The sequence below is a fragment of the Canis lupus genome, chromosome 4, assembly GCF_011100685.1.
Source record: "Canis lupus familiaris isolate Mischka breed German Shepherd chromosome 4, alternate assembly UU_Cfam_GSD_1.0, whole genome shotgun sequence".
Classification (NCBI taxonomy): Eukaryota; Metazoa; Chordata; class Mammalia; order Carnivora; family Canidae; genus Canis; species Canis lupus.
In genome coordinates this window covers 38086510-38230688 of record NC_049225.1, presented here as the reverse complement: position 1 = coordinate 38230688, position 144179 = coordinate 38086510, and the positions used below count along the sequence as shown (strand labels likewise).

Below are 144179 nucleotides of genomic sequence, written 5' to 3'. Positions count from 1 at the left end.
GGCTGGAGCAGGGCCAGTCCTGCACAGGTCCTGGAGTCAGGTCACAGCTTCCCAAGGTGTGTTCTGGAAGAGGGGTTTGGTGGTGGACTCCGGGGGCCACAGCCTCCTGGCCCATGGGCTCTGCACCTGTTGGGAACCACATGGATAGAGGCCCAGGGCAGGGTCTGCCAAAACACGGGAACCATAGCTGAGGGGCCCTCTGCCTGGGTCTGGGGGTTGCTCTGGGAGAGCTCTCTGTTCTGTCAAAAACTTCCTAACTCAGGGGTAGCCTAGCCACTCTCCTGCTCAGAACCTTTTAATAGGACCCCATTGCTCTCAGGACAGAGCTGAATTTCTTAGCTGAGCCAACCTGCTACTCCCTGCCTCTCCCCTGCAGCCTCAAGGCCCTCCCCAGGACTCTGGCCACACCAACCCCACAGTCTAGTGTACCCCTGCTTTGGCTTCTCCTTTGCCCAGGGGTCAGAGCCCCATAAACTGGAGCCCCTGAAGCTCATGTAATCTGGGCTGGGTCTCCTGAAAGAAAAGGATCCAAAACGATGACTGCAACATGAAGTCAGAGCCCTGAAAGTGAGGGCTCTTGGAGCTTCGGGCCATTGTCTTCACAGTGGACATACTGCTCCCTCTGTACCCGTCTTACCCCAGCTCCTCTCCATACTCACCCGACCTGTTAACCCAGAAACCTTTCCCTCACTCCTCTCACCACTCCCCATTCCTACCCAAGTTAGAATTGCCAGGATGCCCCGGGCCTGGCTTCACAGTGCCCTCATTTTCCCCACATCGTGGGCATCTATCTGTGGGCCTGACCCTCCCATGAGGGCAAGGGCAGTGCCAGGTCATCAGCTTTTGGGCAGGGGTATGCAGTTGTCTCTGGAGACAGGTTGAAAGCATTAATGAATAAACACTTTTCACACAAACAAGCAAATACACGAACATCTGTTCCCTCATCTGGAAGGCTTAAGCATTCAGCTGTCCAAACGCAGAGGCTATTCCACCAGGAAGGTTTCCCAAACCCACCCATAGCCACCATCAGCCTGAACCTCCCAGCCCAACCCTCCTACAGCCAGGAGGCCAGGCTCAGGGAGTCCACCAGGGGGCGGTGCGGGAACGTGGATGCTCTCCCAGCATGGCCTGCAAGCAACTGCCCTCCCAGAAGCCTTCTCCCTGCAGAAAGCATCTCCGCCCAGCCCCACCATCCTGCAGGTCCCAGAGCTCCAGCTGCCCATCCACACTGCTCCCAGGAGAAAACCAGGGCTGAGGGGTCAGGCATATCCAGGATCGAACCCCAGCTCCACCATTTCCACCTTGCTGTGTGAATTTTGGCAGGTGCCTTCCCATCTCTGAGCTAATCTTCTAACCTGCAGGGTTGTTGTGACGCCCATGGGAGTCTCTGAAAATGGTAAACTGCCAAACTCAGGTCAGTTATTGTCTAATTTATCATAAACAATCGTCTCAGTCCCCTGATTCCCAAATGATGCCACATTAACTTGATTTCAGCTTTGGGGAAAAACACTGAAAATGCCAACCCTATAATAAGGTTATAAAAAGCTCTGATTTTGTCTTTATTAAAGACATCATGAGCAGTTTATTGATTTTTTTAAGGGAAATGAGAGGAAGCAGGAGCAAACCCTTCTGGGTGCCAATTGAATTAGCAGTTGGGAGTTTATTACATGGGAGACACTGCACAGCAGAGCATGGACTCTGTCTCTCCACCACCTGCTGCCACAGACCATGAGCTCTTCCAGGCTGTGAAGGAGATAGGTACCTCTCTGGAGCCCCAGTGCCCAGCACAGGGGCTAGCACACCATTGGTGCTCAATAAATGTGCACTACATTGTTCTAAAGAAGGCTTTAGAAAATCTTTCCTACTATCTACTTGGGGTTCTGTCTGCATCAAGACTCCTTGGCTGCAAGCCCTAAACCCTGATGGGAGGGAACTGAATCTACTGGAAAGATGTCAGGTAGCTCCCGAAATGAAGGGAAAGCCAGAGGATTGAGCTCAGCAAATGCCAGAGCAGCTTGGGATGAGAGGGCTTTGCCTCTTCTCTCTGCCACATTGCCACCACTGTGATGACCTCTGGTGGTCTCTCCCTATGATTGAAAACCCCTGGAGTAAGGCCAGGCCCCGGCCTGGTCTGGAGAACACAGCCACCTTGTTAGACAGCCCCAGGACAACCCCAGCAACAGTGCAGGAGGTACAGGTTCCCCAGTGAAGGGGGTGGGGAGGCTGAGTGGCCAAAGACCAGCAAATGTCAGTGGCCCAATCCAATACAGCAAGTCCAGGCTGGGACTCCAGCCCCCGGAACCCCACCTCGGTACCCAGGGCCCAACCTGACAGCACAGGGCATGGAAAGGTGGTGATGATGGGGGGAGCAGGTGAGAGTCCCCCTTCAGAGTGCAGGGGAGCCAGCCAAGGCGGCAAGGCCAGTGGTGAGCGGGGCACAGTGAGTGAGTGATAGATGGGGGCCTTCAGTACAGACAGAAATCCTGGGTGCTCATTGCAGCTCATCTGGCTTCTCTGGGGCTCAGGTGTATCATCAGGAAAGATTTTTCTGGGCAAGCTTACCCGCCCTTCACGGTCTTTCTGTCCAGCAGAATCCCAGTACTTGGGGTCACTGAGGCTTACAGAAATGCAAAGACTCCACTGTCATCGACCCCCTCCCCCCACACACACAAGGGCACCCGCCATCACCAGGCCCCAGTGAGAAAGACGCCCTTCCACATCTCAGTCATTAAACAGCAAATTTCTAGAGAGGGGAAGGGAAGCTGGCCTTGGATTCGCTCCCTTGCTCATTAGCTGTGTGACCCTTGGCAACTCATTAATCCTGAAGCCTCTGGATCTGTCTTCTGAAAAATCTGAGTAATACCTTCCTCATAGGTTTGGCGCATCATGTGAGATCCCAGATGTGAGAGAACTTTGTAAATCATAAAACTAAGCAAATACAAGAGATTATTTCCAAGTTGTTAACTCTGCCCTTGCCTTTGGTCACCCAGGAGCCAATTCTAGTTTTCAGTGGCAAAAACCCGGGGCCTTTTATTTGGGGGAACAGAGCCCTTTCTGTCTCTCTCTGAATGTCACAGACTGGTTCATTGGGAATCCTATAGCCGGACCTGTGTCCGGCCTTCTCCCGCAGACGCAAGCCACAGATTGCTGAGTGAGCCAGCCTGGGATTGGGGGCTCAGCATGGCCCATTCCTGCCACCAGAGACTCAGCCCAAGTGGATGTTTATACCCAAAGGTGGTAGTTACCAATGCCATGTGTGTCATCAGATCATGTCAGCTGCTACAAAAATCACCTCAGAGGCCAAGGAACACTCAAACCCAGTAGAAGTTTATTTCTTGCTCAAGCAATAGTCCAGAGTCGAAAACCCAGCCAACCCAGAGTGGCCTTGTGTTTCTGAGCTCTGTTGCTTCTCATTGCAGCCCGCAGACTGGACAGTTCTTTCTTGAGCTCGTGTCTTTCTCGTAATATCTTGCTGTGGGCAGCAAAAAGGAACAAATGCATGCTAGCTTTCAGGCTCTTTCCCTCTTCCTCTGAAACAACTGCTTCCGTGGCCCATTTTAGGCAAGATTCATTAGATGTTCTCACCTGCATAACAGGAACACTCAGCTTTGCTGCCTGGGACTGCTATGTCCTCCCCACCCACGGCTCGACCCCAGGCCACCACCTCAATTTCTGTACCAACTGTATTGATTTGAGTCATACAAGCTGTAGAAATGTGCCCCAGATGTAGCACATCTGAATTGGCTTCTTCTTCCCAAGATGGTCCTGAGCCTGTGTTCCCAGTCAGTGGGACATCTTCCCCTTCATCAAGGGTGGGGAGGGGCCTCCACTACTTGTCTCCTTGTCCCCCATCTAGCAAGAGGAGCAAATGTGGAAGGACACACCCGCTTCTTAAAAGCTTCAGCCCCAAGAGGGAGCCCATGGCTTCTGACTGCATTTTATGGGCCAGAACTTAGTACTTGGCCTGCGGCCACATCTAACTGTAAGAGAGGTGACAACCAGGAAGAAGAGACAACGGATTTGAGGGGGCACAGCCAGGAGTCAGGTCCAATTCCATCTTTGGTGGGGGGCAGTCTCCCAGACCCACCCCGCATGCCTAGTGCACACCTATTGTCATAGTTCATTCAACAAATATTTACTTAGCACCTACTGTGTGCAGGCCCTGTAAGGGGAACCAGTGGCAGGAATCAGACACTGCCTACGTCCTCAGTAAGCTCACGGCCTAATGGAAGACCAGAGAAGCAGGCAGTTACACCCCAGTGTGATTCAAGCTGATGGAGAGTGTGCAAGGAAGGGGTGCTAATGAGGTGTTGAAGTACACGGAACACTCCTCCGGGTGGGAGAGACTGAGGCCTGTCAGTGTGCGTTGACCCCGTGGAGGAGGAAGGCTCTGAGTAAGTCCCAGGCGGTGGCCCATCTGTGAGCCTTGGCGCAAGCTGCTGGGCGAGGCAGAGCTGGTTGAGAGGAACAGACCTGACCCCCAATCCTCCTTCAGCAGCGACCCCTGGGAGATGACTCTCTGGGTGAGGGAGGGAGGCCAGTGCAGAGCAGGATGTCCAGAAGGTGAGATATCGAGAACTAAGAGGTGTATTAGTTTCCTCTGGCCACTGTAACAAATTGCCACCAACTTCATGGCTTATAACAACCCACATGTATTAGTGACCATTCTGGGGGTCAGAAGTCCAAAATGGGTCTCAGGAAAGTTCTGGACGAGAATATTTTCTTTCCTTTTCCAGCTTCTCAAGGCCACCTGCATCCCATGGCTCATGGCCCCCAGCCAGAAATGGCACCCCTCCAATCTCACGTCTGCCCTCACATCCCCCCCTCCTGCCTCTCCTGCTTCCCCCTCATGCACAAGGATGCTTGTGATTACATGGAGCCCTCCTGGATAATCCAGGATTGTCTCCTCGGCTCAAGGCTCTTGACTTCATCACATCTGCGAAGTCCCTTTTGCCATGTCAGCTCACATATTCACAGCTCCAGGGGTCAGGATGTGGGCATCTGGCAGTCACCAAGAGGATGCTCAGACAAGAAAAGGAGCCTCTGTGCAGTGGGTCAAAGCATAGTGACAAGGAAGCCAAGAGAGCTCAGAAGTCGGAGGAAAGGTGGCAGCAGGCCACAGCAGGAAGCTCATCGGCGGCAGGATAGGCCTGAGCCACAGACCTGTTTCACCTTACCTACCCATTCTCCCCCTTCTGGTAACTGCACCCCAGTCTTCCTCATGGAAATACTTCTGCACATTCTTAACCCAGGATTGGGCTGTGACTCAGTCAAAGCCAGCCGGAGCTTTCCATGCCTGATTCAGGGGGCTGGGCATGGCCCAAGCCAAGGCAATAAGACTGTTCTTGAAACTTATTACAGAGCTATCAGAGAAGTGCTGTCAGTGACCATCGCTGGGAGAGCCCCTCACAATACATGGAGAGAGCAGATTTGAGTAATGGAAAGAGATGATGACATTGTTTGAAAAGCTGGATCTAGCTATGCCTGAAGCCAACTCTGGACTTTTCAATTACATGAACCCCTCCAAAAGTCCATTTGGGTTGAATTCCATTGCTAGCAATTGCAACCAAATAGACATTGATGAACCCAGCTTTTGGCTCTAGTCTCAAGTTTAGGGACTGCCTGCAATGTCTCTCCCCCTTTTCCCAATCTTCCCCATCTTTTAAAACTGTTTCACAGCACCTCTGCAAGGAAGTCATCCTTGATTCTGCACACTCCCAGCTTACCTGCCCTTACCTAGAATGTTCCCCGTAGGATCCCAGCCTGTCTCTGCAGCCACCTCACCCAGGTGCCCATCGACTTTCCTTGTCCTTTCAACCTTAGGGATGAGCCACCTGTCTGCCCTCTGGTCACTTACATCTACTGGAACATGACCTTCTGCCAATCTAGAAGAACCAGATGCCAAGCTGCAGGAGAGTCAACAGCTGCCATCCTTGAAAGCAGGGAAGGGAAAGCATTATTGGTCTCTCGCCAAGGGTTGCTGCACCCTGTGCTTGTCAGGGCCCCAAAAGCCAGCTCAGAGCTTCTCACCCCAAGGTCTTCTCTCCAAGGCCAAGGTCATCCCTCACAGAGGAACAGTCAGATCATCAGTCATTTCCCCAGATATAGAGAATCAGGAAGGGTCCTTGGGGATCCCAGTGCCCTAATCCTTCCATATCTCTGCTTGAGTGTACTTGAATACCTCCAGAGACAGGAAGCTCACCACTTCTCTGGCAAATGATTCTCTTGCTAAACAATAGGTCCAAGTCTGCCCTCCCAAACTTACTTTTGGGAAAGCTGGCAGAGCACCTCTCCACTTGGCCTTGACCCCCAACTTTCCAGTGCTGGCCCCAGCCCCAACACTCACTGGCTGTGCAGTCAGTCCCCCGCCACTGATACCCCACCCAAATGTCCACAGGCCCCTCCCTTCTACTCCAAGCATCTCTGGCTATATCCTGAGGGGTCTCTGACATGGGGTCCTGCACCACCTCATGCTGCAGCCTTCTCAGCCCTTCCTCGACCAGAACACACACTATAAATGTCACAGCATGGTCGGGGCTGCACCTGCAGAGAATGCGTGTGGCCGCTACTGCTCTTCCCACAGAAGGAAGATGCTGCCGCTAACAGGAAGACGTGATGAACACATGGGGCAGGGCGGGAGCACAGCCATGTCTCTGGATCAGAACATCAGACTTCAAGAGGCCACGTGCTTCTCAGGGAGGCTAGGCAAGGCCTCGGTTCTGTCCCAAGCCACCCGTCTTCCAGAAGCTGTCCCCAGACCTCTTGTGTAGAGCCTGGCTCTCCTCCCCAGCCAAGCACAGCCCGGCAAGCTGTGTGATACGCAGTCTGGCCAAGCGTGGGATTTAACAAGAGCACAGATGCCCCCGCTGGCAGGGCAGGCAGGGCAGACAGGGGGCAGTGTGATCGGGGGTGCCCACCCCGTCATTCCATGAATGTTTATTATTATCGCAGGCACCACTGAGTCCTCGTTGTGCAACTCTGGGCAAATCAGTTCTCATCTCTCAGTCTATTTCTTGTCTGTGAAATGTGCATGATTCTGGCCTCTGCCTTAAAAGATTATTGGAAGAGATGAACGAAATGATTAAGTCCTCAAATAGCATGAGTTACTGTTGCTGCACTGTTTCTAGCCTGACAAGAGCACGGCTAGCGGGTATTCCCATTCCACAGAGGGGAAAGCCGAGGCTTGGGGACGCTCTCGACCCTGCTCCAGGCCTGGCCGGGAGAGCTGCGGGTAAGGCCGGGAGCTCTTCACACTGTGCCATTGTGTCCAAACTGAGGAGCTCCAGCGTCCCTCCCAGCAGCACGCCAGGGCTCAGGGGCTCTGAGGCACATCAGGCCTGGTCCCCTGCCCAGCGCAGGAGTACAGACACACAGATAGTAGCACTTCCACGGAGGAAGAGCTGTGGTGGGGACCTGGGGAGCTGGGGGAACCAAGGAGGGTCCTAACCCAGACTGGGGAGCCCTGGGGAGACACATGAGAGGTGACTTCTTAGCCGGGCCCTGAGGGATGAGGGCTATGTTATGGAAGCAGCCCTCCATTTCCTCAGGGAAGCTGCTGAAACGGTGGTAAGGACACAGGTTTGAAGGCTGGCTCTGCCCCTCACCTGTGTAAGGAGGAAGTTTGCCTCCTTGAGCCTCAGTTTCCTTATCTGAATAGCAGGGGGCTGAGTGACAGCAAGGTCACGTTGGTAAAGATGCCTGGCACCTGGTGGGAATTCATGGTTCACAAAGTCCTCTCTCCTCTCAGTCTCCAAACCCTTACTAAGCGCCTCCTGCCTGCCCAACCCTGAATGCGAGATTACCATTATCCCATTCTGCAGACAGGTGCTTGGGCTCCGGGGGCTGAGGGACTTGCCTCAAGTGGCACAGGTCCACCGCCAACTCTGCATTCACTGAGCGCTTACTAAGGGCTCAACACCTCAGCGAGTCCTCCAAACATCTCTGGGAGGATAGCGTTGTTTGTTTCCATTTCACAGATGAAGGAATGAAGATCCTGCACAAGATCATCAAGGGGAGCCCTTGACAAGGAGCCATGACGAAAGCCACCTCAACCTTCTTTGGCACTACACGAGAGCTCCTCTGCAACCACACCCCATATGGGGCCCTGGACCTATCTAGAAGTTGACATAAGCAACCTGGTTCCAATAAAGGTTTTTTAAGTTGACTATGTGATACCCAGGTCCTGTTTTTCAGAGGAAATACATTTATTAGAGGGGGTTGAGTTAGATGCTAATGGAACAGTGGAAGACATGGGTTGTTTCTTCAGCTGTAAGATAGAAATGATAATAATCCTCACGGATATTCCCTGCCTCGAATAGCAGAAACCACCCTGGTTTCCCTGTGGGACCCACCCCCTGCCGCTCTCAGCCCAGGGGTTTTGGAGGGGACCAAGCCTCAACCCCCAACTCCAGGCATGGAGCCGAGCAGGGCTGGCCAGTCCCCCAGCGGCAGCATTTGGGCCCAAGTCCCAAGACCCTTGATGTGTCTAATGAGAAGGGAAAGCTCTTTCAATGATGCTTTTGAGAGGAGACAACAGAAGCAAAGGCTGCCCCCGAGGAAGGGTGACGCAGGAGAGCAGAGCCAAGATCCGGACTCTGCATCCTGACCCACCGTCTGATTGCGTGGCAGCCTTATTCTGGCCAAAGCAACTCCCTAGAATATTTAATTATAGGAACCAGTAAATGTCTCCTTTTTCTTAACTCCCCTTTTGAATCAGGTTTCTGATCCTTGCAACTGCAGAAACTTGACAAATAAAATAACCCCAAGTGGAGCTAAAATATCACATTTGCCATGAAAAAATATAAGAAAGCATTAACGTCTTAATGGTAGTAATTAAACAAACAGAAAAACAATCAAATTAAATAAGAGAGTTTTCTTTATCTTGAAGGCAGTACTTAAGGAAAGAATTATTTAGGGAAGAGTGGGGGGGGGAAGGTGGAGCCTTCTGAAAAACTAAAGAAGGCAGCTGGGCACTCAGAGGAGAGAACCCACCTCTGAGTTCTCTGAGCACTAACTATATGCTAGGTGCTTCTCCAGCTGTGATCCTTTCCATCCGCAAAAACTCAGCCTAGTGGCTGGCTTTATACCCACTTTTGCAAATGAAGAAATTGTTGTTCAAAGGAAAGAGACACTTGAGCAAGAACACATAAAATTTACATCGAGCTCCATTTGCCCCAAGTCCAAGGCTATTTGCTCATCAAATAATTCGTTCGGCAATCATGTTTTAAGTACATCTGGAATTCCAGGTGCTTAATCCCTTGGGTAGCTCTACCATCACAGTCTCCATATTAGGGAAGGTATCCAGAAGTGGAAATCCATCGTGCAAATCAGAGCCACCACACCAGTGAGGACGAGGCACCAGAGGCTGCCTCCATCCCCACCCACTCTGGGTCAGCAAGCACAAGGTGACAATTCAGGACCATCCTGACTATAGAGTCTATACATGTCCCAGAGGACAAGCCCGTCTCCTGGCCCTAAGACCAGAACACCCTCTGTCTCCAGGACCAGCACAACTCCTATGGCTTGGAACTTCCATACCCTCTGGTCTTGAGAAAAGCAAGTTTGGCCTAGAAACCCGTCAATTCTTCCGTCTACAAACAAGAAATCCTCACGGATAATTATATCACCTCCGCCCACTGGTTCAAATGAAAAGTACCTGCTTTGTTTATCTTTTTATAAATCCCATCCATGAACTCTGCATCGGATGGGAGACTCCAGGAACTCAGAGCCACACAGGGTCAAGCTGGACCTAGTTTAGCCAGGACAGATCATGGAACTGCTAGCATATGAGCACCTGCTGCATGCACCCAGTGTCAGGCTGTAAGCCTACAGGCTACTGCTTTGCTGAAGGTCCCCAGGCCCCCAGCAGGGAAGTAGTGCTGGTCTCCATAGCACAGAAGGGAAAATGGTAGCCCAGAGAGGGGGAAACACAGAGTGACCCAGGGCAGAACAAGACTGAACCCAAGACCCTTCTGATCCCAGAGGTTATCCTGTTCTCATCCCGCCATCCTTGCCAGCACAGTGAGAAACAGTAACTGGGCAGGAGCAGAACTGAATTTCAAAACAGACAGCTCTTTATTGCTGCAAAAAGAAGCTAAAAGCCCCTGTCCCTGGGAGCTGCAGGGTAGGGCTGCAGGGACTCCAAGGAACAAAGTCACTCACATTCTGCCCTGACACCTTCAGAATCTATCACGGCGCTCTGGGAACTTGTCTCCTTAGGTCCATAAATAATTGAGAACCCATGCGTCCTGTGGCATTTCTGCTGAAATCATCACTCACCCACACTCTCTGTGCTTCCTGCAGAGGCCAAAGAAATTCTTGCTGATTTTTTTCAAGTGCAGCCTTTTATTGAAACTGGTTTTTGAATTTAGCTTCCACAGAGCCCCTACCCAGTGCCATGCCCTATCTTGGGCACTGGAGATGCAGAGATGACCTGGACAGGGCCCTGCCCTCAAAGAGCTCAGATCCTGCTGAGAAGGGAGAGACTCTTCAAACCATTGGAATTACCATATAAAGCACTGGCCAGAATGAGGAGGAGTGGGGAGCAGGGAAGGGTGGGAAGATGGTGAGTAAGCAGAGCGGCAGGTCTGTGCCTTGCAGGGGGGAACAGGAGAAGTCAAGGCTGGGTCCAGTGGGAGGCCACCCTGGGGAAAAGAATGTTCTTAGAAGGGGGTGGGGTTAAGTGGGGGCCACCCTAATGGCAGAAGGCTCTGCCAGAGCCATGGGATTCCTCTGTCACCCTCAGGTCTTCAGTCAAGCTAGAAAATTCACAATAACACAAGTGTGATGAGATTTTGTTGTTGTTGAGATGGAGAGGGTGTCAACATGTGCACACCAGTGCCAACCTGAGGTGACACACACAGATGTGGAAGCTGAGTGACACATGGAGGAAAGCCAGGGACACATGGAAATCAGAGAAGGTATGGCACAGAGATTGGCACAGGCTCTGAAACTGGATGTTTAGCCAAGTTCATTAACATTTTCCATAAGCAGGTAACCTCGAGAGACACAGGCAACATAACATTGAGTGATGGGAGGGGCCCACAGAGAAAGGAGTGGCTTATTCTAGGGTGGGGTATGAGGTCTCCAAGAGGGATGACACTGGAGGTAGAGCTAGGATGTGTCCGAGTTTGCCAGGCAGAGAAGAGGGAAGCATTTCAGGCAGAGGAACCAGAGGGTGGGGACGTCTGTTGTCTAGGCTTCCCCGCCTCTGTTCAGCACTTCATTTGGTAACCGCCCTCTGATTTTCCCCAGGGAAATCCCCACTCTGGGTCCCTGTGGTTTAACTGGAGCTAATGCCACTCTCCAAGATGCAGGAATGGGTTTGTGATGCAGGCCTGCCAATCAGTACACTCCAACTCCAACAGTCATTGGTTGAATGATGGACACATGATCCCAATCAGCCAATGAGAGTCAGCCCTGGGGCCTTTGCTGGAATATCTAGAAAAAGACTTCTTTTCTCATGAAGCTACTACTACCGATGACCACAAAGGGAGTGCCTGCCTGAGAATGGAGTAAATACAGAGGAAAACATACTCTAAACAGCACGATTTAAGCACATCTGCATGCCTGAAGCTCCCTCCACCACTAGATATTCGATTACATGAGCCAACAGTTTTCCTTTTCTTCTTTAAATATGTTCAAGATGGCTTAACACACTGGTGACTTCCCAGATTGTGACAGTGGGTGCAAAGGCCTATAGATGGAGGATATCCAGTGAGTCCAGATGCTTTCCATGAGCAGAATGTGGCGGGAAATGCAGGCGCATAGGCAGCTGTGGCCACGTCACAAAGAGCCATGACATGAAGCCAAGCTGGGCTGCAAGAGCCAGGAAAGGACTGTAAGCAAGGGGATGATAGAGGCTGATATATGTTTGTGGGATCACTCTGTTTATTCGCATGTGTTTAAAACCTAGAAAGAATTCACCAAGTAGAATCTGAGCCAGACGTTTTACTTCTCCAGTTTTTTCAGCACAAAGGTGCTATTCAAGCTCCTAAGATCCCCAAGAAGACTCTTCCAGGAAAAGGAGCTGGCTGAGTTTTTGGTGGAGACTGGCATGCCGGCTTGTACACTCAAAATGCCAACTGGTCCTAGTCTCTGTGCTGTCATTCTCTCTGATCCAGTCGAGGGAGAAGGAAGACTGGTTGTGTATTTGCTGCTCCCCAAAATCGACCTCAGGATTCACAAAAGTCTTTTGTCCTTGCCTCTGCCTGGGCTGATGGAATAAGGAACCATTAAAGCTTACAGACAGGAGGACCATGTAGTGAGTTCTTTAACACTAGAGGTGGGCAAACAGCTGGAATGATTAACACACTGTAGTAGAGCTGGTGATAGATTGGCCCCAGTTCCATCACCTCTCCCTGTATCCAAGCCCTTTGTCACCTAACGTTAGAGTCCTTCTCATTAACAGAATAGAGTATGTTTCCCCTTTTCTTGACTTTGGGCTCAGCCGTGTGACTTGCGATGGCCAACAGAAGGTGAGAAGAAGTGAGAGTCAACCTGTTTCATGCATAGGTCTTAAGAACCTAGGTGATTCCACTTAGCTTCTGCCATCACCATGAGGAGAACATGCTCCATTGAGACCACTGTGGAGAATAATTCTCCACGTCTCTACACAGCTTTTACGAGAAGACGCCAGGCCTGGCTACTTAATTTGTAGGCCCCACTGCAAAATGAAAATGCAAGATACTTTATTTAAAAATTATTAATACTTTCAAGATGGTTGTAACAGAGCATTCAACCAAGTGGGGATCCCTTCTTTGTGCAGGACCATGTGCAATTTTGCAGGTCTGGCAGAGGCAGTGACAGCTTTTGTTTTAGGCCAGGGTGAGCAAACTATAGTTCTCAGTCAAATCTGATCCACCACTTGATTTTGTATGGCCCTAGAGCTAAGAATGTTTTTACATTTTTAAATGGTTGAGAAGAGGGCTCCTGAGTGGTGCAGTTGGTTAAGCATCCAACTCTTAGTTTTGGCTCCTATGGTGATCTTGGGGTCATGAGATTGAGCCCCACACCTGGCTCTGTGCTCAGCACAGAGTTTGCTTAAGAGTCTCTTCTCTCCCTCTTCCCCCTGCTTCCTGCATGCTCTCTTTCTCTCTCTCTCTCCCTATCTCAAATAATTCTTTGAACATTTTTCAAAATGATTGAAAAAAATCAAAGAACACTATTTCATGATGTGTGAAATTATATGAAATTAAAATTTCAGTATTCCTAAAGTTTTATGACACAGCCCGGCTTATTCACTTACATCTTGTCTGAGCTGGTGTCACAGCACAACAGTCACATTGAGTCATTGCACCAGACCCTGTGCAGTCCACAAAGCTTGAAACATTCACTTCCTGACTTTTTACAGAAAAAAGTTTGCCAACCGTGTTCCTGACTAGACTGAAGGGCCACCTAGCCAATCCTCACCCAGCTCGGCCAAGGAAACCACAGGTGTCTGGGGTTACTGCTGTATGCCCCCCCCCCCCCCCCCCCCCCCCGCCGAGATTGCACTGTTATGTGCAGTGTGGCAGTCACAAAGCATTCGGGCTTCTATCTAAGTTAAGGTTTCTCTCAAAATGGAATGTGGGGTGCCTTCAGGTGTACGTGGAGGAGGCTTCTATGGCACTGAATTGCATCAAAAGAAAAGCATAGCTGCCTTCCCTCTTCTCTGTGAGTCCTTATTTCAATCGAGAAGGGAGCTTCAGCTTGGTGCTGGCAAGTCTTTAATGCTTTCCGCTCTCCCGGTCATTCTTCATAAGTTTGAATTCGGGAATTCCGTCGGGTAACAGCATCCCTCTAGAAACAATAAGAGGGCTGTTTGCACTGCATTTCTTTTGATGCCTTATCTTCTCTTTCTGTCAAGCAAGACTAGATTCTCATTTATGTCAGTGTTCTTGTCCTTTTTAAATGTGATTGTTGATGCCAAAATCATGAGTTTATTTTAATGAAAAGCATAAAGGTGATATTAGTTAAATAAAAAAGTTCTGAGGAAATCAGCAGGTGGGTATAAGTAAATCTGAGGGGGAAATCACAAACATGCTGGACAAATGGCTGAAGTTCGGGAAGCACTGACACAGCTGACTTCTGGTGACAGAGCCGCATGTTAAGTATGTTAAACTGAGGGAGACCATCCCTAGTTCAGGTTCTCTCTCTGCTGCTCACCGGCAAATGAACAAATTGAGCAAATTATTTCACCTCTCTGAGCCCCAATCCCCTTGCTGCAAAATAGAGATGACACTTGCATACCAGCGTGCTTCCCCTTTGTCCCCTACTAAGAGAGCCCCAATTTTATTCAGGTATCTATGACTCCCTTAGGTAGCCACGAGCTTTGTAGAAACTGATCCCAGTGCCTGAGATGGCCTAATTGCCCTTCTCCCTTACCAGTGAGTTGTCTAGGAGTAGATGATAAACCAGTGCTGGCCACTGAGACATGAGACGTTTTAGGACATTTTGCAGCTTCTAAGAGAGAGTTGCTAGAAATAACGTGCCCTTGTATTTGCCTGGGTATGATTGAGTCTGGAACCGGTGTAGCCAGTTGCCTCTGATGAAGCCAATGTTAATATAAGAGAAAAGATAGATGGACAGATCCCAGGCTTGAGGATGTTGTGAAGCTGCTGAATCAACCACCCTTGAAGCTAACTCTACCTCTGTAAGTGAAATATGTGGCATTATAAATGTCCTTATTGTTTAAGCCAGTTAAAGATGTGGTTTCTGTCACGTGCAATCAAAAGAATCCCAACTAATACAGACATTGGTATTTTATATTAAATAGCTGTATTAATACATCTGCAAAATGTTCTAACTTGGTTTGTGATCATACATACAATCCTTTGCACATAAGCATCTGCAACAGAGACTCCCATTTGCCAGCCAGTGTTCCTTCTCCCATTCTTCCTTGCAAACAAAACTCACACTTTTTTCAGGGTAGCAATGTGCCCAGTTAAAAGACTACATTTCAGGCAGCCCCGGTGGCGCAGCGGTTTAGCGCCGCCTGCAGCCCAGGGTGTGATCCTGGGGACCGGGGATCAAGTCCCACATCAGGCTCCCTGTGTGGAGCCTGCTTCTCCTCTGCCTGTGTCTCTGCCTCTCTCTCTCTCTCTCTCTCTCTCTCTCTCTCTCTCTCTGTGTGTGTGTGTGTGTCTCATGAATAAATAAATAAAATCTTTAAAAAATAAAAGACTACATTTCCCATCCTGCCCTTGCAGGCCAGTTTATATACCTGACACATGACTGAGTTCTGGCCAATGATGTGCAAATGGAAGCAAATTGTAAACATTCCAGGAAGACTACTTAACGGGGCTTGACTCAGCCAAAGTACACTCTTTTCAGCCTTTCCTCTCTTCCTCTTGCCCCCCACCCCCCGCCGCCGCCGGTGGAGTTGTTGAATCTGGATGTGATTCCTGTAACCATTGTAGCCAGTTGCCTCTGATGAAACCAATGCTAATATAAGATATTGGAGCTCCAGGAGTCTTCTTGGGCCATGTGGTAACCTTGAGGATGGAAGCTTTGTGCAGCAGAGCATAAAGATGGAAGGAGCCTGGGTCCTTAATGAACTCCTGGAGCATCCACACCAGGGCTACACTACTTTTATGCAATAAAGTAAACCATGTGTGTTTAAGCCTCTGTTACTTTGGGAGTTCCATTACATATAGCAACATCTAACCCTAACTGATAGTGTATCTAATTAGAATTTCTTTGTTCTTTATCAAGAGGCTGATGTCTGCAAATATATAAAAGTGTGCCTAGAATAACTTTCAGATACACAAAAGACCAAGATCTTATATGATTTTTATTGACATTTGGATTCTTTTTTTTTTTTAATTTTTTTTTTTGACATTTGGATTCTTAAAAGAAACTTAGAGTTGGTGGAAGAATAAAAACAGATTATCTATGTGATATGCTTAACCCAGAATCCAGTTCATGCAAAGCATCCAAATAACAATGACTTCTAGATTATTACGATCAATTAGTCCAATCCTGTGATTTGATATGTTCAGAAATGGAGGTCCAGAGAGGGGAAGCACCTTGGCCAAAGTCATGTAGCCCCTTAGCAGTGCAGGCAAGACTAGAACTCTCATTTCTTCACTTTTGCCTGTGATCTTTCCCATCTCCCAATCCCTTTTGCAAGGCAATGAAGAAGTAGCCAGGAAGCCCTGGCTGACCACACCCTCTCCGGGAGGCCCTCTGGCAGCCATCCTTTGTCTTGGTCCATCTGAGCTGCTGCTGTCACCAAATCCAACAACGGGGGGCTTAGCCACAACACAAATTTATTTCTCACAGTTCTGGAGCCTGGCAGTCCGAGTTCAGGGCACCAGCATGGTCCAAGGAGAGCCCTCTTCTGGACCACAGTGTTCTCGTTGTGTCCTCACATGGCAGAAGATGATGAGGGAGCTCTCTGAGGTCTCTTTTGTAAGCGCAGTAATCCCAATCATGACAGAAGGCCCTCACAACCAAATCAATTATCAAAGGCCCCACCTTCCAATACAATCATCTCAATTCACCACCGATGAGTTTAGGGTGGACACATACCTTCAAACAACAGCATCCTTCTCCTGGGCAGCCAGCTCAGTCAAACAATCTCTGGGTTCTCTTCCAAATCTAGGGTCCTCCAACTTGTTCAGGACCAGAATGAAGGGAAAGGACTAGGAGTCCTGTCCTCTTCCATCCGTGTGTCCCCTTGTCTCTGTTCCTATGATGCCTGGAAGTATAATAATGTGTAATAGAAATGAGGACAAAAGTGGGTTAAGGAAATAGTCTGAGTCTCTGAATTGTACCCAAATCTGGAACATGCATAGAGGGAGTTTATAGCCTTCTTCCTTCCTTCTCAGGGGTCTTTGCAGTCCTTTCAGCTTTCCTGTATCCTATAGGGAAGATGCGAACCATAAGACATCAGGGTGGCTAACACAGCCATAGAAGAGGTTCTAGAGGTGTCTGACCTCACTGGAAGACCAAAAGGGAAGATCAGAAGTCTCCAGAAGCCATTTTGATGCTGCCTCCCTGCCAGAGAAGTATCCGTTATTGGAAGAAGCTTATCAACATTTCTTAGTGCTGTTATTAAGACAGCCAACTTGCCCTAAGCTGATGAATTTTGAAAGAAGCATAAAATAATTTTTTAAAAAAACCTTGAAGCTGAAAGAGTAATGAATGTTTAAAAGCTTGGCTCATTTGAAGCTTCTCTCTGAAGCAGATTAACCCATTCACTGATTACAGCTTCCAAAAAAAAAAAATTAACAGATTCCAAGAACCATGTCAGATATTAAAATATCTCTGACCACTTAATTCTTAGAAGACCCCGTGATGCAGAAATTGGTGTCACGCCCCCTACCTAGCCAAAAACAGGGAAGCTGGTCTATGAGACTGTGGCAGCTCACACTCTGGTCTCCACACTGGGCCCAGCCACACTCTGGTCCTCCACCACGGGTCCACCCTGGAACTCAGCCAGGACAGATGGCCCACTTAGCCTACCCAAGGACAATCTCTCATGCTTGCCTGCCAGCTCTCAAACCTTCCAGCCTGGCCAACAAGGTCAGAAAGCTCTTTGGGGACAGGGGGAGGGGATGCTGCTTGGGCCACCTCCTCCATTCTGGTTCTCCTGGACTCAGAGGAGCAGGCCGCTAAGCAAGAAAATGGAGGGAAAGCTGCTCCTGGTGGCCCTGAGGGCAGAACTGGAGACTCCAGAGGGGAAGCCCACATGGAGAGAGGCAAGTTTAAACTCTACCACCAACCAGCTTCTAGCAGAGCTTTCGACTCAACAGGAATGAGTTTCCTGTCACTAGAGGTATGTAAACTGAAGCCAACTGCCACCTTCCAGGAATGTGATATAAGAAGTCCCTGCCTTGGGTGGTTCTGGCACTCAATGGTACTGAAATAATCCTCATTACAGGAGATCTTATCACAACAGACATCATATTAGCATGTACCAAGGCCTGCTCCTGGTGCTCACCCAACCCCAACTGTTCTGCAGGTGGGGATCCTTAGCTCCATTTTCCAGATGCTCAGAGAAGGTGAGTGACTTCTCCAGGGTCACACAGCTTGATGCATATCCAGCTGCTCCCACACCTGTGCTTTTGCCACTCTGAATCTTGCCTGAAGTCAATCCAGTTTGTGAAAAGCAATATTCCCATAAGGGATGAGGATCTCCTCTGCATTATACCAAAAAACACTACTTACTGAAAGTTTACTATGTGCCAGGCACTCTTTTATGCACTTTTTTTTTGTAGATATTACCTAATTTAATCCACGCAAAGCAACTTTCCCTGTTGCTGTATGAAGAAACTGACCTGCAAAGGTGAAGTCGCTTGCCCAAGGCTGCAGCCAGTCAGCGGCAGAGCAAGCCTTCTTGTTTCTCTGAGGTGCTCACTGTCTGCAGAGAGCAAACCCAGACGCAAGGGTGGGATAAGAGGACAATGAGAAAGGAGGGAAGAGCAGCATTCACAAAGCTGATGGGAAGCTGGGGAGGACCCTTCCAGCAAAGGGGCCTGATGGCAGAAGAGGTTGGCTATCCCAGACCGGGGTGGTCTGTATGGACAGCCGTATGGCCTTGGTCAAGTCACTGCCTCTCTTCCAGCTTGGGATAGACCATAGCTTAAAGCAGAGTTCCCAGTCCAGCAGGAACGAGAGAACAGTTGGGGAAACTGAGGGAAGCAGACAGAGTTGGTTAAAGCTATGATTCCATAAGCCCAGGCCCTGCAGGGCTACTCACCAGTTTCCCAACAGGGAGTGCTAATTTACTCTTCCTGCTCTGGGGGGAATTGAGACTAGAGATCCCACCACTCATAAACCATTAGGTCCCAACTATTTAGAGAATGAGCACGGGTGGCCCTTAGCAGCTGTCATCCCAGCCTTTTGCACTCTCAGATCCCATTCGCACCCTGTGCTTTCTTCCAACCAGGACCTGCAAGGGCCCTGTCCCCAGCCAGCTTCCGGGGAGCTGCTCCTAGAGGTCTCACTCAACAAATATTTACTGGGCACCAGGAATATCCCATCCCAGAGCTAGGCACTTTCAGGCCCATACTCCTGCTACTTGGGGTGGGGCTAATGACCCACCATGGGCCAGGAGAGAGGAGGAAACTCAGCCATGGTCGTACAGCTAAGGAGTAGAGTCCATATTCAAGCCTATGGCCTTGCTGCCACACCAGGCAGCCTTGGCCCACTGTGCCTGAGAGAAACCCACAAACTCAGGCCCTGCTGCCTGAGCCATGTGTGTGCCTGTCTGAAGGTCCTGGATTTCCCACCGTCCTGGCACCTGTCACAGTTTAGCAGGTTACCATGGTATCACTCCCCAGCACCCGGGCAGCAGGGACCACCATCTGTTTACACGGCTGTCAGAGGAATTGATGTCATGCGAAATTGTCAGCTCAGCAGGATGGGAGGAGGAAGAGTGGGCGGCTCTGAAAGCTTCCAAGCCATCAACACTCATCTTGATCAAAGCCTGAGCAAGTTGCTGCTCCCCTGGGAGGAAGAGAGAAGGGGGATTGAGAAGAAAATACATCCTGCGAGGAAGAAGCAGGTGGCGGTAGTAATAGTAATAGTATTATTATTTCCATTTTTATCATCATTTACAAGTCACCAGCTCATTTCAGCTTCTCACAGCCTGTAAGGTCAGCATCACCATTAGCTCCATTTTACAGATGTTCCAAACTACAAAACTGAGGCTCAGAAACATGGAGAGCCTGCTCAAGGTCATAGGGAAACAGAATGGCAAGACCTGTAGGAAATGGCTCCTGGTCTTCAGACTAGGAGGCAGGGAGCTGCTTTTGGCGAGGATGGGAGGCAGGTGTGCCCCAGGCAGCCCTGCCCAGAGGCACAAGCACAGGGCAGTTTGCTCGCTGACCACACCCGCAGAAAGTGGGAGGGAAAGGACGTGAAGAGCATTGGGCTGAGAGCCCGGAGCTGCGGGTTCCAAATTACAGCTCTAACAGACACAAACACTGCTGCAGGAAGGGGCAAGCAGCTGGTGTTTGCCAAGGCCAGGGCACAACTAAGGGACACTTAAATATTCCCGGAACCATAACTGGAGGGTGGAAATCTATTCCTTGCCTGTTCAGCATCCATTTTCTTTTTCAAAAATAGTCTACAGATCCTCCCCTGGGGAGTCCAAACCCCTCTAGCCTCACTCCACTAAGGATTGGAGTCACCCGATGACCAGTCATCCACTTACTGGTCACTTCCAGATGACCTGGATCCAATCCACCCAGTATATCTCAGCTCCTGGCCATAGCAATTGGCTCAGGCATAGGCACATGACCCAAAAGGAGCCAATGAGTCAGGAAAGAGAATCTCAGGGCGCCTGCGTGGCTCAGCTGGTTAAGCGTCTGCCTTCGGCTCAGGTCATGGTCCCAGGGTCCTGTTTCTCCCTCTCACTCTGCCACTCTCTCTCTCTCTTGAGCTTTCTCTCAAATAAATAATTTTTTTTTAAAAAAGGAAAAAGAATCTCTCCAACTGGGCTCATAAAAGGAGACAATATAGGCCAGAATTTGGCCACCGTCTTGCACCATGAGGACAGAGCCTGCCTGAGAAGGGAGCCGGCACAGGGAAAGCAAGGCCAGGAAGGGGAGAACAGCAGAGTTCCCCTGGATCCAGCCAGTCCTGAAGGAGAATCTATTGGTCTCCCATTAACCAATAAATTTCCCTTTTTGCTGAAGTCATTGAATTTTCTGTCAGTGCCACTTGAAGTGCATGCATATAGTCCTGGTCAGTTCACCCCAATTCATTTCTGCAAGAGAACCCTATGGGGTTGGGAAGAATCACTGAAGAAGCCGCCTGGGTTAAAAGTGAGACACCCACCCACACATACACCCAGAGCAAACTGAGTAACAACGGATGGTTGCTGAACTGCCCTCAAAGGAGAGTGGGCAGGTTAACTGCAGGGTTTGGTTCTGCAAGTTGGGACAAGAACAGAATTTCAAGAAGAGGCCAGGCTGAGGCTGCCACGAGGGTCTCTTCTTTCCATTCTTCCCCTTGCAGTACCCAGCCTCACTTCTAAAAAAATGTTCACCAAGTATTTAGAAAACATTGACTCGAAAGGACCCAGAGTATGAGCCTGCATAAGTGACCCACTTATGGGTCACTTTCTCATCTCTGAAGTGGGGATCTCATTTACATTTGCCATGAGGAAAGGGAAGCAGTGAGGGGCAAGACTTGATTGACATGCATCGTGGAAGGGCCAGGATGAGCTGGGGGTCTCAACCCACGTTGTAGGGCCACAGCTTCCCACTCTCAAATAAGCAAAGGTTTCCAGTTGGGAAGATTTTCTCCATTCAAAAATCTGTCCCTCCTTACTTCTTAAAGACACAAACTGAAATATTTATGGAGGAAGTGATACGATGCCTGGGATTTGCTTCAAGATAATATGGAAGGAAAGAGTAGGTGGAGGTATGGATTAAACAGAATTGGCTGGGAGCTGTTGGAACGGGGATGATCGACACATGAGGGCTTATTATGCTATTTTTCTAGCACTATTCTGCACAAGGTTGAAATTCCCATAATAAAACTTAAACAGGAAAACAAGCCCCCGGGCTTGCCATCAGTGTGAGCTGCTCTGACATGCTTCATGGGCTACACCCAGCACCTGTGACAGTCTCAGCCCCAGAGGACTGAAAACAAGTGTTCCGGGGTCATTGACACAGATGATTATTTGAGCTTTGCACTTGTGCTTTTTCTCTTCCTGCATCTCAAACAAGGTGGCAACCTCCTGCTCCCTGACTTGCAGGAAGACTAAGGCAGGGTTAGGAAGGCAAAGATGCTTAAGTCTTCAGTGAAGGAAGGGCTGGGAGAACTAGGAGCAGTCTGGAAATGGCCAGGTCTGCTGGAGCCGGGGCTGAGACTACCTCTGTGGTGACCAGGAGGCACGGCCAATGTCCAGGGATGGGAGGGGACCTCCCAGAGACTTCGGCAAGGCCTAAGAATGGGCAGCCTTTGCCTGAAATACAGAGAGGAGGCTCTGGTCTGTCAGGTCTGGATTTCAATTGAAATCAGTTTAAAGAAAATGAAGAAATATATACTGGTGGCCCCATGACGGGGATGGCAAGGTAACACAGGAGGCTCTGGAGCCCAAAGAGCCACACCCTGGTCCTGGCATTGCTGCTCACAAGCTGTGAGACCCCGGACAAATCATTTCATTTCCTCAGACTTGGCTTCTCCCTTCGTAAGGTGCGGATGACAGAACCTACGTGATGGGCTCGCTGGACAGCGAGACAGGAGGATGTCCCTCACAGCACATGGCACTTCCACTTCCTACCCTCGTCTCTATCCTGCCCACCCGCCACCAGCTTGCATTTAGGAAAACGCGGTTGAAATAGAACTGTGATTGATATGCAGTCAGCAGAGGCTAATTAAGAATTTAGTTTTGCTCCTGATTAAATGACAGTTTCAAGTCAGGTTTCTCATTTTCTTGGTTGGCTACCCAAAGTCCCCTGGAGTCTTCTGCACATAGTGAGGAGGCCAGCGTTAAGTCTACAAACAAGAGTGGGTCATCTCTAGAGCAGACGACCCAGTTCAGGATCATCTGGCCTGCCATGCAGAGAGGATGAGATTCCCACTGGCAATTCTCAATTTTCCTCCAAACTCGCTCCTCTCCTGGTCTACTCCAACCCAAGAAATGGAACCCCACCCCCCCTGGACTATCCTTAATTGTCTCCATTCCTTACATCTCAAATCCCATCCATCACCGAAGCTGCTGGCTCCACCCCGCCCCCATCACCTGCCCACTTCCCTCCACTTCCACATGATTTCCCAGTTCAGAGCACCATCTTCTCTTCCCTAGAGCCTCCTCATTGGTCTCCCTGCTTTCCCTGCCCCCCCATTCCTCCTCTCTCCACATGCATATTTCCAAATATAAACCAGAATATTTAAAATATTAATCAAAATCCTCCAATGGCTCTGAACTGGGTTTAGAATAGAAATCCACTCCTCATTCGGCTTAGCAGCATCATCTGGCCCAGCTGGCCCCCATCACATCCCACCAATCCAGTCCCAGCTCTGCTCACTGGGCTCCAGCCCCTCTGGCCTCATTCTGGGTCCTGAACACACATGCTAAGGTTTTCCTACTTCTAAAGGCTTTGTACCTTCCCACAGCTGCCCCCTTGTCATTCCTCAGGTGTTGATTCAAATGTCACCTCTTCAGAGAAGCTCTCCCTGACTTCTCCATCTGAAGTAGTCCTCTCCCCACCCCCTATAATTCTTTGTTATATAAATGACCCAAAGATACCCCTGTATATCGGCCCCTAGGTCAATTTCTTTGTGGCAGGCTAAGACTTGTAAGCCCAAAAGCCTATCAGAGTCAAACTCAAATCTTACAGTAGTCTAAACAGGCAGACTTTTAGTCACTTAGGGCCTGCCTGCTTTGCACACCCCAGAAAACTACATGCAACATTTGCTGGCCATTGGTGATACACAAAGCCTGTGGTTAAAAGACCCCAAGCTACTACTGCTTTTCAGAGTTCTGACCCAAAGGCTCCCTTCTGTGCTGCTGAGTGACACCACCTAGACATATAAGCATCATCTCTGGCCCCCCCACTTCTGGATGGGGCCCCCTTTCCATAAGCCTCTGGACAGACTCCTGCTACAAGTCCTCCCCCCCACATTATACAACCCTGGCACCACTCAATAAAGTTTATGTGTTACTACCTCTCATGGCTATATTTTTTCCTTTGATGAGCCCCAAATCCTTTGATCCTCCTATACTCTTACCCACTATTTGTTTTATTTTCTTCGTAATACTTATCATTCTTTAAAATTACCTAATTTGCTTGCTTTTTCCCTCTCCTCCTCATTAGAATGTAAAATCCATATAATCAGTCAGTAAATCCATGGAAAGAATATTCGCCCTCACTAGTAATCAAAAAAGTCACAGCATTAAACAAAGAAAGATTATTTTTTCTCAAAGTTAGTAAAAATTTTAAAATTTGACAATGGTACATATTCAAAGGTACAGGGGAAGACACACTCATACCCTCCTAATGGGAATATAAATTAGCATTTTGGAGGGTAATTTAAAACTTAACAGATACATAGTCTATGACAGAGAAATTTCACTGTTCAGTATCTACCCTAGAAATTCATCTCCAGGTCTACACAAGGAGGAATGTTAAATAAATCAAGAAAAGAGGATTTGCAACTCCAGGAAGATGGAGTATAAGCACTTTTCCCCTTTTCCCTCAGTGATATATATATATATATATATAATGAAAAGATTCTGAAAAGTGGAGAGAAGAAGGCAGACTGGTAAGAGACCTCAGAACCCAAGGGATAAGAGAGTGATGAGTTCCCAGGTTTTCTTTTAGCCTCACATATCCCAGATTTTTGAAGCTAAAGAATCCACTAACCAAAAAAAAAAAAAAAAGAAAAGAAAAGGTCCAACAAAAGCTCGCTTTTTCTAGCCAAAGGATCAGGAAACAGGCAACATAGGAAGACAGAAAACTTGTAGATAATAACTAGTTGATTCCATAAACACTATAGTCCTACATCACCCACACCAGCAAAGGCCATGTGGGGAGCCCAGAGCTCCATCCTCACCAGTTTAGAAGAAGGTGTCCAACCCTCCACCCCATCAACCTCACTTGATGTCAAAGAAGGCCACACAGGGAGCAGATATGAGCCCCCTATCTGCCCATGGTTCAGCTGAGGTGTCAGTGGAGACCACACTGGGATCCAAAAATCCTATACCCACCTAGCAATAATGAGGAGCTCCTCCCACCTTGGGTATCAAAGGAAGCTGGATGGGGATTCTGAACTTCTACTCCTATCTGACAATAACAAGGCAATACCCACTTCCCTTGCCAGAGAATCTTCAGAAGAAGTCAGCTAAAATAGAAGGCTTAAATAAGACACAGAGTCTCAAAACATGATACCCAAAATTTCTAGGTTTCAATCAAATTATTTGTCATTACCAAAAACCAGGAAGATCTAAAATTGAAAGAGAAAAGGCATCAACAGATGCCAACACTAACACAGCATAGATGTTAAAATCATATGGCAAGGATTTTAAAGAAGCTATCCTAAAAATGCTTCAACAAGCAATCATGAACATGCTTGAAGAAAATGGAAAAAAAAAATAGAAAGTTGAGCAAATGAAGAGAAAGCCTTAGCAAAGAGATTAAAAGTACAAAAAAAAAAAACACACAATCAAGTTGAAATTTTAGAACTAAAATTCAATAACTGAAATTTTAAAACTCAGTGAATGGGTCAACAGAATTTAAAATACAGTGGGAAGAGTCAGAGAGTTTGAAAACAGAATATAAATTACCCAACCTGAACAACAAAGAGAAAATAGATTGAAAATTAATTAATGGAACCTCAGGGACATATGCACAAAGATTGAATGCACAAAGATTGAATATTTATATCATCAGAGTCCCAGAAGATGAAGAAAAAAGAGAGCAATGCTGAAAAAGCACTAGAAAAAATAATGGCTACAAACTTTGCAAACCTAGCAGGACACATAAACTGACAGTTTCAAAAAGCTGACCAAATCCCAAATAAGACACAGGAATGAAATCAGGGATATGACTTTACTTATAGAGGAAAAGCAGTTTAAGGACAGGATAGTTCTCATCAAAAACCATGAATTCCGGAAAGAAGTAGCATAGCACAATACTGCTGAAAGAAAAAAACCATAGACATCAAAAATATTCTTCAGGAATGAAAGGGAAGTCAAGACATTCTCAGATAAAGAAAAACTAAGGGAAACTGCCTTAAGCAAAACTACCCTAAAAGAATGGCTAAAGGTAGTTCCCTAAACAGATAGGAAAGGATAAATCTTGACATATCAGGAAGGAAGAACAGAGTAAGCAAAAATGTGCATAAATACAATCTATTTTCCTTCTCTCAAGTTTTCTAAGTTAAACAAGAGTGGTGGTAGTAATACCAGACAAAGTAACTTTGGAACAGAGAAAATTACCAGAGACAGAGAAGGATATTCTATAATGGTAAAAGAGTAGTCCACCAAGGAGACAGCAATTTTAAATGCATATGCACCAAATAACACAATTGCAAGGCACATAAAGCAAAACCTAAAAGAACTAAAGGGAGAAAAAAATAAATCTGCAATTATATTTGGAAACTTTACCATACCGTATCAATATGTGATAGAACAACTAGACAGAAAAGCAGCAAGGACATTGAAGAATATCACCAACAACAAACAAGATCGAATCAACATTTATAGAACACTCTACTCAATGACAGCAGAATTCACATGCAAGTGCTCACAACATATCTACAAGTGTAGCCCATATCCTGGGCCATTAAAAAAAAGGAAAACCAACAGATATTAAACCTTTGAAATCATACAGAGTATGCTTTCCAAACATAATGGAATAAACATAAAAATCAATAACAGATAACAGAAAAATCTCTAACCATTTAGAAATTAAGGAAGCACACTTCTAAATAATCCGTCAATCAAAGAGACAGTCTAAGGGTTATCAAAAAAATGCACTGAACTGAGTGAAGTTGGAAACAGAACATAACAAATTTGGGGGCACAACCAAGTGCCAAGAGAATTTATAGCACTAAATGCATATGTTAGGAAAGAAGGAAAGTCTTAAATCAATCATCAAAGCTCCTACCTCAAGAACCTAGAGAAACGAGAGTAAAATAAACCCAAAGCAAGAAAGTAAAAGGAAATAATAAGCATCAGAACAGAAATCAATGAAAGTGAAAACAGTGAAACAATAAACAAAAATCAGTGAAACAAAGAATAGGTTCCTTGAAAAGATCAACAAAATAGACAAAACTTTGGCAAGATTAACAAAGGAAAAATCAAAGAAGACACAAACTACTACTATCAGGAAGGAAACCAGAGATATCCCAGACCCTGCAGATATCAAAAGAATAATAAGAGAATACTATGACAATTCTACACATATACATTTGACAACTTAGATAAAATGGATCAACTCCTTAAAAAACTCAAACTCCTCCCAACTCACCAAATATGAAATAAGTAATTTGAATAGCCCTAAAACTATCCTAAAGACATTTAATTCATAATTTTGAAAATTCCAAAAAATAAATCTCCAGGCCCAGATGGCTTCACTGGAGAAATCTACCAAATGTTTAAAGAATAAACACCAATCCTACACAATGTCTTCCAGAAAGTAGAAAAGGAGGAAAGACTTTGCAATTTATTTTACAAAGTCAGTATTCTCATGATACCAAAACCAGACAGTACAAAACAAAAACAAAAAAGTACAGACCAGTATCTCTTATGAATATAAACACAAAAAACTTTAATAAAATATTAGCATATAGAATCTGCAATATAGGGAAGCCTGGGTGGCTCAGTGTTTGAGCCACCTGCCTTTGGCTCAGGGTGTGATCCCAGAGTCCTGGGATTAAGTCCTGCATCGGGCTCCCAGCAGGAAGCCTGCTTCTCCCTCTGCCTGTGTCTCTGCCTCTCTCTGTGTGTCTCTCCGTGTCTCTCATGAATAAGTAAATAAAATCTTTGAAAAAAAGAATCTGCAATATATGCAAGCAATTAAATGCCATGACCACACTAGTCTAACATTTGAAAAATCAGTCGATGAAACCCATCATATGAATAGACTAAAGAAGAAAAATCAAGTGATTTATCAATCGGTGCCAAAGAAAAAGAAGAAGAAGAAGAAGAAGGAGGAGGAGGAGGAGGAGGAGGAGGAGAAGAAGAAGAAGAAGAAGAAGGAGACATTTGACAAAATTCAACAGCCATTCATGGTCAGAACTCTCAGAAAGATAGAAATGAGGAATATCCTCAACTTGATAAAAGCATCAACACACAATCTACAGATAACAGTATAATTAATGGTAAAAGGCCATTGAATGTTTTTCTGCTAAGATCAGGAAAATAGCAAGGATATCGGATTTCATCACTCTTATTCAACATAGGGCTGGAAGTTCTAGCCAGTGCAATAAAGAAAAACAAATAAATAAAGGAAATAAAAGGCATACAGACCAGAAAGGAATAAATAACACTGTCAGCATTTGTAGATGATATGATTGCATATGTAAAAATTCCAAACAACCTACAAAAACAAAACAAAAACCCTAAATCTAATACATGAATTCAGCAAGATCGTAGGACACAAGATAAACATAAACATGCAAAATTTAATTGTATTTCTGTATACTAGCAATGCACACATGGTTGATAAAATTGAAAATACAATAGTATTTAAAACCACCTAAAAAAGAGAAATACGTAGGTATAAATTTAATAAAACATATATGGGATTTAAATCCTGAAAACTACAAAACACTGATGATAGAAATCAAAACGATCTAAATAAATGGAGACATGCTCTCTTCATGGATTAGAAGACTCAGCATAGTAAAGAGGTCAGTTTGTCCCCAAATTAATATATAAATTTAACACAATTACTACCAAAATCCAAGCAATGCTTTTTGTAAATATAGACAAGATTATTCTAAATTATATATGGAAGGGCAAAAGAACTAGAATAGATGATGGAATTTTATGAAAAGAAGAAGGAAGAGGAGGAGGGAAGGGGAAGAGGAAGAAGGAAAGGAAGAGAAAGGAGGGGGAGGAGGAGGAGGAGAGGAATTAGTCTACCTGATTTCAAGAATTATTTTTTTTTTTTGACTGGGAAAATAGTTTTATTTTCTTCAGGGGTGTAGACAGAAGTCTTGTCTCAGAACTTCTGGAACTGCTTCTTCGTGCCAGCAGCTTTTGTGACTTTGAGCACGTTGAAACTCACAGTCTTGCTCAAGGGCCAGCACTCACCCTCTGTGACAATGTCGCCGATCTGGACATCCCTGATGCAAGGATACAAGTGCACCGACATATTCTTGTGGCGTTTCTCAAAGTGGTTGTACTTTCAGATGTAGTGGAGGTAGTCTCGGCGGATGACAATAGTCTTCTGCATCCTCATTTTGGTGACCACACCAGACAAAATCCGCCCTTGGATGGAGACATTGCCAGCAGAGGGGCATTTCTTGTCAATATAGGTGCCCTCAATGGCCTCCTTGGGCGTCTTGAAGCCCAGACCGCTGTTTTTGTAGAGCCGCGGGAGCTTCTCCTTGCCAGTTTCTCCAAGCAGGACCCTCCTCTTATTTTGAAAGATGGTTGGTTGCTTTTGGTAGGCACGCTCGGTCTGAATGTCTGCCATCTTCCCGGTCACCTGGAAAAAGGCTGATTTCAAGAATTATTATAGAGCTACAGTAATCAAGACTGTATGGGATTGATGGGGGGATAGACATAGATCTGTGGAGCAGAATAGAAGACCCAGAAATAGACCCACACAAATCCACCCAACTGATTTTTGAGAAACAACAAAAACAATTTAATGGATTTCATTCAACCCATGGTGCTAAAGTAATTGAACATCCATAGGCAAAGAAAGAAAGAGAGAGAGGAAGGTGAAAGGGAGGGAGAGAGGAAGATAGATCATGGACTTAAATATAAAATGTAAAACCGTAACAGTTTGGAAAAAAACAAAGAAGAAAATCTCCTGGGCTAGAGCTAGCCAAGCGTTTTTAGACTTAATGCCAAAGTCCAACCCATAAAAGGGAAATTGGATAAACTGGACCTCATTGAAATGTAAAAACTTTTTCTCCATGAAAGACCCTGTTAATAGGATGAAAAGACAAGTACAGACTAGGAGTAAATATTACAAACCACGTATCCAACAAAGGACTGGTATCTCATATACTATATATATATACTAGTGTGTGTGTATATATATTCATATACACTAGTATATGATATATGTACATTCATGTGTGTGTATGTGTGTGTGTGTTCTCAGAACATCTCAAATTCATTATGCTACATGAAAAAAGCCAAACTCGAAAGGTTGCATACTCTATGGTTCCACTTATATGACTTTCTGAAAAAGGCAAAGGCAAAATTATATAGCTAGAAAATGGATCAGTGGTTGCTGGGAATGGGGTTAACTAAAAAAAGGGAATTTGGGGGGATGATGAAACTGTTTTATATATTGATTGTGGTAGTGATGGTTACATGATTGTATGCATTTGTCAAAGTTCATCAACTGTACATCTAAAAAGAGAATTCTTATAATATGTAAATTTAACCTCAGTAAACCTAACCAAAAAACCTCTCAGAACTTACATGAATGTTTATAGCAGCTTTGTTCATAAGACTCAAAACTTGAAAACAACCCAGATACCCTTCCATAGACAATTGGTTAAACAGACTGGGGTCCACGCATTCCTTCCAAACCATCAGCAATAAGAAGGAACCACCTATGGATACCCTGATGAATCTCCAGAAAATTTTGCAGGGTGCAAAAAGTCAGTCCCAAAAGACTTCATGGTGTATGCTCCCATGTGTAACATATCTTTGGAATGAGAAATGTTATAAACAGGAAATAGTTTCTTGATTGCCAAGGGCTAAGGTAGGGTGGGGGTAGCAAGAACGAGAGTATAGCCATCCAAAGACGTGAAGGACCTGCTGCTGATGGAATGTCCTGTATCTTAACTGTATCAATGTCAACATCCTGGTTTTGATACCGTGCCATGATTTTGCAAGATGTTACCATTGGGGGAACTGGGTAAAGGATGCATGATATCTCTCTGTATTGTTTCTTACAAGTGCATGCTAATCTATAATTATCTGAAAATAGTTTAATTTAAAGAATAATATAGTTGTTCACAGCATTGCTCATATTCAGGGGAAAACTTGGAAACAGCCTACATATTCTTGAGTAGGGGAATGACTGATTATGTCAGCTCCATAAAATGGAGTAGTGTGCAGAACCAAAAGAAAAAAAGGGGAAAACCACCTTGGACTTGTAGGGCAATGTTGGAGTACGCTTTATACAATGTGGTACCTAATTAATGTTAAAATGCACACACACTGGGATGCCTGGGTGGCTCAGTGGTTGAGCTCAGGGTGTGATCTTGGGTCTGGGGTTGGAGTCCCATGTCAGGCTCCCCCCAAGGAGCCTGCTTCTCCCTCTGCCAGTGTCTCTGCCTCTCTCTATCTGTGTCTCTCATGAATAAATAAATACAATCATTTAAAGAAATGAAATAAAATGCACACACACAGTGTGGTTCCTGGGTAAGGGCCCACATCCCGCATCCACATGGTAGTGATATGGCCTCCAAGTGGTCGAAAATTGATTCTTTGAGGCTTACGAAGTCTTGCCTGTCTTGTGTGTAAAGTACAGATATACACAGAGTGCATAAACAAATAAAAATTATATCTGTAGAATTAAAATACTTCAGAGGGGGTGGGTTTAGGAAAAAATTATCTGGAAAATACTTTAGGAAGGCAATATTGGTGGGGAAAAAGGGTTAAAAACTGTTAGTCTCTACCAAAATGTCTCAATTTCTGCACTGTTAACATTTTGGCCTAGATAACTCTGCTGTGGGGTAGGGGAGGGGGCTGTCCTGTGCAGGGTAGGATGGTCAGCAGCATCCCTGGCCTCTACCCACTGGATGCCAGTAGCGCCAACTCCTGGTTGGTTGTGACCATCAAAGATATCTCCAGTCATTGCCAAACATCCCCAGAAGGCAAACTCACTCCCAGCCATGAACCGCGAGACAAAGGACTAGAAGTAATTCACCAAACTGTGGCCATGGGATGGGCTGTACAGTGGGAGTGATGGATTCGTAGCGCTTTCATTTTTGACAAGGAGAATATATTCAGGGCTTACTTGTGTCATTAAAAATTAATTTTTCAAAAATTGCTCTAGCTGGGAAATTCAGTCCTGGAATGGGGAGGAGCCCTGGCTGGCCCCGGGGACTAGGATCTAATCCCAGCCCTTTCCCTATCGCCTGTCTGCCCTGAGACCACCAGCAAGTCCCCTCCCCGCTCAGTGGGCCTCTGTTTTTCTCCTTCCTCTTGTACCCATATGCCCACACTGACACTCCGCCATCGCCTCCATTCTCCACACTTCACTCCCAAACCGTGGTGCTCAAGCAGCTCTGTCAGGAACACTGTCTGCTTCTCCTCTGCCTAGGACACCAGTGTCTCATCCTCCAGGAAGCCCTCACCACCTCCCACCAGCATTTAAACGGCCCTCTGCTGTAATCCCACAGAACGGTCCCTCCATGCAGAATGCGTACACCATACTCGCCTGTCTACAGGACAGGGTGCATAGTCCACACTGAGCACCGCTCCTCACCACCCCCCCTTCCCCTGCTCTCAGCTGCACTCCTTAGCCCTCTGCATCTGGTTGGCTCAGCACAGGTCAGGCGCCAGCAAAGGGTGGAGCAGGGAGGAAAGAGAGCTGAGTGTCCAGTCCTGGCTTCTGCCCTGCTGGGTTCCCCTTAGGCAGTGCCTCACTTCCTCTTCCTAAGGCCACAGCTTCTGTGGGCAGCCTCTTTCCTCAACCACAGCTCTGGCAGTGCTCCCGTAACTGCTTGTCCTTTGTCCCCACAGGTAGTAAGAGCTCCCTGCTGCTATGCCACCTCTTGTCAGCACCTTGACCTAGTCCCCACCTTGTAAATGCTGCATTAGCCAAGCCCTCCTCAGCTGTCCTTCCTGAGTGGTTCCAGACAGTGTCCTGATCTGATACACAGATCTGTCCCCGCCACTCAAATATGAGGTCCTTGGGCACTAAAGCTGTGTGTTTTTATTTTGTTTGGTTTTGTTTTTCATCTCAGAACCTCCAGTGGTCAGCACTGATGGGACCTAGAGCACAGGTAGGGCTGAGTAAAAGTTCACAGAGTAAGTGGATGAATGAATAAAGAACAGATAGATGGAAGAACAGATGGTAGATGGACAGATGGATGAACAAGTGGATGGTAGATGATGGATAGATGTACAGACTCTGATTTGCAAAGATTAACAACAGCTGAAATTGCTTGAGTGCTGTCTGCTTGTCCAAGACCTTCAGTTGCATATTCACCCAACTTCCATAACCAATCCAGGAGGCAGGAACGTCATTATGAGGCAAGAGAGGCTCAGAAGGGTTAGGGGACAGGCCAGGATTCAAGCCCAAGGCTACCAACCTCTAGAGCCTTCCATCCTGATAACATAGAGGTGTAGAGGATGACTCCAGGACCCCAAGGTCCACACTGCCAGTAGGGATGCTCTCCTATCCCACACCCCCTCCCACCCCCAGGTCCTTGGTGGTCCTTGCTCTTTTCCCAGTGGGCCTAGCTTCTGCACACTTCCCTCCAAGGCCACCCACCACCCCATCCACCCTGAGTGTCTCTGAGGATGCCTGCTTTACATGTGTGGGGCCAGGGAGGCACCAGCCTCCTCCCTCAAACCCTCGCTCATCTCCTGAGCCCACAGGAGCTTTGCAGGTCTGTGGATTTCTGCTCAACAGAAAAATCTCCTCCTTGGGAGAAGAGTGGGCTCCTGAACAATAGCTTCGGTACCTGCATTCTGTGGATTTCCCCCACATGGAAAAGAGTGTGGGTTTTAGAGACAGGAGGTGTGGTTCACAATCCCAGTTCTGGGATGTTCCCGGGCCGTGTCCCCTCTGAGCCTCAGGAGATGGACTGCTAGTGCTTTGGTGCTGGGGTCTGGAGAGGAGCAACTGTGATGTCCTGCAGCCAAGCTGCAGGTAGTCACCAGTCCTCAGGGTATTCCCTCCACCTGCCTGTCTCACCTTCTCACATTTTCCCCAGCACTGGCTTTGGTCATCTCTGTGAGGACTGTCACATGGCTTTTCTCCTCCTCTGGCAGATTAGGAAATTAGAGCACAGGGTACTTAAGAGGTCTTCCGGAGGTTACGCAGCAGGACAGAAGCAGGGCTGGGCTCAAACCCTGGGAAATCTCTGCATCTTCCCAGCCCCTGCCTCCCGTGTCCCCTGTCCTCTGTCCCTCATCCCCCGTCCCTCACCACACTGCCCCAGACTCTGGCTTTGTTGTGGAAGCTGTAGGCGTTATTTCGTTATTTCGTTCCTTCCCTTCCGTTATTTATGCACAGCAGTTTGGAACAGGGCCCTTGATGATTAAAACGCCTCGGGACAGAAAAGCCGAGCTGAAACATTCATGAAAATACAGAAAGGAAAACAGCAACAGCATCTACAGGGGCATCCAGGCGGGAGCTCGGGAGTGCCGCTGAGGACGTCAACTCATCCCAGTGCCCAGGCGACTCCTGCTTCCTTCTGGGCCCTCCTTCTGGATTCCAGGTACCCCAGGACCAGCCCATTTGCCATCATTATCAATAGTTAGCATCATCGCTAGAGTTTTGGGGTCAAGCATGCCTGGTTTACATCCTGGCTCTGCGAGTTCTGGTTGGGTGACCTTGGACAGGTAACTAGCCTCTCTGGGCTGCAGGATGCTGGGCTCTGGTTCCCAGGGCAGCTGGGGAGTATACGGAATGATGTATATGAAGCTACCATGGAAAATCTGGCACCTTAGAGTCCTACTAAGCAATCGATTTCTGTTCTTCCTTTACATTCTGAAAAGCCCTTCTACACACATTATCCGGTAGGGTGACATCCAGACTCAGAAATGGAGTTTTGGCAGCACAGCTCAGCTCCAACTGTGACTACCTGCTACTGAGGAGAAAGTTATAGAACATCTTAAAGCCTCATTTCCACAACTTTCAGAGGAGGGCTAATCATAGCCCCTACCGTTAGGTGTGTGTGAGTTTAAATGGAATAAAACATTCACCGTATTATCCCTGACACAGGACAAGTGCTCCCTAGCTGTCATTATTAATATTTGCCTGCTTGGTAGTCTGGGTATGTATCATTGCCTCGTTTGAGATGATGGAAGTGAGGCTCAAGGAGGTAAAAGGACTTGACCAAGGTCACACAGCCAGGCAATGGCAGGGCTGGGACCTCAGAGCTGGGCTTCTGACTCCATAAGTTAGGGCTCTTTCCTTTCCAAAGTCCTAAGGTGATTCATTCAACAGGACTCTATGGTCGTGGTAGCTCTGCCCAAACAGAAGGAACTGGAGGACATCTCGTGCAAAAGCTTCAGGCTGCTCTGGTTTCAAACCCTCTTCCTAGCTGTGTGACCTTGGCTGGAATTTAGCCTCTCTGGGCTTCAATTTCTCATATGGAACTTGGCAGTACAATTACTGCCTTACAGCTTGGGGTCATCGTGAGCAGGAAATGAGGATGGGTGTGAAAGTGCCCAGCACTGAGCCAAACACACAGCAAGTGCTCAGAAATGCCACCATTCCTTCCCTGCCCCATCAGTGCATTTGTCACTGCCTCCTGTGGGGATCCTGGCACCGGCTCCGCTCCCAGCCAGAGAGACCTCAGTGACTGACGGCCCCTGACATTCTGGCTGACGGAGCAGCTTCGTCTCCATCAGCCTGCCCCAGCCTCCCAGGCACCTGACACCAGAGCTAATAATGCCACAAGGGGGTGAGACAGGCCCAGCCCACTGGCACCAGCTCCTGCCTTTGTCTCTTGCTCACCCCCATCCTTCTTCCAGCTCTGACTCTTGCTCTCTCCTTCCCCTCATCACTCCTGACACTTTCAAGGAAGCAGCCTCAAGGCCTCTGACCCTGATCCAAAAAGTACTAACATCAAAGAAGTACAAGATGATTTAATTCTACAGACTCTTAATGTATTCTTACTCTGATCCAGGGGCACGGAGGATACAAAGTTGAATAAGATGAGGTCCTGCCCTGGGGGATCTCCAGAGGAAAATGAGGCAACAACACAAATGTACAAAATAATAGGATGTCTCATAATAAATAAGAATTACAACAGCTGCGACTTATTGGTTAGGCATTTTATATGTGCTCCTGTGGAAGGTCTTAGCTCAGATTCAGAGAGGTCCTGAGTATTGTCCAAGGCCACACAGTCAAAATAGGATAGTCAAACCCAAGGCTGTCTGGTCTCAAAACTTGGGCTCCTTCCACTTCATCAAGTTTACCTCTGTTGGGAGAGTCCAAAACTTGAAGAAAAAGAAGGAGGAGGAGGAGGAGGAGGAACCACGCAATGTGAAAAGTGAAATAAAAGAACACACACAAATGCCAGAGTGAATGACTTCGCCTGGGGGAGGGCCAGGAAAAATTGCAGAGAGAATCCTCCTGAGCTAAATATGGAAGGATGGTGATTATGTATATATGCTTCTGTTTCCCTCTCTGTCTCTGCATATCTGATCTGTGTCTGTAGGCATAACCTGGTCTCCCCACTCCCAGGCTCCCTGAACAAAACTGTTGCCCTACTCTGCACCTTGTATGGTGATTATTATTGAATAAAGTACATACTGTTGGGGCTGACTGGTTAATTTTAAAAGGGAACAAGTGAGTGGCTCAGTTGGTTAAGCATCTGCCTTCAGCTCAGGTCATGATCCAGGGTCCTGGGATCAAGTTCCACTTCAAGTTCCCAGCTCAGTGGGACGTCTGCTTCTCCTTCTCCCTCTGCCCTTCACCCTCTTCCCCAACTTGTGCTCATGCTCTCTCTCAAATAAATAAATAAAATCTTTTTTTAAAAAAAGTCAGTTAAAGTAAGAAGTTATTTCAGTAATAAAATATATACGGCCTGTCTTGGCCCATCCAGGCTGCTATAACAAAATACCACAGACTGGGTAGCTTACAAAGAACAAAAGTTTATTTCTTCCAGTTCTGGAAGCTGGAAAGTCCAAGATCAGGGTGGCAGCAATGTCACGTCCTGGTGAGGGCCTACTTCCTGATTCATAGCCAGCACCTTCTTGCTGTGTCCTCCTGTGGTGGAAGGGGCAAAGGAGCTCTCTGGGGTCCCCTTGTTAAGAATATAAATCCCCTTCATGAGGGCACCCCTCATGATTTAACTTCCCCCCAAAGGCAGCATCTTCTAATACCAGCACATTGGCTTTTAGGATGTCAACATACGAATTTGGTGGGGACACAGATAATCAGAACATAGCACTGCCTAAACATCACATTCTAACATAGAGCATATAAGTGTGCGTGTATCTGAACACTATTTAGGTGAAGACTCCACGGGCTTTAAGAATGGATCTGTGGATGGAATTCTGCTTTCTCTTTTTTTCCATAAACCATAGCCATAAGACATCTAACCTTGACACTTCAGGCATCCTCAAAGCAGAACAAGAAAAAGCAGCCTCAGTGCAGAATCCTTCTGGATTTTTATGCTTATTTTCTTAATACTTTACAAATCTTTCATCCACACATAATTGGACAGAATTTTTTTTTTACCACTGACCTTTATGGAGTGTCTTCAAAGCATTCGACTCAGTTCTCAGAGAAATAGAACTTTCTTCTCTCATATGTCACGTGTCTTGAACTCATTATTGTAATCACGTTATTTAGTTAAATACAATGAGAACTGATGAAACATGAGCATGAAAAAGAGAAGGTTGTTCTGATGGAAGCTCAGTTGAATGCTTTGGAAATCCTCCATAAAAATGAGTTCTTGCAAGGTAACAAATATAACTGATGGCTGTACACTGCGACAGAGGTGGCAGGGCATAAAGACTTGTGTCACCTTGACTGGAAAGTAACCTGTCAGCCTTTGTCTTCCGCCTGCTATCCGCATCAGGGAGTAAGGAAAAGAGTCATGTATCGGGACAGGCAGGTAAGTGGAGTCCACATAGAGACAATTTTCTATTTCTGAGCCCCCTCCCACGGTGTCCATACTCTAGCCTGCTCCTCATCCCCCTTCTTGTTCTCCCAGAAGGAAGGCAAGCACCAGCTAACAAGACCCTAGGACACTGAACAGACTATTTTTACTAGTGGGCAGGGTTGCCATGCCAGAAAGGGATAGCTCGTTGTCACAGCCCTGTCTCTCTCTTCTCTCGATTCCAGGACTCTCAGCTCTAGTTTTGTATCTTGTACTGGTGGCAGGAAGTTGTAAGAACATACACCATGAAGGGACAGCAAGAGAGGAGGGCCCAGATCTGTGAAGATCTTGGACATGGGGCAAAGGCATTCTGACTTTATCCTACAGGCAAGGAGGAGTGGTTGAGGTTGAATGGAAAGGTCACTCGGACAGTCTATGACATCGAGAACGGGTGCAGGGAGACACGGAGGAGACTGCTGCAGTCAGGTACCTGGGCCAGACATCATGTGCCCTACACTATTATGGAGAGCCACGGCGGGAATGGGATGGGTAACTAGACCTCACAGTGGAGTTGGACACGAGGAGCAAGGAAGAGGAGGTCCCTGATATGCTTAGGTTTGTGTCTTGGCCCCACGCAGTGAGCCAGGAAAGACAGGCATGCGAGCAGGCGTGGGGCCAGGCAGGTGAAGTCCTCAGTGTGGGCCATTTGAGTTTACGTTGTTTGAGAGGCAGCCAGAAGGAGGATTCCAGGAGACCAGAGACATTCAGACTTATGGAGGGGATGGCATCTTGGAAATGGGGCTGTTCTAGCTGCTGGAATCAGGTGAAAAGCATCTCCTGCCTCGAGGATGTCTGATTGCTCTTACTCAGGTCAATAACTGGCAGCACCACAGGTGGAGTGGAAAAAAACCACGGCTTTGAGATCACCCCGATCTGGGCAGAAATTCCTAACTCTGCTGGTATGAGTTCTGGGTGGCTTTGGATGTGAGATTTAACATCTACGAGCCTCTGTTTCTTTATCTGTGAAGTGGAAATAAATAAAAACACGTTCTTCATACTGCTGGGAATCCAACCAGACAGTGCAGGGAAGCAGCAGGCTAGTGCCTGACACATAGCAGGTGTTCAGTAAATGCTGCTAGCCAGACCTAGCCATGGTATCTTATGTGTAATTTACACAATACCACATATTATTTTATTAGTCCTACAGAAATCAAAGAATTACAATTCTAGAGCAGAAGGTCTGATGACTCCAAGGGATTTGAGAGACAGATATTTCTTGATCTTCTTTCGACAAGACTTTTCCCGGGCTCTCCTGGGTGCACAGGCCTGTGATAAGTGCTGGGCATTTAGGAGCTTCCAGAGTTTGCCATGCCTCTCCCCCACCATCCCCAAGCAGCTGGTCATGATCACCAAAGGGGGGATTCCCCCCAGTTGCGTAGGAACGCTCTGAAGAGCTGAGTTAAACAGACATTCCACGCTGGGCACTGGGCACAGAGAGAAAAGTCGCGCCAAACCTGCGCCCTGGGGGCTTAGAGCCCAGTACCGGGCATCAGTGAGTCTTGAATGAGCTTTTCTCCAGGAACCAGTGTCCACCCCCGCCTCAGGCTCCCTGCCCAGGCACAAGGCTGCCAGCCCATCTGTGTCCTTGAGAACATGCTGGGCTCCTGACCCAGGCAGCAGCTGGTCCTCTACCTGCTGCCCCCCGACCCGGCACCTGTCCAACTCCAGGGCAAGGAGGACAGAGAGAATCTGAGAGCTGGCAAGAAATGTGGAATTCATCCAGGGCATAGAATGTGCAACTCACTGAACCCGGAACCAGAGAAAGTCTTGATTTCCAGTGAGGTTGGCCCTCTGCCAGCTGTGTGGGTTGCAGCAGCCACTTTCACTCTGAACCTCAGTTTACTTATCTGTACAAGGGCAATCATGAATTGGCCTACCTCAAGGGTTTATTGTAAGAACTGTGTAGGAGATAGATGATCAGGACCTTTTTGATTGAAAACGACATTCATTGAACCCCAGCTTAAGGGGAAAAATAAGAGGGTGTTTATTGGTTCGAAGTGTGGCTGAAAAAGCTACAAGTGAATCTAACTTCAGAAACCAGGTGTTCAAACATCATAAGAAATATACCCCTCTGGGACGCCTGGGTGGCTCAGTGGTTGAGTATCTGCCTTCAGCTCGGGTCGTGAACCCACGGTCGTGGGTTCAAGTCCCACATCGGGCTCCCTGCATGGAGCCTGCTTCTCCCTCTGCCTGTGTCTCTGACTCTCTCTCTCTGTGTCTCTCATGAATAAATAGAATTGAAAGAAAGAAAGAAAAAAAGAGGGATCCCTGGGTGGCGCAGTGGTTTGGCGCCTGCCTTTGGCCCAGGGCGTGATCCTGGAGACCCGGGATCGAATCCCACATCGGGCTCCCGGTGCATGGAGCCTGCTTCTCCCTCTGCCTGTGTCTCTGCCTCTCTCTCTCTCTCTCTCTGTGACTATCATAAATAAATAAAAAATTTAAAAAGAAAGAAAGAAAGAAAGAAAGAAGAAAGAAAGAAAGAAAGAAAGAAAGAAAGAAAGAAAGAAAGAAAGAAAGAAATCTGCCCCCCTCCCACTCTCTTCTCCTGTCCCCCAGAATTGCTTTCTTTTCAGGTGAATCTTCCTTTGAAGCAGCCTTAGGCTTACATTCTACCTCAGCAAGAAGAGAGTGCTTCTTTACCAATGGTCTACCTCTAAGACTGCCTCTAAGTGGGCTCTCCTGGGCACCTTTTAGGTTAAATGTCCACCCCACAACCATTCACTGTGGTCAGGGAGATACCCTATTCTGCTGGCCAAGCTGGACCACGTGTCTGTGTTTAGAATCCTGGATTCCAGTTTGGCTCACCCCCACCCAGATAACAAGGACTGAGTGTGAAGAAAGAATTAGCTAAAGGAAAATCCAGATGCTGTTACAGATAAAAAGGGGAATGGATACGGGGCATGTGAGAACAACATCCTAAGCATTATCAACACCACTGTCATCATCATCATCATCATCCTCACAGGTGAGGAATAAATCTCACCTCTGTGTTCCTGTGAGTCACTGCTCCCATGTGCCGTCTTCCATAACCATTCTGTGCCTAGAAGAGGACTCTTGGCACTCAGGTGGGGTCTCTGAGGGCCTGAGGCTCCACTGTTTTGCCTGCCCACTGGAAATTGTCCAGCCCAGCCCCTGACCTCATCCTTTCTCTGCATCCTGAGATCGACCTGCCTCAGGCATTGTCTCTGCTGTCACCCAGCATCAGACCCCAGCCTTTACACTCCTCATCCTTTATAGCCAAGGCCCCTGACCATTACTCTTTGAACCCAGTTCTTCTCTGATTCTGGACAAAATCAGGAAGTCTGAAAGAACTCCAGATCCATTCTATAAAGCCCATCACACAGAGTACCACACTTCTGCCCCTGACATTAGGACCTGTTTTCATGTCTGGAATTTATCCTTGGCCCTATATCCTAAGTTCCTATCTGTATTGGATGAGTATTATCAGCAAACTTTTGGTTGCAAATAACAGAGAACCTCACTCAAATTGACTTTTCAGAACAAAAGAAATGTATTGGCTGATGGGAACAGAAAAAAAAAAAAATCCAGAAATAGTTCAGGCTTCAGACAAAGCTAGATCTAGCAGCTCAGTAACATCTCCAAGGATCTGGTTTCTTCCCCCTGTTAACTTTGTCTTCTCAATGTTGATCTCATCCCAAGGCTGTTTCCCTAGTGTTCCCAAGATAGATTCAAGTAGCTCCCTGGCTATATGTTTCCACCTTCATAGCCAGCAGGGGAGAATAGCTCTTTGTCTCCAGAATTCCTAGTGTAATTCTAACAGATTAATTCTGATTGAACCAGCTTAAGTTTTGGAGTGGCTTATTATGTAGCAAAAGTAACTAGAACACCATGTAAATGGATGCAAAGGCACTTCAAGAGAGAATAGTTTTGATATCAAAGTATTAAGAGACACCCTTGGGGAAAATTTTTTAATCCATGAAAATTTGTTCAAAAGAAGCCTCTTGATAAATGTGCTGCAAAAGTCAAATGAAAAATAACAAATGTTGTAATGAGCTGTCCAAATTTACTGGAAAAAAATATACCCTAAAAAAATTAAATACTTCATTCAAGTCCTGTTTGTCCTTAAAATCAGTACATAGTTTCAATTATGATCTATGTTTTGTTAAATATAGGTTATCATCAATTTTATTTCAAAATTCTTGACAAAGTCCAAATCAAAGCTATAAACTTGCATTTATGACAGAATCATAGTCCCTCCTTGAAGTGATTCATATTGAGTGGGATTTTTTTTCTGATCCCCAATTATTCTTAGGAATCTAAGATTTTCTTCTGTATATCTGGACCATCACATGTCCATGTGGTATCCTTTTGCTTTTTCCTTAGCACCAGAAGAAAGAAATGTTCCCCAACCTTCCTGCCCCTCCTACAGTAAATTCCAAGCCTCTACTTGCACCCACTGAGAAAGGGTCTCAAGGGCTACTCCCTCTTTCCATAGCCCCACCACACCTGAACTACCTCATCCTACCTCCCACTGTGCCTTTCCAGCATCTCCATCTCCTTGCTTTTCATCTTCAGCCTCTTCTCTTTGCTGTTCTCGGCTCTCCTCTTCATTCCAGATGTATACTTGGATTATATCAGCCTCTTCCAGGAAATAACCCAGACCGATTCTATTCAGTCATTGACACCAGCTCATAATGCTGACATTTCTGCCAGACTGGCCTCATTTATCACCAAGAGAAAGAAGCAGCAGTTAACCATCCATTCTCAGAGAAAACTGAGATTGACAAGCCTCACACTGCTTTGGGGCTGCGTCTTGGGGCAGGAAGCTTGTAGAGGGGACTTCACATCAGGAAATTTCAAATCCAACCTTTTTTTCATCCAAACTTTGGGGCTCAGAAGCCACTATATGACAGTTAGAATTCCTTATGTTGAAAGTATCAGAACAGCCAACTCAAATCAGTTTAAGCAATAAAAGGAATATGATACCTCACATAACTGAAAAGGGCAGAGGCAGGCCTCACTTCAGGTAAGGTTTGGCCCAGACACTCAACTGATGCCAGCAAGAATTCAATTCCATTCCATCTCTCCTTTCTGCCTACCTCTCCTCATTCTAAATCTGGCCCCTCTCTTGGTCTCAGGACATTGTCAGTTTCTCCAAAGCTTACAGAAAGCCACTCGCCAACAGCTCATTACAAGTCTCAGAAATGAGTTGCTGTCATTATCTTAATTCAGTCTTATCAGAGAGGCCATGATCCTTCCCCCAGCACTCTCTGCCCCTCAACCCCAGCCTCCAGCATACACGCACACATACCCTGAAAAGCATAAAGGGATAAAAAGCAAAATATAAACTTTGTCCCACATTTCAGACAATCCTGGTATATTAGTATGTTTTTTCAACCTTTTTTTTAAAGATTTTATTTATTTATTCATGAGAGACAGAGAGAGAGAGAGAGAGAGGCAGAGACACAGACAGAGGGAGAAGCAGGATCCTCGCAGGAAGCCTGATGTAGGACTCAATCCCAGGACTCCAGGATCACACCCTGAGCCAAAGGCAGGCACTAAACCACTGAGCCACCAGGGATCCCTGTTTTTTAAACCTTTTAAAAAGAATCTATATGTTTATACCTATATGCGCTAGATATAGAGAAAGATTGGTTGGGACGCCTGGGTGGCTCAGTGGTTGGGTGCTTGCCTTAGGCTCAGGTCATGATCCCGTGATCCGGAATCAAGTCCCACATCCGGCTCCCTGCAAGGAGCCTGCTTCTCCCTCTGCCTATGTCTCTGCTTCTCTCTTTCTCAGTCTGTGTCTCTCATGAATAAATAAATAGATCTTTTAAAAAATAATAAATAAAATAAAAAGAAAGAAAGATTGGTTATATGTATGTATGTTTATACATAAAAAATGTCATATATAATTTATGCTTTTTAAATTTAAGTATAGTTGACATACAATGTGACATTTGTCTTAGATATACACATAGCTTATACTTAACAAAATGTTGACTATACACACTCACTTTGAACTTTTCCTCATGTGAATTAATACTCTTACAATATAATTTGTAATGGTAGCATCTAAGAACAACCAACACTACATTAGCATTTCTTTGTGGGCTTCCTAACTACCACTGTTTTATTTGGAATCCCTAGCCAATGTTTCAGTCTGCTATTGTCAAAAAAAGAAACTTTATAAAATTATTATTATTCAATCAGTTGTGATAATGGCATTATGGTTATATTTAAAAGGAAGAAAAAGGGATCCCTGGGTGGTTCAGTGGTTTAGTGCCTGCCTTTGGCCCAGGGTATGATCCTGGAGTCCCGGGATCGAGTCCCACGTTGGACTCCTTGCATGGAACCTGCTTCTTCCTCTGCCTGTGTCTCTGCCTCTCTCTTTCTGTTTCTCTCTCTCTCTCTCTCTCTCTCTCTCATGAATAAATAAAATCTTTAAAAAAAATAAAAGGAAGAAAAAGTCTTTATTGGTCAAGACATATTAATAAGTCAAATGTGAAGATATTTGGGACTTGCTTTAAAATATTCCAGGAATTGGGGCGCCTGGGTGGCTTAGTCAGTTGGGTGTCTGCTTTCAGCTCAGGTCATGATCCCAGGGTCCTGTGATCGAGTCCTGAGTGGGGTCACTGCTCTGCGGGGAGACTGCTTCTTCTCTCCTGCCTGCCACTCCCCCTGCTTATGCTCCCTCTCACTCTCTCTCAAATAAATAAATAAAATCTTTAAAAAAATAAAATAATTGAGTCTAATTGGCCCTAATAATTTGTTGACTTGGATTATGTCATTGGCTGATCCTCATGTAATCTCTGTGGGCAGACTGGTGAGAGACACTGTCTGGTTTAAGATAGTTGGGTTGGAGTTAATGCCAACTAAGCCACATGGATAAGAAATGCAAGCGACTCTTAGGAAGGCAGACATGGATGTTGGAAGGCTGAAAATTAACTCCAGACCACAAGTCCCACATCCTTCCATGATGGCAGGCATGTTAAGGTACTTAACTGCCCCCAAGATGGCAATAACAATATGTGTCTGGGGCAGCCCGCGTGGCTCAGCAGTTTAGCGCAGTCTTCAGTCCAGGGCATGATCCTGGGGACTCGGGATCGAGTCCCATGTCAGGCTCCTTGCATGGGGCCTGCTTCTCCCTCTGCCTGTGTCTCTGTCTCTCTGTGTCTCATGAATAAATAAAGAAAATCTTTAAAAAAATATATGTGTCTGCACACCTTTTCACAATTTGCCAAGTTCCTTTCCATCCATTACCTCCTTGGAGCCTCACATTTTCTCTGAAAGCTAAATACTAGTAACCCTGATGTCCAGATAAGCAAACTGAGATTCAGGCCAAGAACACATAACTAACTGGTCAGTAGCAGAGATATGACTCAAACTCCTAAATCCTATATTTCTTCATGACAATGCCACTGACTTCTAGAAAAACACATTCAAAGCTGCCCCCAAACGGTAAAACATGGTCTGAGCCCCAGTTCTTGATCCCTGACTCCGTACACAAATTGGCCCACCAGGACAGCCTATTTTATGATGTTCATAGTTCTGGAAATCCTGAATTCTACCATCTTTGAGACCAGGGGATGACACAGCCTGATCTAAGGCTCTGTGACAGCACTATTGTTTCCCATTGGGCAGATTCCCCAGTTGTATCCAAGCCAGCTCCATTGGATTCCAAGTCCTTTCCTCTTGGACTCTCTTCAACCAATGTTTATTAGATATCTACTAAAGCCCAAAGTCCTCACCATAGCAGTCAAGCTCCCCTACCTGTTTCTCTGGCCTCCCCTACCACCACTTTCCCCTCATTCACTCAGCTTCCTTCAACTTTCTCTTAAACATCCCCTTATCGTGAGGTCTATCTCTGACCCTTCAGAAACAGTATTAACATCCCCAGCACTTACCAGTCCCGTCTCTGTTTCAACTGTTTCCATAATAATTATCACAACAAATGTCTTACACATTTATATTGTATTGTGTGTTTCCCTTTCCAAAAGGGGGTAAGCACCTCAAATTCAGGGATCTTATCTGGTTTTGTTCATTGATGAATTCTAAGTATCTGGAACTGTTCTTGGCATGTAGCAGGTGTTCGTTCAATCAATATTTGTGAAATAATGAATGCTATCAACACAACCAACCAGCCATATTCTTTTGCCTTTAGAGTTTTCCAGGCATGGGTGACATCAGCCTAGGTGCCTCCCAATGTCAGAAGACTCAGATGAGGTTTTCCAGGGGAATGTCCTCAGAGCCCTTCTCATTCTTAAGGTGTTCCTCCTCCTCCTCCACGACAGTGGGAGGCTGGGGTTGATATCCAGAACACCAGTAACTTCAAAGAAACCCTCTTTCCTTAATGTCAACTTTTTATGCTCTCAGGGCTGGTCAAGCTTACTTCAAAATTGATAAGTATGTCCTTCACGGGTTTCAGAAAACAGCCTCACTTTACCTAAGGGTACCTGGCACCTATATTTTGTTTCTGGCTTCTGTGGCCTTAGCTGACATTGAGATACAAATAACCCGTTTGAACACCCTGCTGCCTGAGTGTTCACGGTACCACTGCAACACAGATGTCTTTATCTCCATTGTTGCAGATAGGGAAACTGAGTCCCAGAGAGCCCTTCCTGTCTGGCCTCTGAGACTGTAGAAATGCTCACCAAGTACTTGTTTCTCAGTACCCCAGAGAGCTATGGGTATTGTCCTCCGCCCCTGGATATCACCTCTAGATAGAGAGTCAGTGTCTGGTCATCTGCTGTTTGCTCTGTAGGACCCTGCTTCCCACCCAATCGTTAGAACATTTTCTACCCCCAATCAGGCAGCACCCAGAGAAGCTACTGACCCTGATCAGCTGGACCTCTTGTCCACCGCTGCGATAAGCAGCTTGGTAGGGAGATAAATGGATGTGATGATTAGCCTCAAATGAGGTTTAGGGATTATCTGTGGATTTTCTCTATCCTTGCGGGCCCACACAATGGAGAGGGGAGGAGGTATGATTTCTGAACCCAGGGAAAGCGACCAAGCACATTCATGACTTGCATTGTGCCAAATCTTAAGAGTCAAGGGGGTTTTGGTTTGAATCTACATTCTGAGACCTTAGACAGTTGCCTCACTTCTCTGGACTTCTCTTTACGAGGGTTGGAGACATGCTGACAATGTTCTTCCACATCAGAAGAGGATCACTCTCCAAAGCTCTGGTTTGAAGGATTCTACGTGCAACTGCAAGCTCTCCATTAGTTCCCTCTAAGCACCTTATCTCCTAGTGCATCTCCTCAGCAACATCTTGAAGGAGCAAACTGAATTACTATATAAAACAACAACACTGATACTAGCAGCCAACATTCGCCGAGCTTCTTTTTATTTTTTTTTTTTTATTTTTTTTTTTTTTAACTTTTATTTATTTATGATAGTCACAGAGAGAGAGAGAGAGGCAGAGACACAGGCAGAGGGAGAAGCAGGCTCCATGCACCGGGAGCCCGATGTGGGATTCGATCCCGGGTCTCCAGGATCGCGCCCTGGGCCAAAGGCAGGCGCCAAACCGCTGCGCCACCCAGGGATCCCTCGCCGAGCTTCTTATGTGCAATGTGCAAGCACTTCACTGGCATGTGACCATTTAATCCTGTCAATAATCCTAAAATATAGATTCTACTTTGTTCTCACTTTACAGACGAGTAAATTTGGCCTCACGCGGCTTGTCCCACGTCACAAAGTTAGTGACAGGTAAGATCAAGCCTAGAACCCAAGTTCTCTTCCTCAAAGCCACCCTCTGCTAAATGCCTCAATTGCATATGCCATGATTTCTGTAGACTATTCTGACTGAGGCTTGAACTGGCTTCATTAGAATAATCTTTATGCAATCTGAACTCTTTTGATGAGCACATACCATACTTGCCTCTCCGTGTCCCTGTTTCTTCATCTGTAATCTGGGGGTGATCACATTTCCCTTCAAATGGCTGTTCTAAGGATGTAATGAGATTATCATAAAGGTTCAAGAAATACCAGCTTTCCTTCTTTTGCCCCTCAAAAAATTAATATGAGTTGATTTGCTGAAATAATGACAGCTGGGATGTTAAGAATATCAATAAAAACAGGAAAATAAGCCAGGCATGAAATTGGTAATGTTGGAATTGTCTACCTACCCATTCAGCACATCACAGAATGCCACGACTTTTAAGATGCTGTGCATGGCACTGACACGAGAGCTAGATGACACAGAAAACAGAGTGGAGAAGGTGTCATTCTCCCTGACTCGCTTTCTTTTCTCAGCCCCGCAGTTTCAGAGAAAAACACAATCGACATAGCACTTGCTTTCATGGAGATTATATTCTTGTGAGAGAAACAGAGAATGACAAATTAAATAAGATGTTTTGAATACGAGCAAGTCTTATCAAAAATAAAGCAAGGTAATCATCTAGAGTGTAACTTCGGAAGAGAAGGGGCTATTTTAGGGAATGTGGGCAGACCAGCCTTCTGTGAGAACAAATTTGTGTGAAAGCCTGAAAGCACAGAGCTGAGGCCTCTGGCTAAGAATGAGAGGTACATATTTAAGGAATGAAAAAAAATGCTATGACTGGTGTGGAGTAAGCAACAGGTTAAGTGGTGGAATAATACCATCATATAGATAGGTGGGGACCTTTTCCTAAAGGCAAAACCTTTAAGGAAGTTTGAGTTCTACTTTGAGTTCAACAGGAAAGATGCCATTAGAAGTCTGGCAGATTAATAACTTGAGCTGTTTTATACTTTTTTTTAAAGATTTTATTTATTCATGAGAGACACAGAGAGAGAGAGAGAGACAGAGAGAGAGAGAGGCAGAGACACAGGCAGAGGGAGAAGCAGGCTCCATGCAGGGAGCCCGATGTGGGACTCGATCCCGGGTCTCCAGGATCACACTCTGGACTGAAGGTGGCACTAAACCACTGAGCCATTGGGGCTGCCCTGTTTTATACTTTTAAAAGTCACATTGGACCCAAACAAATAAGGACAAAGGGTTTATAACAAAGACAGCATGCAGAACAGTGCAGGGGGGATGGTTTTTCTTTCAATAAATGGTGCTGTGTCAATAGAGTAGCCATATGATCAAAAAATATTTAATCTTGGGACACCTGGGTGGCTCAGCGGTTTAGCGCCTGTCTTCAGCCCAGGGCATGATCCCAGAGTCCCAGGATATATATATAGTTTCAAGGGATTCCTACCCAGGGGATACAAAGAACTCTTACAACTCAATAAGAAAGTAACAGATATCACAATAAAAGAATTGATTAAAAAAACATAAACAGGGGGCAGCCTGGGTGGTGCAGCAGTTTAGTGCCACCTATAGCCTGGGGTGTAATCCTGGAGACCTGGAATCGAGTCCCAGAATCCCACGTCAGGCTCCCTGCATGGAGCCTGCTTCTCTCTCTGCCTGTGTCTCTGCCTCTCTCTCTCTCTCTCTCTCTCTCTCTGAATAAATAAATAAAATCTTTTAAAAAATACAAATTAAAAATTAAAAAAATTTAAAAAATAAAAAAATAAACATGAACAGGCACTTCAAAAAGAAGTTCTCCAAATTGTCATTAAACCTGCTGAGAAGTACTTCATTGGCCATCAAGTAAATTCAAATTAAAATCATTACATACGGGATCCCTGGGTGGCGCAGCGGTTTGGCGCCTGCCTTTGGCCCAGGGCGCGATCCTGGAGACCCGGGATCGAATCCCACGTCGGGCTCCCGGTGCATGGAGCCTGCTTCTCCCTCTGCCTGTGTCTCTGCCTCTCTCTCTCTCTCTGTGACTATCATAAATAAATTTAAAAAAAAAATTTAAAATCATTACATACTCACTCCATACATAGAATGGCTAAAAGTAAAAATAGATTGACAATACCAAGTGTTGGTGAGGATGTAGAGCAAGAGAGCAAGGAGAACTCTCATATCCAGTTTATGGGAGTGTAACTTGGTATTCCCCACTTTGGAGAACTGTTTGAAAGTGTCTAATAAAGCTGAATATATGCACATTTTACCCGTTTATTCCACTCCCAGGAATACATCCAATAAAAAAACTATATATATATATATGTATATATCAAAAGAGCTATATAAAATTTGGAAACAACCCAAAAATCCATCAATAAATTGAGATATAGTCATATGGGGGAATACTACATGGTAATGAGGAGTAAGACACTGACACAGGAAACATGAATGAATCTCATAAACATGATATCAAGCAAAAGAAGCCAAACACAAAAGAATACACACTGTATGATTTCATAAGCCTATAGCATTCATCTGTAGAGTCAGAAGTCAGAACTGCAGTTACCTTTGAGGAGGAGTAAGGGGCCAACAACCGGGGTGCCATGATGGGGACTTATAATGTTCCATTTCACTATCTGGGTGCTGATTGCACAGTTGTGCTCATGGTGTGATAATTAATTAAACTGTCTACATGATTTGCGTTCTTTTCCGTATAAGATACTTATTTTAAAAATCACTTTGGGGAACAAGAATGGAACTAGAGAGACCTTCTAAGAAACTTATAGTAGGATCCCTGAGTGGAGCAGTGGTTTGGCGCCTGCCTTTGGCCCAGGGCGCGATCCTGGAGACCCGGGATGGAATCCCACATTGGGATCCCGGTGCAGGGAGTCTGCTTCTCCCTCTGCCTGTGTCTCTGCCTCTCTCTCTCTCTCTCTCTCTCTCTCTCTATCATAAATAAATAAAGAAAAAAATTTTTAAAAAAAGAAACTTATAGTAGTCCAGGAAGGAGATTATGATGCTGTGGAGGAGAGGGATTGGGTGGAGGAGACAAGCAAATTAAGTTGGAATGCATGTTGGTGGAAGAGCTTAAATGATCTGCTAACGGATTGGATGCTGAGAGAAAGGAAGAATTCTACAGCGACCTCTGGGTTTGTGGTCCAAGTGTTTGGGCAGATGTGGAACCACTGGTCCAGGTGAGGAAGACCAGGAAAGGAACCGGCACCAACTAGATGCCTTCATTTGTGACTTCATCTACTTCCCCCAGCAACTTTCCTTGGTAGTTACTTTTAATCCTCATTTTATAGAAAAAGAAACTGAGGCTGTCAGAGATGAGATGAAATTATTTCTCCAGGCTTACACAGGTCTGGAAGGAAACAGAATGGGAAGATTTTATCCAGGAGGTGATCAGGTATCACGTTGGAGCCTGCAGGCTCAAGTCAAACAGCCAAGATTTAAATCTGCCTCTGTCAGCATGCAACCTTGGGCAAGGCTCTTCTTTTTTCTTTACCTGTAAAGTACAGATAAGAGTCATACCCTCTTCATAGGGTTAATATATGTTAAGGAGCCTGATGCAAGGCAGCGGTCTGTAAGTTAGCCACATCAGGGTCTGTGTGGACTTCCCAGAGGGGTGGAGAAACAGAAGGTGGATTTTTAGTTCTTGAGCCAAGACTGAATTTCATCAGCATGGTGATTGCCCCTAAAAACACTGAAACAAATGATGGCATATAATGTTATTGTCACATAATAGAGATCATCGGGACAAAAATCCAAGAGCCAAAAGACATCAAGTGTGTACAACAGAGGAAATCCTGGCTTGACTGGGTATTGGCCACCTGGGTGCCAATATGCTTTTCTGTATGTTAGAGAGGAAAATTGTTGTGATTATTTCAGCAACCTTTTTGGAGGGCTATATTCCAGCTTCCCCAAGGTGCTCTGAGGTAGAAGGCCACAGGTGTTTACTTTCTTGAGTTAGTAGTCAAAGAATTCTGCACTCTTGGTTTAATTGGTGCTTCTCATCACTTCTCTCTTATTTGAATCATTGTAGTAGCCTCCAAACTAGACTCCTCCAATTTCTTCCTTGTCAATGAATACTTCCTGAGCACTTACATTGTTCCAGGGTCATTGCTAGGTGCTGGGAACAATAACAATGAACCCACAGGTATGATGCCTTCATGGAGCTTCAGATCCACATCACTCCAGAGTGATAATTCTGTTAGAAAGAAAGCACTTTACAGATTGTAAAGGACTGATCCAATGTTGTTACTGTAGGATGATCAAGGTAATAACGGCAGTTGTTAAAGCAGAGTTCCTGCCTTCCCACGTGGCTCTCCGCTGCTTGTAGGATAAAGGCATAAGCCAATTCCAAACTGGATCCCAGTCTCATTTCCCAGTCCCTATCCCTTATATTAATCTTATACTCCATCCACACCAAAACACGAACAGTCCCTTTATTTCCACACCCCAAGGCCCTTGAATATTCCTCTGTCTGAAATACTCTTCACCTACTGTCTGCCTGGAAATTCCCACCTACTCCCTCAAGATGTAACCCCAACCTCCCATAAACCCTCCCCACAGGTAGGTTCATCCCTCCCTCTTCTCCTTTTGAAGCATCCTCTCTATATGGGTGTTTCTCAGTAGGGATTAAGATGTAACAGAATAACTTAAGAATCATCTTCAAATCTTGAGCCAACCCTGCTCACCAGTCATTGGGATTCAGTTCATCGGGGGTGCATAATGGCTAAGAACTCAGGACTCAAGTCAAACAAACTCAGGTTAAGTCCAAGCTTACCTCTTTACCAGCCTCATGACCTTGGTCAGGTTACTTAGCCTCCTTAAGGTTCTGTTAACTCCATATGTGGGAATTCTCCAGCAAGATCCAGGGCTTGCTGGAGAATTCCTGCTTATGCAGGAAAAAAATAATAATAATAAAAAATAAAAAAGAAATAAATAAAAAAAAAGAAAGAAGCAGGAATGATCAGTTGAGACAAAGTATGTAAAACACTTAGTACGGTACATGACACCTAGGAAGTACTGAACAAATTGTAATGGTTATTGAAAGAATTTTTCTTTATTCTGATCTAGGGAGCCTATTCATTTCTTCCCCACTCCACCCATCTCCAGATTTGAGAATTAAACTGTATTATGATCCATTGTTTATGTGCCTGTGTTTCTTACTGATGTGAAGCCCTGGAAGGCAGGAGGTATACCTTAGTTCTAGATGCCCTGCATGTAGCACCGTTCTGGGAATAGCATCACCATTTGCAAGCTGAGTGATCTTGGTCAAGTCCATCTGCCTCCTGGGGCCTCAGAGATTTTCAGTGTTGGGGCAAATGATGCTTACCAAGCAAGGCTGTTATGAATACCAAATGAGATTATGGCTGTGAAAGTATTTTGTGTGTTGTGAGGTGAGTTGTCATTATGGTTATGCCATCCAGGGTGAGAAGGGGCTGTCACTTCAGAGCCACATATCTGTGGCCCTCCATTCATCTTCTTTTTCGTCCCATGGAATATCAGCATGACCCTTTTTCCTCAAACATGCTTATTCTATTTATACCATATAGAAGATCCCACCGTGACCTTCCCGGTAGCTCCAGCCTTTCCAGGGAGAGAGGGGCTATGGATGCCCTGGTGTGAGCTAAGTTCCTCTCAGCCACTGAGAAAACTGCAGCAAGCCAGATAGACATGATCCTTGTCCCAGTAGAGTTGTAATTCCACTTGAGAGAAAGCCAATGATAAATAAGCAAATCTAAATCTGTAAATAAAATTTCAGAGAATAATAATTACTAAGAAAAATGAAGTCAAAAATGTTATAGCATAATTGGGGGAGCGAACATTATCTAGAGGGGCCAAAGGTCTTTTGAGTAGATGACCGTTGAGCCCAAATCCAAAAGACAAGAAAGATTCAGCCATGTGAAGATCAAGGTTAAGAGTTCCATGCAGAGAAACAACAACAAATTTTTTTTAAGTAAAGTGGTACAAAATGGAGGTTATTATAGGTGGAATTATTGGGTCAGGAGAGAGTTGGTGGTGATGAGGCAGGAGGGGTAAACAGGAATGGTACCATGTGAGGTTTTACAGGCTGTGATTAAAAGAGAGATGGAGAGAAAGAGAATGAGAGAGAGAGAGAAATTGAGAGAAATCAAATGAACAATCAAGGGCAAGGAAGTTACTTCGACCTCCGCTTCTCATATGTGCATACGTTCAGCAGACACAATTCAACATCTCTTGTGTGTCAGTCATTGTGTCAGGAGATGGAGGTACAAAGGAAAAATAAAATATGGAACCAGTTTTTATGAGCCTGGTAACTGAGAATATAGATGCATAAGTAATTTTAATACAAAATGATAAGAAGTCTCCTAGAGGGATATAAAGGCTAAGGGAGCTTAAGGAGGGAGTGATTGTACCTTAGGGATCAGGAAGTTCTCACTGAGAATGAGGACACTTTAACTTGCAAATAAAGTGTAAGCAGTAAGGGGAAAGAATGTTCCAGTCAAAGGGAGCAGCAGATGCTAAGGCACTGGGGTGAACCTGTTCAGAATGAGTGGTTATCTGTTCCGGTGGGAGCACACCTGGAAAGGAGGCCCTGGATCTTGCTGGAGAAGGACCTTCAGTGCCACACCAGAGAGTTTGCATTTTATTTATGATGCACTGTATATGCTGAAGCTTTGGAAAGCTCTCTCTAGGACGTGGTAGATGATTGCCTGGAATGAGGTGTTAGAGGCACTCACTAGAGGTGCTGCAACAGAGCAAGTACGCGACCTGCATTTGCCTCTCGGTCGCGGAAATGGGGGAGGGGGGCGGGGAGACGTCCAAGGCAGGCTGCCCTCTGTCCTCTAAGTAGCAGGACCCTACGTTCCCAAACTTCAGGGCAGAACGGAATCTATGGGGAGCCCCCCCCCCCCCCCGTCTCCCTGTAGGTTTCACTGCTGGCGCCCTCTCTCGTCCCCGTCGCTAGCCCCCGCCTCCTATCTCAGGAAGCTTGGGTCTCCCTGGGAGCGGGTCTGCCCTTGGGGGAGGCCTCTCGGCTTTGCGCCCTGCGGCTCGGCGGACACTCGGGGCGGACCGAGGAGGGGCTGGGCGCCCCCCGCGAGCACATGTGCTAGCTCGGGCGGGCGGCAGCGCCTCGGCGGAGGAGTGCGGAGACGGGGAAGAAGACGCGCGCCGGAACCTCGGTCCCGGGCGCCCGGGTCGGCCGCGGAGGAGCTGCAGCCTCCAACAGGTTCGTAGCCCGCGCGCGGCTCTCGGTCGCCGAGCCGCCGCCCCCTCCGCCGGAGCTGGAGCAGGTCGCGGGGAGACCCCAGCCGTAGGCCCGCGCGCCGAGCTCCCCCCGGGTGGCCTCCCCCGGCCCTCCGCCCTTCTCCGGCAGCTCCCAGCCGCCACCGGCTCCTGCGGGGAGAGGCGGGGAGAGGCGGGGGCGCCGCGGGCTCCTGGCTGCAGCACCACCTCGGGGACAGCTCCCGCGCCCGGCGGCGCCCTCCGGCCGGGTCGGCCCTGCCCCGCCGCTCCCCGCGCCCCGCGCCCCGCTCCTGGGTCCGGGCTCAGCGCCACGGCCTCCGAGGACGGCCCCTCGTCCCCGCGCACTCCGCTCCCCCAGCACCGCGGCGGCGGCAGCTCCTGCCGGCCGCCTGCGCCCCGGCGAGCCGCGAACAAAGCCGGGGCCGGGGCCTCTCGCGCCCCTCGGCGGTGGGTGGTTTCACCGATCGGGCACGTCAGCCTCCCCCGGGGCAGCGCCCGCGGCGAGCTGCGGAAGGGAGCTGTGGCTGGGGTCTGCAGTTGGCCGAGGCCTGGCCGCGCAATGGCGGGTCCCAGCTGGAAGTCGGACCGAGGGTGGGAGGGGAGGCAGGCACGGAAGGGTCCTGGACTCCGGGGCGGCGGGCTGGGCCCAGGCTCGAAGGGAGCAAGGCGCTGCCCCCCCGCCCCCCGCCCCCGCCCCCCAGACCCCCGCTTCCACCCTAGCTCAGGACCACGACCCCTTCGGAGAGCCCAACGCAGACGCCCGAGGCTGACAAACTGCGATCTCTGACTCAGGCTGTCCCCGGAACATCCCTAGAAAGTGTGAGGCTGAGTTTCCGTGGGGGGAGGGGGCCGGGAAACCGCGGGGAAGCCTCGGGAACCGGGCAGCGCCTGCTTCCCCTCCTTCCTGCCCAGGGTTCCGCCCCCACCTCCGAAGTGGAGCGATGCCCGAGAGGAAAGAGGGGGAAGGGAGGGACCCCGGCACCGGGTCGTGAATGGCGGCTTGGCCCCGGGAGGCTGCAGTTAGTAAGAAAAGAGGTTGAAAGAGCATGAGAAACGGGGAGCTTCCCAAACTGGGGCGGCAGAAAACCAAGTGTCAGAGGAAACCTTTTCTGTGCGAGCCCAAGCCCGGAGGGCCCTTGCCTCGCGTGACCCTCTGGATCACTGGCAGTCTCTACCAGAGACAAGGAGAATCGAGAGCTGGCATAGAGGGCTGAGGTGAGTTGCCCAAGGTCACTCAGCTACTTAGTAGCAGAAATGGGCCTAAAGCTCAAGCTCCCCCAAATCCTCCGCCTGTTGTGTAACATTCACGGAGAAGCGTTTTTAAAACCCCAGATGCAGACAGAAGAGCCGAGCTTTTTCCATTCTGAGTCCAAAATCTGAGATCTGTCACTTACTAGTAGGTAACCTTACGAGACTGACCTTCTGAAAGGACAGGTTAAGATACCCACCTGTGGTGAGGATTTAATGAAATGCCTATATAACGAGCTTAGGGCAGTGCCTGGTACACAAAAAGTACTCAAAAAAAAAAAAAAAAGAGCTACCGTTTCTGCTATTATTCCCTCTGTAAACATGCGCTGAAGATCTCTTATATGCACTGGCTGTGCACTGGGGAAACAGAGAAGTGTCCTGGGGAGGGCATAGACCAGCAGAGGAAGCAGAAAAGAAATCAGTTGCAATAGGATGAGATAAGTGCTATAATTAAGGTGAGTACACATGGCAATGGGAGCTCAGAGGCAGGAATGATGAGCTGTGGGGAGACAAGGGGAAAGGTATCTCAAACAGATGGAACTGTGTGTAAAGGCCAGGAGATGTGAGATCAGAGCTACCAGGGTGATGCCAATGTGCTGGAGAGTCCTCGGGATGGGGACTGTGAAATGAGAGTAGAGAGGAAAGCTGTAGCCAGTCCCCAAAGGGCCTTCTGTGATGAAATATTTCAACCGTATTTTAAAAAATAGAAAGAATAGTATAATAAACCCCCACGTATCCATCATCAAGCTTCAACAGTTGGCCGATTTTGTTTCATCTATACCCACACCCACTCTGATCACACTCACACACACACACATACACACAGAGCTTATTTTGAAGCAAACCCAAGACATCATATCATTTAGTGCAGAAAGATTTTAACATCAACAACAACACCCTGCCATTCAAATGTTGTTCTACCTTGGAAGTCTCTAACTCAAGCTATGACTTTCCTTCCACAATCTGTTCTAAATGTTCCTCTGCTTAGCGGCAGGTTTTGAGAGAGGTCCACCCTATGGTGATGAGCCATGTGCATTAGAGAAACTAGTTCAGAAAAAATGGAGGGTCATCAGCCTCAACAGATTTTACCAAGCCAGAATTGTTTATCTCCACTATCTACACTGTGGCTAGAGACCAGTAACTATTTTCACGGCTGACCAAAAGAGAAATTGAGCCCCATAAAGAAAAAGACAAAAGTAAGAGCTTCCCTTTCAAACTAATCCTAACCATAATGTTATGAGAACAGAAAGCTTGAAGTCATGGAAGTCTCTGATTTGAAAATCATCAAACCCAACAGCCACATTTTATAGATGAGGAAGAGTCAGAAATAGAGAGGAATTTACACAAAGTTCTACAGTGCTGAGACCAGAGACAAGACCTTTGAACTCATAATCAAGAGAGTTCTTGTCAGTTCACCATTCTGCCTGGAAGATTAGGTCTTAGAGTTTTTCAAGCCATAAGCTTGGGATGCCATTTCCTTCCCAAGCTCAAAGAGCTGGAAGGAAGAGGGGGAAGTAGGATAAGAAATGTCCTTCCTGGTTCTCAGAGGATGGCAATGTATGGTAGTTGGTCTTTGAGACACCTTGACATGTTTCCCCTCCATATCCTTCTGAAGAATGTCTATGACAGTGGTACCTATATTCTGGCCACTATGTGCATCTCCTCCTGTCTCATCGCTTGGTTCGCATCAACAAATTTCTTCAGTCAGACACCCAGACCTAATTTCTGTACAGTTTTGCCCATCCTGCTTGAATGATGAATATTAAGCCTCTCTTTTTCCATTTGCCCTGAATTGGGCTGCAACATCTCTCTCAGCTACAGACTCTGAGGTACAAATAGTGTTTGGCCCAGGTCCTGGCACGACTCAGAGTTCTTGTGCCTTTCTGGAGCATGAAGTCTCTCCTGTTACTGATGAAATGTGATGACTGTGACAGGTATGTGTGCTCCCATCGGGCTCTGGGCACTTCACAAGTCAGCATTTTGCGTTTCAGGGATGTCCCTGCCTGCAAATGGGGAAGGCAGTATCTCACAAGTCCGAGTCTTAGGTGGGCAAATTAAAGCACACATAAGGAGTTCTAAGCATCTCTGGTGAAGAGAAGTCAGCAGAGAATGGTCAATAAAATTGTCTCACTTCTGGAGTATGACTGTAGGCCAAGCTGTAGGAAGGTGATAAAGATAGTAAATTTCAGTTTGTGAAATTATCCCAGCTTTTAGCCTGAGGTGAGACCAATTCAGATATATTACATACATTATATTATTAAATTATATTTTATTTTATTAAGATTATCCATGTTTTCCCTGCTAGCTACAAGTTTGCATTATGTCATATCACTTTTGTGGAACCTACATTAGTACTCATCTTTGCTAACCAAAAGAAATTTTTTTTTTTTTTTTTTTTTTTAACCAAAAGAAATTTGAAGAGGATTTCACTTTTACAAAAGGGTGATTGCTTCTTTGCTTTACACCATTTCGGTTTACAAAAGGTTTCATAAGAACACTCTACTTTCAGATAGAAGGGGAAAGCTGTATTACATTATATTATCCGGGCCTAGTCGAATTGCAATAGGTAAGATTCCAAAGGGACCTTAGCGAGCATTTATTCCTCTTCCAACATTTACTCATTGAGTGGCTGTTCTGGGTCAGGCATGGTTCTAGGTATGAACAAGACACCTCACGTGCCTGTTCCCATGGGATTTACAGACTTGCAGTAGACATAATTGTTAATAACAATTTAAAAATTAATAAAAAACATTTAAGCAAACAGATAGATAGGAAGGGTCTGTCTGAAATGGCTACGTGAAACTCAAGCCCAAATAACAAGAAGTCAGTCATGTGAGGATGTGGGGCCAAACACTCCAGCAAAGGAAATAGCTCTGGAAGAGGCCTTAAATGTGAGCCTGGTCTCTTTGGGGACAGACAAGAAAAGGCCAGTGTGGCTGGAGCAGGAAGCAAGGGGAAGAGTGGCAGCAAATGAGGGTGGAGAGGGGACAGAGACCAGTCCCTCACACAGAGCCTTCTATGCCAGGGTCAAGATTTGGGATTTTATTCTAAATGCAATGGATTGTCACTGGATGATTTTAAGCAGGAGAGTGATATTAACTGATTTTGCTTTAAAAAGATGCCTCTGGTTACTGCATGGAGAATGGATGATGTGAACCTGCTGGGCTAGGCAAAGAGCAAGCAGAGAGGGTGAGACACAGCTTCACCCATTGAGGTGCTCAGCAACCATTGAAGTGCTCAGCACCCAGCAGAGGAACCAGAATAGCAGAGCCCTGGGGGAAGGGCTGGGGAGCCCTGGGGAGGGATGTGCAAGGCATTGTGGGAACACAGAGCTAAGAACTCATTGAACCTGGGAGGCATCAGGGAGGACTTTGTGGAAGTGGACAATGGCTGTTGGAGCACAGCTAGGAAAGGAGAGAGCAGGACTGGTACCAAGGACAGAGGGCATGAGCTGGCGGCCAGGCTGCCGGGGTTCGAATCCCAGCCACACCATTTCATAGCTGTATGGACTTAACACAAGTTGCTTACTCCTCCGTGTCTCAGGGTCCTCATCTTGAAAGTGGGGATGACAAGAATCACAATATTTATTTCAAGGGAGTTCTGTGAGGATCAAGGAAATTAAATTTTGTGAAGCCCTCAGACAGTGCCTGGCAAGCACTTAGACAGTGCTGTTATGTGTGTTGGTAAATAAAAATGGAGTGAATGGAAGTGGGAGAGCAGGAACCTATGCTGGGAAAGGTCAAGTAGATAGAGCCCAATTCTGAGGGACCTTGAAGACCAAGCCAGAGATGCTCATCTTCTCTGTGAGCAACAAGGGGCCATCAGAGGCCTTGAAGCAGGGGAACCAGGGGAGGAGAGTAAGCTTAAACCCAAAGGCCTGGAGAGGGAGAGGGACCTACCCACAGTCACACAGCCAGTTACGGATGGAGCACTGTCATTGGTCCCCTACTGCTTCAATATTGTAGGAAGGTTAGGGCAGTATATCTTTTGTTCCCCCATTGCATCCTTAGGAACAGAAGGGTGCCTAGGAAATTCTCAGGATTTGCTAAACCAATGACTACATCATGCAAGGAAGATCAGAAACCTTGAATCCTCAAGGTCAGTGTATTTCCAACAGTGGAGAAACTGCCCTCAGGAAAACTGACCAAACTCCTAGTGATATTGACTTGGGGACCTCATGCCCTCTAAACCCCCACTCCCCCTGTGACTGAAGATACTGCTGCCCACACTGCCCCAGACACCCACTCAAGCTGCAACAAGCATTGCTGCACAGGTTCAGAAGTTAATCTTGGTGAAGTGCCTGGCAGATGAAAAGCTTTCCCCAGACATCCAGTGTAGTGATTGCCAATGCGGAGAAAATGTATCTCTACATTTGCAAGAGGCAGGCCTTTGTGTTCCACAAGAAAACAGCCATTAGAATTCTCATCTCTGAATCGTCAGGAAGCTGTGACAGCCTGGCAGGCAAAGGAGGGTCTTGCAGTTCAAGCAGCAGATGGCAAGAGACTCAGAGGAACTCAGATCTAGCTATCCCATTCCTGGACTCCTGCTCTAGGCAGGGTGTGGGGCCAGGCACTTCTCCAAACTGGAGAGAGCCCCAGCCCCTTCATTTCCTGGCCAGTGACTTTGGACAAGTCCCATATTTCTCCGAGCTTCAAGTTCATCAGCTAAACAAGAGGGATAATACTGCTGGCCCCAAACTGGGTCATTTTACTTTTGATTCTGACCGTGTTGGGTTCAGGTTGCAATCCCATTTCGCAGAGCTGGAAACTGAAGCCCAGGGTATGGTTCACTGATTCCTCAATACTCACTGAACACCCATGATTGGCCAATAACTATCTGAGAGCTGAAAAGCCAATGAAGAATAAGACAGACAGGATAAGGTCCATGCTTTCCCTGAGCTCACATTCTAGAGTGGAGACAGAAAAGCAATAAAATTATTTCACAAAATCATAAAGGTGCTAGGAAGGAAATAGGAGAGGATGTATCAAGGAGGCAGGGGCTGTTGGTGTAAGACAGGTAGGGATTTAAGGAACAGGCAATGAAGCTGACATCTAGACAGGGAGAAGCTGCTGGCCATGGGACAAGTGTCGAGGCAGACCGTGCTGAGGTAGGAAGCCGAGGAAGAGAGGGAGCGGGTGGTAGAGATAAGAGCAGAGAGGTTAATAGGAGCTGGAGCAGGCAGGGCCTTAAAGACTGGGTGAAGCAGAGGGGTGGCATAATCTAAACTGCAGTGAAGTCACTTCGCTTCCTCTTCTCACTGGTAAGGGGCCTGATGGAGCAAAGCCACATCAGAGGGATCACCCGGACCCCCATCAGGCCCACAGTTCCTGCTTCCATCTCTAGAGCAGGTCAGCCAAAAGGCAAGCAAAGTGATGGATTCCCCTGCTGAGAAGTAAATGCATCGGCTGGCTGGCTGCTGGGTGGGCACCGCAGCGCCTTGCAGGCAGCATCCTAATGCCACGAGGCAGGAGGGGGCGGGAGAAGCATAGGGCTGGCCAGAACTGGGATGAGGCAAGGGAGAGAGGCACCTGTCTCAGGCACAAAATGTAAAGGTATGTTAAAAAGCTCAGTCATCAAAATGAATAACATCTGGTGCAATATTTTTTAAAAACAAAATTAGTGCCCCCAAAATCCATGATGAATGAAACATTACAATTTTCAAAGAAAGGGGTACCTGCCTTTGGTGGCTCAATTGGTGAAGCATCTGCCTTTGGTTCCAAGGTCATGATCTTGGAGTCCCAAGATCGAGTCCAGGCTCCCTACTCAACAGGGAGTCTGCTTCTCCCTCTCGCTCTCCCTCTCCCCCTCTCCCTGCTCTCCTCTGTCTCTGTCTCTGTGTGTGTCTCTCTCTCAAATAAATAAACATAATATTTTTAAAAATAAACATAAATAAAATTTTCAAATAAGGACAGGATTCCAAAAGGGCCAGGTTGAGGGTAAGACACATGGGGTGAGTCATACATGCGCAGAATCTAATCCTGATTCTGAGATGTTCACTCAACTACAGGGACACTTCCTGGGCCAGGGCTCTGTTCTCACTGGAAGCCAGAACCCAAAACTGGTCTGCTCATGACAAACAGTACGAAACAATTCCCAGTAGGTGCCTCAGGGACCACCCTCTGCCTTGGCTGTGGAGACAGAAGCCCAAGCAGGGACCTCACAGCCAGGAGGTAACACCTGGCATGCAATCCCTGGCACCACGTACTCCCAAGCAGACCTAAGTTCGAAATCACCCCTTGTATGCTATGGGATCCTGAGTGAGGTACATTGCCTCTCAAGCCTCAGTGTCCCCACCCCTAACCCCAGAGCTAAAAAGACCTAGCACCCAGGATTCAATAAGATAATATTTGAAGTCCTCCAGCACCTGGCTGCTGGAAGTGTGGTCCCTGGACCAGCAGCATCAGCATCTCCTAGGAACTCATTAGAAAAGCAGAATCTCAGCTGCATCTCAGACCCACCCAACCCCCCTCTCCCACCAGGGATTGGCATGCGTGGAAAAGCCTGAGATGCTGCTCAATTCTTGGACTTTGAAGATGCTCAATAAACAAATGATAGTACTGCCCCTTTGCCCACCCACCAAACCCTGAAGGAGATCCTGACTTCGGGCAAGGGGAAAAACTTGAGCAAAAGAGAGAAGAAATCTGAGGTGAGCACCTCATTAAATATTAAGTGGTCAAGTTTTAAAGCTGAGCTCCTTCTATACAGAACCATATCAGCCTTCCCTTGTTCATCTGGAAAATGGGAATAATAGCAAATACCTTACATGGTTGTGGTGAAGACGAAATCACATAATATGAGTAAAACCTTAGCACAATGCTTGGCACACAGTAGGTGTTCAGTAAATGCTTGCTGGTTGTGGGAGAGGTGGAGGGGGTTCAGTAAATGCTTACTGAGCACAGCCCATGTGATGAAATAGGTCACGTTTGCATAGCTCCTTGCCACTTATATTTTCATTTATACCATTTCAATTGACTCTTCTCATAACCTCTTGGGCACAATACCATGAAATATATTCATTTTACAGAGGGAAAAAAATCTAGGCTCAGAGAGGTAGAGTGCTTTGGCCAAGTAAACCAGGATTTTTTTTTAAATTAATTTATTTTAGAGAGAGAGAAAAAACAGGAGCAGTGGGCAAGGAGCAGAGGGGACAGAGGGAGAGAAATAGAGGGCTGGTGGAGCATAGAGACCCACTCAGGGCTTGATCTCATGACCCTAAAATCATGACCTGAGCTGAAACCAAGAGTTGGATGCTTAACTTACTGAGCCACCCAGGTGCCCTGCAAACCAGGATTTAAACCCCCAGAATCTGACACTAAAATCTGTGCCAGCAACAGAGCATCCAACCAGTAACCATGGGGAAAGGTCAGAAATGGAATAAGATAATATTAGACTCTAGAGATGGTGTTGTTCAATCTCCTTATTGTACAGAAGAAAAACCTGTGGCCCAGGGAGGGGAAGAGGCTCATCCAAGATCACTCAGAGTGGCAGCCCAGGGGTCAAAAGCCAGCTCACCAGGCTGCAAGTCCAGAGTCCTATCCTGAGTCCAAACCCATGTCCTGCATCTGATTAGCCAGCCTCTGCCTCATGAACCCCGGGCTGTGCGGTGGGGGTGCCCCAGGCTGGTTCCCGGAGCAGGTCTAGTGGACCGGAGGCATTCCAGCCCCACCTTCCTTTCCAGGTCAATCTGGAAGAGAGTGCAGAAGCCCTCGTTGCCAAGGTGAGGGCTGTGAGGTTGCTAGGACACAGTTTGGGAGCAGTCAAGTGGCAGAGGAGGGCTTGGCTGGGGCTGGGGCTGGGCCTGGGACAGAGACTAGGACCTGCCACAACCTTCTTGAGGGTTGGGGAGGACCTCCAATTCCACAGGGCGGATCAGCCAATGGGAGAGTTGATTTTCACAGACCCTCCATCTCCATGCACCACCCAAGCCAGGCAGAGTCTGATTCTCCCTCTAGCCCAGACCTCATCAAGCACAAGTCCTGCTACCAATCCTCCCATCCCCCCACTCCTGCCCCTGCCCCAGGAAGGAGCTCCCTAGAGCACAAGGCTGAGCCCTGCAGTGGCTCTCCATCATCCTCTGGGTGAAGCCCACGCCCCAATATAGCTCCTTATAACCTGCCCCAAAAACTTCCACCCTCATCTTTCTCCCCAAGAATCTGGCCAAACGAAATTCCTCCAAGTGAGACCATGCTTCCTCCACACCTTTGCAGATGCTGCTCCCTCTAACCTGGAAAGCTCTTCCTGCTCCTCTGTCCTCTGAGCCTCAGCTCAAGACTCACCTTCTCAGGGAAGCCCTCCCCTGATACCTCCTGGCAGTGTGGCACCTCTGACAAACGTGCATTTAGGGGGATGTCACGCTGTATTTTAACTCTCTGCTTTCCTGTTTGTATCCCCGTTAGACTGTGGGCTTTTTACGTCTCACTCCTAGAGTGAGACCCAGGTTCCAACTGTGCAAGATCAGGACTTCTCTGAGTCTCTGTATCCTCCTCTGTGTGATGGGGATTGTGACCTTGGCCTTGCCAGGCAAATGGGAGCATTCACGCTTGTGGATGTGAAGGGCTTGGCCCATCACAGATTCACTGAAAGTGCTGCTGCTGTCGCCCTGTTGTTTATGTCAATACCACGAGCACCCAACCCAGCATGCTCACCTGACGTGGTCTCAGTGTACCCCTCACCTGCACCGGAGAACGATAACTGCCGTGTGAATGGGCTCGGAGAACAGTGAAGCCCCATTCAAGTGTACGTCATAATAATTCCAATCCTTAGCACTCTGGATCCCCACAAGCCCTTAGACCTGAGTCATCCTGACACACTCTGCCTGCCCCTTTGAACAAATGGCTTTATTCACTGAACAAAAGTTGAAGTACCTACTCTGTGTCAGGCAGTGTGCTAGCTGTTGGGGACTCAGCAGCAGGTAGACGTTAAATACATAATTGTACCACCTTTCTTTCCTGGCCTCCTTACAGGTCAGCCTCCCCACCCGGAGCACAGATGGCTCTGCCAGAGGCCAGGGAGGCCACCTTTTGCTCCAAGGTGCTCCTTGGGCAGTCAGCAGGCTGGCAAACACTCCCTCCCCACTTCCCCACCCAGCCAGTCAGAGAACAGTCACAGCTGCCCGGTTTCTAATCTAGTCACTAGTTTTCAATTCAAATATTATCAGGATCCTGAGAGCCAGAGCATACTTGCCCTTTTCCCTGCGGTGTCGCCAGCATTTCGAACACAGCCTGACAGTCATTCAGCCACTATTTACTCATTCATTCACTCACCCAACAGATATTTATCAAGTCCTGCTAAGTGCCGGGCTCTGGGGAATCGGCGGGGCCCTTCCTCACTCAGCTCCTAGTCTAGTGGTGGGACTGGGACAGGAGGAGATTTTAGGAGGAGGTAAGAGTGCCTTGGAGCTGTGGAGACCGAGAGGTTAGGTGCCGTGTTCCCAGGATGGTCCCAGAAGACCACCAGTCCAAGGAAGGCGCTAGGGTCAGCTGATTGGTTGGAATCCGTGCTTCACCCGTACTGTATCTATGATCCCAGGCACATCCTCAGTTCCCATTTCTGGAAATGATACAGAATGTTCCCTTCCTTGAGTCACAGCAGGACTGTGGTTAAAGGAGGGAGGGAAAACAGTGGAGGACATGGCACCATGTTGTACACAGGTGCCTGCGGTTGCTGGAGCTTTAGCATCCAGCCAGGAGAGGCCCTGATTGCGGGGCGCTGGAGGGGGGATGGCCTAGAGTGGGGACTGTGGGTTCTCGCCTGGCCCCACACTCACCCCCAGGGGAAGCAGAGCAGATGACCTCCCCTCTCTGCACCTGTGTGCTCCTCTGTAAAATGGGAGAGCATCAACCTCAGTAACCCTAACTCTGAGAAGGCAAACCTAGCAACCTTGCAGAGCACTGTTCAGTCGACTCATGCAAGGCTCTGGAGATGTCATGGAACCTGCCCTTGCCTTTTACGGAATGTTTGGTGCCTCCCAGGGGAAAGCAAGGGAAGGTAACTAAAATTTGAAGGGTTACAACATAATAGATATCTTCACAGATATTCCTTGTCAACAAGGACAACAGTGATTACAACAAGCGCTTATGTGGCACTGAATGTATGAGGTCAACACTGTTTGCAGTTCCATTTTATACATAAGGACACCGAGGCTTGGAGAGATGTCATGTATTCTCCCAAAGCTAGAATTCAAACCCAGATATGACTGACAGTAAACCCCATCCATTGACATGGATCAGAAATCACATTTAAACCAGAAAGCAGTGTGGTCAGGGGTACCATACAAGCATTGCCTGAGCCAGTGCCCAAGATGGGTAACTGGTATCAGGGGAGTAGGTGAGGTGGGGCCAGGGGTTGGGTCTGATGCCAGGTAGGGTCCCATCTTGCCCAGTCCTTTGCTGGAACCCAGGGGATCAGTGGTGGCCTTAGGAGAAGCAAGGGCATGTCCTCAGTGGAGTCTGGGGTTCAGTGCCCTTTCAGGAAGCCAGCTCAGAAGTCCTCTCTTCTCACCTTTAGCACCCTCTCTCCTGCTCCAGGAAGCTGTACATTTCTGGCATGCCACCTGCTCTGCTCGTTGACTGAAGGCTCCTATATCTCAGCTCAGCCAAGAAGCAAAGGTAAGGGTACTTCCCAGGGTCATGCCCATGGGTGGTGTTCAGGGCCTCCACTCCTGGGGCCCTATTGAAGGGGGTCATGATGACATTTCCCCTCTGTGATCACCAAGAACACTTCTAAGTAGAAAGGGGTTGGATCAACGGGGCAATGTGGTGGAATGGTGCTAGATTGCATCGTCAGAGCCATTTACAGCAGAGAGGCACTTTCTTGTGCATTAGACCTTTGGGAGTATTGTCCCCAGTTTACAGATAAGGAAGCTGAGGCACAGAGAGGGGACAGCATTTACAGCTGGCAGGCAGCTAAGCCTGAATTCTCACCTACATTTTCTTGACTGTATCCCAATATGTGGCCTGTGCATGTTGTCTGTGCTTGGTACATGCTTTAAGAATGAATGAGTGAATTAGTGAGCTGCTCAAGATCAATGGCAGGGCAGAACAAGGCTGGAACCTGGCTCTCTTGTCACCCCAGTTCCTATATTCTTTCTGCTAACTGTGGCTTCCTGCGCTGATGAGCTCAACACTACCCACCCCCCAGCCTGAACCCTCACCCCAGCATCCCAAACATCTCAAATTGGTGTCCATTACCCCTCCTGCTGCAGACAGAGGATGAAGGTGGAGTGGTTGGCCTCAGCCCCTCTGTCAGATGGCCCCCAAGCTTGGATCACACCCAGAGTCCCTTCATCCACATCGCCTCTTCCCCACCACCCACTACCAGTAATCCAATGTGCATAGTTGTAAACTTGTTTCTTTAAATAAACAGTCTTGAGTTTCATACCAAATAGTCTTTTAAGAGGAGGAACGTCTCCAGGCCACCTCGTATTTAGCATACAGTGAGCCACATATTTGCACAGAGAGAGTGTGTGTGGATATAGAGATCGCTTGATCGCTATAGATATCGTTGCTCATCCAGATGGGAGCTATTTATGATGCTGAGTCACTCGCAATGAATGCCACTGAGGGATTCCAGGCTGGGCTCTGAGCCCCAGCACCACAGACCTCATGGCTCTCTGCCTCATCCTCATTCTTCACAAATGAGAGAGACAGAGGGAGAGTGTCCCCCATCTCAGTGCAGGGACAGAAGGAGACATTTTTGCCACAAGAAATAAAGACTTTCTCATAACCAGGTTCTATTTCAAATCCTTGTCCTCCATCCAGAACACCACACCCTTACAGAGCATCTAGTCCAATTCCTTCCTTGTATAGGAGGGAAAACTGGGACCCGAAAAGGGAAGGACCTTGACCAGTGTCACACAGCAAGTCAGTGACAGAACTGGTCCTAGAGCTCAAGTCTTCTGATTGCTGCATGGGGGCTCTGTCCTTTTCCCTGGCCATCTTCTTCAGTTTTATCTCCAATGTCTTAGCATTTCAACCTCTCCAGAGCTTCCTGTCCTCTGAAAACTTGGAGATATCACTGGGTACTTCTTTCTTTGGGCTTCTCCAGGAGAAGAGCTAAGTCTGGTTTTTGGGGGGCTATCCCCCATACTTACTGCAAGAACTGCACACACTGGGCACTCAATGCATGTGCCTCAGGTGTTATATAAGACCAAACTCAGCACCAATTCTTGGGGAACCCTAGTTCTTCATTTGAAAAAGCATCCATTTATCCCCACCCTCTCTTTCTTGTCTCTAGAAGCCAGTTCTCTATCCATGCAAAAATAGACTCCCTCCCACTCAACACCCACCTCTGCCCAATTCTATAATGAATCAATTTTATTAATAGGCTTTAGGATGGAAATTTGACAAAGGCTTTTTGTGAAAGTCACCCTTTATCTCCCTATATAGTTCACTTCTCAAAGAATTCTAATAAACTGGCTCAGTGAGATTTTGCTTTATATAAAATATTCATTAATCCATTCTTTCCCTCCACATGAAAGGTGTTTGTTTAAACAACCTTTATTATGGATGCTATCCAGTTGTTTCAAGAGACAGTGGGATGAGAAAGAAAGAACATGGGCTTTGGAATTAGCACTGGTTTAAATTCTAACTGGCCATGTACTGGTTTTGTATCTACAATGATTGTTGTGAGAATTAAATGAGATAATGTCTATAAAGTGTCTAGCACATGGTAAGTGCTCAATGCAAGTTTGTGAATAAGTGAATGACTCAGGACCCATATGAACCATATCCTAAAGGATTAGGGACCAACTGACCTGCAATCTGAAGTCTTGAAGTCATGCAATCCCAGGAGGGTAGTTTGAGAAGTCTTGAGGAGCAAACTCTAGATATTACATTGCTGGTTGCGATGTCTCCAGGCTAGAAAAGGAAGCTCTTTCTCCAACCCCTTGTGCAAGGATTTCCCTCAGCTCATGGAAAAATCAGAGTCTGGAATCTAGGTTCAAAACAGAAGACTCCTTGAGAGTAAACATTGTGTCTTATTAACTGTTGGATTCTACTTCTCCCAAAACTAGAACCTAGCTCAGGGTAGTACAAATAGGCAAAGAGATACACAGTAAGTATGCATTGAATTAAAATGAGTGAGTTGAGTTGAGTTGAGTTGGCTTAACTTGACTTGTTTTGGGTTTGCTAATAGACCCAACTCTAGGACCTACCAAGGAAAAAGCTTCCTAGCACTCAAGCTTAGCTTAGCCCAGGTCCCACAGCACAGGAGAAACCCCAAGGGTGATGGTTCTGGGGACATTCAGGGCCTTCCAAAGATGGAGGCATCTTGGAGAGAGCCAGGGCTGTAGCCAGGGCTGAGGAAAAAGGGTAGAAATTTTGGCTTGGTCAGAGGGCAGGCACCATAAGGCTGAATGTCCTTTAGTAATCTTTAAAACTTATTGGAAATCAGACAGGATCTTCCTATATTTTTAGAGTGACAGATTCTTCTCTTCATGGCAGAGAAAGGTCCTTTAAGGGAACCCACTTCAGTGGGAGATCTCTAGGTTGGAGCAGGGGGTAGTCATAGACTGCCATGAGGGTAGAAGGCAGGCTGAGGCCAGGAGCCAGTCAGAGCTCCATATTGCAGATGCTGGCACAATTGTAAATTGGAGTGAGGTTTTGGGGGTCTGAGTATGGTATGATTCTAAGTCCAGACTTAAATCAGGCATTAGTTGCTAAAGGAACAGTGACCCAAGAACCATAGGGGGGAATCAGACAAGACCTCTGGCACCACTGGGGTCCCTTCAGTGGCTCCATCTCAGGCACTGCTTCATACAGGATGCAACCAGGTACCTAAAGGAGGCAGGACCTGAGACAACAATAAGACTCAGATGAACAGGGGCTGCTCGACATCTTATTCCATTTGACTGTGTCTATCCATCTCCCATATGAGCTTGGGAACCCATTAAAGACACTACATCTATTCCTCTTGTATTATCTAAAAATATGGATACAGGTTAGACATCAGTGTTCGATGAATGAAAAATTAGGTCAGAGGAAGCCTTCAACACCAATGGAAGATTTCAAGATAGTAAGATGGAAAATTTTAAGATTTCAAAATGGCAAAGGTCCAAAGTAGCAAGGCCCAGCCAGGAAAGATAACACAGACCCAGAAGTTGTCCCTCAGGAATTTGGCTCATGAGGAAAATTGGACTAAATGAAGTCAAGAGATAGGGTGGTGCTATGTGGGTTTAAAATAACATTCCTCAGAGTCCTGGGCTTCTGAGACAGGTTCTCAAGGGCCATTGTATGATGGATTAGGGCAAGAGAAGTTCCCCCCCCCCCCCAAAAAAAAAGAAGCTCTGCATCCAACAATCCCATTTAAATAATTCTTTAAAACCCCAATTTTATCTGCTTTATATATTGGATTTCCAAACACATTTTCATTTTTAACGGATTCTTTGGATTTAAAAAAAATCCATTTGGAAAGGACTGATGTTGAAAGAACCTTGGCATTTGGAGTTAGACTGTCTGGATTCAAATCTCAGCCCCAAGCCTTTCTGCCTGTGGGACTTCAGGAAGAGAATCCTTTGAGCCTCTACATTCTTACCTATAAACCATCCTTCCAGAAATGTGTGAGAATTAACTAAGGAGCTACAGTATTTCCCAAGGGCAGGTACATGGGTGATTGATGGTGTACACAATGATTTTAAGTGGTAGATGGAAGAACATTTATTATTTTAATAGCTCACAATTGATGTATGTTAGAAAAATATAACTGACGCACCAAACTCTGTGATTTATGGAAAAAATATGGCATATCCTTTTGAAATAAAATTCTGAGCTTTCTAAAAGACAAATCAATTTAAAGAAAACTACAAGGTAAATGAATAGTACCGATATGGCAGAAATTATGAAGGTGGTAGTTGAATGAATGAAATGTAGGGAAAACTGAGATAATCTGAGTAAAATACCTATCAGTGTCTGTCACTTAGGAAGGGCTCTAAAGACTTCATTCTTGTATTCTTCTCTCAATTCAAGGGCTAGACCTAGAACCAAGTTCATCAACTGGGGCAAGGTAAGCACCCAGGCCTGGTCAGCCTGGAATAGTGTGGTGGGTACAAGTGGGGAGCCATGGTCAAGTCCGGACAGACAGCTAGCCACAGGATCTTGGAGCAGGCACAGGCTAGAAAGGAACTGCTTTCCACAGAGTGGGGACTAACCATCAGTGGTCCATGATGCCATTTTAAGAGTTACTCAGGCACAAGTTAAGTAGCCCTGGGAGAGAGTTATCTCCTTGTCGGTTGATTACATCAGGGAGGAAATCTCAGTTGAGGTTAGCATCCACTTAATGCCTCTGTAACACTTACTGGTCTTCCTTTTGGACAAAGAGGCCCAGATTTCCAGCACAGTATCCCTCTGAAATTAAATAACAATGTTGTATTTTCTGTGTCCTTGTTTTTACCATTATCTTCCATTTATAGAACATGATGCAGGTTTCTTGTTTATGAGAATGATCAGCATGTTCCCCTTAGATATATATGTATTAAAGGTTAAAAAGTCAGTGCGTTATTTTTGTTTGGTGTAAAGTGAGTAATAGTACAAGATGATATATGCATGGAAACAAGATAAAGGTGGTCTTGACCGAGAGAAAAGCCAGTCTGTCAGAAGCACTGAGAGGAGTCCCACAGCTCTAGAGCCCCTGCTGGGCTCACAGGCAAGATGTCTCCAGACTTATCTACAGACTTAGGTTAAGCCTTGTCCTGGGGAGGCAGAGAGGGCCCCCATCCTAAGGAGCCAGACTGCTGGACAAGTGACTCTGAGCCTCCAGACTAAGCTGCTAGTTCAGGGATGACAACAGTGGCCCAGCAGCAGTCAGTATAGTCAGGGCTACCCCCAGAGGGTGTGCCTGGAAGAAATACCAGTCCTCTGGTTTCTGGTGAGGCTGGGACTGCAAAGGATGACCTAGTGGTTCCAGAAGAGGAGAGGGAAGATGCTAAGGGTAAGGAAAAGCCTGCCTCTACAGCCTATGTAAGCTTGGCTTGGCATTCAGGGGAATCCAGTGTGAACCCAAACCATTCACACCTGCCTTTGAGAGGGGCTGTGTATGATTGTTGGTAGCAAATAACAGAAACCAAATCATACAGAACCAGGGGTTATTGAGAAGTTATCAGATAGCATCTAGAAGCAAAAGGCTGGGAATCAGACCCAGGAAAGGACAGGAACCAGAACAGACCAGGGCTCTGGCAGCAGGAACTGAGGCCAGTTTTTCTGAGTTCTTCCTGTGGGATATATTAGCCACTATGTCTGTTCCTCCTTGCATCACTCTGCTCATGATCCATAGCCCCAGGAGGGGCACCAGCTGGCCTGGCTTGGGTCCTGTTTCCTCCGCTTAGCCAGCAAAAAGCATGAAGCTTGATCAAACCCCCTCCAAGATTTAAACACTGAGGAAGGGGTGACTCTCAAAAAGAAAATCAAGGGACTATTTCTAAAAAGAGGAGACCTGGACTCTGGGCAGCCAAAAGCAGCAAATGTCTACTATGAGGAGCCAAGGGAGGAGTGAACAATGAGGTCCCCTAGGCCCAACTCTTTGGAGCCATCCCTGGGGTTTCCTTTTGCCCACACTGGCTGGACCAGTGTGGTCCTGATTTGGGGCCAGTAGTCAGCCATAGTCAAGACAGGAGCCCCTCAGACTTCTAGGGAGGGGCTTCTGGATCCTCTAATGAGCTGTGGGAGGGAGAAAGCTAGATAAGCCTGTCCCTTAGCCCCATGGCTGAAAAGGATCTCTGGGTTGAAGAAGTCTAATGAGGATTACTCACTCAGGGGCAGCAAACCCAATTGTCTGCAGGGCTGGCCAAGAGCAAATACATGAAAGGAATTATGGTGATCTGGAAAATGCATGCCTGTCTAAGGGGGCAGCCACTGCCAGCTCCAGATAATTCTTGCTATACAGACTCATGGCCTCAGTTGTTGGTCGATATCCTGACTTTTTAAAGTAAATCCCCAATTCCAGATTTTTTTATGAGACTCCTCCTTTTAAGTATTGCTAACTCTCAGAAAAAGTTTAAATACTGTGTTGACCAAACAATACAAACCACCAGTTTGTGACCACTGAACTAGCTTCTCTTCATCCACTACAACTCAACTAAGAAGTCACTTCCTCCAGGAAGCCTTCTGTGCTTGTCCCTCCCTCTGCTTTGCCACCCTTTCTCTGGATTCCCACAGACCCTGTATTTCCTCCTATCACAGCACTCCGAGTTATAAAAACTCATTTGTTTCCATCTGCTGCTCTTTAACTATGCTTCCTAGAGGGTGAGGGTACCCACCACACCTCCCATCCATGCCCTGCCTAGTGCCTGACACATTTGAGGCACTGTGGCATCAATAAAAGGGGAGATATGGGGACTGCAGTCAAGATGGCTGGGTTAAACAATGGCAATGAAGGAGTCCTGAAACCTCTGTGACTTTAATATAAGAAAGGCATGTGTCTCCCTCATCTCCTGTGGAGCCAAGCAGTTGTCCAGGTAGCTTCCTTCCAGGCGATGACTCAGAGACCCAGGCTGGCTCCCAGGTTGCCAGGGGAGGAGAGCCAGCCGAGGACTCCCACCCACTCCAATACGTCAGCCTATAAGTGGCATTTGTTGGCTCCCTTCACAGTGCCTTGGTCAGAACCAGTCCTGTGAGCTGTCTCACTTCAAGGGCAGAGCCCATGGGACCCACTAAGTCCATGTCTCTGTGGCACAGACCCGGGGCAGCAGCTGCCAGTGCTGAGGCTTCCTGGGGTCCAACAGGTAGACTCCAGCTGCTGGTGGGCAGAGGCAGCCAGGGCCCATGGTTCATGGGAAGCAATGAGACTCTTCATAGTCAGCACATAGAAGCCACCTCTTAATTTGTACATTTAACTCAAGACATCTGGAAAAATGGGACGAGCATGAGGAGAGAGTTTCATTAGCTTGAGCTTTCCACCTCTCCTTATTTTCCAATCAGTAAACATTAGGAAATGGAAATGAAGTTGATGGAAAATAGAGGTCAAATGCCAATGAGCAACCCATTTAGAGTGAAATTGCCACCTGGCCCCCTTAGCATCTCATTTGAGGTCCATGACGACCTGGGAGTGACTGCAGCTGCTCACAGGACCTGTCTCTTCTGTGATCAAATGCCAGTGCACTCAGGGAACCCAATCCCTACTGTCAGCCTTGCCCAGAGCTTCAGCCAATGGTGCGTTCCCCAGGCCCCACCCGGGGGCTCCAGGGCATTTGCCAAGCCTTTCATCAGCCTGGGAGCAATGCAACAAACAGCTAATGTTGCCTTGGAATGTAATCATGGGATTTTAGAGATGCTCTAGAAAGAGGGCGAGCTTGGGAGCCAGGATGATCTGGGTTCAAATTTCAACTCTTTCCTAGTAACTCAAATTCCTAACAAGACCTTTCACTTCTCTGAGCCTCAGATTCATCATCTCTAAAATAGGCACAATGATAACACCTTCCTCCCAGACTAGCTGTGCAAAGTCTATGAGATTACATATGTAAAGAGCCTGGTACACAGAACCTCAGTTGATGTCCTTTCCCTTCCTTTTCCCCATTGGGCTGGAGGGATAAAGTCTAACCTCCCACCCATATCACCCCCAACTGCAGCCAGCCAGTTTCCATTTGCATGCTTCTGGTGACAAGAAGCTCACCACCACACCCTCACCTCTTAAGCATCCCACTCCACTTTCAGATCACTCCCATGGTGTTTGTGGTGAAAGGATCCAATGTCACTAGGGTCTAGGCTTTGAGGGCTTTGGGCAACTAGCCCAATTCTAACCTCTGGCTGACCAGACACTGCCTTGGCCCCCAGGAGTTATCAGGGGAACTGATTGCAGTAAAAATGGAGGACTTGGGGACGCCCGGTGGTTCAGCGCTTTAGCACCTGCCTTTGGCCCAGGGTGTGATCCTGGAGTCCCAGGATCGAGTCCCACATCAGGCTCCCTGCAGGAAGCCTGCTTCCCCCTCTGTCTATGTCTCTGCCTCTCTCTCTGTGTCTCTCATGAATAAACAAATAAAATCTTTAAAAAAAAAAAAAAAAAAAAAAGGACATGAGGGTAAGGGAATGTGTGTCCATTTCCCAAAGAGAAGACAAAGAAATCCATCACATGGGAAATAGGATCGATCACAACTGGAGACGTTTATCCCAGAGAAGAGAAATCTCTCAGAGACTGTCACAAAACAATGATGGAGGTTTAGCTTGATTAAATGAGGGGAGCATGAGAGGGGCAAATAAGATCCCCAAATAAGAATGTCTGTTCCTTCATTCATTCTGCAAACACTCAGTTTGTCTTCCATGCCAGACCCCCCATACTGAGCATTGAGGACAGAGAGACTAATCAGCCACAGGCCCTGATCTTATGGGAGTGGGCAGGGATGTAATACTAATATTAAAACCACATGGGGGAGTGTGGAATGGGACCATGAGAGATCAGAAGAGGAGGGGTACCTGGCCCACCCGGGGATGGGGTGTCCAGGAAAGGATGAGGAGACAGACAAAATGGGGAGAAAGGGATGCCTGCCTGGCTAAGGGACAACATGAGCAAAGGCCCAGAGGTGAGAAATAACCTGGCATGAGGGAAGACCTACCCACTGTCCCAGAAGTGATGACGGAGGCCAGAGCAAGCAGCAGAGGGCCTTGATGATGGCAATGGAGCCAGGACCCTGTCCTAGGCTAGAAGGGCACCGTGGCAGGTGGAGGTTTTGTAGGAAAATGTTGTTGAAACATCACCTACACTCGTAGAAGTACTCTACTCATACTCTACATCTACAGCTCAATGAATTTTCACAAAGTACACCAGCCCCACATCAAGAAACAAACATTACCACCGTTCCTGAAAGCTCCTTTTCCTCCTTTCATCACCACCTCTCAGAAAAGGAACCACTATGCTGACTTCTAACCTCATTGATTAGTTGGCTTATTTTTGGATGTCACGTAAATGAAATCACGCATTCTTTTACAATTTGACTTCTTTCACTCATTGTGTTTGGGATTCTTTCATGTTATTGCATTATGTTGTGGCACTCTCTCATGTTCTTCATTCTCATTGCTAAATTATATGCTGAATATAATCATATTTGGAATTATATATATTATATTATAATATTAATACATAATGTATTAGACCATACCAAAATGTATTCATCCATTCTAGTGTTGATGAGCGTTTGGGTTGTGTCCAGCTTAGGACTCATGAAAATGCCACTATTAAGATCCTTATATGTATCTTTGGATGAGCATATAAACACATGTCTTTTGGGTCCATGCATTGGAGTAGAATCATTGCATTATAGGGGATATGGGTTCATTTTTAGCAGATACTGTCAAATGTTTTTTTCCAAAATGGTAGTCCTGATTTACACTCTCTATGGTACTATGTGAAAGTTCTAGTAGTTCCATGGCCTCACCAATATTTAGTGTCCTAAATAATAATTATAATAATTATAATAACAATATTATAATTATAATAACAATTATAATGATAATTTTCTGTCCTTTCCATTTTAGCCATTTTGGTGAGTATATAGTGGTTTGAATTATAATTTGCATTTTCCTGATGACTAGTGAGGTCGACCACCTTTTCATATGCTTACTAGCCATTTGGACAACCTCTTTCTTAAACTGCTTGTTCATGTCCCTGGAATTGAGGAACAAGGTCTGCATTTCATTTTAGAAAGTCATCTCAGGCAGCTGAGTGGGGTGACCGGGATTATAGAAGCAGATTCTCTGGAACCTCTGGCTAACTCCAATGGCGTCTCACTTAGGCACAGAGCTTAAGCTACTTCCTCTTTAAATTCTTACAGCCTCCTTGAGAGGTCAGAATTGTTATCAACATGTCAAAGATGAGGTGACCAGGCTAAGAGAGGCAAATGACTTGCCCAGGTTCTCATTGTTGGAGCTAAATGTAGAGCCCCAGCATGAGGGCTTCAGCCCTAGGTTCATTTCCTCATCAATCTCAGGCAGGAGCAGGAAGGCTGGGAAGGGATAGAAGAGAAAGGAACAGAAGGAAGGATAAACAGGGGAACCCATGTGGCTCATTTGGTTAAGGTTCTGACTTGATTTTGGCTCAGGTCACAATCTCAACATCATGAGCTTGAGCCCCATGTGGAGCTCCACACTCAGCACAGAGTCTGCTTGAGATTCTCTGTCCCCCCCGCCTGCCCCTCCCCCTGCTTATGCCCTCTCTCTCTCAAAGAAAATAAATCTTAAAAAAAAAAAAAAAGAAGAAGAAGAAAGGTAAAGAAACAGCTGTAAGAACATCTATCTCACTATTTTACACAAAAGGAAATTTTCTCTCCCTTTCCTCTCTTTCTCCCTCTTCCCTCCGCTCTCTCTGCGTCTCACCAAAAGCCCCAGCAGAGGTGAGTAGCCACCAGAAACCTAGTGACTCCCAACTCCATTATCGTTTTAGATGTCCAGTGATATGAAGGGAGGAATTGGGCCAACCTGAGTTGCCTGGTCTGCCACCACTCACTCTCTGGCCCAGAACCAGTCACTTTACTTCCTTGGGCCTTAGACTCTTCCCCTGTTTGTTTGTTTTAAAGATTTTATTTATTTATTCATGAGAGATACAGACAGAGAGGCAAAGACACAGGCAGAGGGAGAAGCAGGCTCCATGCAGGGAGCCCGATGTGGAACTCGATCCCGGGTCCCCAGGATCAAGGCCTGGGCTGATGGCGGCGCTAAACCGCTAAGCCACCCGGGCTGCCCTTCATCTGTTTTAATAGTCCCTTCCTCGGAGCCTTATGGAGAAAGGCCAATGAGCCAGCATGGTGCCTGCTACAAAGCAGCCCCTGGTTCAGATGGCACATGCTCATTCCTTCCCTGGCCACTTCCAGGACTTGTGTGGCTCCACGTCCTGCCTCCAGCCCAGTACTTTGGCTCTCTGCTCCCTCAGTAGCAGGGGCAGCATCCCTTTTGTCTCCTGCAGCTACAGCAGGCCTCTAGTGGTTTCCTCCCTGCCAGAGAGCAGGTGTGGCAGGGGCAGGCAGAGCATCCCTGCCCTAGGACCTCCCCGCAGCTGCCCTCACTCTGGCTGCCAGCCAGACAATTAGCCCCAGAAGGGCCTTTCTCTTCTCAAGGGCTCTCATCTCAGAGCCCAGACGCCTTTATTTTGGGAGCCTTGCCTGGCAAAGTGCTTTGTCAAGGCTACCTGCAAGCAACATCCCCACCCCCACCACACACGCACTGCACACTGCCAGCCATCCAGCTTCTTCTTCCATTCATGAATCCACTCAGCGTTTGGTGAACACCCCAGGCACACTGCTAGGCACTAGCAGACCCACAAGGTCCGTATCCTCTTGGCAATGCCCCTGTAGAGGGAGAGATAGATAAGAAACAAGAAGATGGACAGAATAAATAGGATCACTTTTGGATGGTGCTCCAGACTATGGATGGTGATGGCCAAAGTCATGATGGAGAGGGGCCACTGGTGGACCGCCCAGTCCCAGAACAGAGTGGGGCAACTCACAGGCCTGCTGCCTTCTCTGGTCTGGGCTCCTGGAGGGAAGGCTCACAGCAGAGCCACCACTGGTGGGGAGGTCTCCGGATGTGGCACAGGAAGGTTCTAGGTGCCACTCCCCCCAGCTGCCTTGTCCTTCCTTTCTGTCATTGTGGAGCCCTGCCAGCTCCTTCAGTTCCAGCAGCTCTCACAATTGGCTGGTCTCTCCCACCCCAGTCTGGTAGTGAGAGTGGCTACAGGGACTCTTCTTGACTCCCCAGCTACTCTCCACCCATCCCATGGGGTTTATCCTTCCAACCCTACCGGGTTCTGGGCAAACCAAGTCCTTTCCAGAGGGTTCCCTTATAAAACACCAGGAGTAAGGTCACCTGAACCCCAGTAAAAGCCAGCAGACCCTCCCAGATCTCCATACCCAGGGCATTCTCTCTGGCTTTCCAGCTCAGGCCTCCCCTTACATGCTCTCTTTCACTTCCTCACTGACTCATTCTTCCTTTCTCTGTGTGTCTTTCTGTCTCTGTGTCTCATCTCAATTTTCCTCTGTCACCTTGTCACTCTGATTCACATCCTAAATGTACTTCTTATATGGACATTAATTTACTTCAAATACTTATTTTTTTAAAAAATGCATTGAACCCCTATTGCGTGCCAGGCATGGGGCAAGGAGCTCAGGTCTAATCAAGGATGAGTAAAGTACAGACCTCCCTGAAAGGGAGATGAGTCATGTACTGACATAAGTGAAAGAGGGAGGCTGAAAGTGACTGACGCTATGAAAGAGATGTTGACCAGGGCTGAAGAGCATCCAGGAGCAGGGATTCCCAGGGGCTTCATGGAGGAGGTGACTTTTCAGTAAGATCTTGAAACATAGTCATGTAATGGAATGTGGGCTGTGGGGAAGAAGGTCCTCTCCTGTGGACCAGTTCTTCAGTGTCCTCTCTGCTCAAAACTGAATCCTACTCCCTAGCATCCTTCTTGTTTAATCTCCAAAGTATCCTTAATAAAACATGGGCTTTGGTGCCTGACAGACCTGGGCTGCGTCCCACTGACTCAGCTCTCTGAGCTTTCATTTGCCATCTGTAAACAGATTTCTAGAGCTGTTGTGAAAATCAAATAAGACAAAGGATGTGAAAATGCTTTCCTACTGTTAATGAGATTCTTTACTGTTAATGAGGGCCCTTTTAACTGCAAGTGACAGAAACTTAACACAAAATGACTTAAAATAAAAAGAAAAGTCTGACATTGCTGGCATCTGGCACACCTGGATCCAGGGGTTCAAATGACGACTACAAGACTTTCTATGTCTCTGGATTCTGCCCTCCTCTACACTGGCCTTTCTCTCAGGCAGGATCTCCCCCTCAGGGAGGCAACACAGCAACTACCTTTCTACAAAATGAGCAAGTCCAGTGGAAATAGGATGCCCAACCCCAATGGTTCCAGCACAATTCTGGGATTGAATTTCAGTGGTCGGATCCGTAATCCACCCTGTAGCCAAGCCTGGATCACAAGCCCATCCCTGGAGCTGGTAATTACGTGAATCTCCCACTCAATCCATGAGGACAGTGAGAAGGAAAGGGGGAGGTGCTCTGGAAGAGGTGTTACACTATTACAAGAAGGAACAAGGAACACAGAGGAAAAGAAAGTTCACTCTTTCTTACCACTCAGGTCCAAAAACATCTCCAGCTTCTCCTCCAAAAAAGTCTCTGATCCCCCAGGACTATGTTGGGTAACCCCTTCTGTGCTCCTGCAGCATCTTACACTTCCCTTATCATCATCCTCATCACCTTTATTATCATTTTCTGTTTATTTGTCTGTCTCTTTCACAACAAAGTATTGGGAGGGAAAACACAGTGCCTGTCTTGTGTCTTGCTGTACCCCCAAAGTTGACAAATGCTACACACTTAGGAAATGGTGGATGGATGGATGGATGGATGGATGGATGGATAGATCGATGGACGGATGGATCGATGGACGGATGGGTGGATGGATGAGTGGTTGAATGTATGGATGATGGATGGATGATTAGATAGATGAATGAATGAGTGGGTAGATGGATGAATAGATAATGGATGGATGGATGGATGGATGGACCGTTTGAAAGAAAACTGTGAGATCAGTTTGGTACATTCTAAGCCTAGGCTGTCTGTGAACACAGAAACAGAGCTATCCCTCAAGTCATTGACAGGTGGACCTGGAGTTCAGGAAAGAGGTTTGCGCTAGAAACAGAGGTTTAGGAGCCATTAGCATGGAGACTGTAATGGAGACCATGGGAGTGGATCAAGATCACCAAGAAGTGGGCAAAGTTGTGTACCCACTTGAACCCAGGGCTGTGTAACGTCAAAGTCTGATCTCATTCCTTCATTCCAAGGCAACCTGGCCACTACTTGAGGTGGCCATACACGGTTAATGTCTCTCCTTTCTCCCCACCCTCCCCCTCCTCAAACCACTCAGCCAGAAGGGAGCAGCTGCCTGGGAGGACAGAGAGACAGATTATGTAAACTGTGATTGCCACCCACAGGAGGAGGAGGAGAGTGAATAGGTATTGAAATGCGCTTTCAATAATGCATGTCCTCCCCCGCAGAGGCCTGGGGCTTGGCTGCAGGGAGAAGAGCCTTAAAGGGACCGAGGCTCCCCGTCCCTAGTGTCAGCACCCACTGGCCCCTGGCCACACAGGTCTGTTGTCCACAATTGGAGGGCTCCATGGACATTGACCACAGGGGTCTCCAACCTCTCTTCGTCAAGGACACCTTTTTTTTTTCCCTCCCAGCCCCAGTGGATCTAAGTTTTTAAAGATTCTGTTTCCCAAATGCACTGCATTTAAGTCATGATTAATTCATTTTCCCCATTTTTTATTAATCAAAGACACTTAACTGCCAGTCAGAGCTTTGATCAGCAAGAGGTAAGTCATGAGGTGATATCGCTCCAACCCAAAGCTCAGAAATATGACAACACCATTAACCAGGCCTACCTTGCTACTGGAAAATGCCCTCTCTCCCTAGCCCCCACTCATTACTGTCTTCCCCCAGATTGGGAAGAGTGAGCCTGCCCAGCACTCTCATTTCACAGAGAAGAAAACTGAGACCCAGAAAGGTGAATGGACTTGGCTGGGGTCACAGGGTTTGTGGGATCTGAAGGCTGAGACCTGACCTCTCTGGTTTCAAGTGACTTAGAATTTGACAATGTGATAGGTCATCCAAGGATTCTGAAAGTCCAGAGCAGGGCGGGGGGTGGGGGGGGGGGTGTCATCATAGCCAATACCTTCACTGTACCACTATTATGAGCCAGACGCAGTAGACATGTTTTCCCACTTTGTTCTCACACAACAGCCATGATCGGTGGGACTGTCATTCCCAATGAGCATATGAGAAAACTGAGCATCAGAGAGGCTTCGTGGTTTATATAACCTACTGGGTCAGAAAGTGGAGGATCAGGATTCCAACAGATTCTCATCAACTGTTTCACCTGACTGGCCTGGCTGGAATGAAGGGGAAGGGGTCATTTAGACCAGATTTGAAGTTCTTCTCACCACTTACCAGCTGTGTGAATTTGGCTAATGATCTTACATCTCAGGGCCTCCAGTCCCTCACCTGAGGAATGGGGATAGCCCCTTGTTTCTAGAGTGGTTGCAGAGCATGAGAAGAGATGATGGGGTTCAGGCCCCCAGCCCAGAGCATGGCAATGGCATCCTCTCCCTCCCTTCACCCTCTTCCTTGTTAAAAAGCCTCCAAGCTGGCAGAAGCCAGGGTAAGAGATTTGATTGCTTATGTCTTTGGGGGTCTCCCGAGCTGGGGATTAGGAGAACATTGTCCAGTTCTCCCTCTGTTATTAATTAAAGGGACTGTCCTCTTCTGGTCCAGTAATTCTAAGACATGAGCCAAGGATGGGATGAGACTCTCTCCTTCCAGCAGGAATGTGCTTTTGGTCATCACCATCTGCTTCTGCATCTGGTTTTATTGGCATTTGGACCAGGATACCTTGAAAATTCCCACCATCCTCCTGAAAAGCCCATTGATTTCCTCAAAGCAGCCTATGAAAGTGGAGTAGAAATCTCAGCTCCCAGCAGCTAGTGGGGGTGACCTCCTGGACTTGTTGCAGTTGCTCCCCTGGACGAGGTGGAGGATGAATAACTGACTCTCTGGTCCCTCTCTCCCCTGGAAGTGGTTTTAAATGAGTAAGCACAAAAACACATGGCAAGTGGGGTGGTAGCACTAAGCAACTCCCTGGACATGATGCATGATGTATCAGAGGTCTGTGCTCCCTGCGCCAGGCGCTGGAATGAATGGGGCAGGGCTCCGCCCTCAAGGAGCTCCCAGAGCCGAGGGTAGAAATGGACACAAAGACAGCCTAGGACCACTGGGCAATTTGAAGATGGTGATGGAAGGATGTGCAAGGTGCTGAGAGGACGCAGGGGTGGCTGGGTCTGACTTGAATAGGGAGAGAGGCATGAGGAAGCTTCACAGAAGATGGACTGGACTCTTATGCTGAACCCACTGAGAAAAAGCCATTTCCAATAGTGGGACAGACAGAAAGATGGGGCCCTGTGATAGCATTTTAAGGAAGGTGAATGGATTGGATTTGGTGGCTGATTGGATGTGTGGATGAGAGACAGGAAGGACTCTCCCAGGATGCCACCCTGCTTTTTGGGCCCTACCAGTCCCTCTACTCCATGTAGGTGGGAAGAGAGAAGGCACTGGTGTGCATCCCCACCCAGGTTCCCAGGGAAGCTCAGAGAGGGAGGGCTTCCTGATAGCTCGCTCTCTCTCTCAAAACCCGAAGAGAAACTTTGCCTCTTGCACTCTCCTACCGGTCAATATACTTGCAGTTGCAAGTGAAAGAAACTTGACTCAAGGGGTCTGGAGCAAAAGGGACAATTTATTGATATACATGATGAGCGGCTCAAAGATGATTGGTTTCCACCACAGCTCAAATGATGAGAGCAGAGCTGTTTCTCTCCATGTCTTAGCTTTGCTTTCCAGTGTTAGTTTCATGTTCAGGCAAGTTCTCTTCTCACTGTGGCCCCTAGGCTCCAGACTTAGATCCCCTTAGCTTAGCAACCTGCCACACAAGAACTCTTCCCCACAGTTCTAGCATAAATTCCAGAAAGAGTCTCATTGGCCTCTCTTGGGTCACATGCCCATCCTTGAGCCAATCACTGTAGCCAGAGGAATGGATAGCACTGAAAGATAAAACCCCTGTCACATGCCCTCTATTGGAGCCCCAGGTTGGGGGTTCAGTACTACCTAAAACCACATGGAGAGAGACTGGGGGAGGAGCAGTTCCAAAGGAAATTGATGCCATTATTAAAAGAAAGGGAGGGCAGCCCGGGGGGCTCAGAGGTTTAGCACCGCCTTCAGCCCAGGGCCTGATCCAGGAGACCCGGGATGGAGTCCCACGTGCAGTCCTACGTCCGGGCTCCCTGCATGGAGCCTGCTTCTCCCTCTGCCTGTGTCTCTGCCTATCTCTCTCTCTCTCTCTCTCTCTCTCTTTCTCTCTCTCTCCCTCCCTCATGAATAAACAAATAAAATCTTTTTTAAAAAATTAAAAAGAAAATAAAAGAAAGGGAAATGGATGTTTGGAATGCAAAACCACCAGTTAGCCTATGACCTCCTTTCCACAGTAGCCTGGGGCTGTCCAGAGTGGTTGCCATTCCTTCCGTTAGGCATCCCTGTCATGGTCTTAAACCCAGGACTGCTCAACACACCTCTAAGGTCCAGGAGGAGATGAATGAAGCAGGGACATGCACCTGACCTTTTATACATTCAAATAACCATCAACTGAACCTATCTATCCATTTGTATACTCATTCGCCTCCTGTGTGTCCTGGCCAGCTCTAGCTGCTGTGGGTGACAGAAAGATCCAGACTCTCCCACAAGGGGTTCACAGTCAGTAGAATCTATTTTAGGTATAATTCTATAATAAAATAGTAGAGTCAGACTTACTCTCCAAAAAAAATACATTTCACCGCATATTTTTTTTCTGGCATTCAGATGCTTTTATTTGCTTTTAGATTAACTGCCCCACATGAAAATCACAAATTGAAAAGGCCTTTAAAAATCCTCTTTACCTCTGAATCAATTTTTTCTTCACTAGTAAAATTTCCTAATTGTTATTGCAGTATTGAACATCGTCAATGAGGCGGCCTATGGTGTTTTCATCATTTATTCTTTGGAAATCTGGATCTGAATTCTGAGAAGGTGTGATGATCCTTTCACCAACCAAGAGGGTGAGGGTCTGGAATCTGTTCTGTTTGCATAGGGAGCTGCAAAATTGGGAGTCCTGACAATAGAAGACTCGGGACACGTGATCTCTGTTGATGACTATCTACCTGTGGAAGCAATGCATATTGATCCTGAGGGCTGAGGCTGGAGTGACTGGGAACAGATTTTCAGTTCAAGGTGAAAGAGAAATATTCAGAGCTATTACAAATTAAGAAGCTGCCACATAAGGTGGTGAGCTCCTTGTCCCGCAGGTGTGTAAACAGGCACTCTTGGGTGGGAGGTCGGACCAAATGATTTTTTTTTAGGACTTTATTTATTTATTCATGAGAGACACTGAGAAAGAGGCAGAAACACAGGCAGAGGGAGAAGCAGGCTCCATGCAGGGAGCCCAATATGGGACTGGATCTCAGGACCCTGGGATCACGACCTGAACCAAAGGCAGATGCTCAACCACTGAGCCATGCAGATGCCCCGGACCAAAGGATTTCAGTCTCCTCCATCCAAGAGATACCTGAACTATAGGTTGTAGTTCTGGCTCAGTCACTATCTTGTTGTGTGAACCAGTCACTGTATTGCTTTGGTAAGCCCTGTCCCTCTCTGAGCCTCAGTGACCTAGATAACCCCATAGCTCCCGCCTGTTCTAAATGCTTCTCCTCAGGTTTCATGCCTGCCTCTGCACACTCAGATGGTTTCTGTCCCATGCACATTTCGAAGCTCCCAAGCCTAAGTAAAGCAGCCCAGCAAGCCCTGAGGTGTGAGGCACCTTCTGTTCCTAGAGACACTGTGATTCATACCCATGGGATGCCTCCCCCATCTGACAGGTGGAGACAGTGAGTTCTAGGGAAAGAAACCAGCCACTGAGACAAGATGCACCCACACACACCTGATTGGGTCCTTGCACTGCACCATCTCCTGGCCCCGTGATTGGCCCGCAGTCCACAGATGATCTTGGGGACTGGCCTCACCTCGTGGGGTCAGGCAAAGGGCACACAAAGGCAGATGCAGATACCAACATCAAGAAGGTAGAAAGTTTGCTTCCCACAGGTCTTTTCATGAGTGGCCTTAAGACCTCTCTCATTTGATTTTTACAGCAGCCCTGCAAAGGAGGCATTATCATTCCAGCTTGTCAGGGATCTGAAGCTTGTCAGGCTGGTGATGGCCTGAGGCCAGCCCGCAAACAAACAGCAAAGAGGGCATTGGACCAGGCCCACCTGCCCACACCATGGACCCTCCCCACAATGCTCAGAAACCTACTCTCTAGAAAGAGGCATCTACTCCTTCTAGGAAGGTGCCCTTTTGCCAGGACAGTTGGCCAGAGCCCAACCACACCCTTAAGTCCCTCTGTCAGTGTTTGTCAAAGGACAAAGAGAATTAGGTGGGCCTGGAGCTCCACCTGCCCTCTGAACTCTCCTGGGGCTTTTGGAGAGACCATACTACCTCCAGGTTTCATCTGGCTGGGGTGGGTGCTTTCCGGCCATACACAGGCTGACAAAGCATCTTCCACCACCTATCCTCCCTGAGACATGAGCAACAGAGTTCCAGTTGAAGAAACGAGAGGCTGCATCTCATGCCCAAGGCTACACAGTCAGAAAGTCACAGAGCCAGAGATGAGGCCCAGACTCTTCACTCTTCAAAGTCAGTACGTTGATATGAATCTGTGTGTATGTGAGGATAACTGCCCCAAACTCCTGCCTAGGGCCCAAGACCACAGGCTTCACAGATGTAAGGTTCAGCCCTGCGTCTCATCAGCTGCCAGCTCCCCCATCCCAGACCTGTCCTGAAGCCTGATTTCTGCACCATCAAAACTGCTAAGCTAGTACTTCTGTACACCACTAGCCTGGTGGTCCCCAGGACCTCCCTTCCAACACACACACACACACACACACACACACACACACACACACACACACGGCTGCTTCCTGCACTGCTCTCTGGGGTTCTGAATGCAGAAATACATGATTCCTGGTTATCCAGAAGAGAGGCACTGTAGGCAGAGGAGGCCAAAAAGAAAGACGGTAAGGCACGGCAGGCCTGGGGATGCCTACATGAACCAGGCCTCTCCTTATTTGGAGGGCAGTGAGGGCTTGGGGAGTAGAGGAGAGAGATGTCTGCACCTACCTTCTGTGGCTTAACTTTCACAACTCAAGAGGGAGAGGTGATTAGCCCCATTTTTCAATCAAAAACACTGATGCTCAGAGACATTAAGCAACTTGTCCCAGGTTACAAAGCCAGGGAGTGGCACAGCCCACGTATAAACCACTAAGTAGGTCACGCTGCCTCCAGGAGGTGCATAATGCTTCCACCCAGTAGGGCAGAGCCAGCAGCTGTCCTCTGGGAGGGGAAGGTTCAGCCATGAAGCCACCCCTGCCTGCCACCCACCTCAAGCATTCAGCCACCTTAGGTATCTTCCTCCTAGCCACAGGTAACATGACACAACCAGGGAGTCAGGGCAGCGCTGGTGGTCTCTTGAGGGGAGCATTGCACACAGCTCCATGGGTAGGCAAGGAACAAGTAAAATCCAATCTCTGGAGTCCTCATTCCCCAAGAGCTTTCCTGGGAGCAGTAGGAAGCTATTTTTAAAAGCAGCATCTACAGGCAGTAACCTGGAAGATGAGTCCCCAGCCCAATCCTCACCCCTGCAGACCATGGGTGGGGTTCACTCTGCTCACCTCTCAGCCAAGAAGCCAAGCAGCTACTCTGCCCAGCCCAAGCCTGAGAGAGAGGCCAGAGAGACATGCCACCTGCCAGAGCAGAGATGCAGGTCTGCTTCAAATCCCCCACTGCAGCAGCTTAGATCCCCAAAGGGAATGTGTGTGCTTGTGCTCACATACCTGCTGGTATCAATGAGACTGTGTGAGGATTGAAAAATCAAGTCTTTTGTATCTGCAGGGATATGTGTACACAGGAGGCCAAGTGTCTCCATATCCTGTGCAAGTGTGACATTTAGGCACATGTGTGTCTCTGTGTCTCTAAAAGTCAGTATGTTGTTATGAATCTGTGTGTATGTGTACCTGGGCAGGCTGTGTGTGTTCCTGTGTGTGGGTGTGTGTACACAAGAGAGTTGACGTGTGTCTCTCAGTCTCTAAGAACCCAGGAAATAAATGAATAAAACTTTAGAAGTGAGAGGAGCACCAGCTATCTCTACAGGACATTCTCTCCTCTCTCCAGTCCTCGAGTCACAGAGAAGTCAAAGCTCAGAGAGGTGAAGGGACTTAGCCCAGGTCAGGCAGTGGCAGAGAGAACTGGAGCCCAGTGTACTTCTTGACTCTTAGAGCCCACCTACCCAGTCACCCCACACAAGCTCTGCTTCCAAGGTCAGCAGTTATAGCCTCCCTGCCACCATGCAAGTCAGATCAACTGGGTCCGTCATCTCCATTGGCCTTTGAATTGGCTGGCTGCTGAGAAGGAGCAAGTATCCAGACACAAGTGCATTTGTTCTGGGCTCTGAGTGGAACATTCACTAGTTCAACACACCCTTGCTGTGGGGACATAGCATGACCTGAGCCTTCTAGTTCCAGAATCCCCGAGCCATGGAGATCCCAAGAGAGGCCAGACATAGTCCCTGCGCTCAGGGAACCCACAGTCTGGCAGGGGGTCAGTCAGGCAAACCAAAAATCTATGACATAGGATTAAAAGTGTACAAAGGAGGCATGAACAGAATCTTGAAGGGCACTTGATTCTGCCCAGAGGGTTGAACAAAGCTAGTGAGAAGGTGATATTTGAATTCAGATTTAAGAGATAAGTAAGTATGTCAGATGAATTTCAAGCTGGGGCACAGCTTAATCAGAGGTATCTTAACCACTTCCTGATACTTTGTTCTAGAGAAATCCAACTCCTCCCTGGTCTTCCCATAATATTCTGCTTTGTCTGCCTTTCATATCTGTAGTCTGTGCTCCTGTTCTTTCCACCATCTGGAATTTATTCATTCCTTCAGTAAATGTGTCCTGGAGACCAAAATGGTACCTGGCCCCAAAAGTGGTACAGGAGGTACAGATGGCAATCAGGCATAGACTCCATCTGAGGGCAGGAGAGGGTAGTGGGTGAGAGTCAACCACCCATGGAGCCTTATGTTCTGTGTGCCTTGCCCTGTGCCCAGTGCAGCAAGGGACAAGAAGACTGTGGGAAAGGAGGAGGAAGCTCTTAAGTGCCTTGCTCTGCAGGCAGGAGTCTTCACAATACAGAAAGGTATGTCTTCATGGCCCCATTTTCAGAAAAGAAAGCTGAAACTCAGAGAGATGAGCTAACTTATTCAGAGTCGAGTCAGGTGTGTAGGGGGGGGATAAAGGGGACATGGCTTGATCCCCTCAGTCTTCCACACCTTCCAGGTAAGCCTCTCTGCCCAGAACTCTGCTGCTCGGACCAACAGAAGGAAGCATGTACTAAGAGGATCCAACGAGGTCACACACATGAACCCTTTAGCACTCTGCTTGCTCCAGAGGAAGCCTTCCTTGACATTAGCTAAGAAAAAATGACTAGGCTCCATTGCATGTCAGTTATGACATTTTTGAGGTGTTTGAAATCTCACTTGCGACTGAATCTTCATAATCCACCCTGTGATTAGGAATCGCCACATCCAGTTTACAGACGAAAAGCACTGCCTACTACAGATGTAGAGATGAGTAAAACAGTCCTTGCTCTCAGGGTCAGAGTCAAGAAATATGAACACACAGTAAGCCTCTAGGGAATGGTAGGACTCCTTTCCCAACATAGAATTGGGGAAGGGGACATCTAAGCTGAGACCTGAGAATAAGTCGGAGTTAGGCAGGCAAATGGAAAGAGGAAGGAATGGAAAGCAATAGAACAAAGCCCTGAGCCCAAAGCCCAAATCTCATTCTGTGGGTTTTAGAAGCCTTGGTTTAACACATCCATTAGATCAGTGAGGTCAGGAAAGGTTTGGCAACAAGGATTTGGGGTGGGGTTGGGAGGCTGGAGAGGTGATAGCTGAATCCACATCCAAAGTCAGTTGGTCCCCAGACTGGAGGGGCCTCTCTCCACCTCTGCCTGCCATGGTCTAGCCCTGCTTTGGAAACTCCCCTCCACAGACCTTGCGCTGTGCTACTGCCTGCCTTCTGCTGCTGAAACTCCAGTTTCCCTGTCTCTTGTCTCCTTTCCCAGTAAGCTGTGGACCCATCTCACCTGGAAGCCCGGGCATCTGTAGGGCCCTTGTCTCCAGCCCCCATCGTGGCCCAACACTCCTCCCTGGAGTACAGTTTCAGCACCAGATTTCACCTAGGGGTGAATCCTAAAACACTTTCCAAATAGCATCCTGGCATGTAACTGAGCTGGAGGGGAGTGGTTGGATTTGGAGTCAGGAAGACCTGCCTCTGCATGCCAGCCCTGCAGTTTCCATAGCTCGGCAAGTCACTATTCTCCTATGGGCTTCAGTGTGCATGCAAACAGTGACACCGACCACACAGAATTACTGTGAGGATTCAAATGAGAATAAGCCCATGAGAGCTCCTGTAAACTATTCAGAGGTGTGTACACATAGGTGGTTACTGTTGCTATGGCTGTGGGCATGAATAGCAATAAATGTTCATTCACTCATTGAGGGTCTGTCAAGGGCCCATGTGCCAGGCTCTGTGCTCAGAGCTGAAATCTAACAATGAATGGAGTAGATGTAGGGTCTGCCATCTAGAACTTCACAGTCTGGGACAGAGACAAACACAGACCACAGATGATGAGTTTAATATAAGATGACTCCAGCTTGGGGGCGGTGGGGGGCGGGGGGCAGTGGAGGAAGAGAGCCCAGAGAGTAAGAAGAGCCAGGGAAGTCACCTAGCCCAGACTGGGAAGCCAGAAAAGTTTAGTAGAAGTGGTATCCCAATGGAGTAAACCAGGGCAGGGTCAAGAAAGAGAGCTCAAGATAGAGCGAAAGCATGGACAAGCATGGGAGGTGAGATCGACGGGTCAATCTGAGAGATGAAGCTGAAAATTAAACAGGGCACAGCAACTTTAAGATTAAATAAATATTAACTGTATTATATCAAATTTTTAAAAAGATCACAAACAATTTGTTGATTTTTTTTAAAGTAAAAACCACAAAACTGGACACATAAATTTAGATCAGAGTTATCAGAGGCTGGAGCAGCTCAAAACAAGAATTTAGGTCACAAAATGTTGGGAAATAGTCCAGTCAACACATAAGACAGAAATCGTGAACAAAACAGCTCCTCGTTTTTTGTTTTTTTTTTTTTTTTTTTTTAAGGGAATTTATGGCATCACAAATCTGCCTCATGCTTTTCTGGTGAATCCCACCAAACATTTAAGGAACAAATAATACAAACTGCACAAAATCTTTCAGAAAACAGGAAGGAACCTTCCCGTCATTTCACAAGGCCAGCATTAGCTTGATCCCCAAACCAGACAAAGCATCACAAGACCATTATGCCTCATGAACACAAACACAGACATTTTCACAAAATATTAGCAAATTAAACCTAAATAAATATCTTCATCTTATTCCCAGATGCTCAAGTCTGCAATAATCCCATTGTCAAAATCAAAGGTTCTGTCAGAATCACATTATTTATTATAGGTGAGTTAGTTTTAAAAAAAAAGTCGCCAGTGGTTTTTAGTTTTTAAAAGCTCAAACTGCTCTTAGGTAAAAATGAAAAGGTAAAGTAGTGGCTCACACTGCTGAAAGCGCATGCACAGCTGGGTCCTGGTTCTTCGTAAGGTCATCAGGAAGCTAGTTCTCTCCCTCTCTCTCTCAGCCCTGCCCTCCTCCGGGTCATCCCATTCTCAGGCAGGCTCTCCCTGCCCCCCAGGGTGGCAAGATGTTGCCATTAGCACCAGTTGTTTGTCCAACTGTCCCAAGTAACAGGAAAAGCAGGACTTCTCTCCCGGGAGCACCCACAAAGGTCCTAGGTTTCATTCTGATTGTTTTGGTTTAGGTCACATGACCTCCCTAAACTAGAGAAGTGAGGTGATCTGATGGCAGCAGAACTCCAGTAGTTCCCCAAATAACAGAACAAGGAGCTGTTGCCAGACAAAGGAAAACAAAATGGGAGGTAAAGATAATGAGAGGTATAGATGATCCCCCGAATTGGTAGTTGTTTCCCTTTCTACTCTCTTTTGAGAAAGTTCAGAGCCATCCCAGGAAACATTATGGCTTTGGGTTTCATATTGTCTCTTATTTGATCCTTGCTATGGCTCTTCTAAAAGGGTGTTATTATTCCCATTTTACAGAACAGAAAACTGAGGCTTAGAGAGGTAAAGCCCTCAGGGTCCCAGAGATAAAAAGGGGCAGATTCCAGATCTGAGCCCAGGTCAGCCTGACTCCAAAGCTCATCCTCTGCACATCACCTTCTGCCCCATTGGTCCCTCTGGTCTCCCAGTATTTTGAGCATGTGAAGCCTTTTAAACCCAGCACCATGGTGAGCTTGAGTGGTACTGCCTTGTTGGCTGCACTGCTCTTTCCTGCTCAGGGTAGCCCCTCTGTTTCTTAGAATCCAGAGCCTGCTTTTGAACATTTGTGTTCTGGGTCCTGGTCCCCTAACTGAATGGGGGCAGGAGGAGAGGCATGGATAGAGCCCAGAACGGTGATACATTCCCAGCCAGGCCGGGTTACATATGGATTTCGTCCCAGCATCCTACCGCCTTCAAACTATCCCCCCCCTCCAGTCCACAGCCCAAAAGACAGACTGTGGGGCAGAAAAAGCAAGGAAACAGAAGCAGTCATTCCCATGTGTATCTCCCTCTACAGTTTCCAAAGCCATCGTCTCAGCTAATGTCCACTCCGCAAGGCGGCAGAGCAGGAGCCACAGTCATGCCCATTTTGCAGATAAGAAACGTGAAGAATGAAGGAGATCACACAAGAGTTGGAGCCACTGGCTTGTGTTCAGATCTGCAAGATTCCACCTCCCATGTGTTTTCAACTCTATGAAAGCCTCCCCAGAGTAAACCAAACCCATGCTTGGGTGTCCTAAAGGAGTCAGGGAGAAGGGATTTGTGTTTATTGGGCACTGACCATGGCCAGGGCCAGTGCCTTCTCAGTCGGGTCTCGTGTACCCACTCCATCCCCGCAGGACAGATATCCTGGATCTGACACTTCGAGGGGAGCCATGACCTGCTCAAGGTCACGCAGCTAGGAAGGGGAATTCAGCCCCCAAGCTGTGTTTTCCCCTGCCCTTCACCTGGCTTTTAGGATAAAGACCTCTCCACAGCCACACAGCCATGGCCCTGGACTCCTGCATCAGGCAGGGGCTAATTGGAAGCCAGAGCGCTGAAAACCTCCTGCTGGTGTTGGGTGGCCCCGCCCTCCCTTTCTCCACCTGGAGCCAGGGCCATCTGTTCCCTTTTGTTGGGATGCAGGGGGAGATGAAACTAAATTAAATACTAATCATACTTAACACTGGTCTGGAAAGTGTTTTGCACACTAAATTGCTGATTAATTCTCTCCAGGACCCAGAGAGATCCTGTCTTTGTGTCCCCATTCTACAGACAGACCATAGGGCACCTGGACTGGGAGACTGGAGAGTAGATTCGGGGCTTATGGGGCAAAAGTCTGGTCTCCATCTCTACTCCGCAGGATAGGGGTGGGTGGATAAATCCATCCAACTCACTGCTGCTCCACAGCTAACAATAAAGCCAGAAGCTGGTCCAAATTGTGGCTTGGCTGCCTATTAGCAGCTTAATCGAGCTCAGCCTTACGTCCGTGAGTCTTGGTTTCCTTATCTGTAAAATGGGAATGATGTTCCCTTTTGTTCCAGTCAGTCACTCACCTTGTGCCTTCTGCTGGGCCAGGCCTTGAGAACCCACACTGAATATGACAGCCAAGGTTCCTGCTCCCTCATCGCCCACAGTCTAGTTGGGGAGACAGATCAAACAAGATCACTATAGCCAGTGATCATGAGGTTGTTGGCAAACAATTTGTAACCATATTTTTTAAATCACAATACCCCTCAAAAGTACTTCTGGGTAATAAAGTGACTCTTATCTTTCTTGCAATGTTCATCTAGAAATCAGAGATACGTTTCCAAAGTGGAGGGAGGCGAGGCTGCTCCCCCCCTCCCCCAGCGTGGGTTTCCCAGCAGGATGCCGGAAAGCCTCTGGGGGCCACCTCAGGGATGAGAGGGACCCATGCAGAGGTCTCCAGACACCCCTACCCTAGCCAGCACAGCTTCATTCCAAACTTCTTACGTTCTGTTTCTTTAAAAGAGGTGGAAAAATAGCTGTCTTGGTGGAGGTGACCTGAGGTCAGAAGGCCAAGACTCAAATCTGACTCTCTTGCTTAATGGCAAGTGACCCTGAGCAGGCTGGACACCTGGCCTGTAAAATGGGGCTGCTGTCTGACCAGAGGAAGTGAGACCACACAAGTGACAAACTAAGGGCAGCTCTTGACTAGGTGGAGGCACTCGAGCATTTTTTAATCTGAATCATTTCCCAGGTATTCAACAATAGAGCTGGGTTGCAATGTCCAATTTCACCACCAGGCGGACCCTGCCTAAAAGACCGTAAGATCTGCAAAACAAACTCACGCCTTACTTTATAAAGCCTACAGCTTCAAAAATTCCGTGCATTCCATTCATTTTAAAATAGGAGTGCCTCCCTTTTTAGTTTAAGAGCTTAATGTCTAGCCTTCCACAGAGGGTGAAAAATCAGCACAATTCATCTCAAGGCAAAGTCTAGAAAGCCCACACAAGCCACGCTGTCCCAATGCCAAGGTGTGCAGTTATTCTGAGTCATGCAGCAGGTCCGAGAGGATCTCGCCTCTTCTGCATTACTTGGTGCCAGAGAAAAGGATACACATGGCCAGAAAGGAAAGAGATAGTCTTGCAATGATGTCAAGGAGCTATCCCCTGCTTACACACATGGTTTGACAAGACGTCTTTCTATAGCATGGTCACCTCGAAGAACCTCCTGTGCACTGGGCACACAGGTGTCATCTCCGGTCATTACAATCGTCTGACAGAGGAACCCGGGGCCTGGGAAAGTGGGTAACTCACCAGCCTCCCGCACAGCAGATGGTGGAGCTAGGATTTGAGCTAGAACTCTCTAACTACAAAGTCTGTGCCAGAAATGTTTTAAGGTAGAGACAAGGAAAGCATTGAATTTCATTACATGAATGATTCTAGAAGCAGAGATCTCGAGGGGGACGGTGAGGCTCAGTGGCTGCTGGAGGCCCCTGTCCCCATATGTCCCCTTTGGCAGCTCTCACCTTCCATCCCAGCCCCCGACACAGACACAGACACACACACACACCCTAAATTGCAAAGTTGTACATGGATACAAACATTCAGATGCACAGCCAGAACTCATGCCTGCACAGGTACGCACTTCATGCAAACCCCCAACAGGTGCACACACAGTGACACACAGAAGCCCACCCAGGGAGCAGTTACACCCATAGAGATGGCACCTGCACACGGGAGATGCACGGGGAACACACAAGCTGAGCCTACTGGTGGGGAGGACCCGAACATAGAGCTGCTGTGTCCTGCTTCGAGCCACAGGCTCCTCAGGCCCAGGCTCCTGCTACTGATGAAAATCCAATTTCTGATCCGGAGATTCAAGAGCCTCTAAGCCTCCTCCTCCCTACAGGCTCCAGAGGATCAAGGTCCCACACCGTAGAGACACACAGGCACCTCAGCTGCAGAGGAGTCCTCTGAAGTGGCTCTCAGACACGTGGGGGCCCTTTGGTGCTCAGGCATGGGGGCCAGGGCGGCGGATTCCCTTCCTTGCCTCAGACCAGAATGGAACAGTGACTAGAAACACAGACTGCCCAGCTGTGAGTGAGCGGGAACCAGTCTCTCTTCTCTCTGAGCCTCCATTTTCTCATCAGCAAAATGGGGGTATGATACCTACCTTGCAAGGTTGTAGTGAGACATGAGATAAAGTATGTAGAACATCTAGTAAGAGAGGAATAAACATTAAGTATCTTCCCCTTGACCTTGCCCTTCCACTGCTCATGGAACTGTCAGTGCAGCAGACAGACAGACTGATCCATTTAATCAGCCATAAGCATTCCTCCCAAGATCCCTCCCTTCCAGAAACTCTGAGAATTATGGCAAAGACAGAGATAGGGACAGATAGATTGTCCAGCAGATAAGGCTGTGAAAGAGGGGGACACAGACCCTGCGGGAGCCCAGAGGACAAAGAGGCAGAGCAGGCCATCCGGGCGGGGGGGTTGGAGCTGGCCTTGCGGGATGGGCCCATTGGGCCTCATGTCCATCCAGAACAGAAGGTCCCTTAGCGCGCCTTTCATATTCGCTTCCTCAGTCACTCCCAGTGTTGACACTTACTGAACACCCACTATGTGCCAGACCCTTTACCCGTCCCTATCTGATGAATCTGCTCCCCATAACACAGCCAAGAACTTAGTACTATCTCATCTTACAGAAAAGGAAGCTAAGAGAAGGGCTGTGACCTGTTCAAGGTCACAGAGATGAGCATCAAGTGTGGCTCCAAACTCCATATGCCTCCCCCATGTCCCCCTCTCAGCCGCTGCAACAACCCCCCCCCACCAACCTGATTGTGGTCCTCCCCAAGTTCATTGAAAGCCACGCTGTATCCCCTCCCCGCCCCCCAACTGACCTCTCTTTAGACTCTCAGCGCCTGGGAAGGATGGCCTTGGGGTCAGTGTTCCCCAGCACCCCCTCCTCCTCTGGCCCTGACCGGCCTCAGTGGCCCTGCATGCCCTCTTTCCACTGCAAGATAGCTCTGTAGTGGCCACGGCCCAGGCTTGCGCCTCTGGGTATTGAAGCAGCCCTTCCAGAGCCTGAGCATCTGCTAGCCCTACCCTCCTTAAACTCTCAACATGCGTCTGCCTGGTGACAACCCTTTTGCAGATGGACTGAGAAAGTAAGACCAGAGGCCCCAGAGAGAAGGGCCAGAGGCTCTGGGAAAGCAGTGAGTCTGAAGGCCTAAAGATGCTTCTCACTGCATCCAGAGAATCAAGAGTCATGGCTCCAAATAGCTAATAGCCCACAGGCTGAGCTAGGATTTAGGCAGGTTTTCCAGAGAATGGGCTGCTGAGAGAGATGAGTCACTCAGCCTCACGGGGTCAGCCAGCCTGTGCCTGGGAGGGTCAGTGAGCCGGGCAGACATCATCAGCCACCCCGTGGCCAACGGGCAAACTGAGTCAGTCAGGCAGGGTCAGTGGGTCAGACTACAATGAGCTGGCCCTGGCTCACACCCTCCTCCAGGCCTCTCTCCTCATCGCTGCCTCCCGGGGAGCCTTGGGGGAACACACTCAGCTCAGAGGCATCACTGCGATGGCCTGACCTTCCTCAATGCATCCGCCAGAAAGCCCCAAGGTGTAAACAGTGAAACAGTAGCCCCTAGGAGCACACATTGTGTTTCCCCTGCTCCCCCCACATACACGTGCCTATCGTGTCATGTCACACATATGCACATGCTCAGACTCATGCACACCCACACATGCACACACCCACCACATACACACATGCGCATATTGTATGCACATACTCACAGAGGGTGGTGCACATCCACCCGTGCACACATGCAGATACACACACACACACATACACATGCGCATGCACATGCTTACTGCCTCCTTCCTGCTCACGTTTTGCAATGAAGGCACTCAGGTTTTCCCCTGTGGAGGGGCCTCCTGAACAAGGGAACGCCCCAATCCCCGCCTAATCTGTCACGGAAAGGGCAGAGGAAGCCTTCAGGGGAGAGGGGGTTATTCCTCACCAGCAAGGGGTTAATGAGGGAGGAGGTGGCTGGCTCTCTGGGGCCCAGGGTCGTGCTCTATGGAAGCTAAGCAGTGACCCTTCAAAATTATGCACATTGCTCCTCTCATCCAGGCTCCTCTCATGTGGACTGGGCAAATCAGCGACTAAACCCTGTGTGCAAAGGCTGTGCAAGAAGTCTGTCTGTCCAGAAGTTGGGTCAGCTCCGAGTGACATTTCCATACTTAATCATTGTGTCCAACCTTCAGACCCACACCTTGTGGATTTACATTGCATTTTAGAGTCGTGATCTCATGCTGACAACACTGCCCCTCCCATCACTTGTGCACCACAGATCTGCTCATCAGTCACCTTTGTCTCTGCCATACAGATGGGGTCAGGCCAGGCCTTCCCTGTTTGTTTAGGTCAGGACGCCATGGCTACTGTGGTATCAGTGGTCTCACAAGCATGACAGCCAGGTCCGAAGATGCCTGGTGGCAGAGCCAGCAGGCAGGCTGGCCGGCCAGGGTTTGCCTGGTTCTCCTCTGACTGACAGAAGGGATTTGGCTACATGAGTGCATGTTCTTGGGCTCAAACTTTCTTAGCCTCTGAAATGGGGGGCTTGTCAGTCTCAGAGCAACCTCTTTTCAGCCCATCATGGCGTATTCAGTGTGTGCCTTTTGGCTTCATCTGTACACGTCCCCTTTCCCCTCAATTCTTTTAACCCCAGAACAGTGAGGAAAAGTCATCTGGGCAAGCAAATGTCAATAAACTGCCTCACATGCTGAAAAAAAAAAAAAAAAAATCCAGGAGGGTTTTCTGGAAGCGGAGAGCTGTGGGGAACCCATGGCCCTCTGAGACCTCTTCCATTGCTGAGGCCTTTCCTCACCATACCCTGCATAGTCTACTGTGCCTGTTTTACTCCAAGGCCTTACCTGTGTGCCCAGATTTGAGGGCAGACGACGTGCATGCCCCCTAGAAATGCCCCTTGCCCAGCTCCTGACCTCAGGCACACTCATCTCTCTTGACCTTGGTTTCCTCGTCTGTGGGACAAGGTCAATGAGTCTTGTTAAGAGGAGGGTGTGGGGTTATATGCAAAGTTGTCTAGGGAGCAGTTTGCAGATTTCTCATGAAACCACCAGCCAGGGAAAGAAAAAGAACAACCCAGGCATAGCAAATGCAAAGGTCCTGGTGCAGGAATGAACCTGTCATACCTACAGAAACAGAACAAAACCCCTCAGAGCAGAAAAAACAGGAATGAATTAAAAAGGAGGAAGAAGAAAAGTACCTTTGCAGGCTGAAAAAGGGGCCAGATTATATAGGACATTTAAAGAGTGCCAAATGCAATGTTTGTCAACTACAGGGGCTGGGAAGATAAGCCTCTGTTTGGGGGCTGGATTGTACTTTAGGAGAGAATGTTTCAATCAGGAGCCCCTAAGAGAGAAGGAAGAAACAGAACCCCAGAGACACGTGTTGGTGGGCTTCCAGTCACTGCTCTGCCTAGAGCAACCCCTGACAAGGACCGGCTCCCAGATGGGGATGCCCCAGGCAGACCTGAACCTCCAGGAGGCCTTCCCAGTGCCCATGACAGGGCATGTCTGCAGGTGCCGCGGTCAGCAGCTCACGCTCCTATAGGTTTTCTCACTTTATCTTCATAACTAGCCTATGTGACAGTCCACAGCAGAACCCTTTTCCAGAACACAGAGCTTAAGTTCCAAGATGTTAGGAGGCCAAACAGTTTTTGGTGTCTCTACTGTCTGGTCCACACCATGACCTCTTGTGGGGAGCAGCTGCAGCCTTCTAACCCATCCCCTGCTTTCAGCCTTCTCCCCTAATCTGTCCTCCATACAGCAGCCAGAGGGGTCTTCTTAAAAGGCAATCAAACCTGTTCCTCCACTGCTTACAATCTACAGAGACCCACTATTCTCAGACAAAAATCCACAGTCTGCTCTGGGAACCTCGGCCCTGGGTGACTTGGCCCCCACTAGCCTCTCCCAGCTCATTTCCCCAACGTCCCCCACCCCCGGTCCCCCTCCCCCAGCTCCAGCTGCATAGACCTTCTCTCTACTGCTCCAAAGCACCAAGTTCATTCCTGCCCCAGGGACTTTGCACCTGCCTCTCCCTCTCCTTGGCACATTGCACCATCTCTACCTCCTGGCAAACTCTACCTCCTTGTGAGGGCTGCTCCCTCTAGAGTAACCCCTCCCCACATCTCCTCCCCTGAACACCACACCCTGTGTTATTTTTTTTTTGGCATATTTACTGACATCTGAAATTATTTTGTCTTTTTGTTTGCTTAAGTATTGTCTGTAGCTTGTTCTAGACTGCAAGCCTCCTAAAGGCAGGGATCTCATTAACACTGCTCCGTAGGGCCCGACACACCTCCCGGCACAGAGTAAGAGCCCAGAGGATATTTGTGGAATGAATGGATGGGTAATGTGCCCAAGGCCACATGATTGTCAGCTAGCAGAGGCACGATTTCCACCCAGAGCCAGAGACCTCAGGACTCCAGTACTGCGAGAGAACCCAGGATGGTGGTCCTAGTACCAGGAACTGTGAGTTCATCCTCAGCTGTCTGACTGGTAGGATGGCCTAGCTCCTCACCCACCCACCCCTCTCTTGAAATCAGGGGGCCAGACCTGAGACAATGACTCCTGCCACGTGACCTTCATGGCCCTTTCCTTCCCTCATTCTGAGGCTCAGCTTGCAGTCATTCACTACTGACCATGCACATACCCACCCACATCTGGACTGGCGCCTGGCCAGTTCTCCTTGGGGGTAGGCACAGGGACACCAGAATCCCCACCCGCGACTCCTCAGGACAAGCACAACACAACAATTGGCCATGCCTGTTGGTTCCCAGGAGCTCAAAGGCACGTGTGATCAGTAGGCCTGCAGCGGGGTGAAGATGTGGAGGGCAGGATGAGGAAGCCAGAGACACAGGCCCCAGGCCTCTCCACCTCCCTCTAGCTGTGTGACCTTGGGCAAGCACTCTGCCTCTAAGGCTCTGCTCCCTCATCTACGAAAGGAAAACAGAGTGGATTTAATGATCTCTGAGAACTCTTCAAGCTTCGAAGAGAAAGAAAAAGACTTTTTAGATGCCAGGCATTTATTAAACACCTGCTGTATACCACCATCGTATTTTATTCTCACACAAACATACAGCTACACTCAGGGACTCAGAGGGCCAGAGGCCTGCCCTCACAGCCTGTGGGTGGCACAGCTGGGGCTTGCACCAGGCCTGGCACATTCCCCTCCACCTGCGGCTCTAAGAGCCTGCCCTGCCTCCGGGCCTGCTCAATGCCCTCTACCTCACGCCTGTATGTTGGGCCTTCAGCCTCTCCCTCTGAAAAGTTTGCTTCTGTGTTGAAGCCCTCCAGGGCTGCCAGAGTGATTTGCTGCCTGACAGCTGGAGGTCCTCAGAGTGGCAAGCTAGCTCCACCCCACAGGCCTAGCTGAGTTCAGGGACCCCAAAGCCCAGGGATCTCCAGGTGCAACTAGACCCCACCTGGGTGACCTTGGGCAAGTCAGTCAACCTCTCTGAGCCTCGTCTTCACCATATATAACATAAGAAGCATACTTCTTATCTTTGGGTGACACTGCAATGACTCAATGAAGTGCTGGCACCAAGCAGACGAAAGGAACACTCTAGACTGGACCCTAGGCACATAAGCCAAGAGATGTGGGGCTATGGAGGGCTTGGGGTGCTGGCAAAGGAGCCAGGCTCATCCCAGGCAATGTGAGGTCACTGCAGGAAGTTTCTGAGCAGGGGAGTGATATGATGTGAGGAGTATTTTAGGAAGATTCCTCTGGCAATGCAGTACAGGTTGGCTGGGAGGAGCTGTGTGGAGGAGTGTGGGCAGCATTTATGCCTGGAAAACACTTGCAAATGAGGCCCCCTCTCCCAGCCCTCCAGCATCTGAGGGAATCTGAGAAGCAGGAGCTGTGACTAGAGGTCCAGTCTTACCCCCACCCACCCACACTGCATCCACAACCCCAGGGCCATCAGCATGCCCCAGAGCAACTGCAAGCTTGCTTCCTCACCACCCCACCACCCCCCGAGCTGCAGAGCACCTTTGCCATTAGAGGGTGCTTTCTTGCATGTCCCATTTTGTCACGTCCATCCAGCTCAGAGTGGCAGCAAGAATAGGAAGCTGGAACTTGAACCAGGTCTGCAGGACGCCAAGTCCTATGCCCCTCCACCCAATGTCAGAGATATCCTGGGAGGAAACAAGCCATCCCCAGAACCCTGTCTAAGCCTCAGACAGGCACCCTCTGCCCCACCTCAGTCCAGGGCAGGATCAGAGAAAGTCTCAGCCTTGCTCAGCCCAACCCCTCTACCCCAGGAGGGGCCTGACAGGTGACTGCAAAACTTCCCAGATACAGACAGGGCCCGATACTTGGTACCAGTCACAAAGGAGTCAATCCCAGATTCACCAGGCCCCACGAGACAGTAGAGAGGAGAGAAGGACACAGGCAACGACCATGGAGGAGAGGATGCCACTGGCCCCACCTGGTCCCTGGTCTCTGTGGTTCCCCCTGCAAGGCTCAACATGTCTCACTATCAGAGAGCTTTCTGGCAACTGGTACTAGCAATATAACTCTAGTCCGTACCCGGCTGCTGCCTCGCAGGGTTGATTATCACTTCCTCTTCCTTCAGCAAATCCTCTTCTGTGCTTGCTTTCTGACAGGCCCTGGACATTCAGACATGGCCCTGCCCTCAAAGAGCCGACAGACTGGTAGTAGAGGCCAGAACGGTGCAGGGTAGTAAGTGCTGCAAGCGACGCAGGCAAACATAGCCAGATGCAGGAGATGGAGGGGTAGGGGGTGCTCAGCCAGGCACAGGGGCAGGCAAGGACAAAGGAGGAGTATCTCAGTACAATAATGGGGTGGACAGATTGCTATCAGTGGGGTACCTGTTGGGGTCAGGACATGCATGAATCAAGTGGTGCTGAGCTGAGTCTTGCTGGGGATGTAGGAGTCAGCCTGGTGACAAGAGGAAGTCAAGGTGCTCTAGGCAAAGGGAGGGGCAGGCACACAGGCACAGAGGCAAGAAAGAATGGGCTACTTCCAGAAGATTGCGGGTAGTTCAGTATGCCTAAAGGAGAGGGGGCTGGAGGGCAGCTTGGAGCAGTAACAGAGACCCTTTTCCACTGTGTTGAGGAGGTAGGGTTTGTGAGTGCTTTGTGTGCCCTTGGGTGACCTGGAGCAGGTTACTAAACCTCATGGTGCCTCAGTTTCCTCATCTGTAAAGTGTGATGTTATCCACTAACAAGTGGAAGGACTAGGATCTGAACCTCAGCTATCAGCTCAAGTCTGCATTCTAAAGCACCTCCTTGCCTTCCTACTCAGAGAACAAGTCTCTTGATTGTCCTCTCTGTGCCACTGTGGGTGTTATAAGCAGCAGGACACAGCAATAAACGGGGCAGATGAGGTTCCTCTCCTCGTGGCAATTTTATTCTAGTCAGAGAGACAAGCAATATACACATAAACAAATGTATTTAAACAAATAAAATAAAATAAAATAATTTCAGACAGTGGCAAGGGTTATAAAGGCCATTAAACAGAGTAAGGAGATAGGAGGTGACATCCTCATTTAAATAGAATTAGATAAAAGAGGCATAGTCTCTTTGAGGAGGGGACATTCAAGCCTCAAAGTGAACACCAAGAAGGAGCCAGCCAAGTGGGGATGTAGGGCAAAGGTGTTCTAGATGGAAGTAACAGCAAGTGCAAAGGTCCTGAGGCAGGAAGAAGGTTGGCAGCTTCCTTGTGGCTGGTTGGAGCAAGGAAGGGGAGAAAGGTGGGCAGAGGGAAAAGAGGGCTCAGCTCATGTGGAGACTTGGAGATCCAGGAAATGACTTTGGATTTCATTCTAAGTGTGGTGATTTTATTCTAAGCTAATAGAAGGTTTTGAAGAGAGGTGTGACATGATCTACTTTGCATTTTTTCAGGATTCCTCTGCATACTGCAGGGAGACTGTGTTGGTGTGTGTTTTAACGACAACCAGTATTGCTGTGCAACTCTAATGACATACACATTTCAACAGCTAGTCAGTTTGCTTGTTTGGGTAGTGCTGACCCATCCATGTAACCAGCCACCTCCTATTGGGGGTTAGTGGCTCAAAATGATGCTTAGTCATCTAACAGGCCATTCGCCCTTGAAAGAGAAGAGAAGGATAGGACTTATTCTATAGGAACGCATGATGGTGAGTTTCAAAGCACTGGATCTCTCAGTCCGTATCTTCCTAGGGCTGTTCCCACAAAGACCTAGAATCTTCCTCAGGCCAAGAAACATCTATGCCTCGCCCCATACACACAACCTCATGCATGCAGCCAAACTCCATGCTAGATACTGAAAGTGCCAAGACAAATAAGACTTGACCTTGAGGGCTCCTAGCCTGCTGGGGATGATAATCATAACACAAGCAGAAGCTCTGCCCTAGCATGGGAGTGGGCACACTCTGGATGAGGACAACGCCCCAGCAGGGGAAGCCCCACGCAGAGGTGAGGGAAACTCCTGGAGGAGATGTGCTCTGATCTGAGTCCTGGTTGGGGTCCAATAGGAGAAGCAGGTTTTAGCACTGCATTCAGCTGGGTTCCTATCCTGGTGTTACTACCTGCCACCAGGAACTGCTTGAGCTGCACAAGTTTAAGCAATTCCCTCCAGACTCTAGCTCCTCCCAGGGGCTCCCTGCTGGCAGGGCTCTGGCCATCAGGTGACCTGAGATGTGTAAAGCATCAAATACAGTGTCCTGCGCCTCACAGGTGCTTAGTAAACATTAGTCCTCTCCTGCAACATTAATGGAATTGTCCCTTGGGGGGGAAACAAACATATGACAGAGCATGTTCATGTATTTTAACTTTGGGTGCTGCCTGACCGGGGTGCTCCTTGGGGAATGTAGAGTCCACGCAGCAGGCTACAACCACTGCATCAGGATATGTCAGTGGTAAGATCCCTCATGGAGAGTCCTGTGCCGATGCTGATTAAGATACTCAAGTTTGCAAATGACTTTTTTTAAAGCAGATTAGAGTGGATCCAAAGATTTCCATATAATAACATCACATTCAGAATGACCTAACATTGGCCAGACTGGAGCCCAAGGGGCAAGAGGAAGGCAAGATTTCTCTCATGCTACTATCACTTGGGAAGGCTTGAGAAAGGGTTACATTTAGGCTGGGCCTGCCTGGAGGAAAGGTGGCTTTGGAGGGAAGGAAAGAGTGAGTCTGGCAGGAGGATGAGTGGGCGGCAGACAGAGGCAGGAAAGCCACAGCAGGCACAGGGAGCATCTGGAGGTTCTTTTTGCCTGGAACTTTCTGGATCTTAGCAGACTGGCCAGACCAGCCATTGGAAAGGTAGGCTTGGCCATGCTATAAAGGACCTTGTCTACCCAGGTAAGGAGTTTAGGCTCTAGCCAACATGCCAGCATTCCCCAAAGTGCATTCTTCAGCACACCCCTTCCCTTGAGACTCTGCATTGAAAGGTTCCGTGATCTTATATGTGCTAGAAACACCACACATTGTGTCACCTCCCCAAGAATCATCATCCACAATAGCTCAACCAAAGGCCCCAAAAATTCCTGAAGGGAAAAATCCGTTTGACTTCATTTAGCCCAGCAATCCCCACTCACCTGACCAAGGGGCCCCTATTCACAGAGCCCCTGTTAATAGCTACACAATCCACTTTGAAAAATGCCAGCAGAGAAGAGGGTGAGTTGCTGACTGTTTTGAGCAGGGTCAGCGCTGTGTGGTCAAAGCTGAGCTCACAAAGGATCTATGAGTCAGCCCCATACAAGGCAGGTGAATGGAGATGCGACCCAGGGAGCCAGGTAGAGGAGAGGAGACGCAATGAGGAGGCTGGGCCAGAGTGCAGGGACCTTGGGGGTGATGGGGGTAAGGCCTGAGGAACCCACAGGCAGCGGGGAGGGAGGCAAGAAATGGCTCGGGGCAAGTAGTCTGAACTTGGACCTGCACATCCATGCTGACCAGGGCTTTCAACTTGAGGAACCAGGGAGACAGCAGAGCCCCAACTGTGACAGCTCTGGCGGGAGATGAATAAGTCGGGTTCGGGGCATCTTGTACAAAAGAAGCCTATGAGCAAGTGGCTAAACCACTCCAGAGCCAGGAGCCTGTTTTCTTGTCTCCCTGAAGCTACCCTCAAGTTAGGGAGCTTGAAAGAGGTCCTATATCCTCTCTTGCCTGACTGAGTGCTGAATCAATCTCTGTGGTTTGAGTTGAGGAGCCCCTCAAGGAAACACTCCAACACCATTCACTCCTTCAGTAAACATTTGTCAGGTCCACACTGGGCAAGCCCACACTTGGTCCTGCACCAAGAGATGACTTTGCCCTCTCTGACAAGCAGCTGTGCCAAGTTGCTGGGCAAGCAAATAAGGGCCAACATGAAGCCCCCACCAAGTCCCGATGAGGGAGTTGCCCAGAGGAAGAGACCTGTGTACTGGTTGGGAATGATTGTAAGAGGGAGGAAGAGCATCCTAGGCAGAAGCCACAGCAATTCAAAGATGCAGAGGAGGGCTCGGAGAAGAGGACCATGTGGCTAGGATGAGATCTCATCACCAGAAGTCACTTCATGGACTGCACCTCAGCTTTCTCACCTGTGAAATGGGTATGATAATCCCTCTGCAGCCTCCTCTGCAAGTTCCACAGAGGAAGAGCTATGGACAACCCCATTCCACTTGCCAGACCCTGCCAGGCCCAGTGCCAGCCATGAGGACCACAGAGACAAGCAAGCATGGAGACCAATCTGGGTTCTTTCATGCCAGACATAGGAAATTTATTTTTCGCCCTCTAGTGCTTGGAAGGTGGTTATTGCTGGAATCAAAGCCAGAGCTGTCCTCAGCTCCCAGGGGCCGAGTTCCAGATGTGCACGTCTGGCAGCCGTTCTTTGGTCCTGGCGAGAGTCTGAGGATCCGTGGGCCGCTCAAGAAGAGGCAGATGTATTTTGACAAGCCTGCCACAGCTTCTGCAGCATCCTGAGTCAAAATAAGCCCTTCTCTTGGGCAGCCCCTGGGATGGGCTATTTCTGCACCACGTTCCTTTTTTCCACATGGGGGGCTGAGCAGCAATGATTCCAGCTAAAAACAGAAGCTGCCTCAGCTGGAGCCCACGACATTCCCCTCAACGACAGAGGCATCAGCATGCAGCCTATCGCAAACTCAGAAAGCCTTTCTTGTGGACTCAAACTCAGATAATTTCCCCTGAGGGTGTAGATAGTCCAACCCAAGGAACACTCTGATAACCCTCCCATCCCAGAGGATTACAAATCATAAAAATAAGTCCTTATGTGGGTACAAAAGTTTGCCAATGACAAAAGTATTTCCTAATCCATAGGGGAGCAATGGGCTCCTGCTAATGGGCTGCTGTTGCTCCCATTTTACAGATGAGCAAACTGAGGCTCAGGGAAGTGATCTGACCCTGGAGGGAATGAAGGAGAGAATATTTGAGTCCAAGGCTGTTGGACTCTCTAGGTAAGAAAGAGCCTGCAAAAGAGGAGCTGAGGTGAATGTGTCTGTGAGCAGAATTTCTAAATTTGAGCAGATGAGAATCAAAGGGCAGGAAGGCTCACTGCCTGAGTCCCTACTCCCTGTGCCAGACACCACACAGTCACTTTGACACTTTGATGTAGCATCTCATTCTAATCTTCCAAACAGCCCTGGCAAGAGGACTCGTCATCCCCATTTTCTAGATGAGGAAACTGAGAATCAGAGAGTCGAAGGCCTTGCTTCCTTGGTGCTGGTGGAGCTGAGGCCAGGAAGAAGTTCGGGAGGGGAAGTGAGGCTGGCCCCAGAGACAGCAGGTGGCCAGGCCACATGTCTGCCTGCCGGTGTTTTCCAGAGCACGGAAGCCTCAGCACCTCAGGGGCTGGCTGGAGGTTGTCAGGCAGGTTCCGCTTTCAACAGCAAGTCAGACACAGACGAATCCTTTTACGGCTGCAGGGGCACCCACAAGGAAGTCTCCGGCTGGTGCCAGGGAATCCCTACCACCTCTCTAATATTAGCCCCCTCCCTCTCAATGACCAGAGAGCTAGCCTCGGACTTAGAGCTGGTGCCAGGCCCACAGAGCACAGAGCTGAACATCAGCACATGCTTCCTTTTCATTGAGTTTATGTGCATTGTCACCCTCCGTTCTAGCAAGTGACACTGGTTTTCCAGTGCGAAGTGGCAAGATGAAGTTTCCTTTTTAAGTAAACGCAATGAAGGGTTTTATTTTTGCAAGTGAGTGAAATTAGAGGGCAATGTTAAGTAAATAGCAGAGGTGGTGTGTAGACGTGGCAAAAACCGCGGAGGAGCTACTTCAGCATGCGAGAGGCGGGCGCAAGCCGGCTCCTCCTTTCGAGGCCAGGCCCGGGACCAGCCCCACACTGGCACCACCACAGTTCACGATGAGACCCTTGAGAAACCTGGCGCTGACGCCCCTCCTCCCATGTGCAGCCGAACGGGCTGTGCCCGACTGCCAGCATGGGCACCACAGGTTTGCTGACAAGTGTCTCTCCATTGCCCCCTGAAATATGTTAGGGAAAAGGGAAATTGTCCCTTGGAGGTAAAATCATGAGCACAGAAACTTGCCAAAAGAGGCAAGAGTGAAAATTGAGCAACTGCTTCCCCCAGCCCCTTTTCTCACTGAGATCCAGGTTCAAACCTTGAGAAGATCAGAATGATAAGGTGGAAGTTCTGGAACCACGAGGCCAGAACTCAGAGCCAGCTGCCTTGCATGTGCTTGATGACCCTGAGCAAATGGCTTGCCCTGCCCTACCCAGTCTCCTCCTCTGCAGAATGGGATCAGCGGGGAGCCCTCTCCCTCGGGTTGTGGAGAGGATGACCCAAGTTCATGCAGATGAAGAATGACAGCAGCCTTGGCCCGTAGCCTACACCACATACACAGTACCTGTTACTCTTCCTCGGGCCCTGGCTAGGCAATTGCCACGTGTTATGTCAAGGCTGGCCTCAGTATTGCAGTGGGCTTGGGAGGTGCAATGCCTTGCCACAGGTCACACAGCCAGGAAGTGCTAAGGCCAGGGTAGGAGCCCAGAGTCTCCAGCTTCATGCCTGGTGCCCTTTCTCCAACACCCCTGAGATCTGCCCCCCTCCCCCACTCTCTCATTCTGAGGGTCCCCTTCTCTCCAGACTGCTTGGCCCTCCTTTGACGTGCACGAAGGAGACTCTCTTCCTTTCAGCAGGGCACAGCCAGGCCTCCACCTGCTGGGTCAACCTTTTAGCTCCCCTTCAGCCTCCCGCTGTTCTCGCTGCCTTCCAACCCAGCCTGACAGTCCCACATTCAAGTCACTGGGAAAATAAGTTCTCTTTTGATTGCATGAGGCAGACCCCAACTTTTGAAGCAAAAGAGGCCACAGAACCTCTCTGAGCCTTAGTTTGGATGTAACTACAATGGGGTCATTATAGTATATTTGCATACAATTGAAACAAAGATTCGGTAAGGTAATGGGTGTAAAGCCCTCAGGGCTGTGCCTGGCAGGTGGTAAGTGCTCCTAATTAGTATTATGCCTTGTTTCATTGTTGTTAGTATCATTACTACTATCAAGGGATGATGGTCAGACACCCTGCCCCAGTCTTCAAAGAACTTACTGCCTAGTAGGGAAAACCATCTGTCAGTATTTCCACAAAGATAAGGAAGCATCCAAGATCACAGGTACCCTACAAACAGCAGAGCACAAGCGAATTCTGCAGTGTCAGAATGATACAACACTGCAGTCAAACAGGTGTACAATGATCCAGGGCCGCAGCGGGAATGAAAAAGCTGCACACTTCATTTATTCAGCAAACATTTACCAGGTGCCCACCACGACCCAGGCACTGTGCCAGGCTGCGATGCTGCAACAATGGGCAAACAGACATCATCTTTGCCCCTGTGGGACTCCCCCCACCCCAGCCAAAGAGATAAACCTAGAACAAACCATTATGGAAGTTCAGTTGAGCTAAGAAGAAAAGTACCTTGTGCCATAAAAATGTCTACCAGGAAACAGAGCTTAGTCTGAGGGTGTAGCCAGGGAAGGCTTCTGAGGAAAGGGGAGATTAAAGGGGATGACAGGAAAAGTAGGGAGGGCAGTTGGACATGACCTGGAGAGGAGATATTACAAGAGGGTTTTTTTTGGCGGGGGGGGGGGGGGGGGGGGGGGCGGCGGGGGCTGGTGAGCGAGGGGGAAAACCAGCCTCTTGCCATACAGCAATCTAGAGTCAAAATGTCTGGGGTCTAATCCTAGGTCTGCCTAGCTGGGACACCTTAATCAATAAAAGTCTCTCTGAAGCTAAGTCCCCTCATCTGCCTAATGGACACCCTATCAACTACCTTGTTGGATTAAATGTAATAACATACATGAAGTAGTTAGCATAGTGCCAGTCAACCCTATTTTACATGCAGGTAAATGCTTTTTTCTATCGAAAAAGCAATCAAAATACTTAAAGGGAAAAAAACAGGATTGTATGAGTTAGTGTGACTAAAAAATTCAAGGGTGGATTCTGGATTTCAGGAAGAGCTTGATCCAGGAATCAGACTGCATCCTTAGGGCTCAGTCTCTATCTGTTCTGGCTTGCTCAGTTTCTCTCTGGCTTGGCTTCCCCCTACAGTCTCCTTTCACACTGTGACCTTGCAGCTCCAGGTTCATACTTTCTTAGTTCAGTAACTCCAATAGAAGAAGAATTTTTCTAACATTTCCAGAACAATTTCCATGACTAAGTCTTATTGGACCAGCTCAAGTCACACGTCCATACCTTAATCCTAGGCCTGGGTTATGCACCAGTTCCTAGAGCTTGAACGAAAGAGGATTGGAGGACCCCATCCAAACCACATGACCAGAGAATAAGGGAAGGGTGGATCACCAGAGGAATATTAAGCTGCCATACAGAAGAGAGGCCACAGGGCAAGCTAAGACAATCTATGTCCACCATAGCAAGCACACAGAGACACAGGGTGACCATGGTGCAGTAGTCAGTGGCACACTGAGAGTGCTGAATGATCACTTAGGGTCTCCTCACCCTACACCCAGCCGTGGAGTGAGTCCTGTCTCCCATTCTGACCTCCTGGTCCCAAAAGAGCAGAGAGGCAAGTGTCCCTCCAGGGCCAGACAGGATGCAAATCCTCAATGGCACCTTCTAGCTATGTGACCTTGACAAGATCCCTGTCCTCTCTCTGCCTCTTTCCTCAACTGTGGAAAGGGTATCATATTAGTTCCTCACCTCATAAGGTTGCTGGGCAGCTTAAATAATATATAGAGAGCACACAGCACAAAGTAGCTTGGTGAAGTGTGCTCCTGTTATTATTATTCCACAGGCTCTGGACATTAGGGGTCACGTTGGTTCACCCCTCCCCATAGGTAAAGCCCCTTTCCATTTCTTCCAGAAGATCTACCAAAACCCAGAGAAAGGTCACATTTGACTTCTCCCATCCACTTGGTGAAATGAAATGTAAATATGAAAGTCCGGTTGAGCAGGAAATCTAAGTAAGTGGATCCTGCAACGTGAGGGAGCCTGCAGCCAGCCCTGAGTTGGAGGGAGCCCTTAGGAGGAGGCACCAGAGACCCCTGGACAACCCGGGCCACGTCCTCCCAGTGACCAGCCTCCCCCAGGTTACAGGCCCTGTGCAGGTCTGCTCTGGAAGCTGGCTGCTTCCCATGCCCTTACCAAGGAGTCCAGCAGCGTCCCTTCACTGTCACCTGCCTAAGCCTGCAGGCATCCAAGTGTATGGACCCTGACCTCCACCCAAAACATCTAGAAGCAAAACTGATCAGGGAAGGAAAAGAAGAAAAGGAGAAGGAGAGAAGGGAGAAAAGAGGAAACATTTTCACTAGGCACTCACATGTGTTCCACACTCGGCCCGGCACCTGTGTGCAAGCCCTCATCTAATCTCCATCACAGATATGAGCTACTATCCCCCCTGCACTTCTGGTGAGGAAACTGAGGCTCAGAGAGGTGAAGTCGCCTACCTAAGGTCACTCGGCTAGTGAACAAAGGCGCCTGCCCGCCCAGGCCATCAGATGCATGTTGCCGCCATGCTCCGCACTGAGCCAAGCGGGGAATCTCACAGCCCTGCAGCCTGAGTCCAAAGAGAAAGCAGGTTTCCAAGGAGAAGGAGGAGAGGTGTTGGGAACATGCAGTTATTTACAGGGTGCCGTGTGGGCTGCTGCGGGAGGAGGGAGACACGTCCTGAGGTGAGCAGGGAGTGGGAGAGGCTGGGTCCTCAGTTTCCTCATCTACAGAGCCGAGATGATAACAGCAGCCGCCCATGGAGATGGGAGCCCAGGAAAGGAGATAGCGCATGCGCAGGAACTCTAGCACCTGAAGCACAACAGGTTCTCGGGCTGGAAGGGATGGCTGTGGTCTCCCTCAGGTGGATCAGAGCAGGACTCCTGGGGTGGTGGGTCCCAGTTTCCTTAGAATTGAGGGGGAAAACTGCTTGGATCTTTAACAGAGACTCTTAGTTCTCCCAAAATGGCAATTTGTTAAAGAAATAGTTGGGGGGCCTGGGTGGCTCAGTTGGTTAAGTGTCCAACTCTTGATCTCAGCTCAGGTCATGATCTGAGGGTGGTGAGTTCAGGCCCCATGTTGGGTTTCAGTGTGGAACCTACTTAGAAGAAAAAGAAAGAGAGAGAGAGAGAGATAGAGATAGATAGAGATAGAGATAGAGATGATAGAAGAAAGAAAGAAAAAAGAATGAAAGAAAGAAAGAAGAAAGAAAGAAAGAAAGAAAGAAAGAAAGAAAGAAAGAAAGAAAGAAAGAAAGAAAGAAAGAAAGAAAGAAAAGGGGCACCTGGTGGCTCAGTGGTTGAGCATCTGTCTTTGGCTTGGCCCAGGGCATGATCCTGGAGTCCCAGGATCGAGTCCCACGTTGGCTCCCTGCATGGAGTCTGCTTCTCCCTCTGCCTGTGTCTCTGCCTCTCTCTGTGTCTCTCATGAATAAATAAAATCTGAAGAAGAAGAAGAAGAAGAAGAAGAAGAAGAAGAAGAAGAAGAAGAAGAAGAAGGAGGAGGAGGAGGAGGAGGAGGAGGAGGAGGAGGAGGAGGAGGAGGAGGAGGAGGAGGAGGAAGGAAGAAAGGGAGATAAGAAACTGGGCAAATGAGGTCAGAGGAAGAAGACTTGGAACTGGAGACAGGAGAATCCAGAGACTCACTGCAGGTTGGCCAGATGGATGGCCCGCATTCCAGTTTGATAACATCCAGGCCCCTCCCCTGGTCTGACAAGGACCCACAGGACCTGGACAGCCCACTTCTCTGTCCTGGGGTACTACCACTACCACTGTTCTCCTCCTTCCCCACACTCCCCTATCCTGGGCTCCATTCTGTCCCAGGAATGAGCCAAGTTCTCACCCAGCTTGGGGAAGTATCCTTCAGGACAAACTTTCTGCCCCAGATCTTCACACAGGCCTCTTACATTCCTTCAGATCAAGCTGAAATGTCATCTCCAGGAGGCTTTCCAGGACACCCTGCCACATCACATCACCCAGTTTTATTTCTTTAGAGCTCTCATCACTCTCTGAATTATCTTTCTATTGATTTGCTCATTGCCTGTCCACTCCTACCAGAAACACTGTGTGAGGCAGGGACCTCCTCTGTCTCATTCACTCTGTATTCCAGCACCAGATATGCTCAGCCCAGAGCAGGTGCTCCAGGAACAGTGTTAAATGAGTTAATAGATGCTGATCTTTCCAAGCATGGATGTGATGGTTAATCTGGCTGTGATTTCCTGCAAGCCTCCCATGTGCCAGGGCCTATGTATGCTCTAGCTAAGCCCTGCAATGTGCCTGCAATGGAAGTACAATATCCTTTTTGCAAATGAAGAAATGTAGGCTCAGAGAGGGATGTTGGCTTGCCCAATGTCACACAGTGAAAACCCAGCCAAGTCAATGCAGAAGCCCCTTGCATCCCATGCCATGGGAAAGGTGCTTTGAAGAACACTGTGCCACAGGAGGTGTGAAAACTCCTTGGGAAGAACTTACTGGACTCCCAGACTGCTCCATGCCGATGCCTGTGGTGGAGATGGCCAGGGCACACCCACACCTGTCTTAATTCTCTCCCTGAGCACAAGCAGCTCCATGCTTCCCAGCCCCTTACAGTCAGCTGGCCCAAGGCACTAGATCTGGCCAGTGAATGGGGAGCAGAAGTATGAATATTAGTGAGAATCTTGTCAGGAAACACGGGACATTCCATGACGGCCATTTGAGAGCTTCACTAAGGGTGAGCAGAACACGCAGATTTCACAAGGGATAGCACAGTTCCCAAGAGCCAGCATTAGTGCAGAGCCATTGCCACCTCTAAGCGTGAATGACAAGGAGGGAGTGGCTACCAAGCCTGCAGAGGGACATGTGTAGGAAGGACCACTGCCAGGAGCAGTGGCCTTCAGCCGAGGGACACTCTGATCTTGTTGTCCTCGTGCCTCCAAACACTGCCAAGGCCTCCCTTTGATAGAAGCCAACCAGAGGACAAAGGGAACCTACTGATGGATCCATACCCATATGCCTTCTGGGTTCACATACGATAGGGGGAGTGAATTTGGAGGAGGAACCAGAAGCAAGCCTGCAAGATCACTTCCCACCTGGGGCCTCGGGGAACTCTGTGACACTCTAGCTCTCTCTTCCTACCACAGTGATCCTAGAATCTACATGTTGAGGTGGTGCATCCCAAGATAGCACAGAGCCTCCTTCCTCCAACCACAGCCCAGCAGAGTCTGACCATAACAGTGAGAAACAAAACAAAATAACAGGCTAAGGAGAGGCCATTGCAAAGAGAAAGGAATCTTTTGGGAAATGTTTAAAACTGATGGCTTAGAATCAGGAAGCCTACCTGTAACAGGGGGGCTTTGAAATGATGCAGTCCAAAGACACCCTGAAAGTCACCTTGAGATGGACTGTAGGGCCCAGGATCAGAGGTCTTGCAAATCCATCAAATGGAAAGCAGGTCAGATAAAGGACCAGTGAGATGCTTGATGATCGCAGCTCTGGGAGAGAGCTCCGAGATGAAAAAAAGATATCCGGAACAACTGAGAGCCTCAGCCTCAGCCATGACTGAGGAGGACCTCAGGGCAATTGCTGCTCCCAAACTGTCTTTTGGAAGTAGGGGCGCCAAAGGCACTGCTCCGGCAGGCAAATGTTCCAACTCCAATTGACAAACAAGATGCAGACAAATTGCCAGGAACGGATGGCACCCACCCAAGAACGCTGATGCCACTCAAGGGTGAAATTGCAGAGCTGTTGGCAAAAAAAAATACATGCATTTTTGAGGGGCTGTGGAGACATGAACTGGGATCTGTGCATATGAAATCTGAGCTTTGGCAAAGCTTTGGGTGTGGACTCACAGTGTGAGATCCTTCTCTCCCCTAAATCAGCACAACCATGGGATCATACGATACAAGGGAGGAGGCTGCTTTAAGACAGAGATCCAGGACTGGGATTATCAGCTCCTTCTTGGAAAGTGAGAATATTAAAGGAAGAATCCAAAGTCAGATCCTGCTTGAACAGAAGTTTTCTGCAAGAAGGGACACAGCTCCAAAGTTACAGATTCCAGCAGGCTTCTCCTGGATGGAAGAGACAGAAACCTCATTCAAAAGAACTTAAGTAGAAAGGCAACATTTATTGATCACATAACGGAAAAGTACAGAAGATGAGGCTTAAAGGCACATCAGAAACTGGGCACTCACACACTGTCACCAGAAATGTGTCTCCTATCCTCCCCTTGGCGCTGCTTTTCTCTGTGTTGGCATCACCCTCCAGCAGGCTGTCCCTGGGTGGTGGCAAAACAGCACAGCTGCTCAAGCCCACAGTCCGCCAGCTCTGCAAATCCTATAGAAATAGAAAGCATCTTTCCTATAAAATCTCAGGGCTGGCTCTCATTGGCTTACCATGTGTCACTCGCCATCCTTGAGTCAATCTCCATGGCCACAGCTAATAATGTTTTAATTGGCTGCTAGAGGGTCTAATGCTCACCCATGGGAGCAGGGTGTGGAGTTAACTCCACCCAGACCATAAAGTGAAGAATAGGGGAGGACAGGGACTCCAAAGAGATACAAAATAGGCCAAAAACATATGTCACACAGCAAATGCCACCAAAGACATTCCTCATCACTGGCCACAGTGATGAAGCCAAAGCACAGAAGGAAATCATAGGGTTATATGTATGTATGGACTAAGAATGAAAAAAAAAAAAGTTGTGTGGGGACAAGTACAAGATTTAAACAAGGATGGCAGAATTACTACTAGCCCAAAAGGGGACTAAGTCTGCCCCTGAGATGGGGAGCCAGGACAAGCCATTTCAACCCCAAGCACATGCGGCAATGCTATGCACAGATTTCACCTTGAGGAAGGTTCATTGAACAGTTACAAGTGAGAAGGCTTTGGGTCTGATGTTGATGTTGATGATTCAGGGATAAGTAAAACATGATTCTTGCCCTCAAATAGCTTACAATCCAGTGGGAGGAGACAACCAAGGGTGTGTAAATTAATTAAACCAAGGAATAAAATGAACATCAGAGGTGTTGAGTGTTCTGTAGCAGTGAGCGCTATGTAGGAGAGCAGTGGTGGTAAACAGGCTGCAAAGGAGGCAGAAGGCAGATCAAGGAAAGCCCTCATGGGTCTGGACGTGATGTCGTTAGACAATAGTGAGTCATCGAAAGCTTTTGAGCATGGGAGCAACACAGGCAGGATGAAGCTTCATCGTCTTAATGGAGCCAGATAAAGCCCAGAAGAGAGTCACAGGGATGATCAAAGGGCTGGCAACAGGCCTGTGGAGGAGATAGATGAGTGAGGACTGGAAGATGAAGGCCAGTGGAAGTCTTGATCAAAGTAAGGCAGAGGAGCACACAGCTTCCTGATGCTGGACCAAGGCAGGGATGGAGCCATACCATGAAGTCAAAGAGAAATGTGGCTTTTGTTCAACTCTCATCAGGAAAGGTGAGTGTTGTATGCATTAAAAAAAAAATGTCATTTATATAACTATACCCCAAGAGGGGGTGTAGGCTGAAAATGGGGAATAAATGACTATCAAAGAGGTTCTGATAGAGTCCAGAGTTACCAGTAGAGTCATAAAGAGAGGCTGAGGGGCACAGGGATGTCTGGGGATGTTCTTTATTCATTCATTAAATGGTCACTTCCTGAGGGCCTACTTTGAGCCTGGCCCTCCTCTAGGCTCCAGGCCCAGAGACAGGAAGCAGGCATCCCCACGTTGTATTATTTCATAGCCCTATCACTTTCTGAAATGACCTGGACCCCATGTCGTTTCCTCATTTAGCATCTGCTTCCCCTAATAGACGAGAGATGGAACTTTGAATATATATTTTCACTGTTGCTTCCCCAGCACCTAGAGGAGTCTCTGGCATGTAATAGATGCTCACTACATATCTGCTAAGTGAATGCATCCCCATCTTCTTTTTTTTTTTTAATTTTTATTTATTTAGGATAGTCACACACACAGAGAGAGAGAGAGAGAGAGAGAGAGAGGCAGAGACACAGGCAGAGGGAGAAGCAGGCTCCATGCACCGGGAGCCCAACGTGGGATTCGATCCTGGGTCTTCAGGATCGCGCCCTGGGCCAAAGGCAGGTGCTAAACCGCTGAGCCACCCAGGGATCCCCATCCCTCATCTTCTAAGAGTTCAAAATCTTGGGAGAAAGTCAGACAAGGAAACCAACCTTAAGTGCCAAGTTTAGTTTCATTGGTGCTACAATGTAAAGGTCCACATGGGAGCATACAGGAGACCTCTGTTTCAATCCTATTTCCCAGGAGGGATTTCTTTGTGCTTTAGCTGAGCCACGATGGTCCAAGGAGAGGCTTACCAAATGAACAGAACAGACAAGGCCATTTCTCCAGGAGCAAACAGCATGGGCAAAAATGCTCATAAACACCAGGCGACAGCATGTCCAGGAGCAACATGGAACACAGGTGGCTGGAGACAGAGGTCAGGGTCTGATCATGGAAGGCCTTAAAAGCCAATTTGAAGGATTTAAACTTTCTCTTGAAAGCAATGGGAAGATGAGAAAACATCAAAGTATTTTTGTATCAAAACTAGTCAAGAGGGCAGCCCGGGTGGCTCAGCGGTTTAGTGCCTCCTTCAACCCAGGGCGTGATCCTGGAGACCCGGGATCGAGTCCTATGTCAGGCTCCCTGCATGGGGTCTGCCTCATTCTCTCTCTCTCTCTCTCTCTCTCTCTCTCGTTCTGTCTCGAATGAATGAATGAATGAATGAATAAATAAACAAATAAATAATAGAAAGAAAGATAAAGATAAAAAAAAACTAGTCAAGATCCTTTTGGTTGCATGTAAAGAAAACAAAAACAAAATAGCTTTAACAAGAACAAGGGGGAAGAGGTAGTTATTGGCTCATAAAAACAACAAGACTTAGGAGAGCTGCAGGCACAGCTTGATCCAAGGTGTAAATGATGTCAGCAGGCTAAGAGTCCCCCACTCTACTTTTCTTGACTCTGCTGTCTCTAAGCTGGTCCCCATTCTGAGGCTTCATGTGGTAGCTCCTGAGAACCTCAGTTCACATCACAGTGGACCTCAAAGGAGAGTCCATTTCCCTCAGCTCAGGCAAAGTCCCAGAACTGAGTCACTTTGGCCCTGAGTGATCTGATTTTGGGTCTGGTGCCTATTGCTGAACTGATCTGGGGGATCAGGGAGACCCTTTGTGCTGATTGGCTCAGTCCAGGTCATGTGATGCACCCCGGGGTTCAAACGGAAATACATGTTTGCTCCTCCAAAGCTGATGCCACATGAGGGAGGAGTGGCAAAATAAGCTGTGACCACCATGTGTTTTAAGCATGGGAATGAATGATACAATCAGATCCATGTTTTAGAAAGCTATGATTCTCCTATAGATCTGGAAGCCAACTAGAAAGTCAACCTAGAGGCAGGAGCAGTGGTTACACGGCTGGTGCTAAGAGCTAGGCTGTGCCAAACTGAGCAGAGGTGGGCAAAGGGCTACCACAGAAGGAGATTTCTTATATAAATCCTTTGGGCATAATTTAGGGCTGAGCTACAGCCCCAACACTCTTGATTACCTTCAGATCTAGAATAGTCAGTCGCATTAAGAACCACTGTGTGGCAAGGTGTCCTAGCAGAGTCATCCAAACTGTGGGACCAGTTGTCTCGAAGCTGCAGACCCAGGCTCAGCTTCCAGAAACCCATTTAATCTCCCTCTGGAAACGTGGCCAGCTGCACAGTCACACCAAGCTCAAATGCTGATGCCACTACTTCTTGGCTGTGTTATCCTGAACAAGGTGCTTAACCTCTCTGAGTCTGGATATCCCTATATGAATATGAAGTGGAGGTGATGACATTTAAAGTAATGGAAGTGCCAGTGTGGGGATTAAATCAGATAAAGATTATGAATCACCTACTGCAGTGACAGGCTTGGGGGATGAAAATTTCTTCATTCCCCTTTCTGCTTTTCCCTGTCTTCCTCTGCCTGAGACCTCTCCAACCCTTTGTTTGTTTGCCAAGTAAAAGGTGGTTTGGTTTTATTTTGTTTTCTTCCCAGAAAGAAACAACTGGAGGCTGAGTGGCACAGAGCAGCCATTTTTAGATTTGTGGGTGGAAGATTCCTCATTCTTAGGCCTGATGTCTAAGCCCCCTCTGGACTTCCTCCAGGTGGTTCCCATTTGGGAACACAATATCCTGGTCCCTTGTGTGCGGTGCAGGAGGGGAAGAAGGGGCAGAGATGTAGAAGAAACATCTCTGCTATTTTCCTCTAAGTTTCAAATTATCTTCTTTCTTGTCCCAACTTAAACAAACTCAAGGAAATCATGAGGCCAAGTTCTCTGGCCAAGACTAGAAAAGGGAGGTTTTTGTCTAATGGTTGCACTGCCCCCCAAATGCCAGAGGAGACCCCCACCTTGCACAGGTGTTGGAAGGAAAGAGAATCCAAGCTTGCTGAGGCTCGACAGCTGTCTCCCAAAACAGTGTCTTTATGTGAGCCTCACAATTGCCCTGGGACGGTGGGATTATCCCCTCACTTTCACTGAGGTGGAAACAGAGTCTCCAAGAAATCTCACACCGTCTGGCTTGGTGGCAGGGCCGGGATGGGGGCGGGCAGGGCAGAGGGCTGTTGAGCTTGAACCCATGGCTCTTTGTGGCTGGAGCCTGAGATGATTTGGCCGCCCTGGAGGCAGCCACCCTGTCCTTTCCCTGCTTTGGGCTTCCAGTCCCATCTGGCTTGCAAGCTGTGTGTATTTCATTCTGCTCCCCAGAGCTGCCTCTTCACTAGGACAGCACTTAGCATGTTGTATTATCGTCAACTGTTTGTGGCCATCTCTCCCCCGCCTACTTCTGAGTGCTTCAAATCGGAGGCTCCAGTCTGAAAGGATCTTGAGTGTGCGCATCGGTCCGTGTGCTATCCCTCGATGGAGTATATGCATCTCTCACTGTGGACTAAAGAGGGGGAGAGAAACTCTGAAACTTCCTATACGTCTTTGTCTGCCTCGGAGAGTGCCTGGCATAGCACAGGCCCTCCATACATGGTGGCTGAACGAATGACTGAGTGAACAATACCTGCCATGGAGGGCTGAGGGCTGACGTCCATAACATCCCTACAGCAATGCTTGGGACGCTGCATGTGTTCTAAGAAGTGTGGAGCTATATGCTGAGTTGTGACTAAGAAGGAATACTTACACCGGAGCTAGGAGTTTCCTTAACCAGCTGTGTGGCACTAAAAAAAAAAAAAAAAAAAAAAAAGAGGCCCTTCCCTTTTCAGGAACACTGGGTTAGATGACTAGAAAGTTATGCTTTCACTGCTGATTTTCTTATGCATGCTTCATCTCCTCCCTTCACTCCACTCCCCTACACACACACACACACACACACACACGCCCATCAATCTCCAAAATAGCATTCTGCTCTCCCTCAGAGTTCTCTCTCTCTTTCATTTTTTTGACCAGAAGCTCCATGAGCTTATTAACCTCTGTTGTTTAGTCCATGTGCCTCAAATATGAAACAGCAATGATGTCCCCTCCGATTCATTTTATCAAAGAGCAGGATCTGTTCTGTGGGCCAGGGTGTGCAGGTCCTAAATGGAAAGCATAAGTCATTTCCAGCTCACTAGCTCCATAAATGCAGGGGTTCTGCCAGCTGCCTTTGCACCAAGATGGAAAGAACATTTATCTTCACAAATGTAGGCGACACCGTGGAGGCAGTCCTACAAGGGACAGGGGAAAAAGCCTTCCATTCCAAAAGGAGTGATGAGGCTGAAAAGGAAAAGTTCCTCCTAGAACAGGAACAAAATCGCACTTGAGGGTCACTTCCAACTCCACAATTCTAGGTGTTAAGATTCATAGGATCTAAGACCCTAAAGTTGGGAGAGAATGTGTGTAATTAGTTGGATCTAAGCTTTTGTGCATCCTAAAATATTCTATGATTTCATGATCCAGTATTTTTGTTTACTATAACACTGCAGCCCAGAATCATCTGAGTCTCAGATTTTAGTGGCCCAAGGCAAGGGTTTTTCAACTAGTGGGTATATCAAAACCACCTGGGGGCTTGATGCTGATGCAAATTCCTGGGATCCTATCTCAGAGATTTTGGTTTGGTCCACATGGGAAGTGGCCCCAAAATCTTTTTTTTAACAAGTCTCCCACCCCCAGTGGCTCAGAGTAAGGGTGGGCCACTCTTGGACATACAGTGTTTCAAGAGCCTGTCATTCTAGATGTCATTCTAGATTCTGTGACTCTAAGTGTGATCCTAAAAAGGCCTTTGCTCGTGATTCTAGTATTCTGGAACTCTGTTACTCTGTTTCCGTGTGCCTAAGCAGAGGATTCTAAGGTGTAAAAATTGCCTTTCTGAGCATAAGCTTCACAGGAAGGAGGGGGAAAGGATGTCGCGAGGATGGAGGGACATTCTGGAAGGGGAACCTCTTGAGGACACGGAACACACTGATGTTTCACCTTTTGTGCCTGAGCAAGTCCAGGGCTAGGACACAAATGAGGAGACTTGGAGGGATGCACTGTCTGGCTCTGCACTGACATGAGCATATAGGGCCATCAGGAAGAATTCCTGATAGAAAGGGTGGTCCAACCACATGATGGAGAGCTGGAAGGACTTAGATTGGAGGACGGGAGGCAGAAGTCCCAGGGTTTACACCAAAACATCCTCCTGTACCAGATGGTAGGGGAACTACAGACTGGTGTGGCAGGCAGGAAAATGTAAGGTTTCAGGGAAGCTCAAGACGAGAGGGAGTAACTGTGTGGGGATATCCCAGGGTACAACACGTGGGCTGAAAGAGGACTGCTTTGACGTGCTAATAAGTGCCTGGATCCGGGAGGGTGGGGATGGGATGAAGGATGGGATGAAGGATGGCAGAGGACCTCTGAGGAGCTGGTAGGAGGATGCTGGGCTGGGGAGGGGCTCTGAGTTAGGGGTAGGGCTCTGGGATAGAAAGGGGCTCCTCAGGGGATTTACACACACACGCACTCTATGCAACACCAATGAGTCAGGGTTCAGATGGGGAGCCTGGAACCCTCCTTTCAAGAAACAGAAGTGGATAATAGAGAATCCAAAGGTTTATGCAGCTTCCCAGGTGGGGCAGGAGCTAGCAGGTGAGGTTGCCAAGAGCCTCTCTGGTGGGGGAGAAAGGGAAAGGGAGAAATCCGTCACACTCAGTGACACATTTATGCCTGCACAGTGATAATGACACACTTTTGGCTACACATACACACCCTTTCTGTCCCAACAATGACAGTGACACATAGGCTAGTCCATTGTGACACACTTACACCTCTATCCTTACCAGTGATGATGGCATCATTTCATATTGATGGCAACACCCTATCACCTGTGTCATCTCTCCTGGACAGTGACACTAAAACATACACCATTACACAGAAATGGTGATGTCCCAAGAGCCTTTGCATCTGCCACACTAAATGGTACCATCTGTGGTTGTACACTGCAGAACCTGCACAGCTGTAGGTGGTGACTTTGCCTTACCCTCAACCCATCATACAATGCCATTAACATATTCCACTGTGACAACAACCCACTTGGCTTTACAGCTGTGATACACTCACACCAGAGACACTCCACATCAGGAGGGATACACCACCACACACTGAGAATCACATGGTGACAGGCCTACACCTGTCCTACTAGCACCTGTGTCCCTCCATATAGATGCTGCCTACTGCCACCTGCATGGTCCCTCACTGGTGGGCACACACACTTATGCACCACTGCACACCAATGGGTGTACCTTCACACTGCCACTCCATGTTGAAGGAGACAGACTGGGCCCCTGGCCTCACATCCTGACAATGTCACTCTAGCTATTATCAGTGACAAGAAGAGAGGCACTCATTAGCTGAGTGAGGTGGCCTAGAGCCCTTCCTGTGCACCACCCCCATGGTTCTGTTTCTGCCTCTGGCACACAGGCCACCCCCTCAAACCAAGACCAACTCTGCCCCTCCAGGCTCAAGTTAGAATGGCAGGTGGTGGAGTCAGTGTCTGGAGCATTCAGATGCTTCCCCGCACCCACCAGCTCAACTCCCAGCTGAGGTCAGCCCAGCCAGCAAGCTCTTCCTCATATCCCGCATTGCATCCAGAGTGCCTTCTGGACTGAGGCAACTGCAGGAAAGAAATGGGCTGACCTTTGGACAAACGCCATTCTCACTGATCACTGCATTTATGGTCTGTGACAGTTGTCATTCTTCACACACTGTTCCTCGATCCTCACACAAAGTACTGACATTAGCTCTCTTGATTGGTTTCCTAGTGAACATTCAAAGCATGTACATACTATTTTAAAAATCTGTTCAAATCTGGCCCCCTGCCCCAGACCACAGGGCTTATAAATAGAAGTGGAGATTCAGCACGAGCTAGGGTAAGACACCTTAAGCAGAGCTACATCCATATTTTACCAGGTGACTCTTAGAAACTATCTACAGAGTGGGCTAGGCAGAGCTGCGGCTGGCTGGGGGAGGGGGGCTCACAGCGGGCTGAATTAGAGATGCAAGAGATGAAGGAGATGCGGACAACCCACATGACATGAGGACCCCAATCTGGGTGTGAATTCAAGGCAGGTTTTTTTTTTTTTTTTTTTAAGTGAGAAACTAGAGAACAGGGAAGATGATAAATGTCAATGTAAAGAAAATCTGCAGAGCAAAAGTTACATTTCCATAGGCTGTGGGATGTGTCAGATGAGAAAGCAGCCCAGGGGGGTGAAAGGACCCCAGAGCTAGGTGGCAGGCAGGCCTGGGCTGGAATCTTGGCCATGCCAAAGACTCACTGTATCTCTCAGGGGATCAACTATCCCATCTTGGAAATAGAGGTTTGTGTGAACTAAAGGAGAGAATGTAATTTGTGCAGAGCACCAAACTGAGCATCTGACACATAATGGGGGCCTGATGGTTGTATGATTAGTGGTATTATAATCATTAGGAAATGGCTAAAATATTTAGTGATTTTTCTACATGGACAGTATTTAGGAACCATGTCTAGGCTGGCAAGAGCAGTCAGGGAGCAGTACTCAGCTCTCCACCATCTTTCTTCAACAGAAAGCATCAGTAGCCACAGTGCCCTGATTTATCCCTAATCATTCAACGAGACGAAGCCAATTAGGCTTGACTGAGCTGTCCTTTTATTCACCAGTAAGATTTTCTATAGCTATACATGATTCATGTCAGCTCATACAGTTTTTTATAGACTCACAGAAGCTTGAGTTCAAAGGGGACATTAGCTGTCACCTGCCACCCAACTGTCATTTTCCAGGGAATGGGGAACTCACTACCTAATATGAGGCAGTCCGTGCTATAGCTGGACAGCTCCAAATGATAAAAGATTCTTCCTCGTAGAGCTTCTGTCTGCCTCCCTTTACCTTTCCCCCATTGCCCTAATTCTGTCTTCAGGGCTGGTAAAAACAATAGTACTCTTTCTTCCTCACAGTGGTCATTCATTCATCCAATAAGCATTTCCTTAGCACCAACTTTGTCAGGCACCATGCTAAGTGCTGGAATTACAAACTGAGCAAGTCTTGCCACTGCAGCATTTTCTCCTCCAAGTGAAACACCCTTAAATCCTTCATCTCTCCTTCATTTGGTCTGATTTCCAGACACCCACCATCTAACCCACTCTTTCTCTCCTAAACACACACAAGCTTATTAAATCCATCTTAAAGTATGGTGTCCAGAACTGACCTCAGTATTCTTCTGAAGGCCAAGTTGGATTTTTAGCCCAGCTTGGTGGATGTTCATGTTAAAGAAAATGCCCATTGTGGAAAAACCCCAGTTGTAACTAGAGTGCTGCCAGCCAGGTCCCATTCACTGAGCTTCTGTTCTAGAAGCACAGGGAGAAAGGAAGGAGAAGGAGAGAGAGGAGGAGGACTGTGAGTCTTGAAATGACATGGTGTCTATCTCCCTACCCAGAACTCCCCTCAGGTATTAGTGGCAAGTCTAAATCACTCTAATCAAACAGCCTCCCCTCTACCCTTCCTCTATTAGTGTCTGCCTCAGGAAAGGTAAGAAAAATTTTAAATGAGCATGCTGATGGCCCAACACATTGTTAAACAGAACTCAGCCATAAATGAAGGGCCTTCGCTATACCAAGCCCCATAGCCTATAAGGGGAGAACAGAAGATGACTCTACAGGTGAGGAGGATGGTTCCATCAGTAGCCTCTGACCTGTGGAGGCCCCTTGCTTTAAGCTCTCTGCTGTGAACTTGTGCAAAGGAACAGTCCCCTCCTTTTGGAACAAAATCATACATCCTTCCTCTCTCAATCCTGTCCCTCTGCAGCTCTTGCTACTCCCTCCTTGGAAGGAAGCCATCCCCTTACAGAAGCAGAAGTCATCTCCACTCTGACATAACCTCTGATTGATGCATAAATTCCTGCAAATCTTTCAAAGGCCTGATGCAAGGTCCCTCCTCTCCTAAGCCATTTTCTTACACATTGGTCTGGATTAAAGGAAGCATTTTAGAGCCAAAAGATGGCAGGCAGAATGAAGAGGCTCAATAGGAGAGAGTAATAAAATGAGAAATGAGTGCGAGAGGAGAAGGAAAGTCCTGGGGTGGGGGTGGGGGTGGCGGCGTAGATGTTGCCCTGCCTCTTGAAGGTCCCTTTTCTTCCCTGGGCATAGAAAGAATTAGCCTTCTAGAATAAAGTTTGCTAAAGGATTCCTTATTACTCACAGGATATCAGATCTACAAGGGATTGGCAAGGGAATTTTATACCGTATTTTGCAGCAGTCTTCTTCCTCTGGGTCCACATGAAGGATTCCTTACTTCTTGTTGGGGCCTTACCCACATGATCCATTGGTGTTTCTTCAGCACTCTTGTGCCAGGACATGATGCTGAGGGGCTGTAAAGATGATGTGATGGTGACCTGTAGGAGCTCACAGGCAAAAGACAAGCAAACAGGAACAAGAGCCTCTGAAACAGGGGTGTGTGACTAGGCGTGACAGAAACCCTGAGAAGAGCGTGACCAATTCTTCCTGGAGGAATCAGGAGGGCTTTCCTGAGCAGGTGATTTTTGAGTTTGCTTTAAAGAACCCTCCACCCTCAGTGCATTGAGGCAATAAGCTTGTGGTCTTAAAAGCTCCGGCCAGGACAAGTGGCTGTAGGGGAGGTTGGGGGCGTCTTGGGGGGAGAGGACAGCAAAAGGTGGAGGAAAGGGACTGGAGAGAGAAAAGAGGGGAGAAGGAGGAAGAATGGGAAAGGGAGAGGAAGGGGGAGGAGGAAGAGAGAGGAGAGAGGGAGGAGACAAGGGGGAGAGCAAAAGAAGGGGGAGGAGAGGGATAGGCAGAGGAAGAGGGAGAGAGAGAGAGCGAGGGTGAGAGAGGGAGGGAGAGAAAGAGAGAGGGAGGGAGGGAGGGAGGGAGGGAGGGAGGGAGGGAGAGAGAGAGAGAGAGATTTGAATTTCCCATCTGGAAGGGGAGCGGTAGCACGTCAGGACCAGGCTGAGGGGCGTGATTGGAGGGCGCCTCCGGCAGCCGCCGCGGCCCCAGCTCGCCCGGTGGAGTTGCACGAGGCGGCGGCGGGAGCTGGAAGAGCAGAAGGAACCGCCTCGCTGAGTACGCCCGGCGCCCTGCAGCGGCTCGGACGGTTTCGTGGGCCGCCAGGTCGGTGCTGACCCCGGGCCGGGAGGGCGGAGCCGGGCTGTGGGCGGCAGGGTCTCGGCTCTCGCTGTGAGGCTGCGGGGCAACCTGGGAGGCTGGGGGTGCGGCTTTGGGGGGACAGCTCCCCAAGGCCGGCCGGGCGCCGGAAAGGGCGGCTGCGCGGCAGCAGCTGGGACCCTCCCGGGCGCGCTCGCTGCGGTGCTGAAAGGACAGCTCCCCGCGAGGCGACGCGAGCCGCGGCGGGAAGGGGTGAAGCCGGCGCCGACTGGGAGGGCGCGGTGGGCCCGGGACCCGGAGACCTCCGGGCAGAACAGAAGCCCGGGACAGCCTGGCTCCCGGGAGGCAGGACCGCCCCGAGGGCGCGGGAGACTCAAGTCTGAACCTAGAGAACTTCGAGCTCACGGGGTTGGGGATGGGGTACGTCGATACAAGCTACTTCAGGCTGTTGTTAACCTGGAAGCCTCCGGAGCCCTCTTGCCCCAGGAGGAGGGAGCCGCCCCGGAGGGGCTTAAGGCTCCGGGAGTGAGTCAGAGGGCGCCGGGAGGGGGGCGGACAGGCCGAAGGGGGAGGAGAGGAAAGCCTAAAACGTGGATTGGAGGTGAGAGGCCAAGGGGACTATTTGTCCTCGGAGGAGGAGCAGCCGAGGTTTGGCCAGCGCACGTTCTCTACTTGGGGTCATTAGTTACTGTCCCATCTAAGACCCTCGCGGGCCCCATTCTGCCCCCTCCCCCATCAAAGTTTGATACCTGGCTGGGTCTTGGGGTTGGAGCTTTGTGTGTTGGGGGAGGGGCGCTCTCAGTGGCCAACGAGGAGCTCCATGGCAGAGCTGCTGGCTGTGCTGGCCTCCGCAGGGGACCGGGAGAGGGGCGCCTGGATTCTTATCCTCTTCTGCGGGGGGACCGCGAAGCCCCCGCCAATTCCGCTTTTCTGAGGGAGCGGGTTCCCTTACCCCCTCCCATCCTCCACTGCCCCATTCCCCTCCCCCAGTGCTTCTCCCTTCCAGGGGCGTAGAGCGGGGGTGGGGTGGGGGATGAAGGGACATCCCCTGTCTCAGCCATCGCCATTAGCATTAGGGTCCCCTGTGAAAAGCAAATGAGTGTTGGATTGAGTAGCGGTGAATACTGCCCGGACTTAAGCCATAAGAACAGAAAAACAGCCACAAGGACAAACACTGCAGGTGCCCGAATCTGCTTGTCGGATGGGGGTGGTGGGCCAGTCCCAAAACCGCTTGGGGCTCAGGAGGCCAAGCCAGAGGAGATACCTCCGCTGCCTTCGGGCTGGGACATGCTGGAGGAAGTCCGAGAAGGAAAGCTGAAGATATGTCCTAGGTCTTGGATGCGCTAAAGGCACGGTAACGTGCTGCAGCAGCATCCCTCTTTCTCCCTGTTTTTGTCTCCCCTCCCCCAGCGCCGCACCACCACCACCACACCCCACAACCACCACCACAACCACCACCACCACCGCCACCACCACCACCACCACCCTTCCCGCGCAGGGATACACCACGGTCTCCCAGAGAACCACTGAGGAGCGCCTCCTGGTGGTCTGGCCAAAATCCTCAACTGCATGCAACCTGCCCGACCTCAGCACTCCTACAGGCATATGGCAAAATATCTACACACACGCCTGCACACACGCTCACGCAGACTCACATGATGCCTAAGTTCAGAGTTAAACACACAGGATCATACTCTGAATGCGTACAATCACATACTCGCTGATATACACTAAATTCAACCCAGCAAGTATGTCAGGAGGTTCTACCATGAACCAGGAGATGTTATGGACTCTGGGATAAGGGAAATAAACAAGATATAGGTCCTGCCCTGAAAAGAACTCAGAGTGATCAGGAAGGGAAAGACACACAGCTGGGCAGAGCACATGAGCTGGAGGCAGGCAAGGCTGCCCTAGAAAGTACCATAGGTCTCTGAAGAGGAAGACACCGTCACGTCTCACCCAGGAGATGCAGGATATTTCATAGAGGGAGTGACTTGAGAGGGATCTTTGAAAATTAATATTGCTACTGCTAAGGATGATGACGATGATGATGATGATGATGATGATAGCTAATACATACGGAGCACCTACTATGTGCCAAACACTACGCTGAGCACTTTATTTGCATTATCTCATTTAATGTTCACAACATGCCTTAGGCATAGGCATTACCGTCTCCATTTTACAGATGAGAAAATATTAAGTCACTTGCTCAAGGTCACTTAGTAAGTTGTGAAGCTAGGATTTGAACCGGCAGAGATAACGTTAAGAGGCTCCCGGGCTGTAAAAAGAGCATGAACAAATGCCCGGTGGTTTTCAAATAGAATATGTGTTGGAGTATAGCTGAAGCAGAGCCACATGCAAGGGATGGGAAACTAATGGCAAGGTAGGCAGGTGCTAGATCCTGCAGGACTTGAAGGTCAGCACAAGGACTATGGTAAGTTTAACAAGGCCATGGGGAGCCATTGCAGGGTGTTTTTGAAGAGCAGATCTGCCCTTCTGGACAATTAATTGAACAGCCATGTGGAGGATGGATGAGAACTGAGGGAGGGACAGACTTAGAGGTTATGCACAAATTCAGAACCTTGAGGCCCTGAACCAAGACATTAGCAGCCTTAGGATAAGAGGGTGTGGATGCAGGATGTACCATGAAGCTACAGTCACTGGACTTCTCTCTTAGCACCCCATCTCAATTTTAACTCACCAATTCCTTGTGTGGTCTTTTGTCCAGTGTCTTCCTCCCCCAAACTGAATGCTGTGAGAGCAAACTGACTCCCTTCTTCCCTGCCACAGCCCAGCATTGAGAACAGTGTTTGGCAGAATAGATACTCAAAGAATATCGGTAGTGTGATTGAGTGATTGAGTGAGTGAGTGAGTGAGTGAGTGAGTGAGTGAGTGAATGAAGTCCCTGACTCCAGAATTTTCAGCTGAGGCAACTGGAAAAAACACGCTAGAAGAAAAGATGATTGGGTGAGGAAAGCAAGGGTGAGACTGATCTTTGGACAGATTGAATCTGAGATTATCCATGTGACGATATCCAGCAGAGAATTAAATGTGCAGGTGCAGGGGAGTGTCTGTGAATAAAGAAAGGCATAAATCAATAGGGTTGGTGAGATTCCCAAGGCAGACAGTGGGGGGAGGAGGGACAGCAGAAGGGGGAAGAGGGAGAGAGATTGGGGGAACATTTACATTTTAAAGGAAAGAAGTCAGCAAAGGAGAGAGAGAAGACTTGTCTGAGAAGCAAGCTGAAGATCACAGGAGTGCTCTGTCATAGAATTCAGGAGATTCAAGAAGACGGCTGAAAAACAGAGAGATGGGGAGAGAATAGGGGTCCATCATCAACATCTAATGCTACAGAGGGATGGGAGAGCTGGAGAGCTGTGAAAACACTCCAGGGTCTGGAATCTGGGAGGCCTCTGGTGATTCTGACCAGGGCAATTTCGGTGGCAGTACAGAGGCAGCAGATCTCTGATCTCACAGAGCTGCAGCTGACCCAGAGGTGAAAGAGTGGAGGCTCCAAGTGGAGACCCCTTCATCACAATGGAAGAGGGCAGAGATTAAGGGAAAGGTGGTTCAGAGCGGGAACTGGAGAAGAGAGGGGATAAGAGACCTATAGAGAAGAGACTGAGAATGTGAGGAAGAAGGAGCATGAAAGATTCAAGGAGGAGGTGTAAGGAGAGAAGATTTGCAGCTCAGGCAGACAGATTAACTTCAGGGGGAAGGAGGGAGCCCTTGTCTTCAGAAGCTAGGAAGGAAGGTTGCAGGAGCTGGCATCAATCATTTTGATAATGATAGCAGTCACCATTTACTGAGCCCCCCTCATGTGCCAAACACATTGCATCCATTGTTTCTAAATTTTCAAAGTGGTATTGTAATCCTCACTTATAAGGAAGAGAGGTTAAGTCGATTATTCACCATCCTAGAGCTAAAGAGTAGCAGATTCAGGATCGGAGTCAGGTATGCCTGACCCAAAGCCCACAAGCCTTCCAATGCACCACATGAAGTGGGAGGAAAGTCACCTGCTGAAAGGAATGGGGTAGGAGGACATTGAGCCTTGAGAAATTGGCTAGAGGAGCCTCAACCAGATGAACAAGAAATTACTTGAATGCTGAGAGAGCCTCACTGGAAGTGGGCAGCAGGACTCTAGGGTGAACCCAAGAAGTTGCTAAAAAATCCCAGCAGGCTTCAACGGCGGGGGGGGGGGGGGGGGGGGGGCCTAGAAGGACAAGTATGTAAGTATCCAGAAGACTCAGTCCACAACTGAGTAGATGTACTTTGCATATGTGGGGGGGGGGGGGCAAGGAAGGGTAATCAATGGTAATCAATGTTTACTGAATAAATACTTAGAAGCATAGAGTCCAGAGAAGCAGATGGTGTGGTGATAGAGAAATGGCATGTTGACTTGAATGGTGCCATGGGATATCCAGAGGGAGGTGTTCAAGAGGAAGGCAAGTGTATTTCTTGACTCATTTATTGCCTATTTCCCTATGCACACACACATACATACTCACACCACACACACTCCAGAATGTAATCTGCATGAGGGCAGGGTGTTGTCTGTCCTTTTCACTATTATACCTCCAGTGCCTAACACACTGCCTGGTACATAGTAGGTGCTCAATTAAAACTTGTTGGATAAATGAATATAGTGGTCTGAGAGCCCACGGAAGATGTCTAGGTATCATTAAAGCCCAAGTAAAGATGAGTTCCCCTAGGGAAGCATTACAGAGGAAAAAGAGGCAGGGGCTAAAGTCAGAGTCCTAGGGAACACACTTACTGAAGAAAGGAAAAGAAAAAAAGAGGAGGCAGCAAAACTGAGGGGTGGGGGGGAGAGGGATTAGTAGGAGAGAAGAGTGCAGAAGGAGATGAGGGAGGGGAAAGAACTGAGTCACAGAACCAAGACAGGAACATGATTTGAGGATACAGTGGGGTGGCCAGCAGTTCAAATGCTGTAGAACTACTCCAACAGAACCACTGGAAAGAGGGCCCAGAAAATCATCTGGTCCAGGAGAGAGACTTGCCAGAGCAGCAAGTTAAGGATGAGGCTGGACCTAAAGCCCAGGTGCCTTGTGGACCCATTTGAGACATCTCAAATTGGAGTCCTGCGTCCTCCACCGCCACCTGCCTATTCCTTGAGCTGCATGTAAACACAGAGGAGGAACCCAATAGTTCCTGAAATCATTTGATTATTAAATTGTTCCTTTCCTGTTCTTAGAAATGCAGACTCTTTGCAATGTTTTTGAATTGAGTGAAAACATCTTAATTGACTGAGCTGAGCTGCCTTCAAAACTCAGAATTTTGGGCCAGGGTGGGTTCTCTTGCATTTCCTGGAAATCCTGCTCCTTTTTTGCATGTCCTTAAAAATATGCAGTCAGCCACTGCCAACATTAACTGGTAAGGGCTACACACAAGGCACCTGACCAGTATCTCCTCTTCTTCAAAAGTCAGTACAAGGACAGACTTAATCCTCTTCTCACTGGCAGGAAGCACACTGCATTCTCGGGGGTCACAGCCAGGGAGTATTGAGCCTGGACTGCGGACCAGGTATGTCTGACGCTAAAGCCCCTGGCACTGTTTTTCTACTCCATCATGATTTGCTGTCCTCCAAACAACCTGTCAGGTGGTATGATCATGTAGAAGTCCTCAAATAAACTCTCGGGCCCCATTTGATGGAAAGATCTCAGTCTGCTGATATGTTTTCTCATTTTGTAAGAAATGAGGAAAATCCATCAACAAACAGCCAGTGACCTTGAACTCAACCGGGTTGTGATACCACCCTGCGTCTCTGCCACCATTTCCCTTTTTCCTCCCAGCAAATTATAAGGACCCCAAGGCTGTGTAGGCTGACAGGCCTTGGGGAGGAGGCCTGGCCCGAGGCCACTACATCACAATTTGGATAGCTCACGGATGTTCCCATCAACACCCAAAAGCGGATTTGTGGTGGCTTTGTCTATGAAAAAAAAAAAAAACCCAACAAACAGTGAAACTAAACGGTGAAAATCAAAAGGAAATCTCAGAGAGTTACAACATCAGGGTTCAAATTCTCCAGGATGTGGGGGGGAACAAGGTAGAAAGAGGTCAAAGGTGGAGGGAAGCTCTAAGCTCTCTACCCCTCCCCACTAACATCGGATGGAATAGTTCTACTTTTATGTATCTTGCATATTGAGATTCCCATTAAGATTTTATTTGGAGAAAACCTTCTGAGGCCAAAATAAAATAACAACAAAAACATAATAAAAACTGAAAGTCGATAATTTAGAGAGAAGGGGAGGGCTAACATAAGCTGAGTGCTTACAAGGCCCGTGCTTGGTACTTTAAAGGCCCTATGCCTCAAGAAGATTATTATGTCTCCAACCCCCCATGTGGTATTCAAAATTAAAATAAGTATTAAGCTATAAAACATGAAAACTTACATGTTTGTTTCAATAAAAGTAACTTATTTCTCCATTTGTCTAATTTCAGATGTCTAGATATGTTCATCCAAGCTGACCATTCTTTTTCTTAGCCAGCCTCTGATCTGCCAGGGCCCTAAACATGCTTATTCCACCTAGGGATTGATCCAGTGGTCCAGGCTGAAATTTTCTCCAGTCTCCACAGTAGCCCTGGCAAAAGAGTCACTGCCATTCTATCATACAGATGAGGAAACTGAGGCCTGAATGTCACATGGCAAATAAAGAATGAGGGTGGCATGAGAACCCACCTCTGCCTGACTCCAAAATCCAGCTTCTTTCTAGCACTCCTGGCTTCAACCAAATAAAAGCAATTCGGTCAAGATGAAGGTTTTAAAATCGGAATCTGAAGATAGGTGACCACATACATGTGCCTGGCATGCAGCAAGTACTCAGGAAATAGCCCCTTTCCATCTCCTTTCCAAGGGTGGCAGGGCATTGGGTCTTGGCCTCAGCTGATGGAGCCTAGGGCTTGAACCAGGGTGAGGCTGCCATCTGTCTGTGCAGAGGCCTCTCCCGTTTGATCCCCGACTCCTCTTTTGCAGGTTGACACATCTCCCTGAACCAGGCCTTGCCAGGAGCACTGCATGCAAACTCGGCTGCGCACTAGGGCACGCTAACTGGAGCTGGAGTCATGGACTTTGTCATGAAGCAGGCCCTTGGAGGTGAGGCCCGAGCCCAGCACCCCTCACTCCCGAACCAGGTCCCAAACCAGATGGGAGGGGTCCGCAGAGAACCAAGGCCCTCCTCTATCCCCAGCCCTGTCCCCCCACCCTGACCCCACCTTCTCCCTCCCCAAACCATCCACCGTAGGGGCCACCAAGGATATGGGGAAGATGCTGGGGGGAGAGGAGGAGAAGGACCCAGACGCTCAGAAGAAGGAGGAGGAGCGACAGGAGGCTCTGCGGCAGCAGGAGGAGGAGCGTAAGGCCAAGCATGCGCGCATGGAGGCTGAGCGTGAGAAGGTCCGGCAGCAAATCCGAGACAAGGTTGGCACCTCCCACCGCCCGCAGAGTAGAAGGCACCAAGGTCAAGCCCGTCCCCCTCAGAGCCCGGCCACAGGCTTCCCTGAATCCCTGCTCTCACCTTAGACCTCGCTTTCTCTGAGCGCCACTCTCCTCACAGGGTAAAAGGAGTATCACAGGAAAACCTCACTGGAAGGAGCGTTATGGGGATTAAATAAGATAATGCACATGAGAAGTGCTCCCTAATGTTTGCTGCTACGGTCCACAATCTTGTACCCAAGACGCTGAGACCAAATGTTTACCATCCAGAATTTGGGAATTTTAGGGAAGTACAGTAACAGGTGCCTTGAGCACCTGTTACTGTTACAAGTCATTCTCAATGGGTCTGCTGGGCTACCTATGCCAAACAGTTCAGTGCATGTCTAGTCTCACCACTGGGGGAAAAAAAAATCAAGGCATCCCATTAGCTCAAATCAAGTTTCATCATCCAAACATATAGGAGGACTTTCAGATGTCAAATCTTGGGGGATTTCAAAAGAGTGGAGAAGTTATTACAAGCAGGCATTAATTTTAAAGTAAACCCCATGCACTGACTTTCTTTTATGGAGCACCTGTTAAGACAGGCACAATCCTATAAGGAAGGCATCCTTATCCCCATTTTATAGATGAGAGGACTGAGGCTTGGGGAGTTTCCATGAGAGGCCCCAGCTGAGCCTCCATGATCTTGAGACCCACCCAGCTCTCTCTTTGTCCCATTCATGCTCATGTCTGCCCTCCTCCTCCCCAGTACGGGCTGAAGAAGAAGGAAGAGAAGGAGGCCGAGGAGAAGGCAGCCCTGGAGCAGCCCTGCGAGGGGAGCCTGACCCGACCCAAGAAGGCTATCCCTGCAGGCTGCGGGGACGAAGAGGAGGAAGAAGAGGAGAGCATCCTGGACACGGTGCTCAAATACCTCCCGGGGCCACTGCAGGACATGTTCAAGAAGTAATCGGCCCTCCTGCTCTGTTCCCACTCCACCTGTTACTTTTTTTTGTTTTGTTTTGTTTTGTTCTTTCTTTTCTTTTTATTCAGTTAAGTCTCAGTTCTGAAGGGGAAAACCTCAATTGACCTCTGCCCCCCTTCCCTGGCCAGGGACTCCTCCCTCTCAGTATTCCCTCACATACCCTTCATCCCAAGGTATCCAGCCCCCACCTCACTTCCACATTGCTTGAAAAAGGGAAGGCAGCTTCCCCCCTGTAGGGGGCATTGAACCCAGTGCCAGAGACACTGAGGGCCCCCTCCAGAAGCCTGAGGTCTATGCTAGTGTGGTAATCCCCATACATTCCTTCATGCACCCCACTGCCAGGAGGACCACCGTCCCCAGCCAGCCAAAGTAATGACACATTCCAGCCCTGCCCAGCATGCCGGCCTTTGGCCTCTGACTCACAGTGGGCCTCTAGGTCAGGGCAGGGGCATTGAGTGGCCTGGCCCTGAGGAAGGGAGTCAGGGTAAGCCTGCCCTGTGAGGACCCTGCCTGAGAGGCCCCGCTGTATTCTGGCCAGGCCTAGGTCTGGGCAGGAGGCTGGGGCTCTCCTTCTTCCCTCCCCCTGAGATGATACCCACCCCAGGAACACTCCTCTCCCAACCCCCACCTGAGGAGGCATAGCCCCTGCCAATTCAGTCCCTCCAAATGGATCCTCTTTGGACTTTAACTCATCTGTAGGGAGGCCCCAGGGTAAACAGCCCCTTGTTTCCCCCTATTCCACTTGGGTCCTGGGCCCCCACTGCCAGGCTAGGCCCGTTTGCCCAGCCAAGGGGCTGCCCAGACCCCCAGAAAATACTTGGAGCCATTGGGCAGCGATGGCCCATGCCATGGGACCCCACCACTGGTACAGCCAAGCTGCCCCCATTCCTATCCACCCCTCTTCCCCACCCCATCCTGTCCATGTGCCTCCAGGGCCCCATGGTCCCCAGGAGGACCCTAAGTGGCCAAAGCCCCAAAGCTTTGGGGAGAAGCCAGTTCCAACTTGACAGAAGGCATATGTTCATTCATCTGATTGGCCAAGAACAAACTCTCCTCTGGATGTGTGAAAATGGCCTTTGTTCCACACCACCCCACCCCAAACTGTCAAGACCTCCTGCTCAGGCAGGTGTGTAAGAACTGTTAGGGGAGGGGGTGGAGCAAATGAGACAGGAAAATGTGTGTTCATGCATGCATGAGTGCGTATGGCAAAGACTGCATCAGCATTGTGTGTCCAAAGATTGTACATATAGGTGTGTTGTTAGAGTGTGGGTATGTCTTGAGATTGTGTGTGTGTGCTAATTGCATCCCTGTGTTAGATAGAGATCGTGTACGGTAGGCAGCCTTATGTATGTGTGCTTGTTTGATGGGCTGTGTATGAATTGAGATTGTGTCATATCTGTTCTCTGGCCATCTTGTATGTGTCGTAGAATTTGCATGTGTTAGTTTGTGTCTGCATGTGTTTTCAAAATGGCATGCACGTCTGGAGAGATGGATATGTGTTAGATTTTGTAGAAGTATGTGTTTGAGAGAACGTCAGATGTGCTGAGACTATTGTGTGTATGTGTGTGGCTCTGAATAGGTAGTTGTGTGCAGAATGTGTGCTTGGGGAGAAAGAACCTAGGTAAGATGCCCCCCCACCCCCGTCTTGGCCCTAAAACCATTGGTCATAGGTGGCCACATCCAAAAGGAGACCTTGTCCTTGGCCTAGAGTCCTCCCACCCTTAGGGGGTTCCTGCCTGAGGTCCTCAGAAGTCCACTGGGACTGACCTGGCAGTGCCCCGAGAAGCCATTCTGGGCCCCTACCAGGGCCTACCCCCAAAGCAGGGCCCAGGGAGGGGGCGACTTGCCTGCCCCGGAAGCTCCTGCCCCATGGACCCCAGTTTGCATTCTGCAGGTTTTCCATTTTAGTGGATTTATGCTTTTATTTCAGAGAGAGACATGTGTCCTCTCTGTCCGTTTCCAATAGTTAAAGCCATATCAGTTAGACTGCAATACTTTAAAGACGAGACAAAACAATCCATATGTTTAGGGAACCAGAAAAATCCCCTGGTCTGTCCCTTTTCTAGGGAGCAGGGCTCCAGCAGCTCCAGCTCCCTGGATTTGCCCTTCTCCCCCGCCCCCTCCCCTGTGCCCCTGTGTCTGTGCCTGTGTCTGTGATGGGGAGCCACCTCGCACCCCTATTGTCTGCTTGTCTGTGTCTCTTTTCCTGGGCAGGATGGTCATTCTCTAGAGCCCCGGGGTCCAGGGACAGAGACAGGCAGGGCCCAGTCCAGGGGCCCCAGGCTTTCCCAGACCCTGTGTGTGAGCCCCACCCAGGCACAGATGTGGATCCCCAGTATTCAAAAAAGTCTGCCCCTTGACAGGGGCACATAGATCTCACAGGTAGTGCCAGGGAACAACGGGTGCCAGATGGGCAGTGGAGACCGAGGCTCTGGAAGCTTCAGAAGAGCAGGGGAACTCAACTGTGCAAGATATCCCCGGTGGACCTGAGGGACCCCAGGCCCTCAGAGGATGTCCCTGGTGGCCTCCACAGCCCCCCTGCATCCCCAGAGCAGGCTCAGGGATTTTCCCATAGGACAGCACCCTCCAGACTGGCTGGATTAGTCTGGTGCACAGCCTAGATTCCTCCAGACTCCTCAGGCCTACTCCTGAGAAGCAGGACTAGAGGTCTTCCTGGAGGTGGGAGCAAGGGACAATTTCAGCATTGGGCATGCCTTCCTCTAACCACTGCCAGGTGATCATTGTCAGGTCCAGGGAGACATGATGACTGTCATTACTGATATAGACCTGACTGTGGAAAGAAGCTAAGGTGTGACCAGTGAAGATGTTGTGTGCAACACACTCAGGTAGAGGGAGAGGGGAAACAAAATATGTATGTAAATATGTCCTCTAGCAGGGAAGGGATGGTCACATGATGTACTTGGGGTAGGAGGTGTGTGTGGCCCACTAGATGGGAGGGGGATGAGTTTATCTCACATAAATGGGGCAACGTGCATATGATACACTTAGGAGGCTAGGATGGGGAGGGAGTGGTCCCAGAATTCAGCACACACATACAACATATCAGGGAGACATTCTCCAGCTAGGGAAATAAGGAGCAATCATTTAGATATGGCAAAAACAGTGAGATGCAAGGGAGTGGGCACACCTGATGTGGGCATGCGTGGTTGCCAAGGAAGGCCACTGCCAGATGTGCATGCCTGGAAGCTCACACCATCAGAGAGGAGGGAGAAGGCTTCTCCCATGCTGGGTGCTGGCAGTGAGCCAGGACTTCCACACATGGACATTCTCAGCTCCTGGAAGGTGTCCTTACTGGCAAAACTGTGTGGGGTCTTCTCCAAAGGCAAGCAGGAAGTCCAGAGACCCTCTTCAGTAGGGTGTGTGTGTGTGAGAGAGAGAGAGAGAGAGAGAAAGACAGAAGGAGACAGCGGGGGGAGGTGGGGAGAGAGAGACAGAGAGAAGGGGAGAGACAGTGAACAGAATGAAGTATTTCAGCACCCATCTCAGGTAGGACAGGTGGGTAAAGAAGCTACCCCACAGGCTATGGCTAGAGTAAAGTGGGCAGAACCCCAACCCCAAGAGCCCCCAGCACCTAGCTGGCAGGGTTGCCCACCCCACCACCCAACTGCTCCATCCTAGGGTCCTACAAGCCCTTAACTGGAAAGGCAGCTGGGGGTCAGATGGCTCAGGGGAAGTGTGCCTCCCAGGCCTGAAGACTTGCCTTCCCTGACCCATCCCCTACTCTCTTCCCTGCTCCTGCTACCCAGTCTTCACTAGGGAGAGACCAGGAGGTGCTTGTGCTGGCCCCAGGGTGGGGGCCCTAGTGAGACCCAGGTGAGGACGACCATCCTGCTCTCGCGGGGGAATCCCTTTCCCACATCTGTGCTGTGTCCTTGTTGCTCTGCTTTCTTTAAATGTGTCAGTGCCTGGGGGGGGGGAGGGGCACCCTCTCATGCCCCCTGAACCTGACCAAAAGCCATGGCTGTTGCTCCCCCCTTTGTATGACGCAGATGCTAAGATGTACCAAACCAACCATGACAACAAAGAAAAGACCTTGTACAGCAGCTCTTGGTCTGTCTGCCCTCTTCTGTTCATTGGCATCACCAGGGCTACACAGGGGACCAGCTGAGGTGAAGGGGGGCTGACCTGCAATGCTCAAGAGGCCCTAGAATACCTTCCATTTTGCCTTCATGTCTGGTTGGGACACTGGAAATGATCCCAGAAATCAACTGAGACCAGAATCCAGGGCTGACCCAGAGATTCAGGGCCACTCACCTCCTGCCCCTCAAAGTAAAAGGCACAACGAACCCCTGGAGCTGGTGTTCCAGCCTGGTCACAATGCCCTGCACCCCATACCTCATCTCTGGCCATCCTTCTCCAAAAGTTCCTCAGGATATGGCATGCCAACATGAAGCCAGGTCCCATGGGTAGGCAAAGGTCACCGGTCATCCCACCAACACTGAGGGAGTTCCCACTGTGTGCCAGGCCATGTGTGAGAGCTGGGGACACATAAACAGGTTGCCACTGAGCATTGCTCCTAGACACAGACACTCCCCAGGCCTTGTTAAGCCAAGACAAGAGAACCCCCTTTCACCCTTGTCTGCCCCCACAATTGCCCTGCCTTAAGCTGGGCCTCATCTTTCCTCTATGTGGCTAGGTACCTCCCTCTTGTCACACACTGGCCTCCGATATCTGCCCTCTGTCCATCTTCTCCCCGCCACCCCACCACACCTAGAAGACACAGCAAAACAACAAACTTAACCATGTCACTCCCTTGCCCAACACCCTTCAATGGTCTTTAGGAAAGTACCTGCCTATAGGATAACATCAAAATTGTCAACATGGCCCTGTATGATATGACCCCAACGTGCTAGGTCAGACCCACACCCAACTCTGAGCCAAGCACCCTCTCACATACCATGCTGTTTGCAGGTTCCATCCCCTCTGCCGGGAATGAATGGTACCCTCTGGCTCCCGGAATATTTGTTGAACTTCTCAAAATCCAGCTAAGACGTCACCACCTGTGTGAAGGCCACCCTGACACAGCCCCACGCCCCCTGCCCACAGCAGTCTGTTGTCATGCTCACAACAGAGCATCAGAGCTGCGTGCTCAGACAGCACTGGGTTTGCTGGTGGGTTCTGTCACCCAGCAGAGTGATCTTGAACAAGCCACTTAACCCCTCTGAGTATTTGCTCACAAGTAAAATGGGATAATAATTGTTCTGACCTCCACAGTTGTGAGGAGTAAATGGGGTCACACACTCACACTCTTAGGACAGCGTGCTAAGCATTCAGTGAACGGCACCTTGCAAATTCTACTATAATTTACGTCGCTGCAATGTCTCCCTCTAACTTGGGAGCTCTACAGGGGCCATGCTGGCTGGTGCCTCCCAGCACCCACGGCAGAGGGTCCTCAGGAACCCTAACGCTAGCTCAAGGTCCAAGCACTCAATCTCTGTCTCTTCCACTTGGTGGCCACAGTCACTTTTCCTTCAGCTCTCTGTACCTACCAGACAGTAGGGGGAGGGGAGGCAGAGCCTGACCCCTCTCTCTTCTATGCCCTAATATCACCCATCCTGCCTTTCTCCCAGAGCAGCCCATCACTCTGGGCTCATCACACAAAGGGTAGCAGGTCTCCTGGACTCTCAGAGCCAGGGGAGCTCAGTGTGTGACAGGAGGCTACATTAGTTATCTACTGCTGCAGAACGAATTACCACAAACTTGGTGGCTTAAAGCAACACATGTTCATGATCTCAGTTTCTCATAGGAGGCCAGGCACCTCTGCTTCAGTGTCTCTCACCAAGCGGCAGTCAAGGTGTGGGCCAGGGTTGGGGTCTCAGCTGATAGTGAGGACCATTTCCACGGTCATGTGATTGTAGCCAAGATTTAGTTCCTGTTGAATTGGGGGCCTCAGTCCCCGGCTGGCTGTCGGCCAGAGGCTGTCCTTTGTTTCTCACTATGTGGAACCCTCTATTAGGGCAACTCATGACATGGCAGCTATCTTCATCAAAGTGTGCAAGCCAAGAAGGCAACAGAGAACATCAACTGGTAAGATGGCAGCCTCGGTGTTATGTAACCTGATTGGGGAAGTGACATCCCATCACTTTGGCCGTATTCTCTTGGTTAGAAGTCCATACCTATAAGCCCTGTCCATACCTATATAGAGAGGGTTACACATGATGTGAATAGCAGGGCAGGAATCACTGGGTGACTGCTTAGGGTCTGCCCCCACAGCGGCTGAGGCAACTCCCCCCTTCCCTACAAAGAAGCAGGAGTTGAGCAGGGCCTCAGAGGAGCCAAACCTCATCTCCCACAGGGTCCTGAGTGGTGGAGGAAGTGTGTCAGAGCAGAATTAAGAGCCAACAGTGGGCTCCCCCCAGGCTTCTGCAAGACCAAAGCCATTCCCAGAGCCAGGGGCTGGGCTCTGAGGGCCTTCCAAGCTCGAGATTGGAGAGAAATGGAACATGAGGGATTTAGGCTTCCCTGGAAGTCCATGTGTGTTCTTTCAGCATGCCAGATGCTGTTTTCCCAAGACCCAGGTACCCCCCTCAGTAAACAATCCAGCCCCAGACACTCAGATGCTTCTTCCCTGCCTGCCTTGTCCCTCCTTCCCACTCAGTGGCACCCCACAGTGCCCTGTGCCCTAGTGGGGAAATCTTACTTTCAATCCTGAAGGTTTTCTCCTCAGAGTCCTAACTCTCTCTTAAAGAGCGCTTCCTGATCTCTCACCACTTACTAGGCATGACACTAGGCCCAACAACACTAATCACACAGTCCCTCTCACCAGAAATCTCCCTGCTAATGGGAGAAACAGATAGAGAAATAGTCCAATTAGCCACCATAACAGGTGTGGTGACACAGGCAAACTCGCGGTGATTGGGGAAGGCTCCCAGGAGGAGGCAACATTTGAAATGAGTCTTACACAAGAAGTCAACCGGGTGGCAAGGAAAGCACTCTAAGCAGAGGGGTTGGCATGGGCAAGGGCATGGAGGAGACAAATGTAGTCCATCATGGGTGGTGGGTATCAGAGAGGGAGAAGCAGAGGACATCTGTAGGAGCTTATTACATTCTAGGTGAAAAGTAGAAAGCCTGGGAACAGCAATCAGGGTGCCAGGAGACAGGGCTCAGGCTCTCCCTGTAGGCCATGGGGAGCCACTGAAGGGTCTTGAGCAGAGATGTGATATGATCAGATTTGCAGATCGAGGAAGATCATTAGGGCTGTGAGGAGGAGGAACTGGGCTCCAGGAAGGAGCTGGTACAATGTCAAGGTTGCAGACGGTGAGGCCTGGCCTTAGCCAAAGGCAAAGGGCCTGGGAGAAGCAGACAAACTGGGGGGTGACATAGGAGAGCAAACTGGCAGGATTTGAGGACAAGACGTGTGGGGTATGGAGGAGGAAGGGGCTGAAGTCAAAGCCTGTATCTCCATCCTGGGTGGCTCCATTCTCCAAGATCTAGAAAGCTGGCGGAGACTGATTTAAGAAAAGATAATGAGTTTGGTTTGGAGCTTCTGGATTTGAGGCACTTAGGGATAGTCTAGTGACCAGTCTGCTGTCCATGCCAGAGAAAGACAGGGAAAGCACAAACTTCACTGTGCATGGCTGGCCCCCAAATGGAGCAATGTCTCGACCATTTACTTTATTTACTACAAAGATCTAAGCACAGGAAGTCAAGAATCCATCCTTCCATACAACCCAGGAGTCCCTCTTGTGCCATCTTGGGCAGAGGGCACTCTGCTTGCATTCCCCACAGTGTGAGAGAGCTCATTACAGTTGGACACGGGCTTTCTTTCTCCTAAACGAAAAGTTGCCAGGAGGCAGGGGGTTAATGAAGCTTCCTCCAGCATCCCTTTAATTGACTGCAAAACCCTGCTTCCAGACCACTCACTTAGCACTTGTAATTAATTGGGGCTTCTTGCCTGGACTAAGAGATGATTTGATACCCCTCACCAACCCCAGACAATGTTTTCTCAGCTGGGATTCCCCAGCTGGAACCATCTTTACACAATGGCCTATTTATAGGCACTGACCTGGATCTGAATACAGGTTTCAACCCTTTCTTCAGCTCTGGGTAAGCTGGGGAAAGCACGTCTCCACCCCAGGCACATGGCTAGCATGAAGTAAGGGTCAGCAGGTAGGACCAGAGTTGCTGGTGCTACCATAGCTTTGGACTCCAGGTGCTGGCATCCACCCCATCCCAGGGCAGGCCCACTGGTCTCATCAACTCCCTGCTGCTCTTACATTAACGGACAACAACATGACCCTGTCTACATGAGGGTTACAGTAGCCCATCTTAAATACCTCAGGGGAGAGAGAAGAAAAGGGAGGAAGAGCAAGGAAGCCTCCACTTCCTCAGTCCCTGCAACATGCTGTAGCAAGAGTTGTTGCTCTAATGTAGCAAGAGTTGTTGCTCTAAAGGCACCACCTCTGCTTATCCTGACAGGCATCTATGAAGTCAGGATTATGTTCATTTTACATATGACAACACTGGGGCTCAAAAGTAGAGGCATACAATGGGAATGAGCATAGGCTTTGGTTTTCAGACAAACCTGGGTTGGAATCTTGATTCCTTCTGTTTGGTCTTGGGTATATGACTCCCTGGACCTTGGTTTCCTTACCTATTTAAAGCAAATGAACATAGACTATATGCTATCTATACTGAAATTAAAGTAAAAATAGGGCAGCCCAGGTGGCTCAACGGTTTAGTGCTGCCTTCGGCCCAGGGCGTGATCCTGGAGACCCGGGATCGAGTCCCACGTCAGGCTCCCTCCATGGAGCCTGCTTCTCCCTCTCCTGTGCCTGTGTCTCTGCTTCTCTCTGTGTGTCTCTTATGAATAAATCAATAAAATCTTTTTTAAAAATAAATAAAGTAAAAATAAAATAAAAGAGTATAATAATCCCCACCACCACCAGGGGCATTAAGGTAACTAAATAAAATAATGTCTGTAGATATCCCCTAGCACAGTGCCTGGGCACATAATGGTACAGAAATAATGACAGCCACTGCTACAGAATCCTACTATTACTATGGCAAGACTGATGAAGCAAATGAGAAAAGGAGAATAGGAAAGGGGAAAGAAGGAATGAAAAAGATAAGGAGAAGAATTAATTTCAGTAAAAATCCTCAAGTCACCCAGGGCGCCTGGGTGGCTTAGTCTGTTAAGCATCCAACTCTTGATTTCAGCTCAGGTCATGATCTCAGGGTCATGAGATCAAGCCCCATGTCAGGCTCCACACTCAACATGGAGCCCACGTGTGATTCTCCCTCTCCTTCTCCTCCTAACCCCCCACCCATAAATCTTAAAAAAAAAAAATCCTTAAGTCATTTAAATAGTAAACTGGTAACCTGGATTTAAAACCAACTCTCATGTCTTTTCACATAATATATACAAAACAAGCTGAGAGGCAGGGGTTGCAAGTGAGAAGGGGGACAGGAGGGAAGAACTGCCTCTTCCAGGAAGTTCTCATTAGCTCAAAAGAGACTTAGCAATGTGTATTAGTTATCTGTTGCTGCATAACAAATTATCCCAAAATTCAGTGGCTTAGAACAATAAGCATTTATTTTTCTCTCACAGTTTCTGAGAGTCAAAGATTCTGGAGTGGCTTCACTGGGTAGTTCTAGATTAGGGTCTCTCATGAAGTTGCATTTGTGGTCTAGGGCTAGACCTAGACCACAAGGCTGTGGTCTAGGTCTATGGTCTAGGGCTGTGGTCTCATCTATAAAGGCTTAACTGGGGCCAGAGGATACACCTCCAAGATGGCTCAGTCACACTGGTGGCAAACTGGTGCCAGCTGTTTGGCAGGAGGCTCTCTCTCCAAAGGTCTTCTTAAGTGTCCTCACAATATGGCAGCCAGTCTCTCC

The 144179-nt window shown here is 48.3% G+C and overlaps 1 protein-coding gene and 1 pseudogene across 7 annotated transcripts; one reads left to right on the top strand and one right to left on the bottom strand.

The window, feature by feature from the left end:
* Positions 1–28195: 28195 nt before the first annotated feature.
* Positions 28196–104598, bottom strand: LOC100686949 (annotated as a pseudogene).
* Positions 53987–138385, top strand: CPLX2 (complexin 2). Of its 7 annotated transcripts, none has more exons than XM_038534714.1 (5): positions 54066–54338; positions 66130–66210; positions 132902–133021; positions 133170–133345; positions 134109–138385. In XM_038534714.1, the coding sequence occupies exons 3-5, from the start codon at positions 132991–132993 to the stop codon at positions 134304–134306; spliced, it is 405 nt and encodes a 134-aa protein (XP_038390642.1). In that variant the 5' UTR covers positions 54066–54338; positions 66130–66210; positions 132902–132990; the 3' UTR covers positions 134307–138385. The 7 variants fall into 7 exon arrangements, with proteins under 7 accessions (XP_038390640.1, XP_038390638.1, XP_038390639.1 ...); XM_038534715.1 differs by having other exon boundaries at positions 66110–66210; XM_038534716.1 differs by lacking the exon at positions 66130–66210.
* The last annotated feature ends 5794 nt before the right edge of the window (positions 138386–144179 follow it).

Coding starts and splice junctions, on each gene's coding strand:
- CPLX2 (XM_038534710.1), top strand. CDS start 54,002: ATGGGGAGCCCCCCCCCCCCCCCGTCTCCCTGTAGGTTTCACTGCTGG. Junction 54,339..66,129: donor GGAGCTGCAGCCTCCAACAG/GTTCGTAGCCCG, acceptor CTCCTGCTCCAG/GAAGCTGTACATTTCTGGCA. Junction 66,211..125,122: donor AGCTCAGCCAAGAAGCAAAG/GTAAGGGTACTT, acceptor GTGTTTCTTCAG/CACTCTTGTGCCAGGACATG.